Source organism: Tetrao urogallus (genome assembly GCF_951394365.1).
Source record: "Tetrao urogallus genome assembly, chromosome: 25".
In the NCBI taxonomy this organism is placed as follows: domain Eukaryota; kingdom Metazoa; phylum Chordata; class Aves; order Galliformes; family Phasianidae; genus Tetrao; species Tetrao urogallus.
In genome coordinates this window covers 1,265,401-1,402,315 of record NC_136838.1, presented here as the reverse complement: position 1 = coordinate 1,402,315, position 136,915 = coordinate 1,265,401, and the positions used below count along the sequence as shown (strand labels likewise).

Below are 136,915 nucleotides of genomic sequence, written 5' to 3'. Positions count from 1 at the left end.
AGAAAGGCTGAAGGTCCCGGATTGCAGCCGCCAGCCCTGCGGCACTGCCACACACCGCATATTTTGCCCTGCATACGTGGGGCCAGCAAACAACCAGCAGCAGTGCAGGGGCAGAGCATCCCTTCTGCACCCCTGATGAGCCAGGAAAGTGCCACCACCCGAAGCCCTTTGGCCCCTCCAGCAGGTGGGTGGCTGAGGCTCATTTTGGGGGGCTGCTGCCATGCCAGTTTGCTCCCCTCCACCCCCCTTCCTATGCCTGAAGCTCTGCAGGGGACGTCTGGGGACAGGGATGCGTGACAGCCATTTAGCAAAGCAATCTTGGAGCAGGCTGAGCTCTGCCCAGCCATCAATCATTTAGATCTGTTAATTTTTAATGTGCAAAAATCTCTCTTGGTGAGCAGCACAGCACGGAGTGAGGCTGATGATTAATTCAGGTGGTGACGCACCGATGTGAGAGCAGGGAATGCTGCTGGGAGCGGGCATGGGGCACACGAGTGGCACTCAGTGGTGCAGTTAAGCAGAGAATGACCCATATGGAGCGATAGGATGGAGAGGAAAGCACCAAGTGAGGGCATTCTGCTCCAGCAAATGGCCCGGCTGTGCTGGTTCAGAGGTGAATGGAGAAGATGCTGTTGAAAATTGGGTTTTTGAGGCTCCAGGTGGGTTTGCAAATCCCCAAATTCCACGTGAGTCACAGAGGAAGGAGTGATAATGGAAGGGCTCCACTTTCGGGAAGGAGAGCTTAAATAATTAAGCGGCGTAGTGAGGTGGAAATGAATGTACAGAAGGTTTGGGGGTCCCTGGAAGGGAGCAGAGATGAAAGGAATGTCTTTGCTACAATATTCATAAAGCTACAAAGGCAGCGGCACGAGAGCCTGCAAAGGAGGTGGTGGTGGAAGCATCAGTGCAGTGGCACTGGGGGTCAGCACTGGGAATGGGGCTGGGAGGTGCTGGGCATTGATGCCATAGAGATCCTGGTTACTGGGTGAGGGGTATTTGTGCTGGTAGTAGGTATGGGGTGTTGGGGGTGGACATTGGTGGTGCTGTGTGGGTCTGACACTGGAGATTGGTCCTGAGTATGGGCACAGCTACTGGGGATCAGCTTTGAATGTAGGTCCTGCCGTGGGCTGTGGGATATCGGTGCCTCCCAGGGGCTTTGCTTTGGGTTTGGGCTGCCTGTCGCAGCCCAGCTGAGAATAGGGGTCCTTGGCCATGCCCCTGTGTGCGCCACAATTCCTGACACCTGCCAAGGAAGGTTTCTCCCAAACCTAAGGGAGTCTGTCTGTAAGCAGAGCGGGATGGAGGGAGCACAGTGCTGTGGTGATGGAAGGAGCACAGTGCTGCGGTGACGGAAGGAGCACAGTGCTGTGGTGACGGAAGGAGCACAATGCTGTGGTGATGGAAGGAGCACAGTGCTGTGGTGACAGAAGAAGCACAGTGCTGTGGTGACGGAAGGAGCACAGTGCTGCAGTGATGGAAGGAGCACAATGCTGCAGCAGAGGTCGGGGTGCTCCTCGGAGGGTCCCAGCATGGCACATCCATGTGTGCTGGGCCCTTCACACCCCAGGAGCACCTTTGGGAGACGCAAGCTTTCCAAATGCTCGCTTGTCTGGGCTGTGGTTTATCTTCAGAGGAAACCCATCCCAGCCGCTGCCTTTTCCTCCCCATGGGCAGAGGGGGGTTCTGCCTGGTTTTCAGCTGCCCGCAGGCATTTCATGCTGTGTTAACGTGAGCTCTGGCACAGTGAGCATTGGATTAATGCTGCGGGGTTCAGACTGAAGGGACCTGGGCTGGCAAGGAGAGAGGGAGAGCCCCTGCTGCAGCCTCAGGACCCAGATGTGCCCTGTCCCAAGCACTTTCCATGTGCCATGGGCACATCCCACGTGAGCATCTGTGAGCAGCACCAAGCCACGGTGCTCCTATGGGATCTTCCAGCAGCACTCCTTGGGATGGGGGTCACACTGCTCAACATTCAGCCCCACCTAGGGCTGCTGAGTGCCACAGACACCCCACACGTGGTGGGGTGGCTCATAACCCATTGGTTTGCTGAACTCCATCACCATGGAGATGGTGACTGATGAGGAGGGGCTGCTAATGAGGTTCTTGGATGCTTTCTCCCACTCTTATGCACCACAACCAGCAGCAGGCTTGGGGCTGCCCCTGGCCCTCCCCACAATCCTGAGCCCTTGGGGACATGAGCCCACAGTGTCTGCAGTGGGGTGAGGACAGAAAAGGATTGTGGCATTGAAGAGCAGCACCCAGAGCCCCAAAACGTTCCAGAAAACAGCCTAAAAGCAAGGAAATGATGTGGTGTTGGATGGTGAAAGCCCCATTGCTCCGTCCCCAGCCCCAGATGCTTTGTGCACAGAGTTCCTGGGGCTGGGATGCTTTCAGCATCACCCCAACCTCCATCACTACAGGGAGGGCAGAGCTGTGTGTGACACTGGGGGGGTCACAGCCATCAGAGCGGGGCTGCCTGGGGGTCTGCGGTGAGGGGAGCTGGGGATGGGGCTGCCAAAGCTGCTTAAGGGATTGGGATTCTTAATCCCCCTTAGAAATTGATGTCCAAATCCCTAAAGTGGCAGCAAATCCCACCCCAGAAGTTGATTTTTCTTCAAGCCAGAAAGGAGCACTGGCTGTAGGAGAGCAACACAGCCCGGTGTGTCCACTGCATCTCCTCTCTGTGTTGAGACGTTTCTCTCCCAAGCATTAAACCTCGGGAGTGCAGCATCGCCCCCCACATCCAGCCCTGCAGGAATCACCTCCTTTGCGGAGCAGGAGCAGCCGCTCTTTGGGAATCCGTGTGCTCTGCATCGCTGCGGAAGCGATCCCCATCTGACCTAGCAAAGGGCTGAGCTGCTTTTACACATGGCCTCCTTTCACACCTTGGAGAAGAGGCAGCTCCTTTCTCGATGAGCAGCACACACGGCACCACATCGATTGTGTGCCAAAGGCGTGAGAGCGCGCAGCACCGAAACTGCGCTGGATAATCCAACGTGGGAAAAGGGCGGCACAAGTCCATCAAAAAGTGATTTTTTTTTTTTTAATTTTATTTATTATTTTTTTTCCCCACGTGTGAAAATGATTGACCGTCTCCATTTACAACCGGGTAAAGCTGCAAACGCTGTGCTGGGGGTTGCTTTACAGCGTCAGCAAAGGTCACAGGGAAGGAAAATGCCAGGGCACAAACACTGCGGGTGCCCGGCGCATCCCTTGGCTGCTGATCGTCCCAAACAGCCTCGCCGTGAGGCAGCCAGGAGCTGTCGGTTTGAATGACGCTTTAATTCAGGTTAATGAAGGGGTTGAGGCAAGAACAAACAAGCAGACAGCCTGGAAGCGAGTGAGGGCAGAGCTGAACCTGAGCTGACAGTTTCTCTCTCTCTCTCTTTTTTTTTTTTTTCCCTTAAAACTGTGCTTCTGAGGGATGTGCTCATGAAATATAAATGCAGGAGCCTGGGGATGAGCGCAGGGCCTGAGCACGCGGCCGTTCTACCACGGCTGTTGTTAATTATGAATGGCTTCCATACTGCAGGCTGTGGGCTGGGAGCATGGAGCGCACCAGAGGCTGGAAGGGCTGCCCCAGCCCTGCACACACTTGCAGTGTCCCCTCCATCACCAAACAGGATCCAGCTGTGGCTTTGTGTCACCAGGAGGGCATGGTCCACATTGAGCACGGGTGGCGATGGGTCAGCAGTGGGTTGGGGAATGGGGTAGGGTTGGGTGATGTGTTGGGCACGGGTACACAGTGAGTGGTGATGGGTTTGTGATGGGTGGAGGAGAGTTGAGATTGGTAGCAATGAGTTGGAGATGGGTTGGGGGCAGGTGATGGGTTGGCCATGGGTTGGCCATGGGTTGGCCATAGGATGGCCATGGGTTGGCCGTGGGTTGGCCATAGGATGGCCATGAGTTGGCCATGGGTCAGCCATAGGATAGCCATGGGTTGGCCATAGGATGAGCATGGGTTGGCCATGGGTTGGCCATAGGATAGCCATGGGTTGGCCATGGGTTGGCCATGGGTAGCACGGCCATTGAGTGGTGATGGGTGGTGGAGAGTGGAGATTGGCAGCAGCGGGTTGGTGATGAGTTTGTGATTGAAGGGATCAGGTTGGGGATGGGTGGCATTGAGTGCTGATGGATTAACAGTGGGTCTGTGACGGGTGATGATCGGTGTGGGGAGTTGTGATTGGCAGCAACGGGGTTGTGATGACTTTGTGATTGGTGGTGGGCTGGCCATTGGTGGCAATGAGTGGTGATGTGTTGGGGATGGTGATGGCTGCCTGCAGTACCATGAGTTTTCCCAGATGTGGAGCAGAAGGGGCAAAAAGAAAGGTGACAGCTTGTTTGGGAATGGCTTCCTCTGGATGAAAACTTCATAACCGTCCCTGGATAAAAATCTCCGTATCTGCAGCACCCACAGCTTCTTGCGGGGAAGGTGATCCAAAACAGTTCATTTCAAGTTCACTGACACTGAGACTGTGCCAGGGGGCTGCTGGGTTAAGGTTCAGAGGGGAAGGAACCTGTTTGTGCCCATGTGAGGAGCAGTACTGAGCTGAGCTGGGGCCAGACCTGTGGCTTCTGACCAGGCTGCGATATGAGCATGACTCCCGAGCAACAGCGAGTCGGCACCACGAGCCTGGCCAGCACATGATGCTTTCTGCTCAAAACAATGGTGTTGCAAGGCACAGCTTTAAAAACCTGTTGAGAAATAGTCCTGTGGGTGGCGGGGAAAGGAATAGCCTTCATCCAGTGATGCTTGAAAGCAAAAAGTCCCCCTCCTGGCTCCTGCTCTGGTTTCGGCTCAGTGTGAAAACAAACCCTGTTTTTTTTAGTTCATTTCCAAACTTAGCTAGCCCCAAGGCCCTGCAGGCAGATAAAGGCAGGTTTATTCCTTCCCCCTGTTTATGGCTCTGCTGGAACATGCTGCTTCTGTGAACATGACACCAAGGGAGCGAGGGCAAGGCTCAGCTTCACTCTCACCCACATCTGCCCATCTCAGCTCAGTGTCTCAGTGCAGGACCCACTCCTGGTCCTGGTTCCTGTGCCACCAGTGTGGGAATGTCACCGACTGGGAGACATCCTTTGCACTTCCTTGGCCACGTAGGCAGTGTTTGGTCCCATCCCAGCCCCACAGCTCGTGTTTCAGCAGAGCCATGGGCTCGGGCTCTCACCAGCGCCATGCAGGCAGCACATTGCTCCTGGGGCTGTTGCAATGGCACGAGGCTGAGAGCTGTGTTTGCTTTGCTGGAACAGCATATCGCTGCTGACCGAGCTCTGCTTGCATCATCTCGATGGGGACAGGAGGGTGGTGCCCAGCCCCCACCCACAGAGCCAGGGGACAGGAGTGGGGAGAGGAGGGGATGAGGAGGGATGGAGGCTGCTGGCCCCAGGGTTGCGTTGGTCCAAGCAGGGATGGCATGGAGGCTTTCGTGGCTCTTTGTGAAGGCAGCCAGACTCACCCATACAGTGCTGGTGAGGGGAGGGATGCTGGAGAACTTTGGGGCTTCCAGCAGCACCACTGGGGTTCTCCATTAGCACCAGTGGGCCCTCCATCCACACCAGTGGGGTGCTGCAGTGTGGGAGGACTTGGACTAAATGATCTTGCAGGTTGCTTCCAACCTTGTGATTCTATGATTCTATGATTCTGTGATTCTATGACTATATGAGTCATATTCTATGACTTCATGGTCCCCAAACTCAGCCCTGAGGTTGGGGAGCAGTGGGTCAGGGACACCCTGAGAAGTGCTGGACCCTGAGAGAGGGCAGAGAAGGAAATCAGAGATATGGTCAGGAAATAACAAACGTGAGTCAGCCCAGAAGCACGCGGGCAAGGGCAGTTTGGGGAAGCTAATCTGCAAGGAGATAACTGAGGAAATCAGGGAACAGCTCATCAGAGAACAACAGCATGCGGAGTTGCAGCACCCACCGTGGTTCCTGTGCATCACACCCCAGGGCAGCGTGGGCTGGAGCACAGCAGCACCAGCCTTGGGGCTACAGGACACGGAGGATCCCGTAGCCCCCCAGATCCTGCCCTGGGCACTGATCCCCTCACAGACAGGGTGAGCCAGCCTGCTTTTAGTCCAGTGAAGATTAAGCTCTCCGGGGCCTAATGGCAATTCTTTTGGCAAGCGTTCAGCGAGCCTTAATCCATCTGATCTCTGCTCTGAAAGGATGAATTAGGCGCCTCTTGGAGCGCACCATGGGGAGCCCTGGCGAGGCGCAAGCTGCTGCGGGCTCCCTGGGGATGCCCTACATACAGCAACGAAGTGGTGGGGCACCTTTCCGCCTGGTGCTGCATCGCTGGGAGTCCTGGCAGGAGTGATGAGAGCAGTGATTTCGGGGCTCCACACCAGCAGCAGTGCCTGCCCACTCCTTTGGCTCACTCTGATGCCATGTCCCCGGTCCCCATCTCAGGACTCCTGAGCACATCCTCGTTTGGTGCCACAACCCCAGCATTTCTCCCACACCAGGCACAGATTCCTCCACCCTGCCTATCTGCAAACCCGTCCTGACAGCACTAATAATAACTGCACTAATTGCTCAGCTCTCCCATCTCTGCCTGATCCGTTTGGTCAGGTTTGGGGCTCGCTGTCGCAGTAACATCAATGAGGGTTGGCATTTTCCTCCCCTCCGCCGTCTGACACCTGCAGCAGTGTCTGGGACACGGGGCTCCGCAGTGCCACAGCCAAGGGCACCATGGATTGACCCAGGACAGGTGCCCACTGAGCACACTGAGCCCTCCCCGCGAGCTCCCAGGCCATGTCCTGGCTGGGCTGCCTCCCAGAGCCACTCATCATGCGACACCTGGCCTTCTCAGTTGCCATCCATGCCAAAGCAGAGAGCAGGAGCTGGAAATTCCCCATTCCTCTGGATCAAAGCCATGTTGGCTGCAGGCATTAGGGGGCTTTGCTTGTTTCCAGCCCTGGTGCTCCTCGGGGACAGATGGCCCGGGGGCTCGCTGGGCTCCTGCATCAGCACCAGAACGGTGCTCACCTGGTTCTGTAATGGAGCCTTGAATTGTGGGGACGGATCAGTGGGGACAGCGGGGACAAGTTGGTACAACGTGAGAGGACACTGGGGAAGGTCCCATGGCTGTGGCAGCCCCAAGGATGCATTGTGGCACAGGTGGCAGTGGTCCCACCATGAGCACCCATGGGTGCTGCCATGGCTGCCAGGTGCCCCTGCAGGAGAAATGCTATGGGGCCGTGGCTCAGCCCCTCTGCTGTCCCCACTCCCAGCCCCAGCTCTGTTCGCTTTGCCCGAGCATGCCTCATCCCGTGAGTCCTCTTCATTTGGAAGAGGAAACGAATGAACTGAATGAAGGCACTGAGCAAGAATTAACTGAGAAGCAGAGAACAGAGCCGTCTGTTTGCGAGGCGGGCACGAAGCCCTGCAGGATCAGCCCAGCACTGCTGCAGCCGTGCGCTCCGGTTGTTCACCCCGGCTCTCCCCACCTCAGCTCTGACCACTGGCTGCCCTCGGGTCCGTTCACGCCCTGCAGACCCCCGCACACATTGCGTCACTGGCTGAACACAGTTGCACACCATCCCCAAAGTGACATGCAGCTAAAAATGGGTAGAAAGTTTGATCTGAGCCCGCGCCAAGATTAATTTTTAATTGCTTCTAATTTCAGTCCAGCCTGGCAGGAAGGTCGGGCGGCAGCTGTGGGGCGGGTTACCTGCGGGCAGCGCTCCGGCTGTGTACTTTTGGGATCTGAGGCTGGGCCAGCAGCGCTCAGAATCGGCCCCATAGCACCGTGGGGTCACCCATGCAGTGAAGCTGTGGCCATGCAGTGCTGGGTCCCTGCGCTGCCCCTCCAGTGGATGCTTTGCTTTAGCACATTCAAACCATGAGCACGGCGTTAGGATTTGCCATTCAATCCCAAACAACTTCTGGGTCCATTCCCAGTGTCAGTGCCTCCTCCTTCCCACCCCACAGCCGTGCATAGGAACTGCAGCATAGGAAGTTCCGCACAAACATGCGCAAGAACTTTACAGTGAGGGTGACGGAGCACTGGAACAGGCTGCCCAGGGAGGTGGTGGAGTCTCCTTCTCTGGAGATGTTCAAGACCTGCCTGGATGCCAACCTGTGCGACCTGCTGTAGGGAACTGCTTTGGCAGGGGGGTTGGACTCGATGATCTCTGGAGGTCCCTTCCAACCCCTACAATTCTGTGATTCTGTGATTCGAGCAGAGGAGCACTGTTGACTCTGGGGAAGCCCAGCAGCTCTGCTCACATTCCGGGGAGGATCATTCCTCCCAGTGGGGATCCTGGCTGCTGTTGGGGTGAGCACGAAGCTCCTGGCCTGGCTCCTTTCACAAAATCCCCCGAATGAGCCACGCTCGTGCTGACAGAGCAAACATTTCTTCAAATAGCAAAGGTCGGCTCTTCCCTTTTGGCGGCTATTTTTGGCCCTTTTGCTAAAGTCCAAGGTTAAAGGACGGCGTGCCAGCAGTGAGGATCCATCTTTCCCATGGGCTCAAGGCATCTCCAGCACTGGTGACCCTCAGAATCACGCCAGTGAGCTCCGAGCTCTGAAGCTGCGTTCATGCAGGGGCTGTGCAGGCACCCAGCATGGTGCTGCTTGCTCACCCTGAAGCTGTGGTGACGATCACAGTGCTGGGTCCCCATGCACACAGAGCATTGCACTGAGGCTCAGCATCACCCGGAGAGCAGTTGGTGTCATTGTGGTCACTCAGCAGCCCGTGGGGTCTGGGCCTGCTGCTGGGACCAGCTCAGGGCTGTGACACTGGCCCTGTTTGGAGCCAGGAGGTGCTGGCACCGACGCAGAGATCTGTGCGTCCCAAACACCTCACACTGCCTGTGCTGCTGAGCTGCAGCGTGAAAATCCGGAAAAACCTCCGATAAAGACTAAAACGTATTCACAGACCCTGCAGGAATGTGCCTTTGATAAGGGGAGCTGCAGTCTGTCACCTCTCATCAGTCCCCCGGGCCGTGCTGTCCCTTCCCATCACCTGCTGATGTGACCATCTGCAGCAGCAGGAAATGTTCCCAGTTCCTGGATGCGTCACAGTGCAGCTTTCCTGTACGTGTGCCTCTGAGTGTGCCTTTGGGCTGGGTGTCACTGTTACCATGGCTGCTCCTGTGCGTGGCTGTGGATCCGGATGGAGAGTGAACCACGAACCGAGCCGGAAGGTGCTGGGCAGAAGTTTGGTTCTCAGCTGGGACTTTCAGGACCGTGCCAAAAATCCCATGTGTTTTTCCTTTTCGTTGGATGGATAAGAAGAAGGAGAAGGATAAAGATAAAGGGTATCCGCTCTGCCTGGCATTCCCATGGCCATCGCCCGTGCTGTCCTGAGCCAACATCTCCCTTCCCGTGGGAAAAGCAGACGTGGTCCCATAGGGGCAGAGGGGGAGGCAGCATCCCAGGGTCACTGCTGCGGTCCATGGGTTCAGCACCAGACCCTGATCACCAGCCATTGGCACCCAGTGCTGGGCAGAGCCTTCCTTGGTACAGAGGTGACCCGGAGGGCGGCACTCGATGTGGCCAAAAAGTGGTTTGTGCTGTGCCAGCAGGCTGGGGGTCGTCGTCACCCGCAGGCACTGAGTGCTGCTGGAGATTAGAGGAGCCTTTGGGTGCCAGGCTGTTCTCAGTGCCTCCAGGTCTGGGCACTGCTCCTGTAAGGGTGGCCAAGGGGAGCTCACACAGCCCATGGTGCCCAGCAGGGCTGAGCCCAAACCCTGCCAGGCTGCAGTCATTTCCAGGAGCAGTGCTGTCCAAGCAGAGCAGCCTCTTGATAGCAGGTAGATGCCCCAAATTATTACCATCACCATCACCATCACCACTGCCATCGCCATCGCCAAGGCAGTCAAAGAATCACAGAATTCTTCTATGACTGTCCAAATTAAGACCATTGAAATTATAACCATTACCACCACCATCACCACCATTACCACTATGACCACCAACACCATCCCCACTGTTATTTAATACCCCTCTGTACCGATGAATGCAGAGTCTTTCACGGCACCGGCCAGGCCAGTGACAAAAGCACCGAGGTGCCCATGTGCCCCATCGCCCCTCAAGGAGCAGTGAAGCTGTGGCTGGCCACAGTGCAGCACTCAGCCCTGGGCTGGGATCCGTGGGGCTGGGAGCACACGGCGTGCTCCGATGCGCATCGCCCTCCTGGGGTGGATGAGCTGTGAGCCCAGGCAGGGAGAGCCGCTAATTGGAAACACATGTTGTTCCAATTGAGCGATGACTGTGAAAATAAGAGTCCGATTTCTCTGCCTGCTGAGCCTCCCATGTTCACCAAAGCCCTCCGGTTTCCTGGCAAGGGCGACCTTCTGCCCGCTGACCCAGCGCCGTCTGGGTGAGAAGCGCCGGTGGGAAATCCCTCTGACCTCCAACACAGCGATTGTTCCACTGCAAAACCTAAATTTATCCCCAAAGCGGTGACGGCACAACTCACACATGGCCCATTCCCCTCTCCTTGGAGTCTCCCTCACGTCGGCTGTTTGTAACCATAAGGGCACGCCGGGGCTGAGCAGCAGGAGGAGGAACTGCCTTTGAGTTCAGGCAGGGCCGAACTTTCACACAATGACCTGGGGGTCAGCGTGGGAAGGAGCGGGATGGAGAAAGGCAGAGAACAAAGGCGCCCGTGGCTGGAGCTGCCCGCTGCTGGTGTGCAGCCAGATGTGCTGGGGGAGCTGACGGCGCAGTGCCTGGAAGAGAGGCTGCGAGGAAGGCAATGCGAAGCGGTCGTGGAAAGGAGAAATCCGGGGGAGAAAGGAGCACAGAGCAAAGTGGTGTGAGAAATGGAAGCAGTGCAGGGATGGGCGCAGTGCCGGCACTGCCTGTGGGATTTCCTGGTGCAGAAGTGGGGGTTGGTGCCCTCACACCCTACATGGGGGGAGGCGGGGTGGGGAGAGGGATTGGAAAGAGGATGGAGTTGAGAATGGGGTTTGGAAAGAGGAGGGGGGTAGGGGATGGATGTGGTAATGAGGATGGAAACAGCAGTGGAAATGGGGATGGGGAGGTGATAGAGATGAGGGTGAGGATGGGGATGGGATGGGAATGGGAGTTTGAAAGAGGATGGGAGTGGGTATGGGGATTGGAAAGAGGTTGGGGGATTGGGGATGAAGATGGTAATGAGGATGGGATAAGGATGGCTTTGGGGATGGGGAGGTGATAGGGATGGGGATGGAGTTGGAAAAAGGACGAGGGTAGAGATGGAGATGGGGAAGGAGAGGTGATGGGAATGTGGGTGGGATGGGGCTGGAAAGAGGATGAGGGGTGGGGGTGGAGATGGTAGTGAGGATGGGGTGGAGATGGAGAGGGGGTGGTAATGGGGTTGGGGTGGTGATGGGGATGGAATGCAAATGGGGGTAGGAAAGAGAATGGGAGAGATGGTAATGAGGATGGGATGTGGAGGTGATAGGGATGGAGATGGGGACAGAGATGGGGATGGGGATGGAGTGGGATAGGGATGGTGATTGGAAAGAAGTTGGGGGAGTGGGGATGGAGATGGTAATGAGGATGGGATGAGTATTGGGATGGAGATGGGAAGATGATAGGAATGGGGATGAGGATGAGGATGGGATGGGAATGGGGTTGGAAAGAGGATGAGGGTGAGGATGGAGATGGGGATAGGGAGGCGATGAGGGTGGGGATGGAATGGGGATGGGATGGGGATGGGGTTTGGAAAGAGGATGAGGGGTGGGGATGGAGATGGTCGTGAGGATAGGGTGGAGATGGAGAGGTGATGGAGATAGGAATGAGAATGGGGAAGAAATGTGGATGTGATGGAAGTGGGGATGGGGATGGGGAGGTGATGGGATCTAACCTGGGGATGGGGCTGATAATGGAGACGGTGACTGCAATAACAATGGGATGGGGGTGATGATACGGAGGGTGCCCTGTGCCTGCAGAGATAGATACCCCTAAAATTAACAACAATTAACTCCTTTCGACCCTGTTGGGGCCAGGGGATGAAGCCAATGGAACGGGCAGAGACCTGGGAGGCACCACCAAGTGCCCTGCTGCTCCCTGGGCTGCTGCGAGGTCCCAGAGGCTGCAGGATCTGCTGGGCTGGGACCCCTTGCAGGATCTGTCCTGGGTGGGGGCTGTGTGGTCCTCTGTCCCCACAGCCAAAGGAAAGAGACAGCATCACCCCCGTTACGTCAGTGCCACCGTTATGTCCTGTGTGCCAGCAAACTCCAGCCCTGCCCAGCACAGCCCAGGGAGCAGCCAGCCGTGCTGGAGCCTCTTTTCCATGCAGGGCAGAATGGGGTGCTGGAAATACACTGAGAGCCACCAGACTCCATTTTAAGCTCTATTTAAAGTTGAATGCAGTTTCCCATTTCTCCATTCCCATTCACAGGTAGCTCGGGGCCTCAGAGGGGAGCTTTTCATTTTCGAGTGTTAAAAATTCATATATCTCAGGGCAAACTGGCATCGTCCCAATAGGAAAACACATCCCGAGTAAAATGCATAAATCATGCAGCTTCCGGAAGGGTTCGGGCTCCTCGCGTTGCCTCTCAACACAACCATTACAAATCAGCGCTGCACTTACGTTTGCTCCAGGACCCCACGTAACCCCGCTGCTCCCCAGGCTGCGATGTGGGACGAACTCTGATGTTGGGTAACGGCGGGGCAGGGAGCTGAGTTACTCACAGGATTCATTTACCGTGACATCATTAACCCGCAGGAATTGTCAACAGGCGGAGCCGTGCTGCCCCGTTCGGCCCAATGGCTCCGGGCTCTGCGCTTCCCCGCTGCCGGGGCTCTGGGGGCGCTCCGACCTCCGGCCCCGCGGGCACAGCGCTGCCTCCTTCCTGGGCGCCCAAAGGTGGCAGGGCGGAGAGAAAGAGATTTTCCATAGCTTTGATTTTTGAGGGGGAGGGGAACCCCGCGCTGGTGCCGTGCAGGGCTGCGGTTGCCCCCCCAGCGCTGTCACCCCCCCGTGTCCCCGGCTCCCACCGTGGTGACACACGGGGCCGAACGCGACCGCAACGGGCGTTTTTTGTTGTTGCAGAGCCGGGAGCGGCGCGGCCAAAGAGCGTGAATTCCTTCGTGGGGAGGAAAAAAAGAAAGAAAAAAAAACCAAACCAAAAAACACAGACAGAAAATCCCTCTAAGCCAGGGGAAGAGGCAGCGCCCGAGGGAAGAGCTGCTGACGGAGTCAAAGACGTTTGCAAATGAATGGAGGGGGATGAATGAGCTCTCAGAGGGGCATTCCTGGGGATGGGCTGCACTCAGAGGAGCGGGTCTCCTCCTCCACCCAGAGCAGCTCTGCTCGTAAGCCCCGAACCTACAGCACCCATGGGTGGGGGCTCCATGGGGGCAAGTGGCAAAGCTCAGGGAATGAGGGCAGCCAGGGTGTGGGTGGGACTGCCAGCAGGGGGGGATGGGGTGGGAATGGGATGGGATAGGATGGGATGGGATGGGGATGGAGAGGGGATTGGGTATGAAAATAGGAATGCAGATAGGGATGGAGATGGGAGTAGGAATGGGAATGGGGATGGGATGGGGTGGGATGGGGATAGGAATTGGAATGGGGATGGGATGGGGATGTGTGTGTGGGAGGGTGGGAATGGAGATGGAGATGGGATGGGAGTGGAGATGGGGATGGGAATGGGGATGGGAATGCGGATGAAGATGGAGATGGGAAGAGGGATGAGAATGGGAATGAGGATGGAGATTGGGGATGGGAATGGGAATAGGGATGCAGTGGGGAAGAGATGGGGATGGAGATAGGGATAGGAATGGGATGATCAACAAATGGAAATGGGGATGGGAATGGGGCAGGAGTGGGGAAGAGATGGGATGGGCCAGGGAAGGAATAGGAATGGGAGTGGGAACGGGGATGGAATAGGAATGGGGATGGGGTGAGGAAGAGGTGAGGATGGAGAAAGGGATAGGAATGTGATGAGTAAGGAATGGAAATGGAGATGGGAATGGGAGGGAATGGGATGGGGATGAGGATGCGGAAAAGATGGGTATGGGGTTTGGATGCAGAAACGGTGGGGGTGGGAAGAGGGAAGGAGTAGGAATGGTGATGGAATGGGGAAGGGGTGAGGATGGAGATAGGAATGAGAATGGGATGTGGAAGAAATGGAAATGGCGGTTGGGTATGGATGGAATTTGGAAATAAGGATGAGGATGGGGAAGAGACAGGATGGAGAACGGATAGGATGGGGAAGGGACGGGGGTGAGGTTTGGACGGCAAAGTAGTGGCGATGGGGACGAGATGGAGAGGGGGCAGACAGCAATGCCAGGCACGGGCAGGGCGGAGCTCACAGGGGAGCGGCCGGGCTGCCCCGGGTGGATTTTCGGAACCGGGTCCGTAAGGGTTTGGGGGGGGGGGATGAGCCGGGGCTGCTCGGTTGGGGCTGCGGGAAGGGCCGGGGTTGGGCTCGGCGCAGGGAAGGCGAACAAAGCGGCGGGGAAGGGCGGCGCGGGGCGGGCGCGGGGCGGGCATTCCCCGCAGCGATGCGCGGCTCTCCGCCCGGGTGCCGATAAAAGGGGCGGCGCGGCGGCCGGGCGCGCATCGGGACCGGCGGTCATGCAGCTCTCCGGGGCAGCGCTGCTGCTGTGCGCCGCGGCGGCGGGGATGGCGGCGGGACCCGCACCGGGAATGGGCCGAACCGGGACCGAACGGCGGCCGGCGGCGGCGGCGGGCGGCAAAGAGCGGAGGGCGCAGTTCGCCTCCTGGGATGAGGTGAACGTGATCGCCCACGGGCTGCTGCAGCTCGGCCACGGCTTGAAGGAGCACGTGGACAGGACCAAGGGGCAGATGCGGGAGCTCGGCAGCCGCCTGAGCGCCCACAACAGCTCCATGGGGCGGCTGCTGCGCCAGGCTCGGGAGACGCAGGAGCAGGGAGAGCTGCTGCGGGCCAGCGTGCGGGAGCTGGAGGGCCGCGGGCGGCAGCTCTTCAACCTCTCCGAGACGCTGCGGCAGCGGTTGGAGGAGGTGGCGGCCGACAAAGCCGAGATCCAGGGCCGGCTGGAGCAGCTGGAGGGCCGCGTGCGGCAGGCGCTGCAGGCGCGGCCGGCGGAGAACCAAAGCTCCAAGGACCTGGGAGCGCTGCAGGTGGGCGCGGAGCGGAGACGCGGAGGACTCCGGGGGGACCCGACCCGATGGGCGTAACGGGGGAGACCCGAGGGAGCGGCCCCTGGGGATGGAGGGGCACCCGAATCGAGCGGGAGCGGTGGGAACGGGAACAGCGGAGCTGATGGGACCCGACCCGATGGGGCACCGGGAGCGACCCGGAGAAACGGGGATGGGAGGGGACCTCACCCAAGTGGGAGCACCGACCCCAATGCAGCGCTCCGGGTGGAGCGGGGCGCCGGGGACCCGACGACCCTCCCAACACACAGGGGGACCAACCCTGCTGGGACACGGGGAGCAGCACGGAGGGAACCGACCTGCCCAGGGCACTGGGAGCACCCGACCTGGGGACACTGGGAGCTGCCCGTGGGGACCTTGCCCTGGTGCTCCGTGCCATGCGTGCACGGGCTGCGCCCGTGGCTGCGGGGTTCACCGGGCTCTTCCTCCCCTGCAGACCCTGATGGATGCCCAGAACTCGAGAATTGAGGAGCTCCTGCAGAAGATCAAGCAGCAGCAGTACAAGCTGGACAAGCAGAATCTGCAGATTAAAAGCCTGCAGAGCAAGGTGAGCTCCTGCCCAGCTCCTAGGAGCACAACAAGCTCCTGTCCCTTGCAGCCAGCTGGCACAAAGCATCAGTGGCAGAAGGAGCAGCACTGCTGCTGTGCCCTGGCTTCAAGTGTCCTCTGAAGGACGTGGCCCTGGTCCCTGTGCCGCAGTGCTGGTGCATATGTAGCGAAAAAAATAAGCCAAATGAAACAGAACTGGGAGCTTCCAGAGAATTGGCACTGGGAAATGTGAAACATTCGTGTATAGGGACCAAACCTCTCTGTGTTGGTCCATTTAGTTTATCTGCAGAATAAACTCATTAGCGTGGGTGTGAAAAACCACGACTTGCCCCAGATTCCTCCTGTTCCTCAAGCTTTCTGGGCAAGCCCAGCCCCAGCTCTGGTCTGGAATTCTTGGGCAGCAGCACTGAGAATGAGCTGAGATAAAACCGTTCCAACTTGCAGCTTCTGGATTTTTTTTTTTCAGGTCAACCTGCTGATACCTTTACATCTGAAGGACAACAAAACGCAGTCTCCGAAGTGGAAGATAAACCCAAAGAAAAGCTTCAGCCACACCAACCAGAGCCATAATGTGAGCGTGGAGCCCGTGCTGCCACACAGTGAGTATCAACGTGTGCTGCCCTGCTTCGCCTTGCAGGAGCACAGCAGCAGCAGTTGCAGCCGTGCAGAAACAAAAGGTTCAGTTGTCCCGATTCAGGGTGTGAGATTTGTGTGCAAAACCGGGGCTTGGGGGCTGGGCCAGACTGGGGGAGAGCTGGAATGGGGGTAGGACCCAACCATTGGGATCAGTGTTAGTCCAGATGGAATTCAAGGGTTTAAGGGGAATTTTTCTGCCTGATGTTAAGAATGCAGTGAGAAGCAGAGGAGCTCTGAGAGCAGCTATTTGTTTCTGCTCTTGGAGTTGGCTTCTGTTCCCCTGCTGTCAACTGTCCCCGGGGTGCAGGGGAGCAGCAGGATGGTGCCCAGGACCACGATGTGCAGCGAGGTCTGTGTGCATCCCTCTTCCTCTGCTCACATTTGGGTCTCGTAGACAAAAAGGACAGGTGCCTCAGCTTGCACTGCTCAGAGTGCAAAGCAAACACCTGGGAGCAGAGGAGCTGGAGGCTCGCAGCCCTGGGAGACGTGCAAGGCAGTGTCATATCTGAATCCTCCCCGTTGTGCCGGGTGCATCCTCCTGCTGGTGGGGTCGGAGGAGCAGCACCGAGCAGCACCGAGCAGCATTTCTGAGCAGCATTTCTGTGCCGTCCCCGTTGTGCTGCAGCCGGGAAGCAGCGGTCCTGCAGAGGTCACTGCAGGGAGCAGCTGCTCTGCTGTTGTGTCAGCTCAGTCGCGGCGCTGGGGAAGCGTCTGTGCAGCTGTCTGGGGATGTCCAGCCTGAGCCAAACAGGGCGAGAATCCACAGGGAATCCTAGGGTTTAGCACAGGGGAAAGCACATGCGGGTTTGTGTGTGCAGAGCTGTCAGTGGCGTGCCTCAGCACGGCGTGAGCAAAACAAAGCCTGGGCAGTAAGCAGAGAGTGATGCGGTGCTCCAGAGCCCATCCAGCCTGCAGCAGGGCTGTGTGCTGCTTCCCTCGCTCCAAGCGGGGCTGTTGAGCTGGAGGATTGTTCTCCCAGCTCTCTGCTTTGTGACTCACCCTTGGCAGCGTCTCCTGTCCTGCTCTCAGGTCTGGGTTGTGCCGAAGGTGCGGTGTGAGGCAGCGGCTTTGCTAGTTACTGGTGTCAGACTCGGGCCTCTGTGCTGGCTGCTGGCTGCAGCTGTGGGGCGCAGAGAAGACCCATGGCCCGTGGGGACGGTGTGAGGGAAGGGTGTGAGCTCAGCACCATGTGCCCTGCAGCTCCCATCAGCATCCCCACGCGCCGGGCATCCCTCCATCCATCAGTGCTTCCTCCCCGCCCTGCAGAGCCCTCCGCTCCCTTGTGCTCTCCTGATCCCTGTTGTTGATATCGCCGTCAGAAAACAAATTGGCTTCCTTTCATTACCAAGCTGAGTCGAGTTTTCTGGCAAACCTTAAAGCAGACGATACCCTGGCAGGCCGGCCCCGTGCCCCCTGCCTGGGGGGCTCGCAGTAGCGCTTCTCCTTGTGCCTGCGGCTGCTCCCTGCCCGATGTCAGGGATCAGCAATGAACTCCACCAGCAGAGTTTTCAAAAAGACCCTTTCATTCGCATCCAGCGAACACGAGTTTTTTTTGGGGCCAGGGATGGCAGCGCGCCAAGCATGTGAAAGTTGAAGGTTTGAAGCAGCCTGGAGAGTGAAAGGTTTAATCACTCACAGAAAGAGGATCACATCTTTAGGCAGAGGCTGTGCGCTCTGGCAGCCGGCCCAGTAGGGGAAGGGTAAAGCCCCACTCTCCCCGTGGCGCCGGGACTCCAAAATAATGGGGTTGGGGCTGGCGGGGGGCAGGAGATGCAGACAGCTGGGGGGAGGCAGGGGGGGCACGCCCTGCCTGCAGACAGCTCTGTGTTTATCCCGGGTTGGTGACCTCTGTGTGCCTGGAGATCTGCTGGGTGAACAGGGTGCTGTGCCTGGGGCTGCTCCAGCAAGCTGTGCTGGTTAGGAGTCTTGTTTGGCTGAATAAAGAGGGAGGGAAAGGAAAACATGCTGAGCAGCCAGGAGGTCTTCTTGTTTTGCCAGTGCCATACGAGTGTGCAACGCAAACTGGAGCGAATGAGTTTGTTCCTCAAACAAAGATTGAGCTGAGGCTGTTCAAGCAGCTGCATTTCATTCAGCTGCTCAAAAAAGTCCCCGTTGCACTGGGAGAACAGAAGAGAGAAAGAGCGCAATGTGTTTGGCCAGAAATCAGCGGGGAGGAGGGGGGAGAAGAGAACAACCAGGGGGCAGGGCTGGCTAACGCACAGGGAATCGTACCTGAATGCTCACTGGGCTCCATCATTGCTGGGAGGAGGTGAGGAGTTGCTGCATCTGCATGAGCCACTCTTGCTGGGCATCACCTAAGGGGCTCCTTCCCCTGAGCCCCCTCTGGCTTCTCTGGCTGCTTTTATTACTTAGAAAGCGAGCAGAGTGATGCTGGGTGCTTTGTGTGCTGTGATGCACAATGCTTGCCGTGGCCTTGGTGGCACCCAGCGCTCTGTTGGTGTCTGTGGGGGGGTCACAAAGGATGCTGCAGGCAGTGCTGGAGCCCATCGGTGGGCCTGCAGGAATGTGGGGGTCCTCACACAGAGCAGTGCTGGGGGCTGCGAGATGCTTCCCAGGGCTGGGCTGCAGTGGTGGGCATGGAGGGGGGGGGACATCTGAGGAGAGAAAAGGTCACAGCGGGGGGCTGGTGGAGGAGGGGGGAAGTGGGTGAGAGGTGGCAGCGGGTGTCACATTGCCACCCCCCCCTCCCCCCACTGCTGACCTTTTCTCCACGGCTGACTCCAGCCTCCCAAAGAGGAGGGGGCCAGGGTGATGCCCTGCAGGCAATGTCCTCCCCCCAAAGGCCCCATTCCCCTCTGGCTCTGGATGCAGCCCTGCGGCCACGCAGAGAAGCCTCCCTCCCTTCCCAGACTCTGCGGGCTGCTATTGCGGGCGAGGGACCCCGGTGCCGTGGGGGCACACGGTGAGGGCTGGCCCGGTGTTGGGGTCCCATCACCTCCCAGTGGCAGCTGTGAGCCTCACGCAGTCACCCCACACCCAGAGCTGCCCGGGGAACAGAGCAGCTTTGTGTGGGGTGATGGGGCCGGGGGCACCTGTCCCTGCACACAAAGAGCCCCTTGACGTGCCGGCACCCCACAGCCCAGAGGCTAAAGTCCCCTCACATCCTCCTTCGGCCTTTTGACTCTGGGTTTTGTAACAGGGCTGCTTTTTTTTTTTTTTTTCTTCCTTTTTTTCTTTTTTTCCCCACCCCGTGTGCTGCGGGCGCTGGTTCCCGGATGGACTTTTATCGGTGCTGTTGTAACGGTGCTTTGCTGGCAGCTGGGGACAAAGTCCCCGACAGGCAGAAGGGGAGAAGTGGAAGCTCAGAGCCGTGAGGGGGGGGGCGGGGGGAGGTGAAGCTTTCCTCTTGCAGGTGGTTGCTTGTGGGCCATCCCTGCAGGGCGCTGCGGGTGTCTGTCCCGCTGGGGAGCGTTCTGTCCAGCCCTGGGTCACTGCAGCCTGGCCCCGTGCCCGGCTTCTCTCTTGGACGGGAGCCCGAGGAGCTGCCTTTGGAGCAGTGGGAAGATATTGGGTCACTGGCGTTCAAAGCTCTGCAGAGCCAGGGATTCATCTCAGCACGCATCCGATGCTGATGTGTGCGGCTCCCGTCGAGCTGCGCGTGCGGGGCTGTGGCAGGAGCAGCAGCCGGGCTGCGGGTGTGGGGCCGACCTCTCAGACTCTTTCCCCTTCTTCCAGCAGAGCTCCCAGAGGACTGCCAGCAGCTCTTCCTGGCTGGGCAGCAAAGCAGCGGGGTCTTCCAGGTGCAGCCCTCGGGGTCCCAGCCCTTCAAAGTCTACTGTGACATGACTGCAGGTACAGCGGAGGAGATGCCGTGCATCTCGCAGTGCTTTGCACGGTGCTCTTGCCAACAGCAGCCCTGAAATGTGTCTTTTCCCCCCTGCAGAAGGTGGCTGGACGGTGATCCAGAGGCGTACAGATGGCTCTGTGGACTTTGACCAGCTTTGGGATGCCTACAAGAATGGCTTTGGAGACCTTCATGGTAGGTGGATGGTGGCATCTGTCTTAGCACAGGACACGTGATAACTTAATTAGGACAATTAATTCCCCCTCACCTCCTCCTGTAGACCTCCATGTGCAGGAACAGTGTTGGGATGAGGAGGGGGGGGACACTGCTGGCACCCCCAGAGCATTTGTCTCTCTGACTGGTCCTGCACATGCAGACAGCAACTCAAAAGCTGCAGGGTCTGGGTTTGGGGTCTTTCTTGCCCTTGAATCCTGTTTGTATGTCTGTTCTGCACCACATCTTTGTATCCCTGGGACCACAGAAGACCATCTGTGTTTCAGGTGACTTCTGGCTGGGCTTGGAGAAGATCCATCACCTGGTCCAGGAGGGAAGGTACAACCTCCTGATTGAGCTGGAAGACTGGGAGGGAAACTCCCAGGAGATTCAGTTTGAGTTCAGCCTCGGTGGGGAGAGCACAGCCTACACACTCAACCTGCTGGGACCTCTGTCTGGAGAACTGGAAAATGCCATTGGGGACTTTAGGCAGCTGCCCTTCTCCACTCGGGATCGTGACCACGATCTCAAAGCGGACACAAACTGTGCCAAGCACCTCTCAGGTCAGTGTGGGCTCTTCCTCTTCCAAGGGATCATAGAATCCTAGAGTGGCCTGGGTTGAAAAGACAGCAATGATCATCCAGTTCCAACCCTCCCACTATGTGCAGGGTCACCAACCACCAGACCAGGCTGCCCAGAGCCACATCCAGCCTGGTGTGTGATGTGCCATTTCCCTCCTGCCCTGGGAGGTAGCTGTGGTTGGGCTGCTGTGGATCAATTCAGCCCTTTGATGCTGAGCCTGTGTTGCTCCCAGCATCCTGGGATTGCTGCAGGAGGGGTCCTTGGGAGGAGCCATGCAGATACAGGGAGGGATGCTGAAGCCATGTAGGGATCATGGCTCAGGTCTTGGCCAAGCATCTGTCTTTGTGACAGCTTTGCTGGCTGCCAGCTTGTCTGGATCCATACGGAGATCACCAGTACATGGGATTCCTCAAGGGTTCACGAGGCCCTGTGAGCTCCCAAAGCCCTGAAGCATGGGGGAAATGGGGACAGCAGCTGCCTTGAGGGTGGGTTTGATTCTGGAGAAGTGCTGTGTGTTAAACCCTGCTCTGCATTGCAGGCGGGTGGTGGTTCAGCACCTGCGGCCACGCCAACCTCAATGGGAAGTACTTCCGCTCCATCCCTCGCCAGAGGCACGAACGCAAGCAGGGCATCTTTTGGAAGACTTGGAAGGGCAGATACTACCCTCTGAAATCAACCACCATGAAAATCCAACCCACATTGCTGGAAGCAGAGCCCTAAAGCTGCCGTTTCAGACTTGACCTTCCCTGCGGAGCGCGGTCGCGAGCTCCATCAGTTGGTGTTTACAGGAAACAAACCCACCCTCCCCGTGGAGACCCCCGAGGTGTGTTTCTCTTTGCTGGCGCAGTGCAGCTCTTCATTCAAGTAAAGCAGCTCCATGTCACTGAAGCCCCCGGATGGGGGTTTCCAAAGCAGGAGGTTGACCTCCAGAGCATGCCGGGGGTCGGTCCGCCCGCCCGCCTTGAGCCCTGCAGTGGTCGCTGCAGCCTTCTGGTGCTTTCTGCCCTGTCTGAACACTTCCGTGCTGGTTTTGCTGGGCTGGGATGAAGGAAAGCACGGGAGGTTCTCTCACTGCCCTGCACCCAGTTGGGTGCTGAGCCTCGCCGTGTCCCACCTCTCACTGTTGACCCCACGTGTGACCGTATGCATTCCCTATGAGTGTCCCCAGCCCTCTTCCCCCACTCCTCAGCCACATGGGATGGGAGCCATGGCAGCTCCATCTCATTTCTGCCTCACAGCCCTGCTCTGGTGACTCCAACCCAATGGGAATACAGAATCCTTAGAGGTGGAAGGGACCTCAGAATGCCACGTAGGCCAACTCCCCTGCAATAAACAGGGACATGTGGGTGTCACTGGGAGGATGCGGGACTCCTCTGGGAGAAGGGCACCTCGAGCTCCCTCAGTTTCCCTGCCCCCAAAGCTTGAAAGCTGGCTGGAATTTGTTCAGAGCTGGGAAAAATGCTCACAGCTCCGGGAAGCGATGAGCAAGACGATGCAGGCAGCTGTGGGGGGGCGCTGGGGGCTGAGTCATGGCTCAGCCTGGAGCTCGGCAGTGGGACGTGTGCTGGGACAGCACGCGCATGGAGCAGCGCCCATCCGTGGGAAACCAGTGTCCTGCTGCCAGCTGTGTGCTCTCACAGCCCGGAGCTCTCACAGCCTGGAGCAATGCCTTCTCCAAAAAGAGTCCCCATCCTTTGCACAGCCCCTCCTGCACACCCTAAAGGCCAGGGGACATCAGGGCTGCCCTGCAAGAGCTGCACTGCCTGGCTGGGTGCAGCTCTGCCCTGGGACGGGTGAAACAGATCCCCAAAAACTGTTACGGGCCAAGCTGCCGTCTTGGGGCTTCCCAAGCATCCTGCCCTATTGAAGTCATATTGACTGCCGTGCTAGAGCTCCTAGCTGCTAAATATTGTAAATAGCCTTTGTAGGATGTTGGATCTTTTTGATGAACTTCTCGTTCTAATTTGTTTCCGTATTTAAATGCAGTGTTAATGTGGTGTAATTTATAAGCGTCGGCGCTGGAAAACAACAGCTGTAGTTTGTGTATTTTAAACGTTTTTTTGTTGGTGGTTTTTTGTTGGTTTTTTTTTTTTGGTACTAAAATATCTTTTCTGAAAATGTCTTTTAATAAAAAGAAGCCTGTAAGTGTCCTGCCTGCATTATTTGTGTGACAGTGCACCGGTGGTTCTGTGGGAGAAGTGCAAGGATGTGCATTCAGATGCTTTGCTCAGTGGGTGCTTGGATTCTTCTTGTCCTGACCACGTCCTGTGTGGGGCTATCAGTCCCACTGGGTTCCACTCTGCTTGGAGCTTACAGGCTCCATGTTTTTCTGCTGGAAATGAGGCCCTGGAGCAGCAGTTCTTATTCTCTGATGGCAAAACTTTGCACCAAAGCTACTGCCTGCAGCTGGCTGGATGCAAACACAATTTGAATTGCATGGACAGATAAAGGCGGACCTGACCTGGAGCTGCCCTAGCCAACAGCAGCCTTGTAGTTGTTTGTACCATATATGCCAAGCAATATCCATCAGCTTGTAGGCAGCTATCACATGTGAAGGAATCTGGGGGTCCTTCAGTCTTCCCAGAGAGAGATCCAGGCTGGTACTGAGGGCAGACAAAACAGCAACGTCTCCATTTGAATGCAGATATCCTACTACAAAGCAGAAAGCAGCACCAAAACCCATCAAACCCACAGAACGGCTCGGCTCATTCCAGGAGCGAGAGACAAGAGCCAGCATGGCTCGGGAAGTCCCTGGGAGCAGCTGTACAAACACCTGCACACCTGGCCTGCCTGCTCCTGCTCCATCCTTCCCCGGAGAAAACCGCAGGGTTAATGGCAGCCCCGAGCACAATTGCACAAGGAGCCTTGCACTAGGCTGCCCTGTGCGATCCATCCGCTCCCCCTTGTGTTCGGAAATACATTTTTAATGCTCCGTTTGCTTAAGGCAGCAGCAGCAGTGCGCCGCGTTGTGCTCGGGACGCTGGGATGCTGGTCAGATTAAGGTGGGGTGTCCATAGAATCACAGAACGGCCTGGGTTGAAAAGGGGCACAACGCTCATCCAGTTCCAACCCCCTGCTGTGTGCAGGTCGCCAACCAGCAGCCCAGGCTGCCCAGAGCCACATCCAGCCTGGCCTTGAATGCCTGCAGGGATGGGGCATCCACAGCTTTCTTGGGCAACCTGTTCCAGGTTTGGCAGGATGCAGTGCTGTTTCTCCCTACGAGGAGCTGCAGCTGCCATTGGGGTCCCTCTGCTCCAGGCCCCACAAACCCAGGGCCCTCAGATTCTCCCCTACCTTTGCAGCCCTTCTGGGGTTGCTCTTGCATGGTTCAATGCCCTTCTGACTTTGTGGGGCCCAAATCTGCACCCGGGGCTTGAGGTGCTTCTCTGTGAAGACAGGCTGAGGGAGCTGGGCTTGTTCAGCATGGAGAAAAGAAGGCTGGGGGTGACCTCAGTGCAGCCTGCAGCACCTAAAGGGAGCCTGCAAACAGGAGGGGAGTCAACTCTGTGCAAGGGGAGATGACAGCAGGACAAGGGGAAATGGTTTGAATGGAGGGAGGGCAGATGGAGGTTGGATGTCAGGGGAAGTTCTGTGCTGTGAGAGCGGTGAGGGGCTGAACAGCTGCCCAGAGAGGCTGTGATGCCCCGTCCATCCCTGGAGGTGTTCAAGGCCGGGTTGGATGGGGCCCTGGGCAGCCTGGGCTGCTGTGAAATGGGGAGGTTGGTGGCCCTGCATGTGGTGGATTCACGGCCCTTGGGGTCCCTTCCAACCCCGGCCATTCTGTGATTCTGTGAAAAATATTTAAGTCCAATTTGGACGGAGGGTTAAAGGAGCCCCCCAAGCCCCCTCAGCCCCCGGCCCGACAAACCCGGGTCCTCAGCCCCCTCCTCACGCACCCTCAGCTCATCCCCTCGTGCACGCTGTGACCGCATCCATCACCACTCACACTGCGGCTCTCCGCAGCTCCGGATGGAGGACAGGCAGCTCCCTCCAGTGACAGCGGGAGAAACGGCGGCGAAGGACGTGCTGGAGCCGTGCTGGGAGCTGGGGAGCTCCGGGGGGATCGGGTGGTGGCGGTGATGCAGTCAGCATTAGCGATGCACACACAGGGTGCTCCCGTCACTCTTCCAAACTTACAGTGACCCTTCTTGGGTGGTGGGAGAAGAAAAGAAAGTGATTTTGATCCCAATCGAGAAGAAATAGCTTGCTTTATTATTTTTTCCTGCTAAAATCCATGCATGCCTCAGTTTCAGCTCAGAACCCATTAAGCTGCTGCAGAGGACAAAACTAAGATGTTTTCCTTCTGCTGCTCCAATAAGACTGACAGCGAAGCGATGGAATTGAAGGGTCTTATTCAGCAGAGCAATGAGGAGCTGCTCTCTTTTCCCACCTTTCACCTGCCCGGGGTGGAAGATACTTTGCCACAGGGAACTCAGCATGGGACCATTCCCCTCCCTGAGAGGTTCTGCACCATCCACCCCAGGGCAGCCCTGCTGCTGCCGTTCTCTGCTCAGCGTTGTTTGCCCCATGGCCTGGCAGTGCTGTGGGCATCACCCAGTGGGGCCAAACTCACTGCAGTCCTGTGGGGATATGTGAATATCAATGGGAGAAAGCAACAACACGTCCCAGCAGATCCTGGTTGTTAAAGATCCCTTCTGTGCGGGTGAAAAGGCCAACGCCTCGTGGCTGTTTGTGAGCGCTGAGGCTGCAAAGGAAGGGTGAGAAGAAAGATTTACTCTCTGTTTCAACAGAAACCTCCATCTGTCTGAGAGGAATTTCTTGTGTGACCCTTGGTGAGGCTGGGAGGCAGCATCTTTCCTAGAGCCTGCATCTGTGAATCCATTTCTTTCTTCCCCAGCTGCTTCCATTGCTTCTTATGCAATAGAGATGCCTACACACAGCACTGGGGCTGCAGTGTGTGTTTGCATCCATATCTCACCTCGTTTTCAGATCAGTTTTCATACAGAGAATAATTTTCAGCCAGCAGGAGCCGGGTCCCACCTCTGATGGGAGCTGTTAGCCTGATGCTGCCTGTTCCCATGCCCCCATACATTTATTAGCGTTTACACCAGGGAAGAGCAGCCCGTAAGAAGCCTCCCCCTGCCTGCCTGTGGTGTTCATGATTTGGGTGGGTCAGGAGCTGCACAGCCTGGGGGGGGTTGAGCTGATGCCTTCAGCATCTCCGCAGGGGGATGGCAATGAGCACAAAGCTTTTTCCCTCCCTGCTCTCCTTATCCTCGCTGCCACGCGGTGCCAGAGAGCCACTAATCCTTCATCCAGCTGAAGGCTCCTCCAGGGAAAGTAGGGCAGAACGTTTAATGAGCAGAGTGAATGTTCTGGCACATCACAGAGCGAGGAAGGGACCGAGCCGTCGCCTTCCCTGGGTGAATTTGTCTCAGGCACAGATCAGAAGCGTGGCAGCAGCGGGCGCAGCGCTGGTGCATGGATGGGTGCTGGGGGCACGCACTGCGTGCCTGCGCTCCTGCAGTGAGGCGGTGGGGGTTCTCCAAGCAGCAGTTTGAGCCTGGCTGTGCTCACAGCATCGGTGGCTGCTGCTCTGTCATTGGGAAACCCCCAGAGCAGCACAGCTGCAGCGTTCCCTGAGAGTGGAAAGTCCATCAGGACATGGGCTGGAGCCAAGAGAAAAGGGGAAATGCCTTCCTAGAATGCTCTGTGTTCCAGGCGGGGCTTTGCTTTTGGCATAGGAAGGTGACAGATCAGGAGGGCACACTGCACGGTGCTGTGAGTGTGGGATGAGCCTGGAAGGGAGAGCAAAGCGGAGTGCAGCAATAGGCGGCTCTGAGCAGCCATGGGGCGGCCGTAGGAGAATGGAGGGTCTGAGAACGGTCGGGCGCTGGAACGGGCTGCCCGGGGAGTGTGGGGTCACCGTCCCTGGAGGTGTTCGAGGAACGTGTAGATGTACTGAGGGACGTGGTGCAGCGGGAAATGCCGGTGGTAAGTGGATGATTGGATGACCGTGGAGGTCTTTTCCAACCTCGGTGATTCTGTGATTGTAAAGTGAGGCGGGAGGGCTGCCCGAGCAGCGGGACGGCGGGGGGCAGCACGACACGGCGGCGGGCCAGGCTGCGGCTGCGGCTGAGCGCCCACAGAGCTGCCGCACCGGGCTGAACACGCCGCGCCCGCAGCTCGGAGCGCGAGGCTCAACGGCGCTCAGCACCGCACCGCCCACCAGGCCCCGCCCACAACCCCGCCCACAGAATAAGCACCGCCCATACTATAAGCCCCACCTCCGCCCCCCGCCCCGCCCCGCCTCTCCCCTCAGAGTCCCGGCACCCGCACCCCTGCGCCCCAGCCGCCCTCTCTCCATTGGACAGCGTCACCCGCCACTCAGAAGGGAACCCGCCGCCTATTGGGTAGCGCTGACGGGGCCGGTTCGACGCCCGCCTCCTGCGGGCTCTGGCGCACGCCGATTGGCTGCGACGGGAGCGGACCTTCCCCTTCCCCCCCGGTTGGGCCGCGCTCGGTGCTTGGCAGCCAGAGGGTCGGCGCCGCCATCGCCATGGGCACCCGCGACGACGAGTACGATTACCTCTTCAAAGGTACCGCCCGGCCGGGCCGCCCCGCGCCTCTCAGCGGCTCCGCGGCTCCCGTGGGCTCGGTTCGGTTCGGTCCGGCCCTTCCCGTGCGCAGCCCCGCGGCCCGGGCCCTCCGCTGTGAGGGGGCGGCACTCCCAGCCCGGCCGCGCCCTGCGGGGTTCCGTGGGCCCTGATGGGGTGGGACGGGGCTGCCGGACACGGGGCTGCCGGGGGGGTGGAGGGCTGCTGAGGCTGCTATGGCTGCTGTGGTTGTTCTGGCTTTGCTCTTGTGGCTGTCGTTGCTGTCGTTGCTGTGTGCTTTATGGATGTGCTCGCCTGCTGGTCGCTGAGCTTGGAGGCAGAAGCGGAGCACCGCCCTGCTTTCTGTGTCTGCGCCTTCCAGCAGGGCTGTAAGCTCGGAAATATCAGCTGTGTGGAGCCGGGCTGGCTTCATGCTGAGGCCGTCGCACCGCCTGGTCCCAGGGTTGGGCTCTTTGAAAGCCTCCCCGCTGCGTTTCTCCCTGTTGATTAGGTAGGCAAAGCGCTGCTCTGCTTTAGAAACACTCACCTTGCTTTGAAGGCAGGATTTTAATTTCATCTGGAGTGAAACAACCCGGAGCTGTTGGGGCAGAGCGGCGGCACGCATGCACACACACACACACACACACTGCTTTGTGGCACTTCATGTCATGCAGAAATGGGGGACGGGTTTGTCCTCATCTGCTTTGTGGGCAGTTCTGTTAGCATTTATTGGTTTGGTTTTGTTTTTCATTAAAAAAACAAAAACCAACAACACAAAGGAGCAAAATCAGCCCCATGCCAGAAGGAAAAACACACAGCCCAACAGGCAAAGCCCTTCTTCCCTATCTGTTGGCTTTCCGTCCTTCCTTCCTTCTGGGCTGTTTGGGATTGGATAAGAAAGGATGGGTATAAACAAGATTGAGTGGGATGAAATCTCCACTCTCATAAGAAAACAAAAAGGATCAGCTCCCCGTTCTCCCCCTCCTTGCCTTTCCAGTGATGGAATTAAATATCAAGTGGAAATTGATGTAATGAAAACATCAGCGCACTCGGCGCGTTCTGAGTGAGCCTCTGCTCTGCTGCTGGGATTTGATGCTCAGGTTTGAACTCTTCTCAGTTGAGCGCAGAGGTGGGAACGGCCATGGATGACAGCAGGAAGGATTGATTTCATTTTCTTATGCCCGAGGTTACCCAGAAATGAAAGTCATTTCTCCAGCCCCCCATTTCCAAAGGAAACCCATTTCCACACGCAGCTGGCTCCGGCTTTTTTAATGTTTCCTCATGCAAGAGAGCACCACTGAACACCAATCCGTGTTGGCAGTCGTGCTCCAGGAGCGGCTGTTCCAGCAGGGCTGTGGGAAGGCTGTGTGTTATTGGCTTGATGGCTCGAGCATGCAGAAGGTCCCAGCTAATTCCAGCTTTGGGGATGTGAGCGTGGCTGCCGTCAGAGCTGCTGTGCTGAGCCGGTCCCTCTCTGTGTGCTGTTTCCCTTTTTCCTGCACTGATCCCTGCGGTCTGAGCTGCTCGTTTTATTGATCAGAACAAAATGTTGTTTGTTAACGCAGCCCTGGGAGAACAAGCTGGGTGCTGTGTGTGGCTGTGAGGGTCTCATTGTGGAGGCACTGCAGTGATGTAACCCAGCAGAAGCGGGGGTTCACAGCTCTGCTGCCAGCCAGCTCTGCAGCTGGGACCTCTTGTGATGGGTTTTGGGTGGTTTGGATGGGATTGAACGTGTTTGGTAGGATTGAATTGGTGGAATTGGATGTACGGCCTTTTAATATTGGTTGAAGTATCAGAAGCTGTGTGCCTGCTGAGGTGTGATCTCCGTGTTGGTTTTCCTCCTGAGAAGATCAGCTGTGATCGGTGTTTGTTTTACAAATGACATCTGAGATTGTGCAGATGTACTCCTGCCTTGTGGGGGTGAAAAGGAAGGGAAGAAGCGTCCATAGGGGGCAAAAATTAAAGCTTTCTTTTATGTTTGTGGAAAAGTAGAGCGCACCGATCAGAGCTGAAGCCCAACGGGGCCTTTGGTTATTGGAAACAAATGTTGGTCATGTTATTCATCGATATCTGGCAACCTTATGTGCTGAATATTTATGATGAGCTGCGCTCGGAAGAGGCTTAATCCTCCTCATTGTGTGAAGGAATAGACTCCTTTTGACAGATAATTAACCGCTCTGTTTAAAATTCCATGATAAACCTGATCGTGTGCTACCAGACCTGCAGTGCTTTGCAGTTGGTGACGGTGAGTGCTGAGCAGCCAGGGGCCCGGGGCAGAGCTGGGAGGAGGGCAGGCAGAAGGAGCAGCCCTGCAGCTGTGCTGGAAGCTGGGCTGAGGGCTGGGTGCCTCGTTCTGCACTGCTCTGCCTGATGCTGACCTGTTGGTTCGGATCATTTCCAAGCCCAAAGCAGTGTTTCTTGCTCTTGTCACTGGGGCCAAAGGTTGGTAAAGGGGTGTGATTTCATGTGTTCTGATGGATGTAGTAAGGATCTGGGCTCTTGCATTTGATTTAGGGCTTTCTTTTTAACTCTTTGAACAGGCAGTGTTGTTTAGTAACCCGTTCCCAAGCTGAGGAGATTCCACGAGATCTGATTGCTGTGGTCCAGAAGCTTTAGGGCTCCTTCTTGCTCTGTTCCCATAGATAATAGGGGTATGTGGGTCTCCAGTCTTTGGGTCTCTCTGCTAAAAGAGGAAATCTTTGGTTGATGGTTGACTGAGAGCAGCAGGTTGTAAGGCAGAGCGAGCACGAACTTGGTGCTGAGTTTGGGTCGGGCTGCCTGCCTTCATTACTCCTGCATTCAGTAACGTGTCAGAAATGCTCTCCCCAGCCCTGCCAGAGCGTGGAGCAGCCGCTGAAGGCATCTGAAGGTACCCAGACTGCAGTGGGTCATTAGCAAAGTGGGGCAGGGCCGCCTGAATTTTCTTCCTGCGGCCGATGGAGTTAATGACCCAAGGTCTTTTTGCAGAGTTCATGCATGAAACTGGTCATCTTCACGTGGCAGAGGACAGAAATGAGTCCAACCTGGAGAGGCAGCCGTGCTTTCTTGAGCTGTGTGTTCCTTGGAAGGTTTGGGCCGAGTGCTTGCGCGTGCAGGCAGAGCGCTGCGTGGAGCTGGCTTCAGCTGTCCCTGCTGGGGAGAAGTGGGGTGGGAGCTGCCAAAGCTGGAGCCTGAAACAATGGCCTGAACACGAAATAAAGCAAAGCTGAAATAACAGAGGGACCGGCCCAGTTCGTGGCCATGGGAGAATGCTGGTGAGCTAATCCAGAAAGCGTGCAGGGAGGGGTGTTCTCTAATCTGCTGTGGATGGATCGGGAGGGTCTAGAAATCTCTCAGCACTGATGTTTTCCTGTTAGCATGGCAACACCTTGTGCGGAGGCAGGGAGTTTCAGACTTTTACTTCTCATCTAATCCGCTGGAACTCGCTCTGTTGGGTGAAGTCCTGCTCTGTTTGTAGTATCAGCTGTCTTCCTGTGGGGAGCGTGTTGGTGGATGAAATAGCTGAAATGAATGGCACAAAAGTTGGGCATCTCATCTCCCTCCTTGCTGCGGGTCCTGCCTGACGCAGCCAGGGAGCACAGTGCTGGTGTGGAGTTAATTTGGAAAATGATGTCCTGTCTTTCAGTTGTGTTGATTGGAGACTCCGGGGTCGGGAAGAGTAACCTGCTGTCACGCTTCACACGCAATGAGTTCAACCTGGAGAGCAAGAGCACCATTGGGGTGGAGTTTGCTACCAGGAGCATCCAGGTGGATGGGAAGACGATAAAAGCACAGATCTGGGATACTGCAGGACAGGAGAGATACCGTGCCATTACTTCAGCGTGAGTACCTGCCTTTCTTTGGGACAACAGCAGCTGCATTTACAGGTGGAGACCAAATGAAGCGTTTGGGTGGGACAGAATCCTCACAGCATGTCCTGCTGTAGAGCCAAGTAAGGAGTAACAAATATCGTGTTGCTTGATCAGTACAATGAAAATAACGTTTAGATTCAGTGAGTGTGAATGTCACAGCTGTCAAAATGAGGTCCAAGAATGCATGCTGAACATCCAGTAAATAGGAAGGCAGTGCTGACTGCAGGCTGTGTTGTGAACAGTGGTGTTGAAAAGCTTTTAGATCACCTTCATAGTGCAGGCAGCATCTGAAGATGTAACATCTTGGTGTAAGTAGCAGACCAAAGCCTCTTTTAGAGGGGAGAAATCCAAACAGCCAGTGGCAGGCCTGATCATTGCAGGGTTGAAATTTCAGTGTTAGGAATATATTGCTTTCTGAAGTCCAAGCTTGTTGCTGAAGAAAACACAGATGAATCCATGTATGTGAGCCTTACAGTGAGGGGAACTGTAGAGGTTAGGTCAAAATGGGAGAGAAACAGAAAAGCACAGCCCAAAGGGAGCAAGAGAATGGAGAGCAGAGTAATGCAGAAGCAGCTGCCAGTAGTTTGGTGGCACAGCAAACAGGTGCTGGGGGAACAGAGGGGCCCAGTGGTGTTGTGTGGGTGTCACGGAGTGGTGAGTGGTGTTTGCTGTGTTGTGCTGAGCCCTCGGCTTGTGCTGAAATGTGCTGAAGGGCAGATTGTGTGATCAGAGCCCGGGGTCTCCAGTTCTGTTTGGAGAGACAGGAAGCTCAGCAACAAATGCTGCCGTTTCACCAAGGGTTACTTTTCCTCGTTGGAAGGTGAGTCAAAACGTCGCAAAAACCCAGCGAAACGTTTGGAACTCGTTTTGAGGGGATGGTTATTAAAAGAGAAAGGGAAAAAAAAAGCATATGGAACTGCAGCACTTGCATCAGCACAGCTTTCTGAACAGGAGAAGCAGGCATGGGTCTGTTGGAGCTCTCTGAAGGTGTCTGTGCTCCCAGGTATTACCGCGGCGCCGTCGGGGCCCTCCTGGTCTATGACATTGCCAAGCATCTCACCTATGAGAATGTGGAGCGCTGGCTGAAGGAGCTGAGGGACCACGCAGACAACAACATTGTCATCATGCTGGTGGGCAACAAAAGCGACCTCCGCCACCTCAGGGCTGTGCCCACCGACGAGGCCCGCGCTTTCGCAGGTTGGTGTGCAGCATCTCCAGGTGCTTCCTCAAGTTCAGTGTGCTGGTGCAGGCTGGAGTCGCTGTGTTGTCCAGTGTTTGACTTTTGCCTTATGCTGATTTTGGCATAAGAAAAGGGTGTTGAAGATTCTGCAGCTGGCTTGTTAAATAGTGGATGTGGTTTCTTGTTAAATCTCATGTTTGTAAAACACCGTCCTTGAGCTGCCTGATATCCAAAGCATAAACACTTCCTCTAGGAAGGCTAAAAAACAGCAGGCAATTAGAGGAGCAAATACCACCTATAGATCATAGAATCATAGCACGGCCTGGGTTGGAAAGGAGCACAGTGATCAGCCAGTTTCAACCCCCTGCTGTGTGCAGGGTCACCAACCAGCAGACCAAGTATCTGTCAATAGACATCAAATATCACAACACAAAATCCAAGTCTCTCCTTCATTCCTAGAGGCCTGGTTCTATGGAGAGCTGCAAATGAATCCTGAACCTTCTCTTAGATGGTGCAGTTTCTGCTCCAGAGCACTAACGTGGATAGTAGTGTCATCTAGTGCCATTTAAATGCAGTGATCATCAGACTTGGAGGTTATCAGTTGTTCTGGGAGCAGCCTAGTTGGTTATGTGAGCTGCTGCCACTGTGTTGCCTCTCTCTCTTCCTTATCTTGCAGAAGACTGATCAAATATTCTTGTGCCTGAATAGGCCAACAGATGTTCAATCTGTGCATGTCAAGCTTGGGGCTGGAATTTAAGTATATAGCCTTTAGAATCCTTCTAGGAATATTACTAGGCTTGCTTAAATGCATTCCCTAAAATTTGCTATTAAGCAAGTTCCCTGTGGACAGTGAAGCTGCTTTTACATTTTTCAATTGAATGAGAGGCAAAATCTGCATAAAAGAACCAAAGAAATCAGTGGGTGCCCTGGTTACAGGATTACTTCGGTCCTTTGGCTCAGCACTTTACTTGTTGCCCCTAACTCCCTACTCTTAAACACCTGGGGATGGTACAGGTGTCACAGGTCAAGCTCTGTGACTGCAGTGTGTCTGTATGGCAGCTGTACTGTACACCTCCACCTTGGATGTCTGGTTGTTAATAACTACTATTAACAGTATGTAGAAGCATCTTTTGTGCTCTCAGAGTCAAGAAAAATTACTCTGCAGCCAAAAGGTTTATTGTAATTTGGAGGTGAGGCCTTTTAGGGAATCGTTAGATCTGTTCATGTGTTATGAAACGCAGAGGAGTATTTAAGTCCTCTTGCAGTCAACACATGTTATCCTCTGCTCTGGCTGAAGTTGCTTCTAGGAGCAATCTGTGGCCAGGTGAGGATAACACTGTGCCAGGCTGGGGGAATGTATGGCTTGAGTAAATGAGAGCTGCAGTGAGGTAAATATCCTAAAGCTACAGAGCAGCAGTGGTCGGAGGTGCTGCTGCTGTGGCTGTGTCAGTGGTGCACCAAGTTGTTCCAGTAAATGGGGGGGAAAAATAGCCAACAACCTGGACTGATTGCCCTTAAAAACCAAAAAGTGCTGCTAAAGTTCCTAACTGAATCACTTGTTTATTTATTGCAGAAAAAAATAACCTGTCTTTTATTGAAACTTCTGCTCTGGATTCAACAAATGTAGAAGAAGCCTTCAAGAACATCCTTACAGGTGAGGTCTGTTATGGGTTCTGCAGACCCACCACGGCAGTGGAACTTCTACATGGGCACAGTCTGCAGTTATTGAGGCTGTTTTGGAAGTGATGTTGGGAATGATTACTTGTTTGCAGCCTGCCTCACCTTACCTCTGTGTTTTACCCCAACCCCACGTGCCTTTCTCCCCAGTTTGGATTTGTTCTAGGCTTCTAATATTCCAAAAAGCGAAGCCATTGCAGTTGAGCTGTTGTAAGAACACAAGTAGTTCTTTGGCAGCACAAAACCTGGTGCTAAAGCCACAGCCTTGGTAGGAAGAGAAATGTTGCAGCGTGCTGTAGCTCTGAAGCTGGCAGGTAGGGAACACTGTCCAGAATACTGAACTCTTACACTCAGCTGATGGCACCTGTGCAACTGTGCACCAACGGTGTAGCTGCTTTTTTTGCCTTCTGGGAATGTCTCTTAAGATCCCCAGGAACTGTGTGGCGATGTGATAGTGGGCAGACACCAAAATGAAGCTGCTGAGCTCGTGGTGTCTCATTGCAGCTTGAGGACTTGCTGTGTGTGTGTGGGAATGCTGTGTGGCTTTATGCAGTAGCTTCACTGCACGTCGTATCAGAAGGGCTCCAGATTGTAGTATTCTTCTTGGGTTTGGTCTCTTTCAGTCTGGGGCTGGGATTTCCCATGTGAAGGCATGGAGCCCTTGCTCCTGGAATAAGGGAATGCATGAGGGTTAGGAGTCACCAGTAAAGCCGTTATTATTTCAGGATGCAGCAGCAAGTCCTCCTTATTGTGCTGAGCCAAAAATGAAGAGCATGGTGAAAAAATGTGGTGAAAGCAGCTCTGCTGATTGGCTCACAGTGGTTTCCAGCTGGTATTTGGCAAACTTGAGGCAAGTGCTTGTTGGACCTCTGGGAGCGTGCAGTTCAGCTCTGTGTAAATACAGCACATGGGAACTTTCTCTTTCTTTGAGAGTGATGTGGGCTCATAAGCCTGAGTTTTATGGTTAAAGGTTAAGAAAAAGAGGAAGGGTTGAGGATGCGTATTGAGAGATATATAGGCTGCAGGTAGTGAAAGTGGGAAGCCCACAAAGCAGGAGATGCTTCAGATAAACATTGATTATCTCTATTTATGTCTGTTGAGGTGTGTAGCTTCTGCAGGGTTTGGCCTAATGTTGCTGTAACTTTAGTAGGTGTTAGTATGAGGCATAGCTACATGCTTGAGCACTCTGTGTTCCATAGGATGTATTATTCTGGCCCCAGTCTGAGGTGACTCTGCGTTTGGGCAGCTCTGTGTCTGAGCTAATTGTTGGAAGCAGAGTGCTGGGAGCCACAGTCTGGCACACCCACATGCTCACAAGGGAGGCAGCAAGGGTCTGCGAGACCTAACTGGAGCTAAACCCTGATAGACCTGGGCATCTCTGCCTTCAGAGGCTCTGCTCTAAATTCTGCCCTATGGTGAGGGTTTCTGAGCTGATAGATATCACACCACCCTTCTGTAACAGAGAAGGAGTTGCCATGTAGCCACACGTTCTGTTGGTCCGGTCTCAAAATGCTGCTTGACACGATGAAACCTGTGACGTTTCAAAGCATAGTCTTCCACTTCCACTACAAGCAGAAATGGAAGTAATTGGTAATTAGCAAAGAACCCTTAAATTTCAGTGTGACATAAGTGGGAAGAGATCTGTTGAACACATCCTGAGTTACTGTTCTGCCTCTGGCTGCCCACTGCAGTCTGAATCTTATCCTGAAGAGTGGAAAACTTGCTGCAGTTTGTGTGTCCCTTCAGCAGCTCTTGGGACCACGATGTGGGTGCTGGGCAGGATCCAGATCCTGACATCTGCTTACTGTAGCTGAATTCTGGGAGGACAAACTCTTTCTGTGTTCTCACCCTTATGCACTGTTAGGTGGAGTTGTGCCTGACATGCACATCCCACCGTGTCTAAGAAGAGCATTTCCTGAGCATTTTTTGGCTTTTTCTTTTGGTGACAAGATGCTGATTTCGCTTAAATGAGAATGAGCCTTTGTTCTGGTACTGCTTAGTTGTCAGGAAGTGTCTGATGTGTGCTGCTTGTTGGATGCTGACCAGAGAATTGGCTTGGTGTTGCTGTTCCTTGGTTATACGTGGATGAGAGCCTATTACCAGGGAAATGGCTGAGCTTTAACCTGGTGAATTCTTGGAGGCTCTTTCAGGTTTGTTTTGCAGAGGTGTGGAAGCAGGCAGGCAGAAGCTGTGATGTTGGGTCTGGCCAGCTCTGATCCCAGGAGCGTGCTGCAGTTACAGATGACCGAGAAGAGGTGGGCAGGAGGAAAAAAAGGGAAGTCAAGCTGCTTCTATGAGCACAGAAACCTGATGGATGAAGAGTGGGTTACGCTCTGCTCCCCAGCAAGACTTGGGTTGAGCTGCTGGTGAAGTAACTGGAGAATGCTGCTGCTGAGACAAGGCTATAGAGAAGAGCAGCTGCGGCCTGAGCTCTTGTGCAGGGTGGCCTTGAGAGCAGGTGCTGCTTATCTGTGACACCTGGCTGGATCTGAGGTGACTCGTGTGGTGCTCTGAGATGGAATCCATGATTCAGTGCCCTGAGCGCGGCTCTGCCATCCCCAGCCATCCTGTTTTCCCCTGTAGTGCTGTCCTGAGCCTGACTGTGCGTAGAGGAAATGGCCAGAGGTTTTTGTAGGAGAGTTCAGTACTGCCTGGTGTGACACATGGAGCCAGAACTTCAGCTGAGGTCAGGCCTGGGCAAACTGAACTCAAGCACTGCTCAGGACAGCATCCTGAGCTCCCAGGAGGGCTGAGATTGGCCAGTGCAGGAATGGCAGGGATGTGGCCAGTGAGAATGAGCAGAGCTGAAAGGGCTCTTCCCATCCTTTTAGGAGAGTGAAATAAACCTGTGCAGAGCAGTGGGCTGGGAGAAACCATGGGGAAACTGGAAGAGGGAAAGGAGCTTCCTTGCTGGCCATCAGTTTGAGAGATCATTAAAGACTGGGAGAAAACCCAGGTGGATGCTGCCTTGAAAAAAAGAGGGTTTGAGGATAACTCTGAACAGCTCGTGTTAAAATACACCGCTGAGCAGCAGGGAGGGGGGATGTCAGTGTCTGCACTGCCTCTCTTTTTCCCTGTGAGCAAAAAAGGACTGAAGACAGGCAGTGGCAGGGAGCTCAACCTTGGGTTCAAGCTTCTATTTTAAATGGGGTGAATAGGTGCAGCTTCCTTTGGAAGAAATCAACCTCAACAGAACACAAAACAAAAAAAAAAAAACAAAACAAAGAGCCCAAATCCTAAAATTCTCCTTCGCTTTAAATCCTTGTTAAAGGCTTTGGCTGTTTGTCCTGAGGCTGTGACTGTTTGAATGTGACCATAATATTTACTGCAGGCTTCCAGGGAGGTGCTTGCCCTTTTCCTGTCTCACAATGGAGGGAAGTTGGAATGAGGTCTGACAGTCAGTGAAATAGAAATATTTCCACTTATTTCTACTGATGCTGCAGGTGAAATGGTTTCCTTCTGAAAGCTTTTAACCTGGAAGTCTGTCTTCAGCAGTTGGGGTTCTACGAATCTGTGTGCTTTCAGGCATGAATTCCCTCAAGAATAGCATATGCAGATCAATGTGGGGCTGCGTGGAAGCTCTTCTCCACTGCCATGGATGGGGAAACTGATTTGTAACGGAGAGGAGCAAGTGTTTCTGTAATCTGTGGGGACAGCTTGTCAGAAGCTGAAGGGTGAAATGGATGCTGCCATTGCTGCGGTGTGATGGTGATTTGCAAGCATCCTTTTTCAGTAATGTTTTAGATAATGTTGCCCCTCTGTTTTAGAAATGAACATTCCTGCTCCTTTCACAGAATGGCCGGGGTTGGAAAGGGACCCCAAGGGTCGTGAATCTCCAACCCCCCGCAGGGCCACCAACCTCCCCCTTTCACAGCAGCCCAGGCTGCCCAGGGCCCCATCCAACCCGGCCTTGAACACCTCCAGGGATGGACGGGGCATCACAGCCTCTCTGGGCAGCTGTTCAGCCCCTCACCGCTCTCACAGCACAGAACTTCCCCTGACATCCAACCTCCATCTGCCCTCCCTCCATTCAAACCATTTCCCCTTGTCCTGCTGTCATCTCCCCTTGCACAGAGTTGATTCCCCTCCTGTTTGCAGGCTCCCTTTAGGCACTGCAGGCTGCACTGAGGTCACCCCCAGCCTTCTTTTCTCCATGCTGAACAAGCCCAGCTCCCTCAGCCTGCCTTCGTTCTTTCTTTCTCGTTTGAAAAAGATTTTAATGCCACCTTTGTTCGTGGAGTCGCTGAAAAGAATGTGACAGGAAGCAGGGAGACAGTAAGGAATCTCATCTTTAGGCCTTCCAGACAGAGCTGAGTGTCTGCACAGAGCTGGAGAGCCAACCAGGTGTGACACTGCACCTGGGCTCCCTTTCTCAGCTACAACCTTCCCACTCGTGGTGCAGCCATCCTGTGGCAGCTGGCTGTGAGACGAGGGCATGCCCTGCTGCAGGGAATGCCTTCCAGAGTTGTAACAGGGCTGTTCTCCTTTCAGAAATCTACCGCATTGTTTCTCAGAAGCAGATTGCAGACCGGTCTGCACACGATGAGTCTCCTGGCAACAACGTCGTCGACATCAGTGTCCCACCAACCACCGACGGACAGAAATCCAACAAACTGCAGTGCTGTCAGAACCTGTGACCTCCTGCAGACGACTCTGATGCCCCTCACTTCGTCTGTGCTTCATTTAGAAACTTGTGTGCACTTCTTTATCTCCTGTGATTCAGTGACTCCCCTCCCCTCCTTCCTTCACCCCATCCCAGTCTTCTCCTTTCATCTTAGAGCTTAAATTGTAGGGCTAACATTCCCCTGCCTCTAAGATCCCCTTGAATGTGATGAGTTTTGGGCTTGAAATGTTGGCACTGATCTGATAGACGTGTTTGTGTTGGAACATCTGCTGCTGGATATCATCCCATGAAACGCTCTCCTCAGATGGTTTTGAGTTTTGTTCTGGGAGAGAAACCATGGGGGCTCGACTGTAACAGCTGAGGAAATAACTGCATTTAGGTTACAAGGCTTCTTCCTGCCATAGTCAGATTTTCTCTCCTGTTTCTGTAAACGCAGGGGAGAAATTGAAAGGAAAAGCTGTCCTACCCAACGCTCTGTTTTCTGTCCCAATGAAGTTTCACAGTGAGGTTTTTAGTGGTTGCACACACCTAAGAAAGCTGTTGAAAATAACCTGACTTCTGATGTAATTACCACTAGTACAGTTAGTCTGGCTGTGTAGTTTACTGTTTCCTGCCTGGGAAATCTTTCTCTCTTCTTGTTTTATTTGGGAACAATGAAGTATGTCTGCATCGCTTCTTCTGCCACCACCGATGCCTGTGCTGCTGCTGCAGGCTTGGTGGAGTGGCTTAATATTTATTCATGGCTTATGTTAATCAGTTAACATTATTGTACAGTAAGTGCCAGCATCTTCCTTTCAAACAACCACCAACTTTTGCGACCTGTAGGCTGATTTTTGTACTGTAGATCAGTGTCTGAAAGCAGGACCTCCCCTAGATCCAGGATTTATTTTGCATGCTGCTTTTTCTCTAGAATTCCCCTCCCCTGTTTTGAGTGAGTGAAGCAATATTTTCATGTCATGTATATACCTGCACTTGTAAGGGTTTCGGTTGTTGTTAGAGAAACACAACACTTTATACATTTTGTAAAACTCCTGCAGAACCATTGCATCTCAAACTTTTCTTTCACTGCTGACCTTGTGCACAACCCTGACCTTTGCTAAAAGGCGTAACACCGAGTTTCACACAACTGCTAACCTGCTGCTTCCCTCTTCTTCTGTTTGACCCAACTGCAGACCGTAATTCTCAAATGATTGTACTTCACTGGGTGGAACAGATCTGCCATCAGCAGGGCTAACTACCATCAGATTTGGTTCTTGCTGAGTGGGAGGAATGTTACCACAGCTCCATGTATCGCTCTTTTGCTAGCTTGTGAAAACCCTGATGATGGCTGTCCATCACTCACTGGCTCTCTTGCTCTTGCATCTTCCAGTAAGCACTGAATGTTACGGTGAGGCAGCTCCAGGTGAAGCTGTGTGAAGGAGGAGGTGCTGATCTGCTGCTCTCTGAAGACGAGTGAAGCAATTTGCAGTGAATTTTTGCTCTGTATACTTCCGAATTCCGAGACTGTGCCTCACTTAATGAACCTACCTGCATGTTAGTGAGTTGAAATATTCCCTGATACAAAGCAAATATGAAACTGTAAATTGTACTTGAAGGGGAAATCTGACATTCCAGTCTCAACTGTTCTGTCTGGTTATGTAATAAAATCAAGGGCGGTTAACTGGTGGCTTTCACTTTGTTCAGACTTCCAGAGGGAGGCCTTTAATCCTGGAATGTGTGCAAAACCTGGGGAGCTGTAGTTTCAACTGAAGGCAGCACCTGGCAATTCTACTTCTCAGCTTTGTTTGGGGACATGTTGGAGGTGAAGGGGTGCTTGCTTGCAGCCCAATGCCATCGAATGCTGATAGGAAGGAGTCCCTCTTTGGGCACTGCAGAATGCTGCAGCGTTCCCAGGTGTGCAGCAGGCCGGCTCTGCAGCCAGGCTTCAAACAGCTTTGTGTGGGCAGCCAGGAGGGAACGGCCCCAGCTCTGTTCTGCGGGATGAGAGCAGAACTCAGTGATCCGAACTGCTGATGGACGGCAGCCTGGGGAAGGGAAACGTGTTCCATAGGTGAGGATGGCAGCAGCACAGCAGAGCTCAGCCATGGACACCGGTGCTGAGTTGTGCACTGAAGGATCTCCTCCCCTTTCCTTCCCCTTCCCCACATTTCACAGAATGGCCAGAGTTGGAAGGGACCCCGAGGGCCGTGAATCTCCAACCCCCGCCACATGCAGGGCCACCAACCCCCACATTTCACAGCAGCCCAGGCTGCCCAGGGCCCCATCCAACCCGGCCTTGAACACCTCCAGGGATGGACGGGGCATCACAGCCTCTCTGGGCAGCTGTTCAGCCCCTCACCGCTCTCACAGCATAGAACTTCCCCTGACATCCAACCTCCATCTGCCCTCCCTCCATTCAAACCATTTCCCCTTGTCCTGCTGTCATCCCCCCTTTCCAAGAGTTGAGTTTCCTTCCCTTTTTCCTGTCCCGCCCCTGTCGGCCCCCCTTCCCCTCTTTTTCACTCTTTCCCCTCTTTTTCTCCTTTCCTTCCCCTTTCCCCTGTTTTTTTCCCTTCCCTTTTCCCCTCCCCGCAGTGTCGCTCCGCCCAGGGCTGATCCCCAGGAGCAGCGGCAGCTCCGCGTTGCGCCGCCCATCACCGCCCGGTTCCGCTCTCCCCCCCCGGCCCATTTTCCCACCCTGCCGGTTCCGCCCCGCGGCGTGGCCGGGCGTTGGGGGGGGGGGGCTTCCGTGCCCTTGGCTCCAATGGACGGGGCTCTGCCTCTCAGCCGAGCCGCTATTGGTCAGCGCCTGTTGCCAGCGTGGTCGCGTTCCGACGCTGACAGAGCTTCCACGCAGCCGATTGGGTGAAAGGGTCTGGACGTCATTTTTAGACGCCGCTCGGGGATTGGCTAGCGGCCTGCGGTGCCCCCGGGTGGGCGGGCGGCTGGGGGAGCGGGTGCCCGACGGGCGCAGGACCGGCGATGGGGTGGCGCGCCGCGCGCTGAGGGGCCGCGGGGCCGGGACTGCAGGTACGGGAGGTACGGGGGGACACCGGGGGGCGTGGGGTTGCACGGGGAGGGGGGAGGGGGGAGGGCGGCGTCTGCGGGGCCGGGAGGGCCGCTCTCCGGTGCAGGGAAGGTTTCCCCGTTGGCAGCCCCCGTTCCTCCCGGGGCTCCTGGCCCTGCAGCCGGCCATGAGCGGCGTCCCGGGGCCTTCGGACGCGTTTTGTGGACGCTTCCCGTCCCACGTTGTTGCTGCAGGCCCGGCTGAAGCAAAGGCAGGACGCAGCGGTTGCTCCGGGAGGGAGCTGCAGAGATTCGTTGCGACGGCACGGCCAAAATCGAGCGCTGTGCTTCCAGCGGCTGCGAGCTGGGCGGGCAGAGGCTGGGTGCGGGTCTGAGGTGCTGGTAGGAGCTGCTGCGTGCGCCTGCGAGAGCTCCTGGTGCTGAGACACAATGGGAGTAAATGGAGCGGCTGTTTTTCTCTCTATTGTTTAAACTAGCTTGGCTTCTGATCTAAAAAGCACGGAACTTTTTATTGGAAGACAAGGGGAGGAGCCAGGCGCCCCGGACTATAAACTCCAGCACGAGTTTATTTTCCCCTCCTTCGCTTTGACTCAGTTTGGGATGCTTTTTAAGCTCGGAGCAGCGGTTCCATCGGCGGCGATGGACTGAAGGCAACGTTCTCCTCCTGCTGCCGAAGAGAGGGACCAGGAGCAGCAGTGCTGCGGTGAGAGCACGGGGCAGATGAGAGTGGGGTCTGCGAGGAGGGAGATGCAGGAAGCCCTTGGCTTTGGCACTTCTTGCTCTCGGAAGTTTTGATGGCTTCAGTTCTGGTGCAAGGAAAAGCTGCTTGGGTTTGCTGGCAGCTGTTTGCAAGGTAGGCCGCGTTCTGGATGGTTTTCCAATTTATTTCCTCGCCATTTTTTGTTGTGCATCCCTACAGACAGACCAGTCGAGGCCTGTGTCTCCAGATGTGCAAGCTAAGCAAAATAGCGCAGGCTTAAGTGGGAGAGGAGGACGCTGAGATCTTGGATCAGCTGTGCAGTTTGGGTTTTCTTCTTTTTCTTCCTTTCCCTTTTCTGATGGAGTGTCCAGAGCTGGAAAATCCATATGTTTGGAGTTGCATTGAAGCTGCCTGGAAGGTGAAAGCACAGCAGCAGGGAGCTGCTGAGCATTGGTGTTAATTCAGATGCTGCCTCTCTTGAAAGGAGGGCTCTTGGGATAGGAGCAGTGCATTCCTGCATTGCTGCTGCTGTTGTTTGGTGGAGGCTCCAGAAGTGCAGGGAAATGGGAAGCCAAGGAGCTGCAGCACAGTTGGGTGCAGTGCTAGCTTCCTTTCCAAAAAGTGCAAGCGCTGCTCTGGGCTGTGATAGCTGTGTATTCTTCATGGTGCTTCATGATTTAAATACGGCTTTCCAACCTTGCTGAAGCTTCTTTCTTTCTCTGCAGAAGGAGAATAGCAATAGGATGCACGGGGTGTGTATGGTGGTGGTGTGGAGTGAATCACACTGCTGTGCACCTCTCAAAAACCAATGTCTGTGGAGCGCTCCGAGGAGGAGGAGGAGGAGTTTCTCATGTCCCAGCTGCTTGTCAGCTGTTTCCTCATGACATCTGTTATGAAAATGGCTGATGTGGGGCTGGGGAGACCCTCTGCAGCACCTCTGTTGTTGCCAGTGCTGACCACGCGCTGCAGGGAAGGTCCTGCAGGTTGACTCCTTGGAGCTGTGACAGGGTAACACGGAAGCATGTGCTTTCTCAAACAGCAAAACAGTGCTGCTGCCTTCAGCCCTCGGCAGAGAGTAGGTTTGGACAAACAGAACTGAAAAAAAAACAGAGCCCTGCAGCAGCTTGGCTTGTTGTTGTTTGCTTTGAGTGCTGTCTGTTTGCTTCCATAGATCAAACCAGCTCTGCAGCCTTTGAAAAGCAGGAGTGCTTTGGGCCGCTCCTCTCATCCCATGCTTGGTGGCAGCTGGGAAAGCCTCTCACTTTGCTGGTGATCACGCGGTTAGAAAGCGTAGTGTCTGCAATCCAAGAGGGATGGAACTGGTTTGGGAAGGTGAGAGGTGGGAAGATTGTTTCTGGGGTTTGGTGTAAGCTTGCGTGAGCAGCAGTTGGGTGCAGCAGCCCCTCTGACCATGGTCCTCTTCCTGCTGCAGTCACTCCTGTGTTGTTCTGATCTCCATGCTGGGTGTTTGCCTGGCCTCTGTGCTTCCCCCATCTGGGAGAAATAACTCTCTTACAGCCTGCAGAGTGCAAATATGCAGAACTCAGGTGGGGACCCTCCAGCTGCTCAGCATTTCCTCGTTCCTGCTGCACGCTTCTTTTGGATGGAGAGCAGAATGGCCTTGGTCTCTGTGCTCTCGAGCTGTGCAGTTGTTCCAGGGAGTTTGGAAACTCCTGCTGCCCTCTGGGTGACAGCAGTGGGGCTGGAAGGCTTCACGGAGGACATTATGCTGGAGCAGGGTGCTCGCTGTCTTACTGCACGTGTTGGAGCTGTGCAGCCCTGCTGTGTAGCTCGCTTTCCCAAGCCAATTTTCCACCACCACCGTTTGTTTTCTCTTCAGTTTGAGCAATCTCTGCAAGCTCAGCTGTTTGCATCCTGGGTCAACTCGATGCGAGGAGGTGGATCCAGCCCTGACCTGCTCCCATGGTGAGGTGGGCTTTGGATCCACCAAGCTGCTGGTTGTGAGCCAGGAAGGGCCTGGCCTGGCTGCACGGCCCACTCGTGTCCGCTGGGTATGGAGCTGGAAGCAGAGCACTGCAGATGTTATCTTTGGATTTCGGTTCCTTCTCCATGAGCTGCGTTGCTGCTTTGCCTTCGTGCTCCCCGAGTGATGTGAGTCAGTTACATATTAAAGTGGTGACTTCAGGCTCCACCCTGGGATGGACTCCGGTGTGGAAATGCCAAATAACTTGTAACTGAAAGCCGTGCATTTCCTGCTGGGCTGAGGGTGGCGGATCCCATCCAGCCCCACATGTGGCTGCTGGGATCCGATGGATGTGCAGCACCGTGATCCCACGAGGGACAGGAGAGTGGCTTTATTCCAGAGCACAAAATGGACCTTTTTATCCTCTGGACTTAAAAATAAACAAGGTTTTGGCTGAACAAATGGATCTGACCTCTTTATTAAAAGCATACATCCCCCCATGTCTGCCTCAGAGAGAGGACTTTAAAATTGAGAGAGCTCCTTGACGCACAGAGCAGCTGAGTGAAGTCATTCTGATGGCGTTTATCATCTTTCTTTCTGCTCTGTGGATCTGGACAGTTTGTAGCTTTGCTTTGTTCTCAGCGGAGAGCAGTGAGAGAAGCAGCAGAGCCCTGGGTGCTGTGCACAGATGGATGGAGCAGTTGGGTCGGGGCGGTGCTCGCTCATTTTGGAGTTGATGGGAAGATTCCTGTTGGTTTGGTTGGTTGATTCCTGAACCCACCGTGAGCTGAAGCCTATTCCAAACGCAGAGGAAAGGTCTGCAGATTGATGGAGGAGGAACAGGGCTCTGCTTACCTGGATTGTGGTTTGCAGGGCTCCAGCAGCTGTTGGTTTTGGGTACCTTCTGTGTGACCCCATGGAGGAGCAACGCAGCCCTTCCTGTGCATCAGGAAGCCTTCCTGGGTATGTGGGGCTCTGCTCATTGGAGCCAGCTCTGCTCCTGTCAGCTCTGCTCTGCCCCTGCACCTCCTGCCTGGTTCCTGCGCTCCCTGCCCTCTCTTTCAGTGTAAATCCCAGAGGTGCCAGCATTGTCTGCTCCTGGCTGTGTGTGCGGGCTGCTCGAAGGGCTGCTGCACAAACCACACTGGGCTTGGAGTGCTGGAAGGGGAAGGAGTGCAGCCACCCTGCTGCCCTCCTGGTGCTGTGAAGAAATACAGAATGAAAGTCAGAGATGGCAGAGGGGCAGCTTTTGGGGTCAGAAAGCACCTGGGCGCAGGTGGGGAGAGCCAGGTGGCGCAGCAGTCAGGGCTGTGTGCAGTGAAACGTTTGCAGCTTGCACAGAGGCTTCGGATGCGTGCTTTTGGGTCAGCCCCTGTGCTCACACCATCCCCACGTCGGGTGCTTTGGTTTGGAAACCTCCACTGAAGGCTGAGCGCTGGCAGTTCTCGACAAAGCAGGTGTGCGACATGAGGCTGGGGGGGGTGGAAGTCATCGGGGGGTGAAGGAGGAGCAAAGCGCGCTGCCGGCGCCCGGGGGTGAGGCGAGGGTTCGGGATCTGTGCTGGGTGCTCACAGCCCTTCCCGTCCCGCAGGTCCCCGCGGCAGCGAGGTGCGGAGCTGCGATGACGACGGGCGACTGCTGCCACCTGCCCGGCTCCCTGTGCGACTGCCCAGGCGGCGCTGCGCTCTCCAAGTCGGTGGAGGATTCGGACATGGGGCGGCCGCAGTTCGTCACCCAGGTCACCGCCAAGGACGGCCGCCTTCTCTCCACCGTCATCAAGGCGCTGGGTGCACAGAGGTCAGGCTGGTGCTGCTCGTCTGCTTTATCCCTGTTTTTGTGGCTCGAAAGGGGGGGTGGCAATAAAGCGTTGTTTGTGGCGGTGGTCAGCTGAGATGGCATTGGGGTGAATTTTCAGCCCCTTCATGGGGTCCTGCATGGGCCAGGAGTGTCAGACAGGGCATCGCGTGCTGCCCCAAAGCCCCGTGTGCGCTCAGCTGTGCAGAAAAGCAGAGCTCCGTGCTGCACACAGGTGCTTTGAGGGCTGTGTGTGGCAAAGCTCCTCTCGCAGGGTGGGCTCAGAGTGAAGCATTGGTTCTGCAGCCCGAGGACAGGAGCTGCGTGCTGCAGGACGCGCTGCCCTGCTGGAGGGGACGCGTGTTGCCTTGCTTGGACTCCTTTTGCAACACTTTTCATCAAGTATTTTGAGCAGCTTCTGCAACAGAGGGTGCTTTGCAGCATCGCTCAGCCCAGGCAGTGCCAGCAGTCCCAGCTTGCATCCCGCTCCTACCCCAACCACAGTGAGTGCATGAGCAGCCTGGGGTCACCGCACTGCTGAGACTGTTTGGGGTGAGCAACTCCTCCTCCAGATAGGAAGGAAGGAAAACAGAGGCTGATAAGAAGGAAGGCTGTTGTTCTTTTTTATTTCTCTCTCGCACTGTCAGCAAATTTTTTCCTTCTGGATTGTTTATGGGTAGCCAAGGTTATATTAACGCTCTGGAAATATGAAACTCCTCAAACAGGAAGAGAAGGGATGAAATGTCTTACAGATGCTTTTATTAGGAAATAACAGATGCGTGAGAGCACTTAGGGCCTGGGTTTTTTTTGGTCCGCACTGAGGCCCTGAGAACGGACTCCGGTTTTGTTGCTCTCATGCTGCACTGATGGTAAATGAGGTATTGCTGAGCTTCACAGCAGTGCCAGGGGGTCGTCAGGCAGATCTCATGAATCTGACTGTGATGAAACCTGCACACCTCCAGCAAAAACCTTCCTTCTGCTTTCCTGAGCCAAAGTGTGCTTTCTTGCTGGCTCTCCTCAGCCCTTCCTGTCCCACCTCTGCTTTTTTCCAGCCCTTTTTCTGTGCATTGTGAATTGCTGTGTCTGTTCAAGAGGGTCACGTTCTTGCTTTAGGTGGTGCAAACAAATGCAAGTAGTGCTGCTGCTTCTGAAGGCTGCAGATTGCTTGTCCTGCCTCTGCTCCGTTGGAATCCCACGGGTCAGAATGGGGGTCGTGTTTGAGCGATGAGACGAGGTGAGGTGGCTGCTGTCCTGTCAGCGGTGTGGGCACAAAGGCTGGTGGAGCTCATCCTGTTTTTCAGAGGGCATGGAATGGGGCCTTCCAACAAGAGGTGTTCTTTTCTCACCCTGCTTCCCACTCCCAAACTTGTGCAGCTACGAATCTGAGAGAAAGGTGTTGCATCACAGAGGTGGCTGCTTGGGAGCTAGGAGAGAGGAGGCACCAGTGAGTGACTTGCCTTTGTGGTTCAGGAGGGGAAGGGCTCTTATTTTTGTCCCTAGGTGGTCTTGATGAGGGTTGGGTGCAGAAGAGCAGCACAGAGCTGCTCAGACTGGCAGACTTCTGTGGCTGCAGCCCTTGGAGGTTTCTCAGGGAGCCATTATGGGGCTGGCAGATGTGTGGGGCTTCCAGTGCACCTGTGCTTTGCAGGCCAGCTGGGATGCCCTTGGACCTAGAATGGCACCAGGTGCCTGTTGTTAGGAGCCGAACCTTGCTGGAAAGGCCTGCAGTGATTGATTCAGTGTGGAACGGTGCGATGCAGAGCGCTCACCCTGGCTTGACATCGTAGTGGGTTCAGAGGAAGGAGATCATGGCTGTGTGGCAGCCATGTGTGAGCTCCAGCAGTCTCCAAAAAGTAAATGCAATGCTGGGATTTAGGAAGCAACGCAGGACAGAACAGAGCACAGGCACTGCAATAATCCTGGAAGCTGCACAGCTCCGATTGCTGCAGCTCTGATGGGGTGTGAGAAATGGAAAGGATGCGGGGAGGGGCAGTGAAGGTGACTGGAGAGGTGCTGTGCTTCTCTCTGAGGTGTGGCCGAATGGAGCAGAGCTCTGCTGCTCATGGAGAGGTGGTGAGCAGGGTTTGGCAGGTCTGTAAGCATGTGGAAAGCATTGTGCTGTTCGGGACAAGAGCTGGGGTGGCACAGCACTGGCCTCGTACAGCATCTGCGGTGCCCTGACCTTCCAGGAGAGCAGATCTTGGGCTCTATTAAGAGATATGAGTCTATAATTGAACCTTGTAGCTGGGGGAGGGGTGGAGGGTGAGAAGTTCCCCAGCCTGCCTGTCTGACTGTGATTTCCTTCTGTTTGTCTGTCTGCCTCTGTAGTGACGGTCCCATCTGTCGAATCTGTCATGAAGGTGGAAATGGGGAGGGACTGCTTTCCCCGTGTGACTGCACAGGAACACTGGGCACCGTGCACAAGAGCTGCCTGGAAAAATGGTTGTCCTCCTCCAACACAAGTTACTGTGAGCTCTGCCACACAGAATTTGTTGTAGAGAGAAGACCGAGGCCTTTGACAGAGGTACCGCTTTCTTCCTGCTTTGCTTTTCTGACTGATGTGCCCCGTGTCCGTGTGCTCTGCGCTGTGTCCCCCTCCTCATGGTACCCAGACACTCACACAGGGTGCTTTGTGTAGGAAACCAAAGCTCTCATTGGGCCCAGTGATGTTCTGATGGTGCAGGAGCAGCATCTGGGGCAGCCCCTGTCTGCAAACCCCCCCACAACCTTGGGAACCATTGCACTTACAGACAAACCTCCGCCCTCAGCAACCAAACACAGAGGTCACCGCGTGACTGCCTGAGATACGAAGCCTTCAGAAACGCAATTACTGTTTTTTTTCCTGTTGGCTTTCATCTTTTCTCACAGCGTTACGTCAGTTGTCTGTGATTTCCTTGTGTTCTGCTCTGAAAAGTGAGAGATGGTGGCTGCTGGTGCTGCTGGCAAAGGACCCGTCCTCCACTGAGGAGCACCGATGCGTGCTTGGAGGCAGTGGTGTCAGGCTCCTTCCTGCTGACCTGGGGGCTCTGCATCCCATGGCTGCTCCACAGTGGGTGGGGATCCCCCTCTGGCCATTGCCATGGGGGTACTGGGCTCCTACGCTTCCCCTGCTCAGGTGCTCTGCTGTGCTCACCCTTCAGGCTTCCTCTTGCCCAGGGTTTATAGCAGCTGCCTGCAGTGAAGCCCTCTGTGTGTGAGGGATGAGGGCAGCGTGGCCACATCTTCTGTGGGTGCCCCATCCCTGGAGCTGCCCTTGGGACACACATGGGCCCTGAGCAGCCTGAGCTGGGGGCACCAGCTGGGGCTGCAGAGGGGTTCTGTTTAGAAGAGAACTGGACTGACTGAACAGGCTGGGCAGGTGGCACTGATAGCTGTTGGCATTTCTGGCAGCACTGCAGGACTGTGTAGGAAGGTGGCACAGCACACCTGGGGTGCCACAATGGAAGCTCTGGTTTGTAACTGTGCTGCTCTGGGCCCACTCTGTGGTTCCCCCAGCTCCATCAGTTGGGTTTAAACTGAGGCACAGCTGCATGTTGCTTTGGCTGTCTGTATTCCCATTCCTATCAGTTCCAGGGGGGCAGTGCCAGTACCCTCCTCCCTGCAGCCCTGCTCTGCTTTCATCTCCACTGCAGCCCAAGGAGGAGCCCAGGGGGGAAGAGTCCCATGGCTGGAGCAGCGCTCAGTCTGTGTTTTGCCAAGCTGAGGTTCTATTTTAATGATGACTGCTTAATTTACAGCCCACTGTTGCTGCCTGAACAGCCACAGCCAGAGGTGACTTCAGAGCACTGTCTTTAGAAAAGCAATTTGCCAGAGGGCATTACGTCAGCAGTTGGTGTTCTCTGAATCTTATCTCTTCTCTCCCAGCTGCTGAAATGTATAAAATCCTCTCTGACCAAAAAACTTTCAGCTGGCTGTTTCAGAGGTTGCAAACATTCCAGCCCAGACACAGCCATGCCCTCAGCACAGAACCCTTCGGAGAGAGCCGGCAGCACCCAGCAGCTTACCAGCACTTCCCACTCACACCCTCTGCCCTCTGCTGTAATCTCGTCCCCACACCAGATTGGGCTCTTCACCAGCTCTTCACCAGCTGCTTTTGGGACCTTTCAGTCCCAAGCTGTTGGTGCATTTCTCAGAAAAGGGCTGGGGATGGGGCCGCTTTGTCACGGAGGGGTGACGCGGTTCCCCATCTCCTTATCTGAGACATTCTCTGCTCCTGTCCTTCCTTGGGGGTGGGGGTGTTTTGGAACTTGTGAGGAAGTGATGCTCACATGTGACTGTGCCAGGTCACAGCTGTGGTCAAAGTCCACTGTTTGCCCCATCGAACTGGAGACACGTTAGGGAGCAGCTCTGCCATCCCGTGAGAGCCACAACCCTGGCACTGTGTGAATGATTTTGAACCCACAGCCACAGAGCAAACCTTCCCCACAGCCTGCTGCATCATCTCTGCATGGAGCAAACCTTTCCCACAGCCTTCTGCATTCCTGCATGGAGCAAACCTTCCCCAGAGCCTGCTGCATCCCAGCCAGTTCCCAAATCCCTGCCATGGCACACGTTATTCTCCATTCTGGTTGATGCTTTGTCTGTGTGCTGGGGCAAGGAGCTGAAAATGCAGGGAAGGGGATGATCCCAGATTGCCAAGGAAGCGTAACCTCCTTCGCCTGCTAAAGAGCTGGGAAGTCAGAATAGAGGTCATGAGGAATTGCAACAAGTAATTGAGGTAGGAGCAGGGGACTTTCTTATTTCAAACAATGTCAGACACAGAAAACCTGTGGTTACTGCTCAGGAGTCATCTCCACAAGATGTCTGCATCTCTGCTGTCCTGAGCAGTGCAGGAGGAGGGCAGCCTCCCAGCTTTCCCCAGGCTGGGGCTGCTCACATGGCTCCCAAGCAGGGCTGGCTGGGTTTGCTTTGTCCTCCTTAAATCTGCCTCGCCCACTCTTGTCGGTCGGAGCCCTCGTGTCCCTGTGCTTCTGCAGAAGGCTTCCTGCTGAGTGTGTGATGCAGCCCAGGACACGCTGTGGTTTTGCTCCCGCTGCTTTCTGTGTGTTTTATTACACAGCGATTGTTTGCCTATGGAAGAGGACTGCTTTGGGGCAGCTTGGCTGCACCCCGTCCAGTTCAGAGAAGTGAGCTGTGCTGTTTGCTCACCCCACCCTCCCTGGGGTCTTATCTCCCTGGCAGATGGGCTGTTTGCTTTGCTTTCCTCGAACTCTTCTCCCTGCACCATTCTCCATCCCCTGTGCTCCTCTCAGCCTTGCCCCAGCTCCTTGCTCTGATCTCTCCTTTCTCAGTGTGAGCTCCTATCCGAGCCCTGCACCCAGCAAAACCAAATCCCTCCTGGCTCCAGCTGAGCCCAGTTCTGCTCTCGTGTTTCCCTTTAGCTCTGCATGGAGCCAAAGCTCAGCGTGTTCATAACCCCCAGTGCTGGGCACTGCTGGGACAGCTGCTCTTGGGGCAGAATCACGGAATTGTAGGGGTTGGAAGGGACCTCCAGAGCTCATCGAGTCCAACCCCCTGCCAAAGCAGTTCCCTACAGCAGGTCGCACAGGTCGGCATCCAGGCAGGTCTTGAACATCTCCAGAGAAGGAGACTCCACCACCTCCCTGGGCAGCCTGTTCCAGTGCTGGGGTGTGATGTGCTGCTCCCCGTGCAGGGCTGGGCTGCCTGGGGCACCTCTCCATGGCAGTGAGCTCTGCTCATTGCTCCCAGAGCAGCTACTGGTATCCCAGAGCCTCCCTCTGCTCACTGCTCCTGTTGCTTCCATCCCCCGAGGCTCAAAAGCACCCCACAATCAGCCCTCTCATCCCACAGCCCTGCTGGTCTCGGGGGGAGGAACATCTGGAAGGCCCCAGCGTTGTGCTGGAGGACAAAAATACATCTTGTCTCCTGCAGAGAGGTCGTCCCCAGTCTGGGAGCTGGGTTGCAGCTTCTCATCTCCTTTTAGGCACTCTTATTTGCAGCATGGAAGCAATTGTTTTTGGACTCGGCCTGGAAGAAGAGCACGTTGCCCTTTTGTTGCTTTCCCATGTTTACTTGACGGTTCTCCCTACAAAAATTGTTTAATCTGACCACTTTTTGGATAGTTTACAAGGTTTGTTTTAAGTCCCATGTGCATTAGTCTGCTGCTGTGCCAGAAACCCCTCGCCCTCAGGGTGGCTCATTGTGTTCCCTTTTCACTGTGTCAGTGCATCTTGGCAATGGAAATCAACTACTTCAAAAGGAAATTAATTTGCTTCCTGCCTTTACATGTTTGGCTCCCATCTTGGGGAGGACGGGGGGACTTTCAGAGGTTACAAGGAGTATAAATAGAACAAGATGCAACAGAATACCAGTTTGCCTTCAGGTTCTTATTGTACTGGGGTCAAAAGTGACCCACGATGTCTTCATATCCAAAGACAGGATGCTGCAGGACTGCTGCTGGGCCAGGTCAGATAGAACAGCTGAGTGCTGCGTGCCCCAGGCTGTGCAGGGCTGAAGCTGGGAATGTCAAGTGGGTGGCTGGGGTTGGGATGGCTGGGATTTGGCGTCAAGATGACTGAGGTTTGGGATGGCTAGGGTTTGGGTTTGGTTTGGGGTTGGGATGGCTGGGGTTTGGGGTTAGGACAGCTTTGGTTTGGGGTTGGGATGGTTGGGGTTTGGGGTTGGGATGGCTAGGGTTTGGATGGCTAGGATTTAGGATTGGGCCAGCTTTGGGTTGGGGTTGAGACAGCTAGGACTTGAGGTTGGGGTAGTTGGAGTTCAGGATGGCTAGGGTTTGGGATTGAGATCGGCGAGGGTTTGGGGTTAAGATGGCTGGGATTTGGGGTTCAGGTCTCTGGGTTTGGGAAGATTAGGGTTTGGGGTTAGGATAGCTGGGGTTTGGGATGGCTAGGGTTTGGAGTTGGGATGGCTGGGATTTGGGGTTCAGATATCTGGGGTTAGGATGGCTATGGGATGGGACGGCTATGATTTGGGTTGGCTGGAGTTGGGGCTTTGGATGGCTGAGGTTGGGTTTTATGAGGGCTGGGGTTGGAATGGTTAGGATTGGGATGGCTGGGGTTGGGACGGCTGTGGAGTTGAGTTACTTGGCTTCAGACAGCAGGACTGCCAGCACAGTGATGTAGGAGCAGCTTTGCTGTGCAGCTGGGCTGCTGCCCGCCCTCGCTTCCTCCTAGGGCTGCTCAGGGCTGTGTGTGGTCCTTATCTTCCCCACGCAGCTCATCACCACTCATCTCTGCAAGATGACATGCAGGTCTCTCTCCCTTCTCCTGGCCAAGCCACAGTTGTGGCCACTCTTAAACTTCCTGCTGGCTGTCAGGCCATCCAGCCGTGCTCAGAAGGGCTTTAAGAATGCCTTTAACTTGTTCTTTACATTGCAGCATTGCTTGGTCCCCAGCTGTGCTCCTCAGCTTGCAGCCTGCACAGCTCTGTTTGTTCCCATGTTGTTTCGACCAGTGCTGTCCTATTAACTCCTTGCATACCTTCTACACCCCATCTGTGTCAGGGGAAGGGGCTTCATGTGCACTGTCCCTTTAAATCTTCCCTTTTTGAAAATGAGTGCCCCAAAATTACCTGCCAGACCTGGAGCAGGGCAGTGAGATGAGAGAACTTCACAGCTGGGTGCGGAGGTAACTTGGGAGCAGGAACTCCATGCAGCTTGGACTGAAATCAGAGCTGCAGCCCTCAGGTGACACCAGCTTTGGTTTTTGAGCAGAAAGAACCCGAACCTTAAATAAGGGCAGTGGTGCAGGAAATGGAGAAGGATCCAGCAGCTCCACAGCCAGCAGCTGTACAAAGCTCGTGGTAAAATGCACTGTGGCACTGCTGGGTGTTGGTAGGAGCCACAATAGCCTGCTGCTCTAAAAAAGGAAAGGAAAGGCTGAAAATAGCAGCATCCCAGGAAAACGGGAACAATTGCTGTTGTCAAAGTCTAGTGTCTGAAATGAACCCAAATTTGGAAGCAGGTCAAGGCTCTGGGAAGTTGTGCCTCTGGAGAGGTCTGCTGGGGGAAAGCTGCCTGCAGCAGAGCTGTGTGCTTTCTGCTGCCGGCTGATTTTTGGGCAGTGCCAGAGGGAAGCGCTTGCAGAGCCTCTCGGTCACACCGAGCAGTGCAGTAACCCTCCCCCGGGAAGGGTTGCGGATCGTTGGATGCATGCGCAGCAGCAGAGCGAGCTGAGATGGGCAGCGCTCGGGTCTCTGTCCCAGCGCACGGTGGCTGCGCTCTCTGTGCTCCCTGCTGATGGCGCTGGGCGCCCGCTGGGCTCCTGCTGCTTGCTGAGCCCTAAGAACAGCATTGTGCCCTGAGAGCCCATGGAGCGGCCAGGCTCAGCTGGACCTGAGGCTGCAGCTTCGCCTGAGTCAGGAGTGCAGCTCTGAAGTGCCGCTGCTGTCCAGGAACGTCTCCCACAGCCCCGCACCAGCCGCAGAGCGCTGGCTGTGCCGCCCCTGGAGCTCAGCCTGGGTTTACTTCCATCTTCCCCCCCAGCTGCCTCTCCCCTTTCCCTCAGCGGTTGCTAGAAGCAGCCTTGACGTGCTCAGCCCTTTTGTTGTGCCGGTTGATGCGAGCTGAGTGCTGGCAGCAGATGCACACAGGCTGCAAGAGATGCACGGCAGCTCCCTGCTGCAGCAGCCCTGCTTTGCTGGCACCCTGCGTGCTGCTAACCCCCCTCTTCCTCTCCATCCCACAGTGGCTGAAGGATCCCGGTCCCCGCAATGAGAAGAGGACGCTGTTCTGCGACATGGTGTGTTTCCTGTTCATCACTCCCCTGGCGGCGATCTCGGGCTGGCTGTGTCTGCGCGGAGCTCAGGACCATTTGCAGTTCAACAGCCGCCTGGAGGCCATCGGACTCATAGCACTGACTATAGCACTTTTTACAATCTACGTCCTTTGGACGCTGGTAAGTGCACAGGAGGGCTCTGCTCGCCGCTCCTGGGCTCGGTGGTGTTCGGAAGGGATGCTGCGTTGTGCCCCTCGGGAGGAAACCTCTTGAACATCCCTTTAATTATGTTCAGATGGGAGCTGCCAAAGCTGGGCAGGAAAGCAGGCAGCAGTTCAGCAGGCAGCAGTTCAGCATGCAGCACGTCTGGCTGAGAGCCCCGGGCTGCAGCTGGCTGGCGAACAAAGAGTTCCCCATCTCCCATTCTGTTCTTTCACATTCTGTCTGTCCCTGGGTTTGGATCTTCATTTCACCCTTCCCCCCTGAAGTGCTCCTGCCCTTGGTACCCTCCTCCAGCCGCTTGCTGGGAGGGATCCTCCAAGCTGTCAGATCTTTAGGCACTTCCCCACCACCCACTGCTCCCATCTCTCAGAATGGAGCTTCCCCTGGGGTTTGGGCATTCCTTGGAAGTCCCTGTGCAGATCCCAGTGCCGGGGGGATGTTACTGGTGCAGGGAACTGCTGCAGCTTCACTTCTATAGGAAGCCAAACTAACCTCGGGAAGCTGAAGAGGAACTGCTTCCCTCTCCTGGGGGGTCTGGGAGGTGCAGAGGAAGCAGAGGAGTGCGTGTTGTGATGCAATGAGCCGTGGCTCCAGCTGCTGTGGTTCTGCTGTGCTTCCTTGCAGAGAGGGACACGAGGTGGAGCCCTTTGCTCAGTTTATTGTGAGAGGCTGCGAGTTGTGTTTGCTTCTTGTCTGTAAGCAAACAGCCTTATTCCCAGTCGGCCTTGCAGCAGGAGGTGGCACGCAGCCCATCACCTCAGCACTGCAGTCTCTCACAGCAGATGGCTCAACCCTACAAAAACCAGAGAACTGACTTTGTGTGTCAGAGCCACAGCGCAGGCAGCTGAAGGGAGGCGGGAAGCCTGAGTGATGGCAGGGTGCAGAGCAAGGGGGGTTCCCAAAGGGCAGAGGGGATCTACAAGATGGGTCTGGCTGCACTCAGCCTCCTCTCGCCTGGCCCTGGTGGGAATTCCTCCCTTTGCAATGGGTCAGAAGAGGCCCCAAAGCTCTGCCACCCGACTTCACCACGGGCTGGGTGCCCCCCGAGCTCAGGCTGCCCCAGGAACCCATCCATGGGCTGCGGCACCCAAGGGACGGGGCGCCCACCCTCCTCAAAGGTTGGGGAGCTGCAGCGCCCCATCCCCACCGAGCCCGGTGCCGCGTCCATAAGCCGAGGGCTGTGGGATGAGCGGAGAGGAGGGCTGCCCGCCTCCCCCCACTGTGAGCCGTGCTGTGCCCTTGCCTGCAGGTCTCGTTCCGCTACCACTGCCAGCTGTACTCGGAGTGGCGCAGGACCAACCAGAAGGTGCGCCTCATGCTGCCGCCCACCCGCAGCCCCCACCCCGCGCCCCACTCCCTGCTGTCTGCCAAGCTGATGAAAAAGGCGGCGGATGAGACCAGCGTCTGAGCAGCTCCTCCTTCAGGGTGAGCAAACGGGGCCGGATCTGAGCCCGCGGGGCTGAGCCCACCTGGAGGGACTCCGTCCTTTGGCCAACACAGATCGGGAGCATCTGCCACGTGGAGCGGCCCAGAGGAGCCGGCTGGCAGAGCAGGGGACACCTGTAGCACCATACGTGGGAAATCTCATATATATATATATATATATCTATATATAATATTATTTTTTAATGGCCGTGCATATTGTGTTTCAGTCCTTTATGTGTCGATGTTCTAAGCTTCAGTATAGAAGCTGGCAGCCTGATCTCATTCAGAGGTTAAATCTATGCCTTTTCTCCAAACGAAGCACTGCTCGTCGGCCGTCCTTGGGAGCCCCTTCTCCTTTGCACTAAATTGGTTTTGATAATATTGCAGCCACCTTTCCCGTTACTCTCTGGTCTTTTTTTGTGGAGTTTCTGTCCTTTCTAGAGAAAGTTGTGTGTTTTTAATAATTATTATAACCCCAGAAGGAGCTGAAATGGCGTAAATGCTGAATGGAGACATTTTGTATTGTAAAGTACTGTAATTTTGAGAATTTCAGAATGAGTTCCAAAACGAGCAAACCTTTTCCTGTGCAGACACGGCCTCACGGGATGCTTTCCTTGCAGGTCCTGGCTCATCCCCAGGACTCGGATGCTCTCAGCTCTTGGCACGTCCCACAGAGGTCGATGGAGGGGCTGAGGGTGTGTAGCAATGACTGAACCCCCCTCATTTTTCTCTATCAGAAGCTCATAATGGAGCTTTTGGGAAAAAGGGGAGAGCTGGAGTCTTTTTGCTGGTGTCCCCACTCAGCCTTGAGGCCGGACCTCTCGCTGGCAGTCCCTCACAGGGACATCTCAGCACATTCCATACCAGCAGCCAGAGGAGCTGCTGCTGTTTGGTTCAGCCCTGAAATTGCTGCCTGCCTGCTGTGTGTCCTCCAGCAAAACGATCCCCACGTCCAATCTCCAGGGCTGGCATTCCTCCTCCTCCCCCATTCACCTGCATTTCCAGCACATCTGGCTACCAAACCCTCTGTCTCATTTCCATGCCACCAGTGGCATTCCCTGCCCATGCAGCCCCACACCGCTGTGCCATCGATGCCTGTGTGCCGTGCTGTGCTCACTGACTGTGCCCCTCCTTTGCTGAGCCCACGTGGGTCAGACAGAGCCCTCCAAGATGGAGCCCTGTCGTTTCTTGGACGCAAAGCTCCCTGTGCCATTCTTGCTGTTTTTCCTTTCATGTTCCTTGCCCTTTTTGTTCTTTCCCTCTGCTTGACTCTAGGCTTGAAGTCCCTGGTGGATACAAGGCAGCACCCTGCCTCTCCCAGCTCTGGGCTGTGTCTGTTTCATTTCTCTCCCATCCCAGGACGATCCGTGCAGCACCTTGCGGCACCTTGCAGCAGCCCCTGCCCGCAGTGTCCAGGTCCTGGAAGTCTGCTGGCAGCACGAGGCTCTCATTGCTGCTCTCCCCATTCCCTCCTGCTGCCTCCCCTTCCATGCAGGTTTGCAGTGGGGCCATACAGTGGTTGTGCTCCCTCTGGAAGGCTCGGCCCACCCCTGGGTGCCACAGATCCCCCCCCAGGTGTTGCCTCCCTCCCAGCCCCTTCCCTCGGCTGTGGGTGCTGCACCACCACGCTGTGCCTTGTCCTGGGTACCTCCATCCAGTCCCTCCTGACAAACCACAGCCTGGGCACTTGGTGCAGCCTGGCTGCCTCCCAGGAGCTTGGTGTTCCAATGCGTCCTGGCGGTGCGTAGGGATGAGCGCTCCCACCTGTGTAAGGACTCGAAGGAGGAAACCCACTGATGGTCCAAACACACAGCTGGGAAAGCCAGAAGTCCTCAGTTGGGGCGGATGGGGCCCTGTGCTGCCGCACAGCCACGGCCTCACCTCTTCTTTATTGTCTTTATCGTGGTTGCCAATCATTGGAGCTGTTGCATGTGCCCCTGCGAAACCCAACAGTGACTCTGAGTCTCCTCCTCCTTCCCGGAGGAGAAGCTCAGCTTATGGATGTGGGAAAGCAGTGTCTGACCCAGTGTCGTGGGGGAAACGGGCTGTGCAATTCTGTAAATAAAAGTGAGACAAACTTGGGGCTGTTGTGTTGTTACTGGTGGGGATGGAGGGGCGCGGGCTGGAGCTTCCATCACTGCTCCCCCAGGAAAAGCAAAGCAGAGTGGCTCACAGCAGGCGGTGGTTGCGGTTGGCACAGTGGGTGCAGGAAGAAAGAGGGTGAATGGGGAAAAGTGGAAAGAAGGAATGCAATTAAAGCTGGGAGAGGGCAGGAGATGATGTCCGTGTGGGAGAGGGTTGAGGTTCTGTGGTCAAGCTTCTGCTTCTCCAGCTGAGATTGAAGAGCAAAGAGAAGAGTGGGTGAAAGCAGATCTGATCAATTCTTACCGATATCTAGAGGATGGGGGTCAGGTGGATGGCTCTTCTGGTGGTGCCCAGTGACAGGACGAGGGGCAATGGGTGCAGACTGGAACACAGGAAGTTCCATCTGAACTTTAGAAGGAGTGAGTTTACTTTGAATTTGACAGACAATGGCACCGGCTGCCCAGGGAGGTGGTGGAGTCTCCTTCTCAAGAGATATTCAGAAACCTGGATATTTTCCTGTGCAACCCATTGCGGGAATCTTCCTTACAGAACCACAGAATGGCTGGGGTTGGAAGGGACCCCAAGGGTCGTGAATCCACCACATGCAGGGCCACCAACCTCCCCCTTTCACAGCAGCCCAGGCTGCCCAGGGCCCCATCCAACCCGGCCTTGAACACCTCCAGGGATGGACGGGGCATCACAGCCTCTCTGGGCAGCTGTTCAGCCCCTCACCGCTCTCACAGCACAGAACTTCCCCTGACATCCAACCTCCATCTGCCCTCCCTCCATTCAAACCATTTCCCCTTGTCCTGCTGTCATCTCCCCTTGCACAGAGTTGATTCCCCTCCTGTTTGCAGGCTCCCTTTAGGCACTGCAGGCTGCACTGAGGTCACCCCCAGCCTTCTTTTCTCCATGCTGAACAAGCCCAGCTCCCTCAGCCTGTCTTTGTAGGGAGGTGCTGCAGCCCCTGCTCATCTCTGTGGCTCCTCCAGACCCTCTCCAACAGCTCCCCGTCTTTCTTGTGCTGGGGGCTCCAGCCCTGGACGCAGTGCTGCAGACGGGGCCTCACAAGAGCAGAGCAGAGGGGGATGATCGCCTTCCTTAGCAGGGGTTTGGATGAGGTGGTCTCCAGAGGTTCCATCCGTACCCTGCAGTCATGTGATTCCGTGATCTTGGAAAGAAATACAGACTTAATGAAGCAAGTAGAAAATTCTTATTGTAGAAAGATCTAAATCGTTATGGCTGGCATGAAAATGTGTTTTTTCACAGGATTGCTCGTGGTTCTCGTGAGTTGGCTACTTCATTTGTTAGGATCCCAAGGCTGTTGGAGGTCTCTGATACATCGGGGAGGTCCAGAAGCCGTCAGGGGGTCCTGGAGCAGTTGTGGGGGTGGGGAAGTTCAGAAGCTGTCAGGGTTTCAAAGCTGTCAGGGTCCAGAAACTCTCAGAGGGTCTCAGAGATGTCATGGGGGCATCCAGAAGCTGTCAGGGTTTCAGAGACGTTGGAGTCTTGGGTATGTCAGAGAGGTCCAGAATCTGTCGTGTGCTGGGGATGTGGTCCAGAAGCTGTTGGGGCTCTCAAAGCTGCTGGGGGACTCCAGAAGCTGTCGGGGTTTCAGAGCTGTCAGAGTCCAAAAGCTGCCAGGGGGTCTTGAAGCCACCGGGTGGGGGGCATCCAGAAGATGTCAGGGGGGTTCAGAGCTGTTAAGGTCTCAGAGCTGTAGGTGGGGCCAGAAGCATTTGGGGTTCCAGAGCTGTTGGGGCCAGAAGCTGTTGGGGGTCTCGGATACATTGGGAAGGTCCGGAAGCTGTCAGGGGTTCCCAGAGCTGTTGGGGTCCAGGAGTGTTGGGGTGCCCCACAGCCCCAATTCTCTCCCAACCCCCACAGTCACTGTGGTACAAAAGGCCCCAGAGGTGCAGCCCCCACCCCTCCCGGTCCCACAGCCATGAGTTCAACCAAGAAACATGTCGAGATTTGGGGGAAGGCCTCTTTCAAACACTCAGTTTATTATTCTGTATTATTCTAAACAGCAGACATACACGAGAAACTTCCCCCCTCGTTTTATAGCGCCAAAATTGCTGGTGTGCGTGAGAGCTTTGCTGCCCAGGATCTCACAAAAACAGACTCCTGTTTATCTCCTCTCTGGGATGCTGGTGATGTTCTGGACAGATACGTGCTGCTTTTTCCCTTTTATCGTGATGTTGCTTTGGGATTGCAAAGATTTCTGCCCAGCAAAAAAGGCAGATTGCTCACATATCAGGGAATGCACTGCTCACATCCTTTATTTCCTGACAGGCAAAGAAGGGAAAGAAACAAACCAGCTGCTGCATGGTATGTGTGCATCTTCAGCAATCCTCTCCTGATATTAATTGGTTTTCTTGGATCCCAACAGTAAATTCCTGGCAAACCACGAAGGAAGTTCAGCTTCCTGATGCATATCTGCCTTGACTGCTTCTGGTAAAGGAACTGTAACAGATCAGCTTCTAGTGGTAGAATTTCCCTGAGCAAATTGCTCCAGGTGTATTCCTGGGAGAGGCTGAATTGGGTTGTTTCAGTGTGTTTTTGAACAGCTGAAAGACTGAAGGAGGAAAAGGAAACCAAGCTGGAGGGAGGATGGAGATCCAAGCATGGCAAGTCCATGGGAGTGATCTGGCCTATGGACTTTGGACACCTCCGTTTCTGCCTCACTTTCCCTGCCCATCCCTACAGCTTTTCCCAGTGCCCTGCTGCAAGCAGTGTGGAGGAAGACACGTGTGCCCAATGCACATCAGTGAGAGCTGGAAATAAGGCCGAGAGAGAGAGGGTTCAGATGCATGGAGAAGATAAGCGTTATCATGAGTTCCAGCACCCAGCTGTGTTCTTACATTTTTTACTTCACCATTGAGTTTATCTGAAAAAAAACAGACATGGCACTCAGCAGCTTTCAAGGCCTTTGGATCTGCTGTATTTCTCATGGCCACGCACAGAGCCGATGCGCAGTCCCACCTCTCAGTCCCGGGGTCCCCTTGCAGTGATCTCCTCGGTGCCTCCCCTGCTGTGGGGAGGAGGGGGATGGAGAAGCTCCTGTGTGGCATCCATCCCCAAGACCTTCCAGTTCCCCATCCATCACTGACCTTCTGCTTGGTGGCCAGAGGGACCACGTGAGGAATCACCAACCAGCGAGGATGTGCAGCTCTCCCAGTGCCCCGCACTGAGAGCCAGGCTGATGGTTTCCTTCTTTCCAGTTTTGCCCCTGCCCTCCGTGCTCCCTCTACATCAGGGGCACAGCTTCAGCCACGAGTCCTTTCCCACCCAAAGCCACGGGTATAGCATCTCCTCGGGACATGAGGCCAGGCAGAAAGCAAAGATCTGGTCTTTGCTTTCAGCATCAGCAAATACCACCTGCCCGCCCTCAAAGTCCAAGGAGACCCGGATGGCCCTGGGCAGCTGGGCAAGGCGCAGGGCTGTCCAGTCAGGGCAGGTGAAAGCGTAGTACTGCCCGAACCACTGCCCCACAGCCCAGATCCCCTCCTGGGGGGTAAAACTGAGGACCCCCTTCCTCCTGACGGAGTGCTGGGCCACCCCCACTGCCCACCAGTCACCACCATCGGCCACCTCCACCTCCCAGCAGTGCTGCCCCGAGGAGAAGCCGCGGTCTCCCAGCACACACGGCTCCGTGCCGAAGCGCTCGGGGCCATCGGGCAGTGATGCCCACACATCCCCACGTCTCACATCTCGCCCATCGTCAGCCAGGAGCAGGAAGGGGTTGGCGGTGTTCGGATCCAGGGTGAAATCAGCTGGGGACAGAGGAGAAGCCGCTCAGGACAGGCAACCCCGTGTTATGTCAGGGCTGAACCCACCCAGCAAGGGAAGGGATGGGCTGAATTCCTTCCCCCTGTCCAGAGATCTCCATCGTAGGGTGAGGATCTCTGTGTGCTGGGCTGCCCCAGGCTTGAGCTGCTCTGGTCCTGCCTTCTCTGGGGCTTCCTGTGCAATCCCTGGCCAAGGGGATCCCCTTTCCTGGAGGATGTAGCTGCACCTGCTGTGCAGACACCTGGCCCTGAGTGTGGGTTTTCCTCGTGCTGCAAGAGAGCAGCAGGCACACCTGGGCACAGACCAGCACAGAACGTGACTCTGAGCCCAGGACTGATCGCCCATGGCCTCACATTCCTCTTCCTCTCTGTGTGCAGAGGTGGGAGCCAGGATGGCAGCTCAGGTGCCTGGTGCTGCTGGTGGGTCTACAGACAAGCCAGAGGAATCCAGCTGGGGGTGGAGGGGTCACCAAGTCTCAGCCCTGTGACAACCCCCAGGAGCTTTGCCCCTTACTATCTCTTCACAGCAGAAGCAGAACGCGCTTTTCTCCCAGACAGCACAATCGCCTCTAAAAACTCACCTCTTTCACTCCTCTCCTCCTCTTCATTGGCCAGGGTCTCCATCTCTTCTCCCTCCATCTTGGAAATGAGCATTTCTGCAGAACGTCAACAGGAGCAGAGACATGACCCCCGCTGAAAGTGGAAACTGTGGGACACAGAGACCATGTGAAGATGATAAAGGGGACCCTCTCTTCCAGAAGCCAGGGGAATGCTGGAGAAGTCACAGCATCCCAGCACAGTCAGCACTCACTGCAGGCTGACAGTGGGAAAGAGGGGTTCAGATGGGTCCAGACACCTTCAGTTTGCTCTCTGCTCACCGGACCTCATCAGATCGCGGCTAGAAAGGAGTGTCCCCACAGTGTCCCCATGCTGTTTGCAGAGAGGCATCGTGGGAATCCCTGCATCTCCCCTCCCCTTGGCCAGCTGCAGGCTGATGATAAGAGCCCTCTGTGCCATACGGAGCTCTGAGCCCTGCTGGGTCCCCTGTGCTCGGGTGGGACGTCAGCTGGGGACACCAGCTTTATCAGGTGCCCGAGTTGTGCAGAGTCAGATGGAGGAGCTCTGGCTCCTTACAGACTTGCCCAGCTGTGCTGTGCTGCCAATGGGTTGCGGGGGGAGACGTTGGCAGGGCTTGAATTGCTCATCTGGTAATGGGGGATGGTGCACACTGGTCTTTGTGCCCTCCCCCTTTTCCTCCCCCCTTTACAGCCACTTTTTCATGTGCCCAGAAGTGATGCCTTCACCCCAGCTCAGCCCATCCCGTGGAATTTCTCCCCCCAGGGTTTGTCCTTCCCACTCTCTTCCCCTGCATGTTCCTCCCTGCCCACATGCTTGACATCAGCAGCATCCCTATGAGCTGCAGAAGCCACGCTCCTCAAAGTGATGCACGCCCTATCAGCACAAACGCTTTTATTTTGAGCCGTCGGCTCCGTTCCCCAGTGTGGGCCAGGTCTGTGCCTTTGTGTGCTCCGTGTCCTGCTGCTGTGTGAGCCCCCAGCAACCCCCAAGCAGCAACAGCATTTCCAGAGCAAAACCTCCCGTCAGCAATGCCCAAATACCTCTGTTACTTTCGTTTCTGAGTGGAGGAGGTGCAGAAGGAAATGGGCTTCCCGGCTGTGAGATCTCATTCAGCAGTTGCATTTCCTGCTCCCTGCCCTCCACCCTCGCTGGCAGAGAAAGGACTGCACGGGTGGTAAGCTTGGGGCTGGGGGGTGGTTTGGCTGCGGTTGTTGTGCTCCTTCCATCCCCATCCCAAAGTGGGGATCATCCCTGTGAGCATCCCCATTGGGATTGGGCCAGGAGCTTGGACTCACTGCTGTGGGCACTCAGGTTTCTCGTTGCCATCCTGAATGTTTCCAACTCCTAATTCAGGGCTGGATAAGAGCAGCAAGAATTCCAGATTCAAACCACGGTGCGTGCTGCTTTGGGCACAAAGCACCCATCTGCTGCAACAGGTTTTAGATTTGTTCTCAACAAAGGACAAGGAACGGCGTCTTCTTTGAGGCAATGGGAAAGTGGCAAAGTTGGGCTGCTGATGCAAAATCGAGTTCAACCTTGGGGATGCCAACCTTAGGCTGGCTATTATAAAAACTGTGCCAAAATCAGCAAAATAATCCCTTTAAAAGTACATCACCCCCCATAATGTTCTGCCACCCTGCTTCTCTTCTCACCTCTCTGCTCTCCCTTCACTTCCCCTTCTCCATTCTCAGGGTGGGCTTTGTAAAGACGATGTTTTCTGGCTGCTGCCTCCACTGCCCTATGCTGGCTGCTGTCATTTACAGTGCCGTTTTCCACGTTCACGAGCTGCAGTCAGGTATGAGCCCCCGTGGCTGTGTTTGCTCTGCCTATGGGACAGCACAGCACAGGCTTTCAGCACAGGCTTTCAGCCAACTCACAGTGATTTCTTGCTTTCTTCCAGCCCCATTCAGCGTGCAGGGCCCCCCTGACCCCGTGGCCGTGGCTGTGGGGCAGGACGTGGTGCTGCCATGCCGCCTGTCCCCGGAGCAGAGCACACAGGACATGGAGGTGACGTGGTTTAGGGACCAATTCACGCCCTTCGTGCATCGCTACAGGGATGGCCAGGACCAGTACGGGGACCAGGAGCTTCGATACCAAGGGCGCACGGAGATGCGCCTCGCCAATGGCAGCGTGAGCTTGAGAATTGTCCGCGCCCAGCTGTCTGACAGAGGGAGCTACACCTGCTTTGTTCGTACTGATCTGGGATACGACGAGGCTGCGGTGGAGCTGCAGGTGACAGGTCTGTGGTCTGCGACGCGCCGAACCAAACTGCAACCCACGGAAGGTTCTGAAGCAGACGGGTTCACTCTGCTGGGTGCGAAGCGGATATCTCCTGCTGGCACACGCTGAGAAAAGCAGTGGTTGCATTTTTAAAGGCATAACATAGAGATATTCATTATCTACAAGAAAATGGGGCAGAATTCTGAGGAATTATCAATATGTTGTTCCGCCCTGTTGAGCATGCATCCTAAAACATGGCAGGGGTCTGGTGGTCATCAGATAAAGGCTAACAGTTTTTCTTGATGTGAACTTTCAATCTTTAAAGTGGTTGGGGGGTGTTGTGTTGAGCTGAGGCACCTGTTTCACTTTCCTGTCTTCGATAATGGGATGTCTACCCTTCTTTCTTATGGTTGTTTGGCGAGTTGTGAGTTTCCACAGCCTCTGCATTCTGTTCTTGAGCTCACTTATACGCAAGCATCTTGTACTTCAGCTTGTATCCACTCAAGTTATGTGAAAAGGCTCTTCTCACAACATGGAAAAGCTGTTCTCATGATTCATCTGCGTCCCTGTCTTCTGTGGGGGGCTCCTCCCAGTACCTCTGATTTGCTTGCTCACAGCCAGCACTCTTCTCTCCACCCCTTCTTCCCACTCTCCTTACACATTCGTCATCCCATTCTTCTATCTCACACTTCATCCCATTCTTCTCTCCCAACCTCCATCCCACCCTTCATCCCATTCTTCTTCTTCTCACCCATCCTTCATCCCATTCCTCTCTGCCAATCTTCATCCTAATCTCACCCATCCTTCATCTGCTCTCCTTCCCCATCTTTCACCCCACCTTTCATCCCGCTCTTCTCTCCCACCTTTTACCCACGCAGTGACCCCAGGTGCTTTTTCAGGGAATCCTGGTGGTCCCTTCCAACACAAGCCGTTCTGTGACTCCATAACGCTGTGACTGTGCTCACCAAGTTGTCCCAGAGAGGTGGAGGTGTCTGCTGCACAGCCACACGTGGCCAATGAGACGTGCTGCCTACAAGACATGGTGTTGAAATTATTTTCTTAATATAAAAATGGGTATAGGAAAAAAAAAAGGCAGTGGGCAATAAAGTAAAATATGCTTTTATATATTAATATCCAGACCTGGGGATTACTATATAGCAGCCTCCAGGGCAGATGTTTATGGAGAAGACTGGATAAGAACTTGGGTGCTTTCTGTGTGCATAAACACAAAACATCATAGAACAGCTTGTGCTGGGAGGGCCTTAAAGCCCTCCAGAAGAGGAGGCTCAGGGGAGACCTCATTGCTCTCTATAACTACCTGAAGGGAGGTTGTGGTGAGCTGGGGTCGGCCTCTTCTCTCGTGTAACTGGTGATAGGACTGGAGGGAATGGCTTCAAGCTGCACCAGGGGAGATTTAGGCTGGATGTGAGGAAATACTGCTTTTCTGAAAGAATGGGCAGGCACTGCAATGGGCTGCCCAGGGAAGTGGTGGAGTCACCAACCCTGGAGGTGTTCAAGGAACGTCTGGACTTTGTGTTGAGGGACACGGTTTGGTGAGAGCTATTGGGGACGGGTGGATGGTTGGACTGGGTGATCTTGAGGTCCTTTCCAACCTTGGCGATTCTGTGATTCTGTAATTCGGTTCCACCCCCTGCCACGGGCTGGTTATCCCCCAACCTCGTACCCAGCATCACCCCCACCCCATAATAACCCACAACCACCGTTTCCTGCAGCCAGTGGCTCAGCCCCGCTCATCGCACTGCAGCGCTACCAGGACGGCGGCATCCGCGTGGCGTGCCGCTCTGCAGGCTGGTTCCCGCAGCCCCAGCTGCTGTGGCGGGACCCCCGTGGGCAGTGGCTGCCCTCCCTCTCTGAAAACGTCACCCAGGACGGCGGTGGCCTCTACACAGCAGAGAGTGTCCTCGTCCTCGCCAGTGGTGACAGCCAGGAGCTGGCCTGCGTGGTCAGGGCTGCGCTGCACAACCAGGAGAAGGAGTCCGCGTTCTCCGTCGCAGGTAAGTGGAGCACGATGCTGCGGGCACAGGCTGTCTTTTCCCTGGAACAGACACAAATCTGCATTCTGTTACTGCTTGCAGGGTAACCGAAGCCCTACGGGGCTCTTTTATTTTTCAGATCCTTTTTTCCAAAACGCCAGACCGTGGAAGATCGCCCTGAGCCTGATACTGGTTGCAGTGGTTGCTCTCTCCATCGTTGCTGTTTATCTGCTGAAAATGAAAGGTACGGTCCTGGGCTGGGGCAGGGGCCCCTCTCTGACTCGCTGCTCGGGCTCTGGGGAGGTCTGGGGGGCAGGGACCCCTCTGGGGTCATTTGGACGCCACTGCCTTGTGTGGGTTTGGAGCTGCAGATGTAGATAACCAGCGTGGTTTTTTAAACCGCTGATGTTTCTTTCTTCTGTTTTTATTCACAGGAAAGTATGAGAAAAAAATAGGTAAGATCCACTTTGCCACGAATTGGAAAACTGGAGAATTTCCACTGACTGATTAGACAAGGATAATGATTATCTGATTATCTTAAGGATGGGGTGGTGGAGGCAAAGGGGTACAGAGCAGCCACAGAAAATTAAGGAACTGATTTCTGAAATGACAGAAGGATGACATTGTGAAATGATGCTGCAATTTTAAGTAAGCTCATGGCACAAGCAAAGAGAGAGCAGGGGTGCTGTATATTGGCAGAGCTTTGCTCTGCAAAAGCCCCTTCCTGATAGAGGTGGCAGGTTGGGGTCTCGCATTTTGTGTTGCTGTGATGGTAACGAGTTCCTCTGGTTCTCTTTGCAGCAGCACAAGCCGCAGAGCTGCGTAAGTCCCATCCTCTCTGGTAGAATCCCCCTGCACTGCTCCATGCAGCCCTGCAGCTGCCCCCAGTGCCGCGGATCCATCACTAACGGGGGGGTCTTTCTCTTTGCTGCTTAGGGGACCGTGACTCCAAAATTGGTAAGGCTCATTCTACGCAGGCGGCTGTGGGAGAGGTGATGTCCCAGCTGGTGCCCGCTCCCATTTGTGCTCGTTCCTTGTTTTGCAGAGAAACAAGCTGAGGAACTTGGTGAGTACGTTCCTCTTCCTATGTGGGAGATGTTTCAGTTGGTCCGTGTTCCCCTGAGTATTGCATTTACACCCTGGTTTGGGTCTGCTGCTGGGAAATGAAGAGGTGACAGATGCTGAACTCACTTCAAAAGCATTGCCATCCTTTATATTTTAAGCTACTTCCTGTACTTCTTCTATATTAAGAAAAAAAAATGCTTTCTGTTCGCAAAGAAGGCACACACAGACAGTAAGTACACATGTGAGTCAGGCCCAGCAATGGGGCTGCGTTTATCAGAACTGCATGGGGCACTTCTCATCACCAGACACCGAAGGCTGGAAGTCACACACCATGAAATGACTTTCACAAACGCACCAACAGTCTGGGAAATGTGCAGCACGTGGCCTGTCATCATCCCAGCCAAACTGGTGCCATGGGTGCATTCGGGTTCTCTCTCATCCGTGTTTGTTTTCTAATGTTTTTTCAAGTGTGGAGAAGATATGCAGCGCCGATTGAAGATGGTAATTGAAGCTCTGCCTTCCGGGGGCTGAGCCCTCTTTGCTTTACCCTCATTTCCCACTGCCCCCCCTGCAGTGATGCTGGGATGCTCACACTTTGCAGTGCTGTGCTCAGGGCCCTGCTTGATGCATGCCCCTCTCCAAGGCACATCTGAGAGCCCTGGGCCCCAGCGAGCAGCGCTGGTCTTGCTCTGGGGCTGTGGGGATTTGTTCAGCTGGGAGTTGTGCTGCTGTTCCTCCTCCTGCCTGTGGTTGAAACTAGATGATCTTTGAGGTCCTTTTCAGCCCAGGCCACTCTATGATTCTATGATCCACGATTCTCCTCTCTGCTCTGGGCTCTCTGCAGTTCTTTCTGCTCCTCACGCCAATGCTTTGCACGTCTTCCCGCTTCTTTGCACCCTTCCCCTTCTTCCCCAGCAGGAGAGCTCTGCCTGACACGTGCCTCCCTCTGCCCACAGCGAAGGTGGTTCTGGACGCGGGCACTGCCCACTGCGACCTGATCCTGGCTGATGATGGCAGGAGTGTGAAGCGCACAGACCGACGCCAGGACGTCCCCAGCCGCCCCGAGCGCTTCGATCCCTGGCGCTGCGTGCTGGGCTGCGAGGGCTTCACGGCGGGGAGGCACTGCTGGGAGGTGGAGGTGGTGCTGGATGGAGGGGGCTGGACTGTGGGCGTCTCTCGAGAAGACGTGAGGAGGAAAGGGGAGATTGAGTTCGGCCCAGAGGAAGGCATCTGGGCCGTGGGGCAGTGGGCAGGGCAGTTCCAGGCGCTCACATCTCCGCAGCGCACGCTCCTTCCCGATATTCACACTCCCACGCGGGTCCGGATCGCTCTGGATTATGAATTGGGCCGGGTGGCGTTCTTCAGTGTGGATGAGGAGATCCCCATCTTCACATTTCCATCGGCATCATTCCATGGGATAAAAGTCCACCCCTGGCTCTGGCTGGGTCCTGGTACACAGCTCAAAATGTGGCCCTGATGAAGAGGAGGAGGAAAGTGAAGGCGCTGCTGGGATTGATCCCTGCTGGTAAACCACCAGCCTTTATCAGTTGGGATGAATTTGCCATCTCCACCTCCAAAGGTAAATGATGTTACCTCTCTGGACCTCTGCCCAAGGCTGGTTAGGGTTAGGTACATGCTTCATCTGAGGCCAGGTGTGCTGTCACACCAGCTCCTTCACTCATCTGATGTCCAGCAGGCATGGACCTTTCCAAATAAAGGCTTTACCTGTATTGCCAAGTGTGTTTTGTAATTCCAGAAATGAATGAGGATACACTTGTATGCAACACAAATAAAGTCTGTTCACGCTCAGCCCAGGAGCACTGAGCCTCACTGCAGAGAAGTCCAAAAGGAACAGCTCAGAGATGCAGCCTGAGCTTGCAGCAAGGTTCTCCAGGTGTCTGCTGGAATATACAAGAAGAAGCCTCTATAGCAGGACCCCTCATGTGAGCACTGCAAGAGGAGCCAGAGCCAAAGTGGGGACACTGAAATCTTCCCCATTCTCCTCCTTTACCTGCGCAGCAGCTTGAGATCCTGCAGAACACAGACATGAACTCCTGCTTCAGGTACGGCAGCGGAGCTGGCAACAACACTTCAGCAGATGCTCCTCAGTGTGTTTAGAGGAAAGTGGAGAAGCCACCTGAGGAGCACATCATGATTGCAAGTAAGACGTCCAGCTAAGAGTAGCTTCAGACAGGAATAACACAGGGCAGGTATGGTGGTGGGAGGGCAAGCGCTAATGAAGAATGCAGTACTGCAAAATAGCATGCAGGGGAATGCTTCACTGCTACTATCAGTCATTATTTCTTAATTAGTAAAAACTAATTCAAAGAGAGAGCAGTGACAGTGGTGCAACGGATTCCCTTTTATAAAATGTGGTCTGTTGCAATTAGGTAAACATGTTAGTAAGTAAGATCCGTATTCAGATGGGTTTTCAGCAGTCTCACAGTGACAAAAGGCTGCACAAAACAAAAAGCAAACCCTGCCAGAGCTACTGGGTGCTACCGAGAAACACAGCGCCTCCCTGCTACAACTTGACTAACAGTGCATTCGTGTGTATGCACACACACATCGCATACCCATGTGCATTGGTAAATCTCACCTTTAGATGCTTCAGGCAAATCAGGAGGGGAGAATGAGGCAGAGCTGAGGAGGGTGCGCAGACCACAGCAGCCAGCAGAGGGTAATCGTGGTACTGGAGCCGGCACCGAACTTCCCATACTGAGGGAGCAGGAGCACTGCAGTGCGGGAGAGAAATCATGTGCAGTCTTATTCCTGGGGACTGTAAGAGACGGTAGGGGGAACATCTGATCTCTCCCTTCCTACCCCATGCATTCTGTTGGAAACCACTGCTGCAAAGGCAAAAAGCAGCCCCCAGGTCCTGCCTCTGCTGCTGCCTCCAACTCACTCACTGCAAGCTGAACAGTAACGCTGCAATTTGGCTCCTTGGATGATCAATATTGCTAAATCTGGAGCCAGGGGGACTCACAGGCGGGCAGCATCAGTCAGACAAAAATCAAGACATCATTTCAGATATATAAGAATATTTGGGGACAGTTCTGAGAATCAAAACACTTGGACTGTGAATTATAAATAGATTTGAGGAAGAAGTCTTGCTTATAAACACTTTAGGTTGAAGATGTTTGCTTGTTTTTAGAGACAATAAATGTAGAACTACCTAAGCTGGAGGTGAGAATTTGAGAAAGGAATTGCAGTTAGCAAATTGAGGAAGGTCATTCCCCCCCCTCTGCTCCATTCTTATGAGGTTCCACCTGTGCTCCGCTCAAAGGCCCCAGCATAGAAAAGATGTGGATCTGTTGGGGAGAGCCGAGAGGAGGTCATGAAGGTGCTCAGAGGGCTGGAACACCACTCCTATGGAGGAGAGCTAAGCTCGTTCAGCCGGGAGGAGAGAAGCTCTGGGGAGAGCTCATGGCTGCAAACCATTCTGCGATTACATTCCATGATTCTGTGGCACCGAGGTCAGGGTCTGCCTGAGCACCGGTTTGCTGGCAGGAGGTGGTAAGACAAACAAAGTGCCTTTGTTTCACTTGGGGGTTTTGCTGATGCTTTTTCTCATGGCCTTTATTAAACTCTCACTATCTCAATCCATGAGTTCTATTCTTCCTGTTCTCTCCTCTCTCCTGCTCTGGGGGTCAGTGGGCAAGCAGTGGGTCCTCAGCTGCTGGCTGGGATTCACCGCTGAGTCCACAGAATGGAGAACCAATGCAAAAACCACCCTGGTCAACATCCGCCCTTGGAGCTTCTGTGTGACCCCACACCCTGAGCCCTGAAGTGCTCTGTGGTGACCTGGGAGGCAGAGACAGCTTGGCTGGAGGAACTGAGAGCAGGAAGATCTGCAAAGCCCAGCTCCTTCCTCTGCCTCTAATCTCCTTGCCCGCTCTGTGCTGTGGCTTCTCCCAGCAGTGCTAAAGCTGCCTTGCAGTCCAGCACATCCATCCCCTTCTTGCCTGGCAAGTCAGAAAGAAAGGAGCCCTTTTGGACACCACCAACCCTGAGGTCACACGCAGAATCCAGCTCTCCCCAGTTCGCCACCAGGCTGCCGTCCCCAGGTGGGGGGCTGGAAGCCAGGGAGAGCTGCAAAGGAGCTGCTTTGAGGCAGGGGAAGGGGCAGCTCTCAGTGCAAGGGACACGTGTCCCAGGGTTGGAAGCGACCCAGCCTTTGGGGTGTGAAGCCCCTTTGGGGCTGCTCCTGTGCGCAATCCTCACCCCTTTATGGTGCAGAAGCAAGAAATGACGGAGCTGGTCTGCACTCGGGTGGAGACTTCTGCAAGGAGCCGTGATGTGGCAGCACAGGGAAAGCGGGAGGTGGTGTGGAAGCAGGGCAGATGAGCTCGGCTTCTCCACAAACCACAGCTTCCCTCCCAGCAGCTGCGGGTGCTGATACAGGGCCTGTCCAGCCTCTGCTGCCAGACGGGAGGCAACGCAGCAGGAGAGCAGACACTGAGGGGTCATGGTGAGCGCAGGGGAGCGGTGGCCCTTGGGTCTGGGTGGTCTGGGTGCTCGGGGTCCATATTCTCTGAGTCTGGGTGCTCGGGCTCTGGGTGCTCGGGCCATGAGCACCTGCGCAGAGGAAGCTCTGGTCCTGCGCTTCATCTCCTGGCCCACGAACACAAGTGTGGCAGAGGGCTCTTCTGGGCAGAAGCGTGTTCAGGGAGCCCCTTCCAGCCCAGGTACAGCTTCCCAGGACCGGGAGCGCGAGGCTGCAGAGACGCCTCTGAGCCCCTGCTTCTGCAGCAGCGAGGCTGGAACGGCCGCCTGGGGGGCAGCAACACGCGGGGCACGTTCACGCTTTGGAGGAGGGCACGAGGGCAGAGCGGGCGCTTTCCGAGCCTGCTGTCCGCGGGGCTGGGCGGGGACGGAGGAGGTCGGGGCTGGGGACTGCAGAACGGCCGGCGCAGGAGCGCGGCGGGCCGGGGCCGCACCGCAGGCGCCCGCAGCTCGGCTCTCCCCGCAGGCCGCGCGCTTCCCCGCTCTGCTGCCGCTGATCCTCGCAGCGCTGCCGCCCGCCGCCGCCGCCCCGCCGCCGCCCTGCCCGTGGGAGATGAACAAGGTGAAGGACATCGTGGAGGTGAACTGCACCGGGCGGGATCTCGGCGCGGTGCCCGCCGGCCTGCCCGACGACACGGGCATCCTGCTGCTCAACGCCAACCGCCTGGCGTCCGTCTCCACCGCCGCCTTCCGGCCGCTGCCCGCCCTGCAGGACCTCGACCTGTCCGACAACGGCCTGCGGGACCTGCGCGCCGAGGACCCGCTGCCCAGCCTCAAGGAGCTGCTGCTGTCCCGCAACGCGCTGCAGGCTCTGCCCGCCCTGCACGTCCTGCCCGCGCTCACCCGCCTGGCCCTGGCTCACAACCAGCTGCGCGCTCTGGCCCCCGCCGCCTTCCGCGCCGTGCCGCGGCTGCGGGACCTGGACCTGCGGGGCAACGCGCTGCGGACGCTCCCCGAGGACGCCTTCGCGGGGCTGCGGGCGCTGGAGGACTTGGATCTGTCGGACAACGCCTTGGAGGAGCTCCCCGCCGGGCTGCTGCGGGACCTGCTGAAGCTGGAGACGCTGTGGCTGTCGGGGAACCGGCTCCGCGAGCTGCCCTCCGGCTTCTTCCCCGAGGGGCACCTCTTCGCCTACGTCTTCCTCACCGACAACCCCTGGCACTGCGACTGCAACCTGCTCTACCTGCGCTCCTGGATCCTCGGCAACGAGGGGAGCGTCTACGAGCCCGAGCGCGGCCTGGGGAAGACGAAGGTGGAGCTGGCCCCGGAGAAGGTGCTGTGCCGCAGCCCCGACGAGCACCAGCACAAGCCCATCGTCCGCTTCAAGCCCAACTGCGGCCACGTGGGGGATGCAGAGGAGGATGAATACGATTACCCTGATGTGGAATGGACCCCCAAAATGCCTCACGTGACCTCCTTGACCCCCACTTATCCACCCAGCTCCAAAGAGCCCAGCACCGCCCCACGCGCTCTTACTCAGCCCGCTCTCACATCCGCCGTTCCCCCCCTCGGCATCCCTGCCGGCCCCGGTCTGACCCCGACTGCTTTCCTTACCACCCCTGCACACAGCACGGCTCCCAGCACCTCCCCTCCTGCATCCACCAGTCCCACCATCACCCCTCCCAGCACTGTGCATCCCTCGCAGCCCCCCAGCACTGCCCCTTTTTACACTGCTCCCCCCAGCACCTCGCACAGCCCCACCATCTCTCTGACGGCTGCTCCCAGCACCAGCAGCCATCCGCAGAGCACCCTCACCACCCGTGCTGCCAGCAGCCCTTTCACAACGTTCACCAGAGCATTTCCCACCAGTCCTTCAGCTCTGCCTTCCCCCACCGAGCCAGAGAGCACTTCAATCACCACATCTTCACCTTCTGCTCTGATGTCCCCTACACCGGTGGTCCCCAACGCCACGCTTTCTGCTCACACCCCTACGTTGTCTGCTCCCCTGGACACCACGCACTTTCCCCGCCCATCTCCTCCGCTCCCCCCTCCCCTGCTCTGCCCGTGCTCCACTCCAGCGCAGACTCCATCCGTGCTGCACTCGCAGGCAGCTGTGAAGGGTCTGCACTGGGAGCACTGGGTGCTGAGCCATTGCTGTCTCCTGCGCTGGGTGCTCTACCTGGCCTGCTTGGCTCTGCTGCTCCTGTCTGTGCTGCTTTTAGCTTGCTGCCTGGTGTGGATGTGTCTGACAAAACACAACTCACTGCAGACCCAAGAGGTGCAGCATCCGCTGTTGAGGTTGGGGAATTCAACACAAAGTCATACCACACATCTCTGCATCTTCCGAAGCCCCCAACAACGCTCCACGTTCTGCACCACCAAGGAAGTAGAGCTGTGCCCTGAAGTTGCCACATCCCACACTTACTGCACGATTAAAGACCTGGGGGTGCAGCACGGCCCTCCTGCAAAGTCCTTCTGCACCACGAAGGAGCTGTGGATCCACCACGGCCCCCTGAATGCTCCATCCAATCCTTTCCCCACGGAGCTGACAGCCACAACGCTCAGCTCGCTGCGGAGCCCTTCTGCTCGCAGCCTGGACAGGGGAGTCAGGGCCATCAGTGCTGTCAGGGTGAATCACGGTGCCAACACCTTGTAAATGCTCCTGTGCCTTCAGAGGGGGGATGGGGGGCACGGCTCTGGCTCACGTCTCCTGCTGCACGACAGGAAGATCTGCTCACTGCAGGAAAGGAAGGCATCCAGCTGCTTGCCCCAGCACTACTCACACTCATGGTGCTAGATAGATCTGAAATGGTTTCTGGGCTGCTTGGCAGGGGTGGGAGTTGTCCTAAACCAGAGCTTGGGGATGAAATGCCCAGTTTTGGGGTCAGTGTGGGAAAACAGAGCTGGATTTATCTGCTACGTGCTGACTGCTTCTGCTCAAATGTCACACACGCACATCATGCTTTCAACTCAGAGTTGGTTTATTACTCACAGAATAAATATTCTCTTTGCCTGAATTCCATATGGGAGCTAATTTCATTTCACTAGACCTCTGGTAGTGCTGTCAGGGTACAGCAAATGGCTGTCCTCAATACTTGGAACTACAGAGAACAGAGGAAACGTCCCTCATGTGCAGCTTCCTGACACAGAGAAGAAGAGCTGGAGGATTTTAGATAGGAAGCACAACATTGGCTTTGGCTTTTGCCCCAAACATTTGATCCTTGGGGAGAGCGCATTGCAGCCACACAGAACCCAGTGAAGACCTACACATTTTCTCCACATCTCTTGGGGTGTTTTGGAACCACTGGGATTTGGAATGTGGAACCATTGGATTTTTTGGAACCATTTGGAACTTGGGATTTTCCTGGAACCAATTTGAGCCCCAGCACTGCTCTCACACTCATTTTGCTAGCTAGATCTGAAATGATTTCTGGGCTGCTTAGCAGGGGTGGGATTGTCCTAAACCGGAGTTGGGGGCTGAAATGCCAGGTTTGGGGCAGTGTGGCAAAGCTGAACTGGCTTTGTCCGCTGTCTGCTCAAATGACACACAGAGATGCATCACACTTTCACTGAATAAATATTCTCTTTGCACAAATTCCATACGTGGGCTAATGCATTTCATTCAACTTCCAGTAGTTCTGGCAGAGTACAGTGAATGGCAAATTCATTTTCAGTACTTGGAACTGCACAGAATGGAGAAAATGGCCACTCATACCCAGCTTCCTTTTGCAGAGGAGAAGAGCTGGAGGATTTTAGATAGGAAGCACAACAGATTTTTTGGAGAGTCTCAGAACCATTTTGAGGTCTCCAAAAACGCAGCAGGGAGCGACTTCTTTGCAGGTCCCTCATCCTGCCTCAGCACCTCGGTGGCATTCCTTACTGTTTCCAGGCATTTCAGGCCCATTTCCAGGTGCCAGGAGCTCTGCATTGGTTGTGATTTGATGGTGTTGGAGCCCAACTGTAAAACGCTCTTCTTGGCTCCAGGAAAAGAGCCTGGCTGGGAGGGGAGGTCCTGCTGCTGCAGTGAAACTCAGGAGGAGCTGCACTTGTCTGGGGAGCAGGGAAACCCCAAGGGAATGATGAGAAGGGGCAGCTTTGGGGTTGTGGACTCGGCCATCGCTGCAGACCGCAGAAAGCCATGCCACACCAGCAATGTCTCTGGCTCTGGTGGAAAAGCCCCATTTGTTTCCATCCACGCCACAAATCCCCAGGAGTGTTAACTTTGTTCAGGAGATGCTCCAGTGTAATGCACTGCTTTTGATGTCCTCAAAGTAAGGGGCCAAGAACAACACCTGTACAACAAGAAGTCAAACAGACGCAGAGGAGATGCAGTGGGACCCCATGGCCACCAGTCCTCATCCTCAGCATCACCACATGTGCTCCTAATGGCCCCGAGCTCCGCACTGGGGCAGCTCAGTCCCCTTTCTTTCCACGCACCAGGACACCATGTGCAAAACCCTAAATCCTCTCATGTGTGACATGTGAGCACAAAGAGAGCCCCTGGGCACTGCAGTGCTGTGGTTTGAGCAGCGATGGGTGGCACGACTCAGTGCGCAGCACTGCATGCTGCAGCGCCCCCAGCACAACCCCCAGGGCTGCTTTGGTGGGGACAGCTGGGCAGCTGCCCTCCTTCTGTCCTCACTGCCCACCACGAGCTCAGGGAAAGGTCAGAGAGGAGGGATCTGCTGCCATCCTCACGAGCGCCGTGGTCCCTCGTCAGCTGCTGAAAGCTGTGCTAATAGGCACCGAGGGATGGGGCCTCGTGATACAGACAGCTGCAGTGCCTATGTTTAGGGGAGAATTGCTGAGGAGGTCACTGAGAAAGGCAGGGAGGCAGTTATGGACCCACGGTGGGATGATAGAGAGGAGGGGGCTGGGTGGGGAGTGGGGAGAGGGGGAAGAGATGTGCCTGTTTCTCCCTGTCCAACTCTATTTCATGGACAATGGATGAAATCACTTCTCCCCAGCTTGAGTCTGTTTGCTCTGTGGCACTTTGTAGGTGAGCTCCAGTGAGACAACAGGGAACGGCAACGCGGGCAGCAAACGAGGAAGAAGGTGAACATCTACAGACAGGTTACGAGATCATCAAGGCTAAGAAGAGGCTAAATCCATCCAACTGGGAACCTTGTGGATATTAAAAGAGAAGTATCCGAATACTTTTCTTAGCCAGCAGCTGCACTGGAGGAATTAGAGACTTTTCTGGGGAGACAAAAGAGTGGGATATCATAGGCTGATGCTTGAGCAACGGCCACTTGGAACAGCCCAAAAACTATGTTAAGATTAAGGTTTAAAATCATTAAATCTAGATCCAGGTACTGTGCAGTATATTTCAGCTGGTAAATGAAGAAATAGATCAGTCTACAAGATCACTATTACGTGCAGAAGAGGTGAAAATACCCATGACAGTAATTGCTCTCTTGTCTTGGTTGCCACAAGTAACTTCTGGGCATTGTCTCCAGGATGCTCAGTTTTATGGCTGTGCTAAGAATAAGGACTAAGAATATCAGGATGTGCAACTGAAAAGATCCTTCAGGGCCATTTCAGATCTGATTGCAACAGGAACTGGTGGATCTGGGTGGTGAACAAGGGCACAGGAGAACACAGAGCTGTGAGCTTCCCTTCCCTTCCCTTCCCTTCCCTTCCCTTCCCTTCCCTTCCCTTCCCTTCCCTTCCCTTCCCTTCCCTTCCCTTCCCTTCCCTTCCCTTCCCTTCCCTTCCCTTCCCTTCCCTTCCCTTCCCTTCCCTTCCCTTCCCTTCCCTTCCCTTCCCTTCCCTTCCCTTCCCTTCCCTTCCCTTCCCTTCCCTTCCCTTCCCTTCCCTTCCCTTCCCTTCCCTTCCCTTCCCTTCCCTTCCCTTCCCTTCCCTTCCCTTCCCTTCCCTTCCCTTCCTTCCCTTCCCTTCCCTTCCCTTCCCTTCCCTTCCCTTCCCTTCCCTTCCCTTCCCTTCCCTTCCCTTCCCCTTTTTCCTTTTCCTTTTCCTTTTCCTTTTCCTTTTCCTTTTCCTTTTCCTTTTCCTTTTCCTTTTCCTTTTTTTTTCCTTCCTTTTTCTTTCTCCTTCTCTCCCTTCCTTCTTCCCTTCCTCCCTTTTTTTTTGCTCCTGCTACAAATATCTTGTGATCATTGCTGATAAGGGTAGTAGATATGGGTATTTTTCCCCCACATCCTTCCATAACGTTTTGTCCCCCATTTCCCATGACCCACACTTAACCCACTGCTCTGCCTGCAAGGGCTGCACAGGACATGCAAGGATCCCTCTGTCAGCTGAAGGCCTGGAGACACATTTCTCACATCGCTTGCTATCCCCATCAGGCAGTGAGCCAGAGGGCAGCATGCAGCACAGGGCAGAGCGTTTCCTCCAGGCTTTGTTTCCAGCCTGCCATTCCCACCACGAATCGCATACACAGAAATGTCAGATTGCTGCTGCAGAGCTTTGTTCTTAGCACCGTAACTCAGACCTTGCAGTGCTCTGACGGGATGTTTTGGACCCGTGATGTTTCTCATTTCTCACCTTCTTTCACCTGCAAGTTTCAGCAAGGGGCTGCAGTTTTCCCTGGGTGTCATCTCCCATGTAAGCAGGTGATTTTGATCTCAGACGTATCCCTGTAATACAGGTGTACATCCTGATCACTGCGGCCAACGCAGCCACATTCCATCCCCTCTCCCACAAGCCTCCTCTATTCTCAAACAGCAGAACAGGTGGGCAGCTCTGCTGCTCAGAGAACTCTCTTCAGTCTGCTTTTGGAGTTTCCCAGATTGCTCTGATGCCCGTGGGACCCACCAGGCTCTTTCCACACTGCTGAGGGCGGTGACGTCCTTGCATGTCACTCTCTGCCATGTTGAGAGGTCCTACAGATAGAAGGAGGCTTTTGGTGACTTGACAAACACAAATGTGGTTTTAAAAAAGCCCAACAGGTCAGCAAGGGAACAACAGCTTGGTCTTCAGCACCTGGAAAAATCCCAGAGCAAGACCTCCCAGAGCACATTTCTGGGTGTTAAGTGGACAAGTTGATTTGGAGCAGAACGTGGATTTGTCAAGGCTATGAAATACCTCATCAACTTGTTGGCTCTCTCCCAAAGCGCGATTGGATCTGTAGGGAAAGGAAAAACAGTGGATGCTGTTCACCCCAAAACCTCCAGCTGCTATAAGAACGCCCAGCCCTCCCCTGCCTGTTCCAGAACCCTTTTCCCTCCCCCAGAATATCACTGATACCCCACAAGAACTCCCCAGGGTTCCCCCACATCTCCATGTACCCTTTGGGAAACTCCAGGAAGCCAAGACCTCTGAGGATCCTCCCCAGCCTGACCTCCCATCTACCCCAAAACCTTGGCCCTCCAGGACTCTCCTTTTCCCTCATGATCCCCCACAAACTCCATGATGGCTGTCGATCCCAGGCTCAATGAACTTAGGCACCCAGAGCCCTTATGTCCCCCCCTGTGGACTCCAGAATGCAGGCAGCCCTGGTCCCCACCATTCACCCACCCAGGACACTCAGCTCTCCAGTCTTTGCTCTCCTGTCACTTGTGAGAGAACCATCCGGACGTCTGGGTTCCCCAGCAGAAGAAATGAGACCCAGACAGGCATTTCAGGAGCCTCTTTTATTCAGTACAAGGATGTGGGGGAATTGGGAGATCCTCAGCTCCCACTGAAGGGCTTGGGGTGGCGGGGCGACATCGTGAGCATTCCTGGAGGTACATGTGGTGGTGTGCAGTGTGGTCTTTGTGCCCCACAGCGCAGGGGACTCCCTGGGGAGGAACCTGGGGAAAATTTTGCCCCACAGAGGTGCCCACTGGATGCCCAGTATGGAGTACAGAGCTTTGAATGACCCCTAAGTGTTACAGAGGGCATCAGGTGATCTTGAGGAGTCCTCGAGGCAATTGGGGCCACGTAGTGCTGGGGGGACAGTGAGGACACACACCTGGAGGTCAGTATAGGCATGGGGCAAAGTGCCCCGGGTGATCCAGCGCCGGGCGCCCGGCTGGTAGGCATGGATCAGGTGGGTGTCCCGGTACGTTTCATGGCTGTACCCTCCAAGAACAAGCAGCTCCCCCCCCAGCACAGCTGCACCCCCCACTACATGGGCGTGGGGCAAAGGGCTGAGGAGGACCCAGATATCTAGCTTGGGGCTGTAGACTTCAAAGGCCAGCTGGTCCCTGTAGCCAGTCTGCCCGTCCCGCTGGCACAGCCCCCCGGCCACATAGAGCTGCCCACCCGCCTCCTCCATGATGTGGCCAGCTCTCTGGCCATTCATAGGGGCCAGGAGTGTGGCTGGTGCACCTGGGATGTAGCGCAGAAGGGCTGTCTGGCACTGGTACGCCTCATCACACCCCCCTGACACATAGAGGGCACCATCCAGGGCACACGCTGCGTGTCCACACAGAGCCATTGGCAGGGACTGGCACCTCCTGGGGAGAAAAGAGAGAGGGGTGAAGAGCAGGTAAAGCAGGGCTACCTCACGGCGACTGCCTGCCCAGCAGACCCCTGCTGGCACTGCTAGCCATGGATCCACTGGGCACTCAGCAGGCTACACCCAGTGAGCCCCAGTAGAACCCCCCAGTGGGAGCACTGGCCAACACCCAATGGATCACCCAAGAAACAGCTGGAAGACATTTAAGTGATTCCTCTCATTAGCAGAGCCAACAGACCCTCACGAATACAACCAGCCAACTCATTCACTACCCAACAGGCATCACAGCCCAACTGTGACTCCTGTTCTGGAGTGTCAGCAGCACAAAGAGCACTCATGGGGACCATGACCAATGCCAGGGGCTGCTACAGCAGGGGAAAGCAGGTATCCAAGTGGAGAGGTCTCACCTCCAGGTGTCAGAGGCCACGTTATAACATTCCACAGTGTCCGTGCAGTAGAGATCACCCGAGCTGCCCCCCAGGGCATAGATGGAGCCATCGAGCGCCACAGCAGCAAAGTAGCTTCGCCCGCAGGTCATGCTGGCCAGGCGCTCCCAGGAATTGTCCATGGGCTGATACCTGGGGTTGAGGGGGAAAGGGAGCAAGAGGCTAGCTGCTATCCACAGTGGCACGAGGTGATGTCAGCACTGCTGAGAGCAACAACCCACCCACAGGCAGCCAATCGTTCAATGCCCTGGGGCTCCACGGTCCCCTTGCACAGGAATGTCTTTTTCTTGGCAACACCAATGCCATAATGGCAGCCCCAGGAGGGGCCCTCCCTGCCCAATCCCCTACAAACCCCACAGCATTCCAGGGCAGGAGGCTCCACAGGGGCACAGACACCCCAGGCCAGCAGACAACCGGAGCATCTCGAGCCACATGCAGAGCCCAGGGTCCTTGCAGCAGCTCTCCCTCCCCCAGTACTTCCTCCAGCTCCACACAGCCCTCACCTGTAGACACTGGCCAGGGTGTCACGGATCCCGTAGTAGCGCTTTCCACCCAGGACATAGAGGGTGTTTCCTACCACAGCCACAGCATGGCGAAAGCGCGGCCCGTCAGGAAAGTTCCCCAATGCCCTCCACTCCACGTGCTTCACCAGCCCCACAGCGTTGAGGTAGCGGTGGGCAAACCAGAGGTTCCTGCTGGGCTTCCGGGCAGCCATGTTCGGCGTCAGTTTGTCTCCTCCACAAACCACCAGCACCTCTTGCAAGGAGCGCACCCGGCACGGCAGCTGGACCATGGGGGACAAACTCTCAACCACCAGCTGGCGGAGGAGCCCTGGGTCCACCACCCCCGCCGTCACCGATGGGATCTTCTTCAGCTCCTGGCCGGACATGAGGGCAAAGCGAACGGACGACAGAACTTCCTTGGTTAGGTCCTCTTTGCCATCTCCATTGGCCTTCAGCCACCGGGATGCCGCTTCCAAAGCCTCCAGTTCGTGGAGGACGTTAAGACCGTCAGAGCGGAGGAGGCGGATCAGAAGGTGGGCAGGAAGATCCAGGAAGGTTGGAGTGGCCACTACGGTAGGGAAGGTGGCCAAGATGTAGTCCTCCGCTGTGCGGCTCACCTGGACCAGCCCGTAAGCCACCGCAAAGGCCAGCACGTCCAGGCCGATTTCTGGGGTCAGGCCGTGGGTGAAAACATCCAGGCAGAGGGTGAGGAGCCCCCAGGCCTGGTAGCGCAGGGAGGTCTCGGCTGCCTCCAGGACTGTGGACCACGGCCCGACCACAGCCCCCGTGTAGGCGAAGGAGAGGAGGAGGCGCAGCTCCGCGGGGGTCAGTCCTGTGCTCAGCGGGGCTGTGGGGTCGTGGGTCGACTCCCGCATGGGGCAAGTGAAGAGAGCCCGGAAGAAGTCACAGGAGCAGCTCAGGGCCAGCCGCTGAACTAGGAGAAAGGAGGAAAAAGGATGGCAGCTGCAGGAGGACCCGGTGCCTAAGTGACCTTCAGACACTCAGGCGTCCCCCACTGATCCCCTCCTCCATCCCCACAGGACCAGCGCATGACACCTCCTGCTCCATCCCTGCTTGGAAGCACAGCCCTTCTGTCCCCCCTTTTCCCCCCCAGCGGACCCAACATACGCCATTCCCACTCCCCCAAGGGACCCCCACCCAGCTCACCTGGGATGACCTCATCCCCTGCCTGCAGCTGGAGGTCACAGCCCAGGCCGCTGGCGTGCAGCTGCTCCATGGCTCTTAATGTCTCCCACTGCTCCTCCAGGGCCTCAGGACCCCCTTCCTGGTGGTCGCTCTCTGGCCGGGATGTGCAGGCAGCCACCACCCGTGGAGCCCCCAGGACGCGAGCGGACTCTTCCACCTCCCTCTCCCTGCCGTGGGGAACAGTTCCCTCATAGGCAAAGGCCAGGAGGGCCCGCCAGCCCCACAGTGTGGCCCCTGGTGGCAGGGGGACATGAGATGGGGGTCCCCGGTGCATCTCTCGGGTCCTGTCCTCCAGGAAACACAGGAAGAAGGAGCTGACGGAGGCTAAGACCACAGCGTGAGCCATGTCACCCTCGGGGCCCACGGCCACATCCACCAGCTGTCCCGCGGTGCGGAGGTCATTGGCCGTGGTCAGGAAGTGTCTGGCGTGGGCCCCATCCCGCAGGTGCCACTGGGCTGGGGCCGGCCCCTCTGTGACCCACATCTTGCCTGTGGGAACACGTGGAGTGAGGTCAGGTTGCCATCCTTACAGCCAGGTTGTCCTGGGTGCTGCTGTTGGCACTGCCCGATGGCAAAAGACACCAGATCCATTGCCAAGGGCTCGAGACCACCACACTCTGCTGCTGCCCCACAGCTGAATTTGATGCCTCTTGCCAAGACAGATGAGACCTGCGGGCTTTTCCCGTTCCTTAGCTGAGCTGGATGCCCCCCACCTGCCTCAGTGCTCAACCCTCTGCTGCACAGCACGGGATGAAATCATAGGCACACAGCCAATCCGCCTGAAAGCCACAGCCCCACAGCCCAGCGTCCCACATCATCACTTCCCCCCATCCGCTGCCCCACGCTCACAACCACCTCTGCTCCGCCACCACCACCGCCAGCCCAGCTCCCCACAGAGCCACCATTCCATCCCATCGGTGCCACGCACCATGCGTGGCGGTCGCTCTGCCCCGCGCTGACCCTGCCGTGCTCGCCCCGCTCCGTGCCCCATCCCCGTCCCCATCAGCGCTTGCAGCCCCACACACTGCGCAGCGCTGTGTCCTCCGTGTGCCACGTCCTGTACTGCTGTGCTGCGCACTGCGCCGCGACCGCGCGCTCATCCCACCTTATTGCCCGCTGCAGCTCTGGGACGCTCCTGTGACCCCCCAGGAATGTGTGTGGGTAATTATAGCCCAGCCTGGACACGTGGCTGTGGCACTGGAGCTGGGACAGGCCTGCAGGGAGGGCCGTGACCCCGATGCCCCGGACGGGGCGGTCAGACAGTAGGGTTCCCTGAGGACGGCGGTGGGAGGACAGCAGTGGGATTTTTCCCTCGGGCCGGAGGGTGCAGGCAGTGCCAGAACCCCACGCCGTCCCATCCCTGCTGCCTCCCAGCCCCACAACCCTATTTCCCCATCTCCAAGAACTCTTATCCCCATCCCAAACTTCCCGTCCCTTTATCCTCATATTTCCACATCTGGCTGAATTTTGTGTCCCCAAAAGCTACCGTTTCCTAGCTGCTCCGGCTCCATTTTCCAGTGATCAATCCCAACTACAAGATCTTCTTCTTTCTCTTTATACCTAGGCACAATTTCCTGTTCTGTAACCCATGCTTATCACCTTCCATGCTTTCACCCTGCACCTGAACAATTCTTCTTAACCACGAACTTGTGAAAACATCCCATCGCCTCTTCAGGATTCCCTTCTCCAGGACGAACCACAGCACACTCAGCCTCTCCTCACACCTCCTGTCTGCATCCCAGCTCAATCCTACCAACACGGGGATGATGTGCACACTGCTGACAGCCCATTTGACAGCATTTTTTATTACACAGCGTTTCATTACACACAGCACTCAAGATCCAGCTTGCAGGGTGGAATGGGACATTTACAGCTTGGGAGGCCCGTTAGCCTCCAGCCTTCCTTATTTCCTATCTTCATTAACGCAGCAGTAGCTCCAAAGCCCAAACAAGCGACGGTTCCGGTCATGTAACTGTGAGCTGGAAAAAAACAAGCAGTAAGAAGGATCTCTTAGAAACAGAGCAGATCAGGATGGACTCCACGTGTTCCCTGACCATAAGTACCATTGGATGTCTACAGAAATCAGAAGTGTATGTTTCCAAGTCCTCTCTCATGCTTTCTGCCCACAGTTTGGGACATAACCATCCATAACCCATTGCCCTGATTCGTTATACAGGGAAACCCTAATTGCTTACCTCAGCGACTACAACAATCACCGCTTCAAACTCTCAGCTCAGCAACCAGGGAAAGAGAAACCTGATTTTACCACAATTGGAACTTAAAAATAAAATCTCATCCTTTACCACTGAGTCTGCAAATGCCTGCAGAAAGCAGAGCTGTATCAGTGTCTGCAGGACTTAATCTAGCCTGGAAACGTCATGGGAGCGACAGCTGAAAGGCACGGCCTGGCCCTCAGATTGCAAGAGGAACTCACAGAATTGAATGTGACAGATCGCATTTTCCACGTATAATAAATCACATTTGTTGCCAAGATGACACAGATTGCCACAACAACATTTGTAATATCCCAACATTTCAAATTATCAGCAGTTATAACGGGCAGTGCTGGCTCAGCTCTGTCCTCTGCTGTAAATCTCCTCCATGTCAGCCCCGGTCTCCCCCTGCAGCACTATTTATTGAGCAGAGCTCTACAACAGAGCGTCAGCAAAACCGGCACAAAATGGAATTCACACACAGAGATGAAGAGATTAAGCCACCAGATCAGCCTGACACCGAGGTGCTTTTACTGCTTTCCCTAAGAAAGGTTCAGGACAACAGAGCAGGCTCGTTTTGTCGCCCACTCCAGGCACCACCCACATTTACCTCTGGCTCCTACGAGAGCTCCTGTGGTGCAGCCCCCAATGAAATAGTCCAAGGGGCTCTCGGGCTCCTCCCGCACCTGGGCACTGAGGCAGGTGGTCAGCCCGAACACGGCGCCCAGCGTGGCTGTGAACAGAAGGCAGAGAAACTCAGCAAAAGCTCTGGGCAGCCTGGGCTGTGGTTGGCCCTGCACAAACCCAGGCCATTCCACCATTCCATGATTCTCTTCAGGCAAAGCGCGCTGCTGGGAGGCACGGAGCCACAAGCAGATCCTCTGGGAAGAAAGAAGAGAACGAAGCCGCTCTGGTGTACCACATGGATTTCTGATGAGAGATGTGACACAGGCGCCATCTCCAGAGCCCAATTCACCTTTCTTGGGAACAACACCAACCCAGAAACGTCCACAATGAAGTCTATACAATAACAGATAAACTACAAGCCCGTGTTACAAAGCTCTGTATTTTCCAGCACAAAATGTGATTATGCTGAGCTAAAAAGAGCACTCAGGAAACAGAGCCCTTGGACCACAGCTCCTCAGCTCCCTGCTTTCTCTGCTCTGGAGAAAGGAAAAACCCCACAGGGATTCAGCTGCTCGGGCTCTGCCTCCCCAGCATGCAGTTATCCTCAGATGTGATGCAGCAGGAGGACTCAGCGTGCTGGTTTGGGATTACAAGGTTTATCCAAGCAATAATTGGTGATGTGATCTGGGCCGTCACAATGAGCTCAAATCACTACTGAAGAGCTGTGCAGGCACCTGCAGACCTGGGTCACGCGCAGATTGGCTTCTGGTTCAGTGCAGAGCTGCTGGGGGAGAGACAGAGGTAGCACAGGCGTTGAATGAGACTGAAAACTGAGGTGAGTTTGATGAAAACCGTGTGTGCCAAGGGCTGAGGGCTCCACTGTGCAGCTGAACAGCCCTTGGGTTGCTGCTTCATCCTCCAGCATCCTCGCCCTTGCAGGCTACAATAACTACATTGCTTCTTCTTGGCAAGAAGCAGCCAATGAATGATGAGGACAAACACTGATTTTCCTTTTGCTGTCACAAGCAGTCTTTGCTCTTCAAAACATCATTTATGTGTGATGCCTAACCGACATGAAGTAGAGAAGCAAGGTACGTTTGCTTCCATTATGCTTCTGTCCAGCAGCATAGACGTGTATGTATGTACAGCAGTACATGTGAGCACTGAACACACGCACCTTCTCCTCCAGGCTGCACAAAAAGCATCCTTCAAGCTGTAAACACAGAACACAGCCCACGTCCTCATCCCGGTTCTGCAGCACTCAGCACAGGACGCTCCTTCTGCCGTGTTGGGGCCTCAGGCACTCAAAGCAGCAGCTTCGAACGCTGCCACGGCCGCTATGCAGCGCTCCGGAGGCGCTCGGAAAGGCGTCCAAAGGGGACGGGGCTGCGGCAGGGCCGGGAGGAGGGGAAGGGCTCTGAATTACGGGAAGGGACACCGGGGGAACGGAAACGGGAACGCAGAGGGCGGCGGGGCGCGGAGCCGCGCGGGGGCAGGCGGCCTCTGGGGCACGCGCTGGGGTCGCCGCAGCCGGCTTACCCATGGTCACGGTGTCCGACGCCGCCATCTGCAGCGCGGCGAGCGCGGAGCCGGGCCGGAGCAGGATGATGCGGTACGCCGAGCCGAGCAGGCCTGCAAGCAGAGCGGGGCCGTCAGCGGGAGCGGGGCCGTGCGGGACCGCCGCCCGCCGCCTCCCGGCCCTGAGCGGCTCTCAGCGGCCCTCACCGGCGGCGGCGCCCACCCGCGCGGTCAGCCAGGTGCGCTGCGGGCACTGCTCGCCCTCGGGGCCGTCCCAGTACCCCGCCATGCCGCCGCAAGGGCACGGGCACGGCCGCGCTCTCGCGAGATGATCGCGGCGAGACTCTCGCGAGATCGAAACGCGTCTCACGCGAGATCGGCGCCCGCCGGGTCGGTGCTCCCCCCACGTGCTGCCGTGGCGCCGTGCCGCTGCTGCGCGGGGCGGTTCCTCATCGCCGCGACGAGCGCGGGGCGTGCGGGCAGCTGGGGGAAGTAATGAGGAGAGGCGCGGAGTGGTTGCGTGGTGTTGGTCCGGGCTGGTTTGTTTAGCGGCAGGGTCGGTGTGTTGGGGCAGGGGCCGACGTGTTCGTTCAGCAAAAGGAATCAATGAGTGCCAGCTCTGAAACTTTCCATTTCCACTTCGGTGCACAAGCAGCCTTGTTTCGTCGTAATCCTGCTTCACATGAAGCACTGAGCTCACGCGAACTGTCCTTATCTCTGCATCCACCAGCTGCTTCGTGCTCGGATTTCACATCTGTTGCTTTGAAAGTTGCTCAGTGTGGCCTCACAAGCAATGGAGGTTTGCCAAATGGGGGAGAAACAGCTCCAAGTCGGCCAGAAGTCACCGTGATGGAGCAAGTAATGGAAAAGTGGGGATAAAGTAAGTGGGCGTACGACCACCCTAAAATCAACCACACGTGTCCTGAGGAGCATCAGAATGTATTGAAGTCTTGGAAAGGAATGAATGTGTATGCCGGTGTGGTGCACGCGTACGTCTTAAATGCAGAACCTGAACGCCATGAGCGTGCACTTGATATTGCCTGTTGCATATTGTGAGGAATAAAGGAATGCCTCTTCCTCACGCCAGGGCCGTTTGGAGCACATGTGGTGATGCTGAGGATAAGGACTGGCGGCCATGGGGTCCCACTGCATCTCCTCTGCATCTGTTTGACTTCTTGTTGTACAGGTGTTGTTCTTGGCCCCTTACTTTGAGGACATCAAAAGCAGTGCATTACACTGGAGCATCTCCTGAACAAAGTTAACACTCCTGGGGATTTGTGGCGTGGATGGAAACAAATGGGGCTTTTCCACCAGAGCCAGAGACATTGCTGGTGTGGCATGGCTTTCTGCGGTCTGCAGCGATGGCCGAGTCCACAACCCCAAAGCTGCCCCTTCTCATCATTCCCTTGGGGTTTCCCTGCTCCCCAGACAAGTGCAGCTCCTCCTGAGTTTCACTGCAGCAGCAGGACCTCCCCTCCCAGCCAGGCTCTTTTCCTGGAGCCAGGAAGAGCGTTTTACAGTTGGGCTCCAACACCATCAAATCACAACCAATGCAGAGCTCCTGGCACCTGAAACGGGCCTGAAATGCCTGGAAACAGTAAGGAATGCCACCGAGGTGCTGAGGCAGGATGAGGGACCTGCAAAGAATTCGCTCCCTGCTGCGTTTTTGGAGACCTCAAAATGGTTCTGAGACGCTCCAAAAAATCTGTTGTGCTTCCTATCTAAAATCCTCCAGCTCTTCTCCTCTGCAAAAGGAAGCTGGGTATGAGTGGCCATTTTCTCCATTCTGTGCAGTTCCAAGTACTGAAAATGAATTTGCCATTCACTGTACTCTGCCAGAACTACTGGAAGTTGAATGAAATGCATTAGCCCACGTATGGAATTTGTGCAAAGAGAATATTTATTCAGTGAAAGTGTGATGCATCTCTGTGTGTCATTTGAGCAAACAGCGGACAAAGCCAGTTCAGCTTTGCCACACTGCCCCAAACCTGGCATTTCAGCCCCCAACTCTGGTTTAGGACAATCCCACCCCTGCTAAGCAGCCCAGAAATCATTTCAGATCTAGCTAGCAAAATGTGTGAGAATAGTGCTAGGGCAAGGAGGTCACGTGAGGCTTTTGGGGAGTCCATTCCACATCAGGGTAATCGTATTCATCCTCCTCTGCATCCCCCACGTGGCCGCAGTTGGGCTTGAAGCGGACGATGGGCTTGTGCTGGTGCTCGTCGGGGCTGCGGCACAGCACCTTCTCCGGGGCCAGCTCCACCTTCGTCTTCCCCAGGCCGCGCTCGGGCTCGTAGACGCTCCCCTCGTTGCCGAGGATCCAGGAGCGCAGGTAGAGCAGGTTGCAGTCGCAGTGCCAGGGGTTGTCGGTGAGGAAGACGTAGGCGAAGAGGTGCCCCTCGGGGAAGAAGCCGGAGGGCAGCTCGCGGAGCCGGTTCCCCGACAGCCACAGCGTCTCCAGCTTCAGCAGGTCCCGCAGCAGCCCGGCGGGGAGCTCCTCCAAGGCGTTGTCCGACAGATCCAAGTCCTCCAGCGCCCGCAGCCCCGCGAAGGCGTCCTCGGGGAGCGTCCGCAGCGCGTTGCCCCGCAGGTCCAGGTCCCGCAGCCGCGGCACGGCGCGGAAGGCGGCGGGGGCCAGAGCGCGCAGCTGGTTGTGAGCCAGGGCCAGGCGGGTGAGCGCGGGCAGGACGTGCAGGGCGGGCAGAGCCTGCAGCGCGTTGCGGGACAGCAGCAGCTCCTTGAGGCTGGGCAGCGGGTCCTCGGCGCGCAGGTCCCGCAGGCCGTTGTCGGACAGGTCGAGGTCCTGCAGGGCGGGCAGCGGCCGGAAGGCGGCGGTGGAGACGGACGCCAGGCGGTTGGCGTTGAGCAGCAGGATGCCCGTGTCGTCGGGCAGGCCGGCGGGCACCGCGCCGAGATCCCGCCCGGTGCAGTTCACCTCCACGATGTCCTTCACCTTGTTCATCTCCCACGGGCAGGGCGGCGGCGGGGCGGCGGCGGCGGGCGGCAGCGCTGCGAGGATCAGCGGCAGCAGAGCGGGGAAGCGCGCGGCCTGCGGGGAGAGCCGAGCTGCGGGCGCCTGCGGTGCGGCCCCGGCCCGCCGCGCTCCTGCGCCGGCCGTTCTGCAGTCCCCAGCCCCGACCTCCTCCGTCCCCGCCCAGCCCCGCGGACAGCAGGCTCGGAAAGCGCCCGCTCTGCCCTCGTGCCCTCCTCCAAAGCGTGAACGTGCCCCGCGTGTTGCTGCCCCCCAGGCGGCCGTTCCAGCCTCGCTGCTGCAGAAGCAGGGGCTCAGAGGCGTCTCTGCAGCCTCGCGCTCCCGGTCCTGGGAAGCTGTACCTGGGCTGGAAGGGGCTCCCTGAACACGCTTCTGCCCAGAAGAGCCCTCTGCCACACTTGTGTTCGTGGGCCAGGAGATGAAGCGCAGGACCAGAGCTTCCTCTGCGCAGGTGCTCATGGCCCGAGCACCCAGAGCCCGAGCACCCAGACTCAGAGAATATGGACCCCGAGCACCCAGACCACCCAGACCCAAGGGCCACCGCTCCCCTGCGCTCACCATGACCCCTCAGTGTCTGCTCTCCTGCTGCGTTGCCTCCCGTCTGGCAGCAGAGGCTGGACAGGCCCTGTATCAGCACCCGCAGCTGCTGGGAGGGAAGCTGTGGTTTGTGGAGAAGCCGAGCTCATCTGCCCTGCTTCCACACCACCTCCCGCTTTCCCTGTGCTGCCACATCACGGCTCCTTGCAGAAGTCTCCACCCGAGTGCAGACCAGCTCCGTCATTTCTTGCTTCTGCACCATAAAGGGGTGAGGATTGCGCACAGGAGCAGCCCCAAAGGGGCTTCACACCCCAAAGGCTGGGTCGCTTCCAACCCTGGGACACGTGTCCCTTGCACTGAGAGCTGCCCCTTCCCCTGCCTCAAAGCAGCTCCTTTGCAGCTCTCCCTGGCTTCCAGCCCCCCACCTGGGGACGGCAGCCTGGTGGCGAACTGGGGAGAGCTGGATTCTGCGTGTGACCTCAGGGTTGGTGGTGTCCAAAAGGGCTCCTTTCTTTCTGACTTGCCAGGCAAGAAGGGGATGGATGTGCTGGACTGCAAGGCAGCTTTAGCACTGCTGGGAGAAGCCACAGCACAGAGCGGGCAAGGAGATTAGAGGCAGAGGAAGGAGCTGGGCTTTGCAGATCTTCCTGCTCTCAGTTCCTCCAGCCAAGCTGTCTCTGCCTCCCAGGTCACCACAGAGCACTTCAGGGCTCAGGGTGTGGGGTCACACAGAAGCTCCAAGGGCAGATGTTGACCAGGATGGTTTTTGCATTGGTTCTCCATTCTGTGGACTCAGGGACTCTCCTGAACATCTTTTCTGTGCTGGAGCTTTGGAGCAGAGCACAGATGGAATCTCGCAGAGTGGAGCAGAGGGGAAGAACCTCCCTCAATTTGCTAACTGTAATTTCTTTATCAAACCCTCACCCCCCCCAGCGTAGGCAGTCCAACACGTATTTGGATGCTTTCTTTTGGTGGCACCTAGAAACGCCTTTTCCATCCTTGCATCTTCCCAGAGAGCAAATGAGCATTCCCCTTCCTCCCCCTGCACCCAGGACCCCTGTAGCTCCCCTGCAGCCCCCACAGCCCCTCTTGAAGCCCCTCAGACCCAGAGCCTCCCTAGCAGCTCATAGAGCTCCACAGCTCCAACAGCACTTTGTATGCACAGACCCCTCCCCCCCTCAGATTTCTTCCCTAGGATCCCCATCATCCCCTCTGGGACACCCCAGGAGCTCACAGACCCCCTCCTCCCCCCCCAGTCTCTGACAGGACCCCCATACTCCTTCCAGAACCCTGGAGCCCCTCCTGATCCCCATCTCCCCATCATGTACAACTGCATGGTGCTGGAGAGCAGCACGTAACAGGAGATGAAGGGCAAGATGGGGGGCAAAGGGACATGGGGCATTGGGGACGTGGGGGAATATTGGTAGGGATGCGAGGACACAGCTTGTAGGACTGGAACACTGCACAGAAGGCAACGTGTGAGGTGATGGTGAGACTTGGGAGGCATGGGGCCCTGGGAGGACCTGGGGCCTGGATTGGGGTGAAAATAGGGGATGCGGAGCAGCATCCAAGTGCATTTACTGATTTCTTCCTGCAAGGGGATGGGGAGCTCTGTGGCCCAAAGGTGGGGCCCTAATGCATAATCCTACACGACCATTACCCAAGATGACTCCACTTAGGCCTGAGTGACCCAATCCCCCACGTGAGCCAACAACTCTGCGACCCCTGCCCCCATGTCACCCTGGCCCTATAACGCCATGTGACCCAGAACCCCCTGCACCTGTATGACCAGGTAACCCCACAACTCTGTGACCCTGCTTGACCCACATCCCTATGCCCCGACCTCATGCAGCCACATAACCAGCTGCATGTGGGAGTAAAGCTACCTCTCCCAGGTGTGGGTCTTCCCCATAGCACCCCACAGAAGCCATGGGATGGGCACCGTGGGTCAGAGCTGTGGAGCAGGGTGAGTAGGGGCAGTTAGAGAGGAATTCTGGGGCAGCTATGGGGCATGTGTACCCAATAAAGGCAGCTGTTGCCTCACAAGCACTTGGGAATTGCTAATTCATGGGAAACCATAAGAGGTTATGGGGCAGTTAAAGGACACCAACAGGAGGATTACAGGGGCACCATGGGGCAGAGACCGTGGCTGATCTCATCCACAACTGGTGGTGGAACCGCTGCTGACCATGGCTGGAGCTGCCAGAGGGCAGATGTACACAGAGGAGGAGCTGATGTACTCCCACCCAGAGCTGACAATGAAACCAGGGAACGCCAAAGTCCCCCTAGCCCTATTGCCTCCCCACATCCTGCACCAGAGTGCAGCTGGGGATCTACACCTTCTTCCCCAAGTTCCACCCATACCCCATGCTGTACCTTCTCCAGCTCAGCCCTGGACTGAGGCTGTGTTCTGCAGGCCCTGAGGGGTGCTGTGTGTTCTGCCATGAGGCTGTGGGGCTCAAGAAGGTGGGCACAGGGCAATGGAGGGCTCATTGTGGGGCTGGAAGGTACAGATCCCTGACTGCATCATGATGAGGCTGTACAGGATCCGTGGGGTACGTATCCCTGAAGAGTATGAGGCATTCTATGAGCAGGAGCAGTTTAAGCACAAGCTCCGTGCCAGTGAACATCAGCCCAAACAAGTGCAGGTGCTGCCCAGCATCCTTATAACCCTTCCATCGGTGTCCTTTAACTGCTCCATAGCCCTTCATGAGACCAAAGAACAAGGGGGAAAGCAGCACACAGTGAGAAGTCGGTTTAATGACATCTTGCGTGACCAACACAGCTGAAGGCAATGAGCATTGCTGAGACAGGGACTGCAGAGACACAGGGCCCATCCCCAAATCTGGGATGTGTTTGGAGAGAGGAAAGCAACCATCTGCTATGCTCCAGGGAGAAGAACTGCCACCCAACTCTCACCCTGTGGTGAAGCACCGTGAGCACAGCTGAGCTCCTCTACAGCAGAGCAGCTCGGAATTACACACAGGGAAACACGTTCTGGCTTTTATTGGGGTGGAACAGAACACAACATCCTTCAGCCCAAACTGCTCAAAGCCGGCAATGGCACCTTGTTCTTCATGCTGCAAGACTTCAGGAAACAGGAGAGGGGCAGGAAGGGTTAAAAGTTAATTTTCTATTAAGGCTGTTAATTCAGCAAGATCATTAAAAACGTACTCGGCTCAAAGCAGGAAGAGTTGCGTTGACCTCAGTCAGATGGTTCACACGTAGTTCAGTCAGGCAAGTGCTTACATGGCTTGTTGAATCAAGCCATTCCATGAGAGCTGCTTTGCAATGGGTTCATTTTAATGGCTGAGCAAGCTCATCACATGAGCCTTGCTGGTTCTCCAGAGGGCTAACAGCCATTTGCTCATCCACCTTTCTGCAGGTGCCACCTGGATGCCTCCCTACACTTTGTTGCAGCCAAAGAAACAGAATTTGCTAAGAAAAACCTGTATGCAACACCTATGATATAGAGTGGCTTAGCTCTCCCTTAAATAGTAACAGAAAAGAACAGTACAAAACAATGGTTTCACGTTCTCAACACACAAGAGCATCTTATTGAAAAAACTAAAATAAAATATAAACGTTGTCACCACAATATAAACCCCCCAAATAATGATGAAATGGGAAGAAAGAAGAGTTAGCAAAACGTCCTGTGAACTTCAGAGTCTCTTATTAACAACGTTAAACAAAAAAAAGAAAAGCTTCTCTGGTGAATCCCAGCGCGATGTCTGCGTTTACAGGGCGGGGGACGGCGCTGCCCAGCACCTACCTCAGGATTCAGCATGACATCAGCTGCCCCAGAGGAGCACGAAGCCAGGAGGGCAGTTCATGGGTGCAGGGATGTGGCCTCCCTGCGTGTGGCAGAGACTCTGACGGAAGAAATTGGAGTTAAAAAGCCAAATTCCTGTTGGAACCGTGTCAGAAAGTTCCATCTCGGAGGCCTGCAAAACATGAACTACTGAAGAAACAGTCACAAGGTCCCAATGGAAAGCCGTGACAAGCTGTAATGTGCCATCTCTATTACAAGGAAGAGGGGAAGTGTTTGGTTTTGTTTGTGTTTTTTTTTTTTTTTTTGGCTCATCAATATGATGAGCTTTCTCACGTCCCAAACCACATTCAGGTAGTTTCCAAGTCTGCTGTTTTGTGTGTGTGTGTGGAATCTACTGATCCAGACCAAGAAACCAAACCAACAGAGCGGGGATGCACAGTTCTTAAGTCCTGGAGCCTTCAACACTGCCTGAAACAAGAGCTGGCCTGGGGGGTCCAGAGAGATGCCTGCAAGATGGTGTTCGTAGCAGCCTTGCAAGCGGGGGGCTCACGTCTGCTATGTGCTGCTGGCGTTCTGCCCGTCACGCTCATCGCTGGGACCTGAAACAGACAGCAGCTCAGTCACACACTCTGCTCCTTGACTCAAAGACCCCCCTGGAGCCACCTGCGATGTCTCAGACTCCACAATGCACTGACATGAAAACAGTTTTTCCCTCCCCTCGGTTTGCATTTCTGCTGCTGATTAAGTTCCACCCACTGCAGAACTTCATGCTCTTGACCGATCTGGCTTTGGAATCTCAGCAGCATCAGAGCCCACAAGCCTCATTTCCAGCCTCTCCAAGTCCACACGCTGCTCTTTTTTTCCGTTCACACCCAAACCTGCTTTATAGTTGTTCCTCCTGCAGTGAACCAGGATGAAGTTCTGATCTCGGAAAAAAATTAAGAGATGTACTGAGCCATGGGAAGACAAAGTACAGATGGCTCCAAGTCAGGAGAAAGAAGCCTTTCTCAAACTGCCAACCAAAGCCTCTATAGATTACGGCCTCTTTGCATACAATGGGAACAGTCACACCTTTCCCACTTTTTGGGAACCCCCTGCTTTGCACACAGCACTGCACTCAGCAGTCAGTACTGATGTTTGCTTCTGCTTGTTACGGTGTGCCTCCCCTGCTTACCACTTCCCACTGATCCTGAAGGTGCAAGGACGTCGTCATCACTGTCCTCCTCATTCGACTGCGTTACTTCTGGCTCTGGTGCCACACTCTTGACCTCCTGCTCTTGTTCCACTCTGCTCCGTAATGCCAGGATGCGGTGGTGCAGTGCAGCATACAGCTGCCCCGTGTCCTTAGAGCTCGCCTGGGGTTTTCAGTATTCAGCAACGAGAAAAGAGGTGCAAGGAATGACAACAGATTAGAACATTTAATACACCACAGCGAGGCCTACTTCACTTTTGTCACGTGGCTTTCTCATGTTTTCTTTTTACTCTCCAAAGCTTACGGTCACTGCACAGCTTCGAAGAGCTTCAGAGCTGTCACACAAGGCATCCCGTGAACATCATTATCTATTTGAAAGAACTTCCTTCTGCATACAAGGAAGCTCAGTTTTCACCACATCAGTGAATTCCTCATCACAGCTGCTATCACCAACCTCCCCCCCCCCCCCCCCCCATCGGCTTCAACTTAGTGAGATGGTTAGCTCACTTCATTACATTGCTCCCACACAGCCCAACCTGTGACATTTATCACCTCTGCATCTGCAAAAATGTCACTTCAACTGCAATACAGGCAGCACCTATTTGAGTAGGGATACCGTGGTGTAAATGACAACTGTACTCACTGATATAAGAAAGACTTTCACCCCCTGGTCCTCTGTATCCATGGCGGTGATCCGGATGCTCTTCTCACTGGCTTTGTCAATCTGCATCTGAGCCCAGAGCTTGGTGTTCAGGATTAACCTGAGGCTCCCCTGAGTCCTCATCACTAAAACAAACACATGAGATGGGTTAGGTGGCAAGAGACAACTGGGAGCTCAGCACTGCCAAGAAAGCTTTTTTAGGGAGCAGGGCTGTGGAGGAACACTGAAGCCTCACATAAAGGATATAAAGGGAATCTCATCATGACTGCTGAGATGAATGTAGGATACCGAAGATTACTGGGCTAAATATCTATAGGCATGCCCTAGATCTCATACATGAAAACATCGAAGTTCAGTGGCCAGATCTGAGCTGATGACCTCAGGCTAGTGCTCATTCCTACCAGCCCAAACCATCAACACCATTCAGAAAGACCCCTGGCACCTGGTCCTGAAGAACAGAAAGCACACATCTGAAGATTGCCACGAATATCCAGCCAAACATTCAGGTTGGTAAGTAGAGCTCACTTTTAGGGGAAAAAAAGTCAGCAAGCAGAAAGTGTTTGTTACAACAGAAAGATATTTTCTTATGTTCTTTGGACTAAATGGTCACAATGCAAGAGAAAAGGTCCAAACTGCACTTTGAGTTGCTGTAGCTAAAACAAAGCAGATGCTACTGTGTGTATGGAAGCATCCTATGCAGCAATACAGCTCTCACCCAGAAACTCATTGCCCTGGTTTCTCTTACCCAGTCGGGACTGTAACGTCCCATCCTCCGTCGAAGCCATGTCATTGAGCCGCAGAAGCCCTCGACCTCTTTCCACCCAGGACTGAGAGTTTTTATCAAACACAAACAGCTTGCACTGAATCTGTAACAGAAAACACCTCTGTGGCACAGCGGTCGATTGAAGCAGTTTAATATTTCATTGTATTCAGACATCACTTGGTCAAAACCAATCTCATGTCATACTGTGATTCTGACTGCTTGTAGACGTGCCATTTGTTTTTTGACACAGATCCCTCGAATTATGCTGATATGGTAAGGCTTTTATGCAGGTAGATATTCTTAATGAACACCTGCACTCAAAATCAAAGAGCAAGAATGAGGTTCAGATAGGGTGCAAGCTTCCACAGCTCCCTTCTTGCCCTGCTCCCACCTTGCTGTTATTACACATTATATCTTGGTCTGGGAGAACAGATGTGTTCTTGTACAAAGCAATCGTAACAAGTTGAACTGACACGCAGAAAGTGTGCTTAAGATTTGCCAGGATTGTCCAAAAGCTGAAATTCATTTGGAAAGAAGAAATAAAGAACTGAGTAAGGATCCAACGGTAAACATCCCGAATCTGCACTGTAACATCTGAGAGCACATTAGGGATCAAGAAGGTGGCTGAGAAGTTGGGAATGGGGTGCTGTGCATTCCCTGGGTGCTCACAAGCTCACAGATCTCTGCATACGTTTCTTACCTGTAAAACATTACTTTCTGCTTCCTCCCCAGTAATCACTTCCACCTTTGCTAACAAACACTTCCTTGCTGTTGCTTTTGTATAGGCTGCAGCAGACTCGGCCAGGGATTCTGAAATATTATTAGCTGAACAACATTTTGAAAGTTTATTTTGAGAACAAAACATTACACAGTGCTCCTAAGGGCCTCCAGGTACACCCGAATTCAGAGAAAATCACAGCAGATGGCAACAGAACTGCAAAGAGCCCCAGAGGTCTGCAACCCAGCCAACAGCCCTCTGTCCCAGCACCACTCTTGGTGCACCTACACAACGTGTGGCTGACTCAAGCGTCCAGTTACCAGAACTGCAGCAGGGTGTTCTTAAGAACAGTTTGCCACACTTCTGCTGCACTGGGCAGGGCCAAAGTATCTGCTCTACTCATGCCTGCTGCTTTCACTGCTGAATACAGTCACACTGCTGCAGAAAACCCATGGAAGACGGCACAGCCTGCAGAGGTTATATATTAAAGGCAGGCAATCTACAGCACCCAGTTTGTCAGTCCCCACCCCCCAGCTCTATCTTTGGTCAGATTCAACAATAAAAGCAACATCCACTTTTTTTTTTTTTAAACAAAGGAATAGGATGCCAAGGTTTATCTACCATTCCTAAAACAATGCTCTGGTTTTTACCTTTCTCTGGTGTGGCTTCCTGAGAAGACGATTCAGACCCAGACTCCGTAGCAGCATTCTCCTTATTACTCTCTGTGCTGCCTTCATTTGATTTTGGTGGACTCTATCACAAAAAAAGAAAATGAGATAAGCAAGAGGAAAGCATACACTGATTTTAGCTTTGCAGAACAAGACTAGTGATGATTTACCAGCAGATGACACTACTGTTGACAAACCACACACAAGGAGAATCCCAATGACGCTGCTTTCACATTAAGAGCTGCGTTACTACCCCAGGCCAAGGAATTGGACAGAGCCTGACCACACAAACAACTCAAATCATTTTCTCCTGAACTGAAACCAAATTGCAGCTCTTAATTTGAAGTCCTGTTCAAAAAAAGCAAATCAATTTCAGCTACAGTTCTACTCGAGACACAGCGAGCTCAGCTCCCCGCTCAGCAGTGATGAATGCAGTGTGAGGTGCTTCCCTTTTGCAACAGCATAACAATAAAACAAACAGAAAACAGTAAGGCACTACAACTCACACCTGGGGTCGGTAAACAGCTGAGCAAAGAACTGCTGGATTTGGAATCCCATCCTTTGGGGTGCCACATCACTGAATTTGTTCATTTGAAGGAGAGCAACATCTTCAGGTATTTATACTGAAGAAACCATTGCAAAGAAGCAAGCTGTCCCATTTTTAAACTGCTTGGATTTGGCAATCCTGGACAGCACTGCAGCTGCAGGCAGCAGCTCATGACAACACCCCCAGATCTCACTCAGTTACCTACACAGCACTCCAGTGAGAGGAGCAATTAAAAGCTGTCATGTTTCCTGAGTGAGAACCCATAGCAGAAGCTGCACAGAAGATGGCAATGTTTCACAGGCAGTGGATACTCACTAGGACTCGCTCACTCATGTTCTGTCCAAAAACAAACTTGTTGCTCGATGCATCTGCACTGTTTGTAGAATTCTCTATACTGGAAGGGAGAAGAAAGTTTCTGCAAGTCAGTAAAATGTGTTTATCCTCTACTGATCAAATCCCTCAGAAAGCGAGCAGAGAACTACTTGTTCTCAGGTCAATTTTCAGAGAGAGCCAGGGGAGGAGCTGAAACAAAGACGTGCAAAGTCACAGCCGAAGCAGAGGCAGCAGGGCTGAGTAATGCCTTTCACCAGATGAGCTGCATTACAGCTTTCCTGAGAAGCCTCACCATGGAGTCTCAGCTGTTACATCTCCTTGGAACAGGCAGCCTCCCCCAGGTGACATTTTTACCAGCAGACTTTAATTGTTTGAAAAGGGCAACAAAGGTTTCTTTTTTCCAAAAAGTCACTAACTGCTTCTTACGTGCTGCCTGACATCTGAAGTAGGTTTAACTGGAACAGGCTCTGGTTTCAAAACTTCATTGGTTTAAACAAAAAAAAAAAAAAAAAAAAAGGCAAACTCAGAAGCATGTTTCTGGCAACTGACTTACTATGAGTAAACCTTCCCCAATGAAGACTCAATCAAGATATGGCAGTGGATGTTATGGAGATTGAAAGATACAGATAGTTGAAGCCCATATTAGGTGTATATATGTATATAATGAACACATATTAGGCGTCTCCAATTTAAAGCTAAGACATGTTTCTGAACTAACACTGGTGTGCAGACAGCCACTCTGGTGTCCTCTACGTGCCCAGAGCATCCTGTGAAACCCCAAACAGAACTCAGACTGCAAAACGAGCTCCTCACACCTGCTTTGCATTGAAGCTCACATAAGAGAACAGGACCTTAAAAACTCAAAGTAGAGGCAAGGCAAGCACACACCAACACTTTCATAGTTATTCCAAGGCATCAAACAATCTGCATCTTAAGTGCTCCACTTCTCTGCTGCTAAGAGATCACATACTGGCCCCTTCCTTGACTTTCCAAGTAATTATTTGAGCTGACAATGCTGTAAAAGAAGAAGTTCTGTCCTTTGTAACACTACTTGATTCTTTTACCACTACTAAGCCAACACTGTCACAAAGCAACACCAACATCAAGGTGCAGACTGTCAGTTTCAGAGCTAATTGGTGCACATGTAACATCTGCATCACTTTCTCATGGCTGCCTCAGCTCATGCATATCTCCACCAAATCTCTTTTGACACGATGATTTCTCAGGTCTCTCAAAGACCTGCTTAGTTGTAAGGACCCTCTGCATTACTCTGTAGAGCTCAGCACCACAAACAAACCACTTCTCTTTGAACTCTTCTCTCCCTTATCACTCACAGAGATGCAACTGTTTTAAGTCACTCTTTGGCAACCAGGGTACCTGCAGAGATCACAGCACCAGCAAACACCCCACCCTGATAAAACAACACTTCTTTTGATATATTTGCCATCTGTATGTATATGGACAGAGCAACTGACAGCAGTGCTACCTACAACATTCCAGGCACAGCACGAAGGCTCTCTTAAGTTATTACTAAAGTAATGCAGGCACACATCACAGTGTCGTGTCTGTCATGCTGTCATGTACTTCAGCAATGGCTTGAAGTTTGTTGCACACTCTTAGCAACCTCCATGCCACTGATCAGTAAGTTTTAAAGCACTTCAAGGGAATAAACAAGGCTCTACATTTGCCATTATACTGTAAGGTCTTGGGAAAAGATGGCTCAATAAACCAAAACTGTTCTGAAAGAATTCCTTAGATCTCCCAATGGTAGATTTAACTGTAGAAGCGAGTAGGAAGAAAACATCCTGGAGGCTCTCATAAGTACAGGCACCCAAAGTACACAGCTGAGATCACGTTATGAACACATCTATTTTACAGAAGGAGCTGTTCTGTGTAATCACCATCAACAACAGAAATTATAGACAAAAATAAGTCAGAAGAAAAATCAGAGGTTTGCTACCCCCTCTATTCAGAAGCCTGGGTTTCCATTGGCCCAGTGACAGGCCCTGCATGCACAGTGCATCTCACCTGGAGCTGATGTACTGTAGGAAATAGTTTGTTGCAGAAGGTGTGTCTGAAGTTGGAAGGCCAGCATTCTGCACATCAGCAGTTTCATCGCTTTCATCTCCCAGCTACAAAGATCACATCTGTTAGGACAGCTTCAACTACAGATCACAGAATTTTCACCTCTTCACTTCCCCTCATGAAAGAGCTCTTCCACAAAGACTTCCTACCATGAAGTCTGTGTCCCAGTCGTATTTTCCTTCTGTTATGCTAGGAAACCTGCATAAACCTGTCTGTACCTTTGTGTAATACAATCCAACCCCAGTACTCCATGCTCAGGTTTGAACTCAGACTGCCCCCGTTTTCTTTCCTTATCTTTTCTGTCAAGTCTTGGTTGCACTGGAGTATCTTAGCAGCACATTGCAACTTCACTGTGACCCAAAAGGTACAAGAAAATACTATATTGCACTGATATTCAGATTTATGCACTAGACGTTTTTCTTTACAGCAGTAATATAACTATTAAATGACTGGAAGAGCTGTTTCACTAATCAGCCAAGCTGCACACACAGCTGCTGGCTTCACACACATGCAGTGTTGAAACCACTGACCATTAACTAATTGACAACTTCAGCATGCCTACAAATGATTGGCTCCACTGTGTTTTATCCTCACTTAAATACATCAACTCAGTCGAGATGAGCTGCACTTACCTTAACTCTGTCTCTTAGGTTCTGTCCAAATACAAAGGCTTGCTGTGCATTCAGTTCTGCCTTGTCCCCGCTGTCATCATCTGAAGTACTGTTGGACTCTTTCTTCTGACATTCTTCAGCCTAAAGAAAGAAATTGAAAGCTTGATTAATGATTAAGACCATTCTCTTTAAGCAAAACAAAACAAAGAATGTTGTAATATGGCAAGTCACAGTCATTTGCCATAACAAGCCAGTCACATCTTCAGAGCTACAAGGCAAGTTTTACATCTGAAACAAATCTGGTTTTATTCAGAGATCTTTCTCAAGGAGTCACAATTCAGACATTCGCAGTTCAGGGATTTCTAAACACCATTTGGTCCAAAACTGCACTCAAAAGAGTATCAGCTTTCAAGTCACCCTCTGCTGACTGCCTGGGACGTCATACAGTCAAGTTTAAATACAAATCTAAGGATGCAACAAATCAGAAGCCAGTTTCAGTGTCTGAATGCATTTGCTCTGCTCTGCAATTAGAACCCCCCCCTTCCCTGTTCCTGTTACATCTCAATTTTTAATTTTTTCTTTTAATGCGCACTTCCAGGTCTCATTCTGTTTTGCTAAAACCTCACACCAGATAGCTGAGAAAATTGCCCTCTTAGTCTTCTTTTACCCAGGCAAAACACAGCCAGTTTTTTCACCATCAGGTACATCGCAGGCACTGAACACCTGGTGGTTTGCAAGCATCTTGCTCACAGCAGCATCCCCTGGCTACACACAGCATTCCTGACACAGCCACCCAGCAGCAAGGAGAAGGGAACCATCACTTTCCTTCACCTAGTGTGTCTGAGTGAAGCAGCCCAGCACATTCTTTGTCACCTCCTCCATATTTCACTTGTCATTGTTTCACAGGATGCCATGGCTCCTGAACCTTTCGTAGTGCTGAGGGCCTTTTATTTGCACCATACAACTGCAGGGGAATCACCTCCTCCATCTCCTCCCCCTTTCCAACCCCATAGCTCTAAAGCTTTTGGTTTACATTAGAGGACCCAACAATATTCATGCATAAAGTTCAACAAATGCTCCAGCTGGCACTGTCATAAAAGTAGGAAGTTTGAGCAGGTCTTGATGAAAGCAAATATAGCTATATGGAAACAATTAAAAGGGATTAAAGCTGATCTACTGGAGAAAATGCCCAGGGGAAGAGTCTTGCTGGGGAACTTGTTTTCATGGATGGGAGATCTTCCCTCTTCTCTTCCCCTTCTCCAAAATAAATGCCACTAACCTTAAAGTTCGTTCTCAACATGATTCACTAATAAGCTCTGCACATATTAACTTGTGTCAGCATTGCTGTGTAACAACCAGACCTCTAAGCCTTTGTCTGGACAGCTGCTTTGTATCCAGTCTTTTGTCCTTATGATACGTGAGTCCAACGCACCCAGATGAAGGGCTTTGTATTTGCTCACTTTTGATTGATTTTCCCTGGTCTAGTTTCCTTACCTGCTGACATTTCTCTGCATGGCCCCATATTCCAACACACTGACCATTTCTCCCCACCCTACAATTGACTGGCATCCAAAAACTTGATAAGATTCACTCCACCTTGCCAAGTTCTCTGCACAAAGATGAGATCGTGCCAACCTCTGCATCAACTCCAAAGGAAACCCTCTGGCATCAGCAACTCATTAGATTTTGAACCAGACTCAGACCCTTGAAGCTCAGTGGCTCAGCCACCCTCCATCCACTTTTAATTCCACCCAGTAAGCACACATCCCTGGTCTGGTTTTAAAGATAACGCTGGCAAAGATCTGTCAGGGACCTCACTAAAGTCAGGAAAACAAAACAGAAAAGCTAACAAATATTACTCTCTGCAGAGCCAGGACAACTATTAAAACCATTCTGGTCTGGTCTACAGTATTTGACTTCAAGTTTTTGCTACAGTTCTTGATTTAGCAAATAAGAAAAGCCACAGTGTGCTACTGGGACAGTGCAAAACCTACCAGTACTCCAGAGGTACATAATACAGGTAAGCACAGATGTAAGTACAGGGAATCACCACTGACGGACGCGCACTTGCATTACATATTCTCTGAATAAAACCTGTTAAGTTCTGACAAATTGAGTGTCCTTTAAATCCTTCTCCAACTCACCTTGTCTTCTGAGTCAGAGCTTTTCAGTGTTGCATTACTTAGTGATTCTGATGTCGCTGCAGAATCTGGTGGGATATTTACACCATTGGTCCCACTGCTCAGAACTGCAACGAGAAGCAAGAAGCTGACATTCATTTTCTAGACATTTAGAGGATCCTAAAGGAAGCAACAGTTCTCTTAGCAAATGGCATACTGCTTTCTTTTTTTAAATACAGGAAACACAGCCATGGCAACCACACAGTTCCCACAGTATTTTTTGCACTACAGGTTTGTGATGCAGAGGCATAAGGACAGCAGTTCAGCAACTCTTTGCAGCAACAAAATTCAAATGCATCAAGCAGGTCAGCAAAATGTTACAGTCTGTAGAAATACTCCACAGGCTTCAATGCACACAACTGCAAGCAAGCTCCTTCAAATTTAGTACTTGAGGGCTCCTCTTTGGGCTGATCCAGCTACATACACAGTGACCTCCTGCTGTAAATCCGTACTCCAGTATTTGAGTCTGCTGTAGAATCCAACCCATGCCAGCAGACAAGCTAGAAATGTTTGGTTCAACATCGCATGCAGCAGCAGCCGAGGTTACTCCTGTTTCAGGTGAGGTAAATTTCCAAATAACAGAAAGCAAAAGAGCAAAACAGAAGCATAAGAGTTTAAGAGACACGGATTTCAAACAACTTTGTTTTAACTCTCATTTTCCAATCAGGCCCAGTTCTATTAGCTATATTGCCTTCCACAATACATCAAACAGTCAACATGAGCATGCTAACAATGCAAAGTGTAACTCAGAGCCATTGCTCCAGAAAGTTTCTCAGTCTGGTGGCATCTGCCAGCGATGCAGGTGTTTCACATCACTTTGCAGCTACTGCAGACCTACCATGGAAGCAGCAGCTTATTATGTGATGGCTGATGCTGTCACTTGAGACTGCAAATCCATACTCTTAGAAGGTAGTTTTATTTCAAAAATCAAGCAATGATTACAAAGTCCAGGGCCTGGTAATGCCAGATTGTCATCCACACAAAAACTGAAGGCTTGGTCATGTTACCTTCTATGTAACACAGACACACTTAACACGCAAGATGCTTCTGTTCAGAACAGAGAAACAGAAGAACAAAGGCAGCTGCTGAGCAAAGTCAGAGTGCTGCACAAAATGTATTTAGTATTTCTGCCCCTCCTCTGTTGCACATTTCTAGCTTGTCTGTTGGCATGGGCTGGACTCTTCAGCAGACTCAATAAAGCAAAAGCATTATTTACCCATCTGTGAGAAAGCTTTTGGCTGTGGTGCCTGTAGCACTGCAGGACGGAGCACACTTCGCTGCTGTTCCTTCGGTTTCTGGCTTGGGAGACCTGCAAGTGGAAAAGTTTTTTTCAAGAGCTATGAAGAGTTGTAGAGAAGATGACACTGCTTTCAACTTCTAATGCTTCCAACAACACATGTAATGGAACACTAAACTGAAGGTAGATTTCACCCTTCTTTCCCATGCCTCGTCCCACCCTGAAGGAAGAGTCAGTCCTACCCAGAGAAGGCAGCCCTCTTCCTTCTGGCCACTGGACATATTCCTTAGCTTACCCAGGAAAGTGTGCAAGGAGAGTTTATGATATTAACTCAGAAACAGAAGTTGAAAATGTAATAGAAAGAAACCAATCTTATCTATTCACCATTAGTCAGCTCCATTTCCCAAGTCTCCCATTCTCCCTCTAATTAAGCCACTTCCAGATTAACTTCTTCATTCTTCATATGATAAAGCGTATGGACAGCACAGTAAATATGCATGTTATTTCTTTTAACAAGGCTTTTCAGGCTGTTAACTTGGCCTCTCCAGTTTGCTGTAGGAAGAGAAAGGGCTCTACGACTCTTTAATTCAGCTCTGATTAAAAAACAAAAGGCACCTCACATAAAACAGCCTAAAAAAAAATCCTAACATCAACTCCTGAAGGCTGAGGCAAATCCAAAAGATTCAGATTTCTTTGATGATAAAAAAGACAAAAACTAAGAAAATGAAAATGAAGCCTTAATCCATTAGGATGCTGTGACAAAAAGCTGCCCATAAAACTCACTTTAATATCTGTAACTAGTTTTGTTTCGGGCCTCCCATCCCAAAGTCTGTGACAATGGATGCCATCTTATGTCCAAGCATTCATGTCAGCTTTTTATAAGAACACAGATCAAATTTCATCTATGTATTTCAACTTACTACATTTCCTGAGAACATGCACATTCCAAATACGTTACAAATATTTATTTCCACTACTAAAATCAGTTTTTTCTTTGAATTCCCATAAGCATTTATGTAGCATTTATGTCCTTCCTATACTAGCAAGACCAGTGTTAGCAAAGGTGAAGCTCCAGAGTAAAACAGCACAGCAGAACAGCTGTCATAAGAAAGCCACAACTGTGCTATACTGAAAGAGCAGAGAGGAAAGGAGGGGCAGACACACTAACAGCTAGGAATCATTTCAGCACACTCCTGAGGTAAACCTTCTGTTCCAGTTTGAATCTAAAGGAACCAAGCTCACCAGCCAAGGACTACCGTGAGCCAAAGCACAGTGAGCAGAGGCATTTCAGAAGTGCATGACTGAGCCAAGTCACAGCTCTGAGATGCTATGCACACCTTTTGCCATGTTCCAATCACAACGTGCATCTGAAAATTCCAAAATACGTTAAAAATGCTGGAATTATTATGTTTTATTTTGCTTCTGAAGGAAACACTGAACTCACCTGCACTAGGAGCTTGACCATGAATAAGGATTGGTGGTTTTAGCCGGAACCCACTGCTCTTTTCCTCTAGAAACAAAACAGAATTATAAAGACAGCTGTAAAATAGAGTAGGTATAACTATTTTATGACAGCCACAAAGTGCTCCTGCTGCTCCCATTGTAACAAGCCACAAGCTTTATAAATACCCAAAGCAAAGTCATAATGACATTTCCAAACAAGATCCTTTCCTCCAGGCGATGCTGACATCCCCAGCCATCATCACTGCAGACAAACATTCAGAAAGAAAAGAGATGATGTTCAATTGTTCAAAACTGGTTTTCAGGTGAAACACAGAACAGCATTTTCACAAGAGAAATGGAGTTCCTCCTCACAGATTTTAAGTGAGAATCATACTACAAAAAGAACGACAGTCATCAGAAGCATGACAGAGCACGACAAATGAACAAGCACAAACTTAAATATCACTAGCTAAGTAAAAATTGTTTCATTAATTCCATATAGTTGCATTAGCTGCCACCTTATGCTTTCCTAATGTGAAGGTGAAAAATTCCTATGGTTGCACTTACTGAAACTAAGGCATTTAGATAAAACAACCATGGAAATACCAGTATTTAAAAAAAAAAAAAAAAATCATAAATCCCCAACTACCACAAAATCAGTTTCCCCCAAAACCTGAAAGATACAATCATTTCATTAAATGCTATCTTGGAGGGGGGGGGCAGCAGCTGCACTCAGAATAAGCCTACCTCTCTGCATCCTAATGCGCTTCATTATCCTCACACCCATTAAGTACCAGATGAAAACATGGCACCAATATAACAAGCTGATGGAACAAGAGTGATCAACAGAATCAGCAGCAGTGTGAACACCAGGTTCAACATAATCACAGCCATTGGCTATGGATGATTTTAATTTGTCAAAGAAAAAGAACCTTGGGTCAAAAAATGACACATCCCTGAAGTTTCATCTTGAGGTTAACAGATGGGAATAGAATCACGTTGCACTCCATCACTCCCAAAGCATTCATGAGTTTTGATATTTGTTATTAACTCTGGGAAGCATGAGAAAAAGCAATGAAGTAAGAAAAGGCTGAAGACCAGCAGCACCACTTCCATGCTCCTAGCTATGGCCTGGGGTCAGAAGGGTCAGAGTATTTTGAACTGTGATACTCAGCATTCTGCTGAGGAAAAATGAGGGAGAAACACAGGAACTCACCCGGCTCTGAGTCAGAATTGCCTGCAGAAGGTTCACAGAAGCTTGATGGCATAAAGACATTGTTCTTTGTTACTGTTGTCAAGTAAAAAGAAAAGTAAAGAGAAGCTGGGTATGTCATTCTTGATTAGAAGCTCCTTCTCCAAATACTGAGATTGCAAATCAAACAGTTTTTCTGATCATTTGCTTTATTTAGTTATGATTTTAATTTGTTTCTTTCTACACTAGAAAAGTATCACAGCTACAAAAATACGCAGTTCCTCACAGCTTAGTTTCTCCTGAAAAAGTAATTGCAAATTCCACAGCCAGGAGGGAAGGCAAACAGTGCTCCTAGTCTGAATTCTATCCTGAATGACCAATTAGAAGAGACAGAACGTGAAACACAACTACACACCATACTTCAGACTTTTCTTCCAGCTATATTTGCAATATCTGACAAACAGTGGAAACTACCACCAAGGCTCTTTGAAAGGCTTAAGACTGACAGTACAGTGCCCACAAGCAGTAGATAACTAACACTAACATATCAACAACCCTCACCATTAACTCAATCTACTTGAGCCTTTAGTTCACAGGCAGCTCAAAAGATCCCCTAAGAATAACTGCACATCAAGTAGGAAATGCACTCCTACCAGCTGCATGGGGAAACACAACCCTTGCTTTTAGAAAGGTAAAAAAGGAAGTCCTGGGAAGCTACTTGCCTGTGTCCAACAAGATCACGGAATGGCCTGGGTTGATAAAGACCTCAGAGACCATCTATTTCCAACCCCTGCTGTGTGCAGGTCACCAACCAGCAGCCCAGGCTGCCCAGAGCCACATCCAGCCTGGCCTTGAATGCCTGCAGGGATGGGGCATCCACAATCCTTGGGCAACCTGTTCTTGTGTGTCACCACCCTGTGTGAAGAAGTTCCTCCTAAATTCTAACCTAAAGCTCCCCGTCTTCATTTAAAACCACTCCCCCTTATCCTATCACTATCCACCCTCATGAACAGTCATACCCACTCCTGCTTATACGCTCCCTTCAATGAGGCCCCTCCAGAGCCTTTCCTTCTCCAAGCTGAACAATCCAGTACGCTCTACTTTTCTTCACTGGAGGCCCTTGCAGGTTAAGTTTTAAGTTAGAGTCAGTCATCACTTTACTTACAGCTGTCCAGCCCTCTGATTTGCCTGGACCTTGCTGAGTGAAGAGAAACTGCCGATAGCAGTGTGTGGGAGGCATTACTTTTGGAGCACTATGTTACTTCCATGGACACGACAGACTTTGCAGACACAGATACGTTCTGCTAGAGCACATGCTTTAATAACTTCCAAATCCTTATGGCTGGCTACATCTTCCAGTGTCAGAGTCTTTTAGAGTTTATGCCTTTCACTTCAGCTGCTCACTCAGGGCTCCCCGGTGACTCAGTACAAAAGTAAAACATCTCCACTGTGGAGTGGCATCTCTCCAAAAGAGAGGCATGTTGTCACCTCACAAGACAAGAAAGACTCTTCAGTTGACAACAGAGGACAAACTGATTTTTACCTACTTACAAATAGGGGGGTGGAAATGATAATTCTAAAATTCACTAAGATCAAGGGCTAATCAGCTGGACAAACACTCATCTGAGTAGCAAATCTCAGCAGGTTAAACTCCACCTGGTTACACAAAGCATCTGCACAAGCAACACCTAAACTTACTGCAGAGACAAGTTGCTGCATTCCTGCTCCTGCAATACAAAATAACCACGACAGAGTAAACGCGTGCTTTGGAGACACACACTGAAGATCTGCTGTGAGTCCAAGGACCACAGCCTCTCACTGATGAGTTGCAACTAACAAGTCATAAGTCATTCCAAGTGTTTTCATTACAGGATGCCAACCCACCTTCACAAGCATCTTCCTGTGAAGGAGAGCGAGCTGAAGGCCATTGCTAGGTGGCTACTGGGGTCAAAATGAAAACTAAAATGAAGCCTTACCTCCTGAGCAGCACGAGACAGTTCAGAGAAGATAAGGAATTACACAGCTATGAGGCAACTCCTATGTAACAGTCAGGCATGAGACTGAGCTTCACACAATGAAGCAGAGTACAGGGGCAATGCAATAAAATCACCCTCAAAAAACAATGAATGAATCTCACATTACACCAACAGCTTGTCAGCATCATAGCAGCAGCTACTTTTAACCTAGCACTAAAAATGCATAAAACAGTAACTATGTAAAAGGCATTGAAGAGTTTTCACTGTCAAAGTATGAAAAAGTAGGCTGCTTTGGTAGTGAGCAGTACACTTACAAATACTTCTGAGTATTTACCACTACAGAAATAGAGACTTGGGAGGGATGAGAAGAATCACAACAAGCTCCAAGCAGCAAACAATGGAGATGAACTTTTAAGTTGTATTTCTGAGCAACACAATGAAATGAGGTTGCCTTCATAGCCAGAGAAGGTTGAGGCAGAACACACACACAGCAGATACTGGAGGCCACAGAAGGAAACAGCACCTTTGAAGCTTTCTACAGTTAGAACACGACCTGAGCTGGGTCGTACAAATCAAGTCACGAAAGAATGAAAAACCACAAATATTAGAAGAGAACAAGGGAATCAAACAGGGAAGAAAGGAACACAGGTTGAGAGCTCCAGGCAAGCAGACGCTGAGAAGAAATGCAGAACTCTTGGAATATCCAGGATTCAACCACACAAAGAATTTGTCTTCCTCCACTTCTTAAAAAGTGCTGTCATTACACAAAATGAAAGTTAGAGATTAGAGTCTTAACAGATAAGAAAAAGGCATTATAGACTAAAAGAACTGGTAATGATGATACAGAAGCTAGGATTATAAGGCCCAATAAGTAACAAAGATCCTCCAGAGCTGTACACAATCTGTTCTTCTCACAGAAGATCCAGAGACAATGAAAAATCTTTACTGTTTCTGTGCAGTGTTCTTCTATTAAGAATGATGAGAAAATGTAGCAGCCACACTGGGCCCTTGGAAAGCATTCAATTAAAGGCAGTGCGCCTTGAAAACAGCTCAACTCAGAAAAACCTGCACCTCAAGAAGGAATTCTTGCTGTGACAGCACTGGTGACACAACATGAGAGCACTCTAGTGCAGAACCTAACAGCAGCTATATTTAAAACTCTACAGCCACCTGTATCTTTACAATTAAAAGACAGAAGCAATTACTTCCACACCTTTCAATCACACTGAACATGCCGTAGGTTAGAGGGCTTATTTTTGTTCTCTCTTCCACTATTTTCCCAATCTACTTTCCCAGCCGAGATAAACAATGAAGGACTCAAGTCCCCAGGTCTGCCTTATCTCAGTTGGAATAATCCTCAACTGGGCATTTTTTTATGAAGAGAGAAGGAATCAATCAGAGAGCTTCTTGTGGGTGAACACAGGTGTTACATGACCACTCTGGTGTGTATGAACCTGAAGAATTTATCGGTGCCCTTCGCAGTGATCTGCATCTCTTACACGTGCTGGGTGAGAACGCTGCTGAAATGCACTGAATTCTCTCCACTTGAGAGGAGGAACAGAAGAAAAGGAACAAAGAGAACCCAAGCACAAGCTGAGATTAAATTTTGCCTGGAAGCACAGTAACTAAGGAAAATACAGCACTGATGTCAATTCTAAGAGGTGATTTTACCATGACAAGGCAGAAAGATTGCTGGTAAATTCTTCCATTGAACAGCATAACACTAGAAGCTCGAACAGGTGCATGTGTATAAAAACACACAAGTTTGTGCATCAAAATCCTTTGGGCTTGATTAAATTTGCTATCACAGATCATAGGGAAGTCAGCCTGTGGCTGCTGTGGTCATTCAAAGTAAAGCAAAGCAGGCAGCAATAAGACTGGAGTGACTTGGAGAAACAGAAGTAGGAAATGCACCTCATACGGCAGCACAGTAATAATTAACATTTACCTGACTGAGAAGGAGGGAACTGTGTTAAGGATGAAGTTCTCTCCCGCTTCACAGGCGGACAGTAGCTCCCATCCTCTCGATCAGATTCTGCAGCAAAAACACAAAGTTATTTCTGGTTTCTATACATCTACCAGCATTTCTTAAATTTACAATCAAATTTCTTACCATCTCCATCTTCTGGACTCGACCCATCTGCTGATCTCTGAAATCAGAGGACAGGGACAATAAATCAGTGAACATTTCAGTCTTTCGGGGGTACACAGAAATGCTTTAACCAAAGACTTTCTTTATTGCCAATCACATACGTTCAAGGAAAACACACTGATCAGCATTTACCCACGCTGAATTTCACCTAAGCACTACAAATAACAGAATATCCCATTTACAAGAGACGCCTAAAAGTTCCTAACCAAGCACTCATCTTCTCAGCAGAGACTGCGATGATCAGCACACTTTTCTGTGTATTGAAAATGATAATTTTAAAGTCTGCTTTGGCCAAATCCAAATCTCTCACCCTGAAGATGTTATTTAGGAGTTCATAACAAAGCACTTTTTCTAACTAACATAACAGACATCAGTTCCTCCAAAAAAAAAAAAAAAAAAAAAAAAAAAGTGATGGAGAAACCTTCTTCAAAACCCCCTATGATGCTCTGATAGGAATTAGCAATGGACATTCCCCCAGCACCTTCCAGAGCACCAGAAGGAAAAGCAGGCAGCGTCACAGGCTGCCCTTTACCACAATGTTAGGTATTTGAAGAAAGTTTTCATATCTTGAGGATTTCTACATCACTTCCATTTGCACAGCTCACATCACTTCCCTGTTCCCACAGAACTGCCCACAAGGAATTTCGTGTGCTGCAGGAGGCGACTGGAGCAGCAGCACCACCTTCTCACCACAACATCCATCCACACACCTTCACCCTTACCTACGCAATACAGCTTTCAGTTTCAAGACAACAGAAGAGCACAGTGACTTTACCAGCATCCCAGTCCCACATCTCTGATATCTCAGTAAGGAATTAAGAGCTATTTACAGTTTTAGGAATATAGTTTCCCCCATATCACTCATCTGTCAATCCAACGCAGTAATACTGTTTGGTGACCCAAACCACCCCCACATAACTCACCAAGCAGTCCACATTACTGAAGCAAGGCTTTATTAGGCATACCTGTTGTCAATAAACACTACTTTCAGGAAAGATAAAGCTGAAGTGGAAAGTCAATGCCATTTTCTGTTCCAGCAATCAGTACTCCAAGTCAGAAAAAAAGCTCTTTTGTAAAAGAAAAAAAGCACCAGATACACCACAGTGCAAACTGCACACCTGTATGTGCAAACCTCCTTTAAAATCAACAAGTCTCCTCCCCCTGAATTCCAAAGCCACCTAAAACTGTTTAATGATACCCAAGCATCAGGAATACAGTACGCAATGTTGTCCCAAAAGAAGTCAAACCCACACAGCACAAGCTCCAGATTACCACGTCAGTTATCAGTTTATTAACAATGCATGCACAAGTAGACATGCTGTCACTACATTTAGTGTAAAAGGAGAATCAACGTCCCAAACTATCCTGTAACCCCTGGCAGAGCAGCTGCTGCACAGACAACAGACTTCCCAGTCTCATTCTTCTATCTCAGCAATAGATCACTTGGTATGCTACCTCCCATCCTTATCAATTAACACCCTTAAAGCTGTTGATTACTGCCTGCAAAATTAAGGGTTTGCTAATAACTCCAACCAGAAAAAAAGAAACTAACAGATTTACATCTTTCATAGACTTCAGAATTTAAATATCAGGGAAGAAAAAAAATCTCAATCCTTTAGGCTGATCCCTGTGCACAGACAGTCCAAAGACCATCACGCTGCTGTCAGCCTCAATCCTGGAACTTCTGCCTGCACATTTCAGACATCAGGCTGGATTTTCTATTTTTAAGTGAAAGAGAATAGCCAGAGTTTAAAAAGCATTTCACAGCAACGCTGTAATTATTACTATTTTTTAATACTTAGCTTCCAGCAGAAGACACATTGCATAACATATCTTAGGTTAAGTATTTAACTTCAAAATTCTCCTTTAGCATCTTACAAAGACACTTGCAGGCAGCACTCCATCAGGAGGGCGCTCACCAGTCAGGACAGCTCTGCCCCAGGAAATGTTTGCAGGCCATCACTTGGACTTCACAGCACTGTTTTTACACACAAGCTACACAACAGAATGAAAAGCCAGGACCACCTCACCTCATACAGAACCACTACAGTGACACCCAAATGACTTCCCTCTATTCAGCTGTTGGAAATCAGGAGCTGTGAGACAAACCAGTAATGCCTGATCTAGCTCCCAGCTTGCTCCCCCAGTGCAAGAGCTTCCTTACTTCTTTTCCCTGTCTAGAAATCCAGCTAGAGAAAAGATACAATTATTTCTCAATAGCAGTTTTGACATGTCTCTAATTAACCAAATTACTTTTTCTTACAAGACCCAACTGTCTTGTAAGAGTGAAAGTGAGCACAGATTAACCAGCAAGTACTCAAGTGCCATCACTGCACCCTTACACCCACTGCTTCCTCACACTGTTTCTGGGCCATTACATGCACTGCAGGTGCTACAGACTAATAGACACGAGCCTATGCCAACTGCAGCAAGTTTGGCAGCTGTTGTCTCTCCCAGTTGTTTGGTATCTTGTGAGGACTATTCATCCCAAATTGGGCCAAAAAGGCTCTCTTTTGGGCAAGGAAAAGCACATGTCACAGGTGGAGCAGCCTTCACAGGCAGAACTCAATGAAACACACCCAGCATGTGCAGTCACAAGGAGGAATGACGACTCACCTGCACCAGGAAAACACAGCTCAGCAAGCAGAAAGGATAAGCCCAACTTTAAAATTGCTCTGCAAGGCTGCAGGTAGCAGTCATTCAGTCATCTCATCTTTCCAAAAGTGTTTACCTGTGCCATTAGTAGAAATAGCTTACGCTGGAATTACTGAGAGCTTTCTCTATTAAGTACTTAATTTCAAAATTCTCCTTTAGCATCTGCCTTGGTGCCGTTAACCTGCTAAGTACATCAGTGGTTGGCACAACAAGCTGCAGCTCACAACCAAACAGCATCAGCTGCTCACTTGGTCAAGATATTCTGGCTGGGAAGGAATAAAGGATCCCCCTCCAGCTGCTATGAGGCACCACCTCACATACAGCTGCGTCTCACTCATCCACACGAGCCCTCAGCAAGTGCTCAGCTGACACAGTAAACTTTGCAATTCACCCTTTATGCAGCTCCTGCCATTCTGCCATCTAGGAGGACCCAAGCAAACTTCATTTCTACCAACCTTAGAGGGGACTAAGGAGATCACAGATAAACCAAGCAAGCTACGCTGCTTGCAGTTAACAGTAACAGACTCCTAGCAGAAGGGATGTGTCCTCCATCCCCTCAGCAGGTTTGCACTTACCCCTGCCACTTCCTGTTGAATAGGAGCAAGCTGGGCTGTAGCAGGACTCGGGGTATCACTGGCTGAGGCCACAGCAGGAGCAGGAAGATCAGGGTCACACTCCTCAGCTGGTTCTTTGTGACCCAGAGCATGGCGGGGGGACTCAACCTCTCCCTGAGGGTCCTCACCTGAATCCGACAAAGCTTTTTGCTCTGCAGGGGACTGGGAGTAAAAAAAGACAATGTCCCTTCAATGCAAAGGTGCCACCTGATGGAGCAGCCGTCCAAGTGAGAGGACATACTAATTCCTTCCTAAATTACCTTGTTGCAATGGCCTGGCAGAAGAAATTGCTTGCTGCTGAGGCATCAGTTAAGATATGCTAGGCCCTGCTGGCTGAATTAGTTTTCCTCCCCATAGGGAGCACCAGCTGGGGCAAATGCACTGCTTGGAAATTGGCTAGAACTGCTGCAGCACCCATCAGAGGAGCCCTGCTGCACCCTCAGGGCTCAGCTGCACTTCAGGCTGCTCAGACAGCTAGCTGCTTTAGCACCTGGTCCACAAGCAGCAATTAGACAGGACCCATAACTAATTGCACATTGCTAGTTCTTCTAACCATGTTTGAGGTGGGGTTGGCTATAAAGTAACCCACACAAATCTGTTGTTACAACATTCATACAGGACAATATCTTCCTCCATTCATGTGAGGGTGAATACCCTGAAAAGCAACAGAAATGTTTTACTTTGCAAATTAAGAAGTCAGTACACCTATCTCAATGCAGAGCATGATGGAATTCCCAGTGCATGGTTCTGGGATTTATCATTTGCTGTGTTCCCACTTCTGCCACAAACCTTTCAACTTCCAAACAGCAGCTCATAAACTGGAGGGGTCTGAAGTTCTCCAGCTGTGACATGGCCTGGTCTTAGACAGGAGCAATTATCAGTAAATGCCATTTTAACAGTGGGGTTATTTCAGTTCCGTCACGTTTTTAAGTGACAGTAATTTCTTGTAAGAGTTAAGAATCAAAAAGGTCAAAAGGGAGGGCAACACATTTCAGGTGAAGTTGGGGATGCTGAATATTCAAAATGCTTGTTTTTAAATAGGAAACTTACTAATAAGCCAAAACACTACCTTGAATCTCCACAGAATGGGAGATGTCTATTACTCTGAGACCCTTTTATTAAGGTAAGGCCAACTTTCAAAATTAGGAGTACTCCTCTTGTAGATCATTTGACCTCTCTTTAAAGGGAGACAGCCAAACAAATAAAATGCAAGAATAAAGTTTTCCACATCACAAACAATTGAAGCAGTTTATGTAATGCATGTTTATGTTATGTATGCATAATTATGTAAGCAGCAGCACCAGAAATGCCATTTTCCCTCACAGCTCGTGTTGCAGGTCCCCCCCTCCAGCCCTCTTGCTCTGAAGTCCCAACCCCAGCTCATTTCTCCCAGCCCTCTCCCCAGATCAGCAATCAGGCAGCTCAGCTCCCAGCAGCTCCAGCCTTCCTTCCCATGCACAGGCTGCACTCATCACACACCTCAGAATCACAGTTAGGTTGGAAGGGACTCTAAGGCCACCCAGCCCCACTCCTGCTGTGGGCTGAGTGCCTCCCCAGACCAGTCTGCCTAGGGCCCATCCATAGCCTGGGGCAGCTCCAAGGATGGGGCACCCACAGCTCTGGGCAGTGCCAGGGTCTCACTGCCCTCTGAGTGAAGAATTTCATCCTTACATCCAACCTCAACCTCCCCTGTTCTAGTTTAAAGCCATTCCCCCTTGTCCTATCACTATCGACCCACACAAAAACCACTCTCTCTCCTGGTTATAAGTTCCTTTCAGGTACTGGAAGGCTGTAAAGAAGTCTCTCCAGAGTCTTCCTTTCTCCAGGCTGAACACCCCTAGCTTCCTTGGCCTGTTCTCATAGCAGAAGTGCTCCAGTCTTCTGAGTATCTTCATGGCCTCCTCTGCATCTGCTTTTCATCCACTAGGACCCTCAGATCCTTCTCTGCAGTGCTGTCCTCAATGAATTCTTCTCCCAGTCTGGGTCCAGGATTGCCCTGGCTCAGGTACAGCACCTTGCACTTGGCCCCACTGAACATTATTCAGTTCACCTGTGCCCACTTTTCAAGCCTGTCCAGGTCCCCCTAGATGGCACCCCTTCTTTCTGTTGCATCTCCCACACCACTCAGCTCGCTGCCATCAAGACTTGCTGAGGGTGCACTCAATCCCACTTCTTTGCCATTATGAAGATGCTGAAGAGCAGCGGTCCCAAGATGGACCCTGGTCACCACTTGTCACCAGTCCCCATATGGACACAGATCCACTGACCACAGCCCTCTGGCAGCAATCACAGAAACACCAAGGTTGGCAAAGACCTCAAGATCACTCAGTCCAACCATCCACCCGTCCCCAATAGCTCTCACCAAACCGTGTCTCTCAACACAAAATCCAGACATTCCTTGAACACCTCCAGGGTCGGTGACTCCACCACCCCCCAGGCAGCCCATTGCAGTGCCTGCCCACTCTTTCGGAAAAGCAGTATTTCCTGACGCCCAGCCTTGAGTTAACTGGATCCAGTCAGGCTCCCAATTCTCAAACACAAACTGTTTTGGTATTTAAGCCTCCACTCCCTTTGAGCAGAACCAGCAAGCTTCCAAAGACACTGGGAGTTCAAAGACCACCATCCTTGTACATGGACCAAACCAACCTTGGGGTGAGCTAAGTGTCACCAGGGGTCAATGGAATGACTGGGAAACTGGACAGACACTGAGGTGAAGATGACTGGGAAAGATTTAGTGCCTTTAAGACAACAAATAGGGCATAGGAAAGGTTACAGAAGCATTCCCACACGAAAAATAGCTAAATGGCTTTGGATTCTTCAGAAATAATACATAATTTCTGGGGAACAGGAGCAGGAATACAGATCTGGAGCAAATGCAGAGACTTTGACAGCACAAGAGCTGCAGAATTAAAAACAGCCATTAATGCAATTACCCCTTTTGCAGAAAAACCTGATGCCAAGATGAATGTTCCTTAACCAAATTCATACAAATGAATTTTTTAAAGTGTACATATCAAATAGAACAAAGCCACTGCAAGAGACCAGCCTGTGCTAATAGGATATGATTTACATTAGAGAAGGCAAATCTGACAAAGGCCTCAAGATTTCTGCTCGCAGAACTCCAAGACATTTATGCAGCTGTTCTCAAAAAAGCACATTCAAAAGAAGCCACAGACTCCCTCTCAACTCTGTTAGTCTTCAGCCATACTCACTATCGGACGTATTTGCTGATCTCTTCACTTCAGAAATAACGTTAGGAAGTCAATTACAGCACATCACCTCGCTCAGCCAGATCAAACTAAAATTATTTCACTAAAATAAGCAAAAATAAAACATTCAGACTTAATACACAGAAGTCTGCTTGGCGACTCTGCTTCTGCTGTTTTACAGGACACAGCAAAAGAGACGTGGAAAAATACATAGATTAATGTGATGCAAAATATCACACAGGGAAGGAAGTAACATTCCTTTCAAGCAAAGACTGAATAAGCATTCTTATATCAGCCTGGTTTTACCCCCAGTTCTGAAGTTCACATGTCATGCAAGGCTCCTTTCCTCATCTTCCCCATCCACAGCCAGCAGCCCACAGAGATGGCTCCCAGTTTCCCAATCTTTTCCTGTTTCAGGAGCTGAACTCCCACTGCCATCTTCAAAAGCTTTCAGATACATCACCCTCCTCGTATTCCTCTGAAGCTTTGCCTTCTACAACAGTCACAAGCACACTTACGATTGTTCTTTCCATTGCAGCAGTGTGTGCACAACTCAGGCATCACTTTTAAGCACGCTGTCGACTTCCAGCACAGTTGAGTTACTCCACCTGACAGAATCTGGAGCAGCCATGCAATGGCTGCTAAGACAGCCTGCAAAGTGATACTGGTGCCTCTCCCTCAAGTTGCTTCCTCCACAATTTTTCTCTAACACCAGCCAAACCCAACAAGTCAAATCCACAACAAGAGTAATGGTTCATAACCCCTCCTCAAAACACCAGAAACCAAGCATTTCCAAATCACACAAAATCCAATTCAGACTTCAAGTCAATTCTAGACTTGTGCCCTGACCAACTTCCACATTTCTATGCTCAGGCATATGCTCTTGCTCGTGCCACCATTTTTAGAACATGTGGAGCTGAAAAGTCTATTATTAATGCTCCACAGTTAAGACCTGGATAACAGATTCAACATCTGAAGGATGTAAATCCTTGCTCACTCTACAACTAACCCTTAAGCTTTATGATCAGCTGCCATTCAGCCCTTTAGCACTGCATTGTTTTGTAGGGCCATTCAGGATGGAATGTGACCCAAGTACACAAACCACCCTTCTTCAGAGACATCCTTAAAATCTTTCCTTCCAAAAGTGCTCAGAAAAGCACACTGTAGCTCATGTGTAAGTTATCACCATAGATAATGGAGTAATAGTGATGTGTTATGCTTAACATAATGAGGTTGGGACTTGATTTTGCTTTTTGATCTTAACAGCTATGAGTCCTCAAAAGCTGATGCAATTTTCCAACCAGTGTCAGCAACAGAAACTCTGTTCTTCAGATAAAGGGCTGTCAATGTATTAAGCAGCAAGCAAGATAACTGGCCGGCATCATTCACATAGAAAGCTGAGGGAAAACTGAAAAACAGTTCTTGTAAGAAATTAAGGAGGTAAGAAATAATGGAGATGTAAATTCAAGAGATGTGGAAACAGGGGACAGCAGCAAGTGAAAGAAAAGCTCTAAAAGCCTGAAAGGACCAAATAAGTGATAATTAAAAAGCAAGGCCAATTATAAAGGAGTGCATGAGCCACCACTATGCTGTCTAATTTATTTCCCAACAGACCTACCTGGTCTGCTGCTTGCACCAACTCCTCAGAGCATCCAGAGTCACCGCGCAGAGCCATTCCTGCTCCTCCTGGAGACAGCAACTGTCTCAGGGAACAAAAAGACTCCTAAGTAAGATGGACTAGCCATGGGCATCCAGCTTCACACTGCCACTGTGTGCTACCACGAAACTTAGTTAAAAGACCCACAATTTGCTCCCTGAAAGCTGAATTAAGACATCATTCTGAGCCACCACTGTGTGTACTCTGCCACGTGAACACTGCAAGATCTGATCAGTTACTCAACTGCATACAAACCTGGCACATCAACTATCTTAAAGTTATTTTTTAAGTGTTACTTCAGGAAAAACTCCTCTGTTAACAGGCACCCAACAGCATCAACACAACACAGTACCTCCACCAGTTCCTAATGCACCTCTGCTCTCTGTGCCTGCATGTTGTTCGTTTCAGCCATGGGCCTCCACGCATCCCATCAGGATGGCACACAGCATCCACAGCAGTAGCTATGGAGATGAAATCAGATCTCCCTCCGCAGAATCCTGGATCACAGAGTGGTTGGAAGGGACCCTGTGCTGGGCTAGTTGCTCCCCACCACATCAGGCTGCCCAGGGTCCCATCCAACCTGGCTCTGGGCAGCCCCAGCAACAGGGAATCCACAGCTTCTCTGGGCAGCAGTGCCAGGACCTCACCGCCATCTGAGCAAACAATCTCCCCTCTTCTAGTTTAGAGCCATTCCCCTTTCTCCTATCACTATCTGTCCACATAAAGTTGGTCCCCCTCCTGCTTCTAAGTTCCCTTCTTCAAGTACTGGACAGCCACAACAGGGGTCTCCCTGGAGCCTTTTTATCCTCCATGCTGAACCACCCCACCTCTCAGCTTGTTCTCATAGCAGAGGAGCTCCAGCCTTCTGAACATCTTCATGGCACTCCCCTGGACCCATTTCCACAGCCCCACATCCCTTCTGTGCTGGGGCCAAGTACTGCAGGTGGGGCCTTACAAGGGCAGAACAGAGGAAGCAGTCCCCCCCACTCTCTGCCATCCCTCTGTTGGTGCCCAGGATATTGATTGGCCTTCAGGCTGCAAACACGCACTGCTGGCTCGTGCTGAGGATCCTCACCACCAGTCTGAAGAGACGTTAAATCTGCAGTCCTTTAAGATTCTTCCTGAGTATTTTCTTGAAGCCATATTACCTGCAGACCAACACAACCCAGCACTGGAGGCCTGCACTCTGTGTAGATGCTACACAACAAAACACAAGCTCCCAAGACCTGCTAATTTCGTGCTAAAGAAGCAGGCCAGCAAAGGAACGACAGCAGCATGGTGCTCTGCATAGGCTGCACATTAGGATCACCCCACTTCCAATTCAACCATGGAAGCACTGCCAAGCTGAAGGACACACAAGAACAAAACATGCCTGTGCAATTCAGAAGGAGCTTCAGGAACAGCCAATGCTGTGATCAGGAGCTCCTAGAAGGAAACGTGAACCAAACTAACGTCCCCTCTGCTTTTAAGTACGTGTAAAGTTGTCACTGTAAAAACTAAAAGGAATGAATGCCTCAAAAGTACCATCTACTATGGGATATATGTAGCTGTGTTAGCCAATACTAGAAAAAAAAAATAAATAAAAATCAGTAGGTCTAATCCCTTCTAATCTGATGAAAGATTTCAAGCACCTGCTGACAAACATGCTTACTAAACCCACGAGAAAGCTCAAGCCTGGCACTTGTTCCAAACCAAAGAGAACCTACCAATTACAGACAGTGCAGTGCTTCTCCTCAAACATTTGAGAGGGTATTTTGGTGGCACAGATGACAACCCAACCATTCAAAAAGACTTCTCTCAAAACAGCATTTGTACTTTTGAGGAAGTTTATTGTGAAAGACTGGCTATGAGGAGGGAATTGCCGCATGTAAGTGCTGCTGAAGCCATGAGGCAATGACACCTGATACCTTTGGGGCAAGAGAACACATCTGCACATCTGCTGATCCCCATCAGCTCCTGCTTAAGAAAAGGTAACCTTGATTATTATTTTCCAAATGTTGACATCTCTTACTCATTATTCACCATGGGTAATTTTAATACAGCCATTTCTTCATATTTTCCTACTTTCTTTCCCCCCCAAAAATTAGTTCTCAAGATCAGAAATTAGCAGACTTACCATTTGAACACAACAGTGCAAGAACAGCTACCTTAGCACTCATGCACACCATTCCGCGTCTCGGTTTCAAAGTGACAAGGCACGCAGCCTACACTGCACCCTGCCTGCATACATAGTTCTCCATTACATCTATTTCCATTTAGTAAAAATTTCCACTTAAGGGAAAGCCCCACTGCTTTCTTCAACGCTGCCATTCCTCCTGAGCTCAGCTCCTCCTGCAGGCACACACAAGCTCTACAGGGACACCCTGAGGAGCGGGTTGCCCAGGTGGCTTCCAAGTATTTCCAAGGAGACTCCATAACCTTCCTGGTGTGCACAGCTCACAGTGCTCCTTTAAGGCAGAGGGAGCCTCTGGGCTCTGCTTCGCACTCAGCGCCTCCCAGCCTGCCCACCCCACACTTCCACTGCCCAGCAGGCTGTGGCACAGCTCTGACCTCAACACTGCTGCTTCACATTCAGAAGCAGGGGACAGGCACACGTGGGTAGAGGCATCACCAAAGAAACTGGACACATCATAGCTTACTACACAAGGATACACGATATACAAATACACCGATGTGAAAAGCAATAATCCAGACCACGGGTTTTCTTTCTTTGCTCTATTATCAGAAAACTGCAAGCACTCCTTGGCCACCTGTTCTTTCAAGGTGCAGCTTTGAAGATAGTTTCTCTCCTCAATTTGCTCTGCTTTCTGTCTGAAGAGCTACCCACCTCTGGCATCATCATCACCTCTCTCCCCACCTACATCCCTCTGCTTCACCCTGTGCCTCCTTACAGCATTAATGCTCCACTGTCCACCTTCACCTTCAGAGAACACACCAGTGACTGCTCACCAAGAAACGTGGATTAGGGCTACAGGATGAAAAGCAGTGATATACATTATCAGCATCTCCTTACCTTCTGTGCTTTATCCTTCTGAAATACAAAGACAGGTGGAGCAATGGCAGGTTTTTCTGCAAAAAGAAAAATTGTTGTTTTTTTTTTCCAACCACATTAATTATTAACTAATATGACAGCTTTAAGATCTATGAAACTTTTACAGAAAAAACTTCAAGAATATAATTACATTTCAGTTACACAAGTTGCTTCCACAGGTTCCTAGCAAGACATAATTATTATAAGGACTTGATCTGCAAAAGGCAGAAGTGTATTAGGAACAGAAATACAACTAACAGGACTGGCACCCAAAAGCTGCACAGACTCTCTGCTCTCTCCAGATCCATTTCAGAGCAGCCCTTCCACCTTATGTGAGCGCATCAGCAGCAAGAGGCTCTTTGCTGAGAGTGTAACTCTTGAACATAAGTTTTGTCAGCAAAAGCTCCTCCTTTCCCACAGTACTGCACCAATGCAGTAGATAAGACAAGGGGAAATGGCTTCACACTAGAAGAGGATAGAACTAGGTTAGATGTTGGGAAGAAATCTTTTACTCAGAGAGTAGGAAGGGTATTTACAGAAAAGCAATTGCACCCAACTATTTACAAATAAACAATTTATACATATATAATTTTATATTTATAAAATAAACATCCTACGTACATTATTAGAGGTACCAGCCTTACGTGTGCAACTGGAAAAGCAGATCTGCTACCTACCTGAAGTTCAGATTGAAACATTAGCAGGATATGCTTCTAAATACACATAACATTCAGTTCAAGAGCAAAGCGAGTTTCTGGAATGAATGCTTGTTTTCCATTGCCCCTAATGATGCCAAAATGAGGGGGTAGGGGGTGAAGAGGAGAAATGGGTTTTCCTCAACCTTAACCAAGTGATTTCATGTGATGTATTCAAAGAAACTAGATGCATACTGTGCAGTCAGCAACCCTGCCCCATGCTCACAGGCCTGAGCAGGAGGACAGCATTTCAGTTTGTCTTCAGTGAGACACTGCTGCAGGGGAGGAATGCAGGGAGAGCCGTACCTGGGCTGACTTCTGTGCTAAAGCTCCATCGTGGCAATTATTTGGTTCTATGAACAAGATTAGGTACTTCACAGGACTGAAGGTGTAAGAACAGCCATTGGGTCAGCTGTGATGACAAAGTGAAGTGATTGAGTAATTATTTTGTTTGCCAGCTAAGAACTCTACATCACTTGAGGGCGGACTTTCCACCCTTCTAAGAGCCATATCCAGAAATAACAAAAACACTGTAACTGAATCTACCAAATCTCACACCTAACTGCTACACCTGCCCCAAAAGCTGAGTCTATGGCAATACAACAGCTCCTTCTGGAGGGAGCAGCCACATCCCCACAAGGCAGGGACAATTCTGGACTCCCCTCCTGGCCAGGTTTGGCTCATGCAGGGAGGAAGAGCTTACAACTTACGATCCTTCCCTTTAAGGCAATGAAAAAAAGAAGCATTTAGAGCATTTTAATATTAATTAATGACGCAATTACAGCAATGACAGCTCTGCTCACCACCATCCCATTGCAGCAGGCACATTCTTCACCACGGATCCAAAATCTACAATGCTGCTGAGGAGGTGTGAGTGCCCTGTTATAATGTTACACAGCTGCTTAGCAGGGGATGCTTGCACTGTATCAGCACTATTTTTTCAGATGTTAACCAATATTGTGCACTTAACTCCATTTCTGTTGCACGTATATAAAGCCTTTAAAGAGGTGACTGCATTTCTCATACAGACTCACTTCTCTGAGAAGCACACAAGGTCTGCTCTTTACATTGAAAAATACGAGCAGCGCTGGTAATTATATAAAGAACATCCTTCACTTCGTGTCCTCCCTGAGTTCTGCACCAAGAGCACATGCAAGAGCTCGCTTCATTCCAGCCCAAGGCAAGAGGAGCACTGCATTTCCTGACATGACCTTCAGAGCACACCGCACGTGTTCTGAGGAAGCACTTTCAGAAAAGGCTTTAAGATGAAGACATTGTCACCATGGATCACTCACTACCTCACTTGTTAAAAAATTACAAACAGGAACAAGTGCTGCTCTCCCTGACTGCATTTATGTATACACCATATTAACGAGGTAATATTTGATGCTTCCCTTGTGAAAGCACTTGCACTCTGCACAAGTCCTTTTCCATACTGCTTTTCAGTAAACAGGACAAAACCAATCCCTTGTAGGACATTCTCTATTATTCCAAATATCTGCCTCAAACCAAACCCCCCTGCAGAACCACCTCACTGCCACTCTAAATTCCAGAACCATTTTATTTCTCCTCCTCCCAAGTGCTTTTCCCAGTCACTACCACCACAGAGGTGACAAATTTTGTCTCAATTCTGTTCTTCTCCCAGACTGATGTCACCATACGCTGTGCTGAAAAAGATTTATTGGATGAGTGACCAACACAAGCACAAGCCGTATTTCCACATCAACTCAGTGTGCTTCCATTGCACCAGGCACCATCAGGTTCATCACAGAACAGAGCTGTCAGCCATTTCGCTGTCTAGTCATTAGCAATGGATATGCCTCATGTATTACCACAGATACACTACTAAACCTACTCACCTTGCTTCACAGGCCTTGAAAACCAAGTCAGAGGCTACTCCCTCATCTGCTCAGAGGTATCACATCTTCACATCATGCATTCTATCACGAGGTTTTTCCTTCTTCCGCTCTGAGGCACATACAGCTGTGTCTGAGGCTACAAGGTCAGCCATGCTCCCTCCAACTAGACAAAACGTGACCTCATTTTACCCCTCCAACAGCTGACATCCACACAACCATAAGGGTTGAGTGTTATTTTTGAAATACAAAGTTCTGAGCCTTCACTGCAGCATGAAAGGACCCATAACTGAAAAACCCCACGGATATTGAGTGCACAAATATAAAAAACGTGTCTTTATGAACCCATTTTTGATGGCACCTACAACACTGCAAATGTTTTCTTCTGGAACTTCATTCCAACTTACATTTAGAAGTGCAGCAGTATCTGACTGCAAGGAAACCAGGCAAGCAAGCCTTTGCTTGGATCTACAAAGTGCAATGCATTCAAGCTGAAAACACGTGCCTTGACTTGAGCCCATCATAATGTACGAATGCAGAGAAAAAATTTGATCATACCCACAAACAATGAAGTGTTAACAAGGATAAGGGCAATTAGACTGTTAACTCATGAAAGAGATTCAGAGTGATAATTTATTGCTTACCTGTGGGTCAGCACATGAACTGCAATGCACTACAGAAATTGTTTTAAGGAAATGTTACATGTGCAATTCCTATTACAGAATGGCCAGGGTTGGAAGGGACCTCAAGGATGATGAATCTCCAAAATACATAATGGATGTTCTGAATCTCAACTTCCAGAGGATATTTTGATACCCAGAGGATATTTTCTGAGGATGACATCGAGGAAGAGATGCTGAGAAAACAGACAATAAGCTGAGAGGAGCCCCTCCCCAGGAGCACAGATCCTTGCTTTGCCCTGCAAGAGCACTTGTCTATGAGAGGAACTCTTCACTTTCATTCCCAGCTCTCCCAAGTCTTCTTTAGTACATTACAGTCTACTGAATTCTAGAAATTTGGGATATTTCTGTTGAAGCGAGGATCTCCTGCACTGTTCGAGAGCACTGAGTTGTGGGCTTGTTCTGCTCCTTGGGGGATGTGCATGGGGGGAATCTTCACACATCTTTCCTCCATGCATGTTGTATCCGTTTACTGTGCTAACACGGCTGCAGACCCCAGGAAAACACAGCAGCAAACAGATGCACACAAATCAGCACATAAGCAGAAAGGAGAAAAAAACAGGTTGATATGGAAATATAAAGGTACTTCTCCACAGGTTTAAAACATCAAGCATACATGGGGCAGGGAAAGAACGCTCCTCAGAAAATGCTCACATCACCTCCAGTGCTCCAGGCTCTGGTCCTTAAGGGAGAGGCACGACACATTAAGAAAGCCCAGCAGTAACATCCTGAAAGACCAGGGCACAGACACTGATTTTCATGGACATGTTACAATTTGCTTTCATTCCTCCACTTTCCACCTCAAAGCACTGCAAGCTCTAAAGAAGAGCTGAATTAACCCTGCGAGGAGCAGCACAGAGCCTTCCCAACTCCTCCCTTCCTTACACTTTTCTGCTCATTCTCAGAAAGACCAGCTCCAGGATGGCTTAGTTCATTAACAGACCCACTTAATTATCAAATAACTCATTTCAGAGTTGAAATAAGACACTATCCTTCTGCTACAGCTGCCAGAGCCCAGCCTACACCCAACCCAGAGCAGCACATCCTTTCCAGCTCAGCTGGAGCAGAATGGGCACCAAAATGGTGTAAAGCCAACACACAAATAAACAGCAAAACCAGATGACAATCAGCTAAAAAGGAACACAAAGGGGGAAAAAAAAAAAGGCTGAGGGGAATCTCCACAGACTGGGCTATGGGAAGCACCAATATGCATCCCTGCCAAGGCTGGGTGTGAGATCAGCACGCTGCATCAAACCAGCTGCAGAAGAACTAGAGTGCTGCTAAGGATAGAAGGAAAAAGTGACTATTCTGATGTTTCAGAAGGTTTTCTTAACCCTTCCATCAGATTTGGGCAAAAATGAATATTCAAAAATATCTGGAAAAAAACAATGGGCAAAAAAAGAAAAACAAATTAGTTGCAAACAGAATTAAGTGCTGGTTATACAGACTGTAAGCATTCTCTCAGCATACCTTACTTCCTTAGCACCCAATCCGCTCTTCCTGCTTGCTCTGATACCACTCAAAACTATGAAATAGCAGCTGAATTACACACGTATAGGAGCCCATATGGTATCAAACCTGGAAAATAACTGCAGGTGTTCTCTTCATACTGCAGTATGGAAAAGTAGTGGAACCTAAATCTGTGTCAGCTGAAAAATATTCAATGGCAACAGCTTAGAAAGAAAAAAAACAAAAAGATGTTCTAAAGAATGCAGGTAAGCAGAAGATATTTGAGAACACCACCACACGAAGATAGGGTATTTAAGGAATAAAGTTGTGTGCACAATCAGATAGAATGCAGCTATACAGTTCCCCACAGACAAACGCCTCTCCAACATTCCCCAACAAATGCCACCTGGTAAAATAAAGACATTTGAAACAACAGTACTCACTAAAGTAACTTCTTCCTTGCTTTAAAAGCTTCTGCTGAATGAAATCAAATGTAGGATCGTCACTGCTATTACATTTAATAGTTTAGGGGCTGTGTAAAGAAAAAATAAGTTGTGTAGCAAGCAGAAAGAAATGCCTGTCCACAGGCAGTGGCTTACAGAGCCTTTGCACAGGAAGCTTTGGCCACTGCCACCTCAGAAGTAACCTTCTTATTGCGATGGGTGCCAGCTCAGAACATAAGGACAAGTTCCTCTGACTAAAGGCTGAATCTAAATCTAAAATAATTCAAGGTTAAATTTAAATTGTGCTTATTTCAGCAAAAATATTCTGCAACCTCAATACATGCAAGTTGCTCAGTGCAGAAGGAGCTAAAAAAGAGACCCCGCATTTGTTGTTTCACAGAACTGCAAAGGGGCAGAAAACAAAACAAGACTCTTCTTTTCCCATAGCTATGAATAGACTGAAAGCAAGAAGAAAGCTACGAAGCCAACAGCTGATCACTGAAAAAGACCCCACAAGCAAAGTCCAATCATACTTAATGACACTGGATCATTCACATCCAGAGTTCACCAATGAAGTCATGGTGAATATAAGTTACAACAGGATGGTGGGGGAAAAGAGGAAAAAATATACTTCTAGATACTTGTGCCCCACTTTGAGAGCTCTGCTTTCAAGATGTAAAGCATGTGACAGTCTGGTTCATCTTCAAACCCTTTTTGCCTCTGATCATATGAACAAGCAGGCAACTTCTACATAGCAGTGCTACAGCTGGTATGGGAATGTAGAGTGCTTTCTACATATCTAAGATTAATTAGAAAGTTTTTACCACTTTTAAAGCACAAACCTCTTGTGTCTGCAAAGAAGGTGTTATTTCATCTCCCAAGTCCTGGTGGCATCAGCAGGTTTCCCTCTGCTTTAGATAGTTTCATTTCAGCTACTTGACATAAAGCAAATGTTACATACCAGGAATGGGGAAAAAATAAAGCAGCTTATTCTCAGCAGATGAGGAACCAGTGAAGAAACCCAACTATTTTGCAGTGGAGGTATTTACAGAGCACTCCAAAAGGTGACAACAACAAACTGCTGCAGTTCACAGACCGTTATCTCGTAAACCAACATTGCTTGGTTCCTACAGAAGTGCCAGAGCTTGCCAACACAGGGAGTGCAGCACAGGCACCCACTGCTCAGGAAATAGGAAGGAAGCAATCACACACTGGCCCTGAGAAAAGCTTATACCTCTTCAGTGACTGAAAAGAAATAATTCACGCTCAACACAAAGAGATCCTATCAGCCAAAGCACAGACACAGGAGCAAGTCAGTCATATACAAACGCTGAGTTGTACATTAACTACAGGTTAATGAGAAGAGCATTAAGGTTTAAGTCAGTGCAAGCCCAAGAGGAAGTTTTCCAGTTCTCCATCATATGTCACAGACAGATTTGTGGATAACGAGTGCCAGTTTCAAATCACGATCCGGCTAAAAAAAATAAATCACTGAATGTCACATCAAAGGCTTTAGAGACAATTCCTAATATCATTCCATACCTATTTCATATGATAACAATTGTGTATACAATTCCAAAATATTCCAGAACTGCTTTTCAGAGCTTCATGATGCCAATCCCTCAAGCCTTCATTCCAATCTGTAATGGAACTTCCAGCAGTGGAGAGGAGCTCGCCTTCTCCCCTTCATTAGCACCACACTCAGCAGCTCACCTCCCTCGTGGCAGGGATTGATTCCAAGACTGGATCTGTTCTTTGGAAGCTTTGTAACGGAAGAAACTCGGGAAGGTGCCATTAGAACCCCCTCATTCTTCACTCCCTTCTCAGAAGAGGACCCCTCCCTCAATCCAGCACCCGTGTGCCAGGATGCAGCTTGACATCAAGCCACTACCAAGGGATACAGGTGCAGCTTCACCAACACAACAGAGGAGGAAAGGCAAGTTAAAGGAAAATTGTAATGGAACAAATAGATTGAGGACAGCGTGGTAGTTCTGAATCCTACGAAGAAATGGATCGTAGGCTGTCCATTAAAATAGCTTAAAGGACACCGGTAGAACACTTAGTGCTAAGTCACCACTGAGGTGTTAAGACTAAAAAGTCAGAACCTGGGAAGTAAAACTAACCAGCATACTGTCAGAAAAGGAAAAAACTATGAATAAATAGAAACAAAGGAGTGCCACAGAAAAAGCATCACACTGAATGATTTCTGTATGTGTGAGCAGAAAGGATATGAGCAGAACAGACCAAAAGACAGAGGAAGGTTCACTGCAGAACTCAGATGGGTAAGATCCCAAGCAAGTTTCACTTGCAGGAACCAACAAGAAAAGCTATTGCTTAAGCATGCTAAGGAAAAACAATCTGCAAAAATGACCGAAACCACTTTCTACATATTTGTGCCTACTATGTGTCAAGAACTAATTAGCATCACACTTCATTATGAGGTATGGTTGAGAAAGTGCTGCTGTACTGCCCAATTTGTTTTAACCACATGTGAACATTTAACCAGCAAACACTTGAAACAGAAAGACCAATGTAAAGTAGAAGGTTGAAGAAATATTTGTAAAGAAACAGTTGTTTCACATATTCAAATGAAAACACCCAGGTGTGGGGAAATAGGACATTCACACACAGGCCAGAAAAATCTAACAGGAATATGCTTAAGAATGAGGAGAAAGTGATGAAAGTCACCGTGGAGCATCACTGAAATGTCAGAGACCACAAACAGTGCAAACAAAGATTACTGAAGACACCGACTTCCTGCAGAAGGATGCCACTGCCATAAGCACATGTGGTTGCACTGCTGTGCAAAAAAATCAGATACTTCAGAAATGGAACCAGTGGAAAGAAAGCTAAGACCAGAAAACGCATCCAGCTACATCAGAACTGAGCTGGTCCTGCTCCACCTCAAGGAAGTTGTACTTGAGAGAAGAAATGTAACGGGGAAGGATGAAGATGATAACTCCGGAAAGAGACGCGAGCTAAAGAGATCTGCAGGTGAGGGGACTCACTGGAGTCAGGGAAGTGTCTGAAGGGAGAAAGAGGAAAGAAAGATGAGATGAAAACATACAGATGATACCACATTGTGATTCTTGTTTTCCCTCATAGAAAGGCTACAAAATTCTGCAGACATACAGGGCTAGGAGCATAAACACAAGACAAACCAGATAATGAATGCTGATAACTTAGAACATGACTTACAGTTTAATGCTCCCTCTCAAACTGGGAATTGAAGTGAAGGGCTTGCATGAGCCACAACAGCCATTCCCAAACTTCTGGTGCTAAAAGAACACCGCGAGAGATCAAAATTCATTGTAAGGTCCTACATATCATCATCAAGTTTCTCACTAATAACCATAACGTATTTTACTGCTGCTCTCACAACTACTTATTGGGCCTTCTTGAGTACCGACAGCATCTCTTCAGTTGGGGAGCCAACAACTCCACATGTGCTGCATCAGAGGATTCACTCAATGCTTTCAGTGTAACGCTGTGGTCAGCTGCAGGTGGGATCCCATCCAAAAGTTATGCCTACCATAGATACTTCCCGCTGGAGGACGTTAACATCAGAGCTGTAAACAACCACTGGTAGAAAGCCTGAGCATCAGGAAAAAATCACTGTGTGAAAGCACTGTGCGTTTTGTATCCTTCAGCACATTCAACTCCTTCTGTGAGGATGAGAAGGGAGTTGCACCCACCGCCCCCAGGCGTCGCTCCTGAGGGTGGGACTCTGGGAGAAATGCTGCAGGCTGATCTGGGCCCACGGAGAGCTGCCCAACCTGCTGATACCCGATGTTATTTAAGCAGCAGCCTGCACCCCTTGGAGCTGAAACCTCACACACCACCCCTGTACACCCCACAGCACTCCAACTCCTCGGAGTTCTTTACTCCCAAGCTTTTTAAGCCAAGAAACGTCGGTTACACCTCACCCGGCCGCACACAGCAGCCTCAAGGGCTCGCCGTGCCAGAAGGAGCAGCAGCAGTAAGGGCCGGGGCAGCCAACAGCCCCGCTCGGGGCAGCCCTCCTCCCGCGGAAACCGCGCAGTTGGGAGCCGGCAGGAGGCCCCGGGGCGGAGCGGGGGGCACAGCGCGGCCCGGCGGCGCCGCCTTTGTCCGGCCGCTCACCCGAAGGCCGGGGCGCGGGGAGGCCGCGCGGAGGCGGTGCGCTGAGAGCGGCCGGGAGCGGATGGAGGGGACCGAGTGGGACGGACGCGCGGCGGGCTGCGTGCGGCCGGGCCCAACCAGCAGCGCCGTGCACGGCGGCGCCCGCCTACCTTCGTTCGCGAGGTCCGCCATTTTACTTCCTCAATCACGCCCGAAATGCATCGCGCAGCCGGACGGCTTCCACCACCGGCGGGCCGCGCCGCGCATGCGCCAATTTACGGCCGCGCCGCGCATGCGCGATCGGCCGGCCGGGCGGGGGGCGGGAGCGGAGTGGCGGGTGGCTCCGCGCATGCGCAGGGCAGGCCGGGGTGTGGTGCGTGGCACCGCCTCAGGGCGGGCGCACTGGGCTGAGGGCTCAGTCCTGCTGTCAGCTGCCCTTCTGTCAGCAGCGCAGCGGTTCGGTGTTGGCCGTGCTGTTACATGGTTCTTTAATTACCGTTTACTACTTGAGGCATTGTGTCCCAACTCTGCTCTTCTGGGATTTACTGGACTTTAGTCCTGCCTTCAGCTATGACGAAGTGAACTTCGAATTTCCCACAGGCCGTACTCCAGACAGAACTCGGACCATCTCAGACTGCTGCTGCATCCCAACAGCCGCTTTTTTACTGTTCTCTGGCAGCTTACATAGAATCACATGAGAACTCCCAGCCCACCCACGCTCTTCTGACCCCACGAAGGGGCTGTAAGCCTGTGTCAGTCATAGAATCCTAGAATCACAAGGTTGGAAACACCTGCAAGATCATCTTGTCCAACCGCCCTCCCATCACCACTGCTACCACAAGCACTAAACCGGATCTTGCAGCTCCTCATCCATACGCCTCTTGAGCACTGCCAGGGACGGCGACTCCACCACCTCCCTGGGCAGCCATTGCAGCACCTGACCACCGTCTGAGAGAAAAAGTTCTTCCTTGTGTCTAACCTAAACCTCCTCTGGTACAGCTTGCGGCCATTTCCTCAGGTCCTGTTTGTTGCCAGTGAGTCATTTATTACCTTCAATAGGTCTTGAAGCTGAGGGGAAGCCACATCCATGCTCAAGGGATGCTTTAAGCAACAGAGTCAACCTCTCACTCGAAGTAGAGACCTGAGGCAGAATGAAAATACTATCAAGCTTTTCATTGCGTTCCACCATCCTTTCCTTGCTTAAACTAACTTTCCTCTATATGACGTGTGATGCTGTGTGGGAATACAAGAAAAACTGTTCAGAGCAGAAGCTGTGGAGGAAAATAAACAGCATGAGAACCAAGGACACCTCTAGAAGAAGAAAGAACATCTCATGGCTCGGATTGAATAAGTGCCTGTGTGAATGGTTGAAGAGTGTTTCGTAGAATGCTCTGTTGACTTGTAAAAGTGGATGGGAAAGTTGTAGGGGTGGATGGGAAAGCTAGAAAAAGAAAACTTGTGAAGGTATATAAGTGATGTGAGAACTTGTAATAAACGATTTGGATCACTCACATCTGAGACCGTGCATCAGATGCTGCAATGCTGTCCCAAGCAAATCTCCCCCAAGCTCTCTGAAGACAGAACTCCAGCCATGGGATCAACAGTCAGAGCTGCCCTTGAGGATGGTGGCACAGCACGTTGTGTATTTCCCAAGGACCCACACACCTGAGATGAGAGAGCTCACTCCCATTTCAGCCTCTGAATCCTGTAGCATCACCTGCTTGTTGCGATGTTGTGGATAGCATTACCCAAGAGGTGCACAAAATGAAGGAAGAAATCTTGTTCTAACACTGGGATCAGCATAGATCAATGTTGGAAGACAGAGCAGGGAATGTTGTTTTGTTGGCCAGCTTTACAAGCTCCTGAAGCAGGTACCAAGAAAAGACCCAGGAATAACCATGCTAGGAATGCTAGTTCCAGTGTTAGGAACTCTTTGGTTCCAGTTTCTAACATAGGACTCCAGCTTCCTGAACTACATGTGTTAGTACATGTGATTAAGTGAAAACCCTTCTGATTCATCTAGTCACGTACTGCAGAATGGGCAGCGTAACGGATTGCATGTCTCACTGTCACTCTTCAGTGAGAAAGTTCCCATCAGAAGAACCTCCATTTTGACAGGGAAGTTCACTATGATATCTAGGGTACATCAACAATTCCTAACTGTGTCGAGCACATCTAATACAAGTAGTTGTAACAGCAGGGCTTCAATAAGCTCATCAGTGAAAACAACTCAGTTTTCAGCAGTGATGAGGTTCAAGAGACAGTTTCTGTGTTTTGTAAGATGAGCACCAGATGGTCTGAAATGTTTCCTTCTGCTCGGGGATACTTTGGACCCATTGCTGGTCACTAAGGATCTGGAAGACAATTTAGTCCCACCAGTGGGACTTCCTCCTCATACCCTGTTCTGATGCAGTCGCTGGTGAAGACTTCAGACACAGCACCTGTTGGGGAGGGAGAGTGTCACAGCTGAGGTAGACCTGCCTATCTGTAAGTTCTGTCTCACGTTGATTATTCTGGTGTGATTGCAGTGTATTCATCAGTCAGGTGTCATGGAAAATAACATGCTCTGGGGAGATTGGTGCAATGTGTAAAAATCGTACTGGATGTGTTCCTGGCAGTGCTGTATGAGCTGTGAATTTCTGAGCAGGAGCAACACTCCCACATTCCATTATCACTGACTTGGCTGCGTGCTGATAATCTAAGGGCATTGCCATCCAGAGGATCTGAAAGAATCTGCATGCCTTCTGTTTAAAATGCTTTTGATGAGACACCAAAAGCTTATGGAAACCCTGCACTGAGAGCCTGGTCAGAAACGTGGATAAATGAGTGGTTAAATGGCAGGAAGTTAATCCATGGTCTGTTGGCAATCAGAGAGAATTTAGTAAAATCCATCAGGAAAAGGGCCGGAACATTGAGGTGCAAGAGTTTGTCTGCTATGCTAAACTAATGCAAATTAGTGAAAGCAATGAGGAGTTTATTAAGAACCTCACAGTCCTGAGAAACTGAAAGTAGTGTACACAGAGAAAGACAAACTTAACTATATACAACAATAATTTGTATGCATGCATGTATGCAAATATACCCACTCCCTTATGCATACACATATGACTTAGAGCCATTCAGAGAATTGAGCTGGTCTCTGAAAAAAAAAAAGATAGATAATTAGTACTAAAGACAAATGTAATACCTGAAATTATGGGGCAAGAGCAAATGCAACAAGAATCACTATTATGCCATTGTGTAACTAATTTTACCCAGATTGCTACCCTTCCTGTACCTTCCCCTTGACTTCTGGAGGGATTAACCACCTACGTTCTGAAGGGGATCCAAGAATTAAAGTAAAATGCAGAGAAAATTGTTAAAAAAAATATAATAACAACAACTTACATTGATTCGTTAGTCTGTGTTTGGTGCCGTCTGAATGCAACATAATTGAACACAAAGCCTGATGTGTAACACCTGTGTGGAGGCTCAGATGGGAGGCTGGCCAGATAGCTGCAGTAAGAAGTACTGCAAATAGGAAAGAAGTTTGAGAAGACCAGGCTGCCACTGCTGTCCATCAAACAGTCTACTCACCAAGCAGCTGTGAGAAGCTGAGCGAGCTGGATAGCCTGTGTACATTGCAGGTAGTAGTCATCTACCCAGGAACAGGATTTTCCTCACAGTGGATATAAAGCTGCAGCTGTGCTTGTACTAAATCCAGCTTTTCAGAGACTTGATGCAACTTCTGACTTTCGTCTTCACAGAGAATAGAACCTGCTCCTCCTCAGTGCAATGGAAAGGCCCTGATTTCATATCAGGCTTTTTCCAGTGCTTATGAAGAGAAATGATAACAAATGT

General features: G+C 52.2%; 9 protein-coding genes across 9 annotated transcripts; 5 read left to right on the top strand and 4 right to left on the bottom strand.

Moving 5' to 3' along the window:
* Positions 1-14,524: 14,524 nt before the first annotated feature.
* On the top strand, positions 14,525-21,593 carry ANGPTL4 (angiopoietin like 4; the record flags this gene model as incomplete). The annotated part of the gene is made up of 7 exons (XM_079546575.1): positions 14,525-15,052; positions 15,525-15,635; positions 16,104-16,236; positions 19,973-20,086; positions 20,178-20,273; positions 20,579-20,854; positions 21,412-21,593. The coding sequence occupies 7 exons, from the start codon at positions 14,525-14,527 to the stop codon at positions 21,591-21,593; spliced, it is 1,440 nt and encodes a 479-aa protein (XP_079402701.1).
* A 5,800-nt stretch (positions 21,594-27,393) lies between these two features.
* Positions 27,394-38,775, top strand: RAB11B (RAB11B, member RAS oncogene family; the record flags this gene model as incomplete). Its single annotated transcript, XM_079546721.1, has 5 exons — positions 27,394-27,433; positions 31,056-31,251; positions 32,285-32,478; positions 34,035-34,115; positions 38,630-38,775. The coding sequence occupies 5 exons, from the start codon at positions 27,394-27,396 to the stop codon at positions 38,773-38,775; spliced, it is 657 nt and encodes a 218-aa protein (XP_079402847.1).
* Positions 38,776-46,013: 7,238 nt separating this feature from the next.
* On the top strand, positions 46,014-56,512 carry MARCHF2 (membrane associated ring-CH-type finger 2; the record flags this gene model as incomplete). The annotated part of the gene is made up of 4 exons (XM_079546616.1): positions 46,014-46,189; positions 48,515-48,710; positions 54,853-55,062; positions 56,354-56,512. The coding sequence occupies 4 exons, from the start codon at positions 46,014-46,016 to the stop codon at positions 56,510-56,512; spliced, it is 741 nt and encodes a 246-aa protein (XP_079402742.1).
* Positions 56,513-64,066: 7,554 nt separating this feature from the next.
* Positions 64,067-69,740, top strand: LOC306955431 (butyrophilin subfamily 1 member A1-like; the record flags this gene model as incomplete). Its single annotated transcript, XM_079546727.1, has 11 exons — positions 64,067-64,158; positions 64,676-64,779; positions 64,885-65,227; positions 66,942-67,219; positions 67,338-67,442; positions 67,633-67,653; positions 68,000-68,020; positions 68,135-68,155; positions 68,244-68,264; positions 68,732-68,764; positions 69,220-69,740. The coding sequence occupies 11 exons, from the start codon at positions 64,067-64,069 to the stop codon at positions 69,738-69,740; spliced, it is 1,560 nt and encodes a 519-aa protein (XP_079402853.1).
* A 3,093-nt stretch (positions 69,741-72,833) lies between these two features.
* On the top strand, positions 72,834-75,365 carry LOC306955430 (uncharacterized protein; the record flags this gene model as incomplete). The annotated part of the gene is made up of 1 exon (XM_079546726.1): positions 72,834-75,365. The coding sequence occupies one exon, from the start codon at positions 72,834-72,836 to the stop codon at positions 75,363-75,365; it is 2,532 nt and encodes an 843-aa protein (XP_079402852.1).
* A 5,169-nt stretch (positions 75,366-80,534) lies between these two features.
* KLHL33 (kelch like family member 33) lies at positions 80,535-83,767 on the bottom strand (the record flags this gene model as incomplete). The annotated part of the gene is made up of 4 exons (XM_079546589.1): positions 83,230-83,767; positions 82,063-82,996; positions 81,521-81,691; positions 80,535-81,111 (listed from the first exon to the last, which is right to left on the bottom strand). Exons 1-4 carry the CDS (start codon positions 83,750-83,752, stop codon positions 80,535-80,537), a joined length of 2,205 nt encoding a protein of 734 aa, XP_079402715.1. The 5' UTR covers positions 83,753-83,767.
* A 1,300-nt stretch (positions 83,768-85,067) lies between these two features.
* Positions 85,068-87,948, bottom strand: NDUFA11 (NADH:ubiquinone oxidoreductase subunit A11). Its single transcript, XM_079546862.1, has 4 exons — positions 87,834-87,948; positions 87,648-87,740; positions 86,092-86,214; positions 85,068-85,247 (listed from the first exon to the last, which is right to left on the bottom strand). Exons 1-4 carry the CDS (start codon positions 87,913-87,915, stop codon positions 85,090-85,092), a joined length of 456 nt encoding a protein of 151 aa, XP_079402988.1. The 5' UTR covers positions 87,916-87,948; the 3' UTR covers positions 85,068-85,089.
* A 1,767-nt stretch (positions 87,949-89,715) lies between these two features.
* On the bottom strand, positions 89,716-91,077 carry LOC306955429 (uncharacterized protein; the record flags this gene model as incomplete). The annotated part of the gene is made up of 1 exon (XM_079546725.1): positions 89,716-91,077. One exon carries the CDS (start codon positions 91,075-91,077, stop codon positions 89,716-89,718), a length of 1,362 nt encoding a protein of 453 aa, XP_079402851.1.
* A 4,405-nt stretch (positions 91,078-95,482) lies between these two features.
* RANBP3 (RAN binding protein 3) lies at positions 95,483-133,267 on the bottom strand (the record flags this gene model as incomplete). The annotated part of the gene is made up of 18 exons (XM_079546633.1): positions 95,483-95,526; positions 96,102-96,282; positions 96,763-96,905; positions 97,526-97,646; positions 98,244-98,368; positions 98,912-99,014; positions 99,792-99,870; positions 101,838-101,941; positions 102,527-102,646; positions 104,650-104,753; positions 105,902-105,994; positions 107,367-107,432; positions 108,582-108,653; positions 112,482-112,568; positions 112,647-112,683; positions 115,916-116,116; positions 123,834-123,889; positions 133,246-133,267. The coding sequence occupies 18 exons, from the start codon at positions 133,265-133,267 to the stop codon at positions 95,483-95,485; spliced, it is 1,758 nt and encodes a 585-aa protein (XP_079402759.1).
* Between the last annotated feature and the right edge of the window lie 3,648 nt (positions 133,268-136,915).

What these genes read in the sequence shown, in the direction of transcription:
- NDUFA11 (XM_079546862.1), bottom strand. Translation starts at nt 87,915, where the DNA reads ATGGCGGGGTACTGGGACGGCCCCGAGGGCGAGCAGTGCCCGCAGCGC. An exon ending in GCGGGTGGGCGCCGCCGCCG is followed by an intron (nt 87,741 to 87,833) that starts GTGAGGGCCGCT and finishes CTCTGCTTGCAG; the next exon opens with GCCTGCTCGGCTCGGCGTAC. An exon ending in GTCGGACACCGTGACCATGG is followed by an intron (nt 86,215 to 87,647) that starts GTAAGCCGGCTG and finishes TTCTGTTCACAG; the next exon opens with CCACGCTGGGCGCCGTGTTC.